The following is a 129856-nucleotide window of genomic DNA, read 5'->3' on the forward strand; positions in this document are numbered from 1 at the left end:
ACCGGATCAGTTGCGCATGCAACTAGAAAAGTTCAAATTGAATCATTCTTGCTTTTACACTGAACAGAGTTTTTTTTTAACTGAATTCATTAATGTGAAAGTATGAAAAATTTTAATCTTCAATTTTCTATCCAGAAAATAATAAGAAATTAAAGAAAAGTATTAAACCTGGGTTCGTACTCAATAATCTATTGTGAAAACAACATAGAGTTAGAGTCCACCCTCTGTCTCTCTGAGTGTAAATCTGGATTTGACTTGGTTGAAACTAATAAATAGACTAATAACAAAACCAACCCATGGTATCCAGTTTGGTTTGGTCATAATCATAATATTTCTTTGTTTTTTAAAAAAATAATAATAAAATCTCTTTAAAATATATAAATAATATTTTAATCCCTCAGAATGCTATAATTCCCTTAAAATCTTTAAGGACTTTTCTAACATTAATAAATTTATATAAATTACTAAATAACCCTTGTTAAAAATAAATGATTCACAATTTTCTTTTCATATTTATAATAATGCAATAACAAATAAGAAATTTAACATACGAAGTTTTAATTTGCTATTGCATTATTGTAAATTTAAAAAAAATTATGAATATAAGAAGAAAAGTTATAAATAATTTATTTTTAACAAGGACAATTTGATAATTTATATCAATTCATTAATGACATAAAAGTTTTTAAAAATTTCAGGAGAATTATGATATTATGAAAGATCAAATAAATATTTTTATATTTTAGAGAGATTTTATTATTATTATTTTTTATTTCTTTATAATATTAGTATTTGGTAGTTTCTTTGGACTTTCGCCTTTCTTGAATATAAAATATAAAATATATATTTTTGGCCAATAAATTTATTGGCTGCGCGTCTACCGACTGTTTTGGACCACTAACTACCTCGCGTCTGAAGCTTTTCTTAATATGTACTCCGCCTAAATCACAATATGAAATATATTTAATTAATTTTTAATTTATAAATAATATTAGTTGAAAATTTAAATTTTTTAAAAATATTTACATCTTTTTATTTATATCTTCATGAAATGTATTATATAAGAATATTGATAATAGTAATTAAAATTTTAATGCATAATTTTTTTAAAAGAATCATAAATAGAGGTGAGAATATGAGTTAACTCAGACCACATGAATTGACTCATATTGGTTGAGAGAAATATAAGTTGAATTGGATTAATCTCAACTTAATCCTTGAGTTGGCAGGTTAAATAGGCTAACTTATCCACTCATTTATTTATTTTTTTTATGAATTTTTAATAAGTACATTTAAATAATGAATTTAAATTTGATATTTTTTATAATTCATTTTAAATATACCAAAAATATTAATTTATAATGTTTATATAAAAAATATTTGTTGATTCAGTTAAATAAATCATGTTCAATATGGTTTATATTCATAAAATTTTTTCTTAATTTTTTTTAAAAATAATACAAGTTAAATGGGCCAACTTTTTTTTTGTTAGGGTTATTTTGTTTCAACCCAACCAAACTCTTATAATCAATGTCAATTTACATAACTCGACCCATATTCTTGACTTTTTTAAATGAAATAGATGTATAGTTAGGAAAATAAATATAAAAGTTATCCAATACCTATATTTTGAACTAGATAAAAATTTTTAAAAAATGTTTTATATTATAATTTGGAATGAGTATGTATGTATGTAAATGTATAATTGTATATCATTTAAATGCACTTTGGTCGATGCACATCCTATGTTATCTGTCAAGTAAGACACGAAAATAAATTATTATTGTGTGTATTGGTAGACGCATTCTTCTTCTGTACTCTAAAATGCAAGTAACTTTTGATTACAATCCGCATATCAAAATTCAAATTTAATTAAATCTTTATTTTTATGAAACTGTATCATAGTTTTCTCTTCTTATCCTTTGCTTCAACCACCAGTGATGGATTAAATTAAAAAAAATGTCATAAATTCATAGAAAATATGAGAATCTAAATTAATACATACAATAGGTAAAGTGAGAAAAATAATTTCTAAAGGTACTAAGTTGCTTAAACTGCCTCCATCCTAAATTAAAGATGCTTTTGAATTGAGATTCAACGTTTTAAAATATAAAGTTAGTAATTTAAGTCAAATTTAACAGTCCAGATTAATAAACTTGAAAAATGTCAAGGCCAAGTTTAAAATTTTAGATTTTTTTTTTAACTTTGAAGCTCAAGCTTATTAATAAAATACCTAATTCCTTTTTAATTATTAATAAAATTAAATTAAAATTAGATAAAGGCTACACATTTAGTCCCTTAATTTTATAAAAAATTTCATTTTGATCCTTTAATTTTATAAAACATCTTTTTAGTCCTTTAATTCTAATATTATTTGTTTCATTGACAAGAAATTCATACATTAAACATTTAAATATTAACAAATTATTTTTAAACGTTAAAATATTAATTTTAATGTTTTAAAATAATAATGATTGGCATGAAATATATTTATTTAAAACTAATTGTTTTAGGGGTTAGAGAACTGATAAATACTTTAAAGTTAAAGCCCAAATACTTGAATTTCAAGATAAAAATTGAAATTGGCTGAACAAAAATAAGATAATATTAAATAATTTGGGTATTCGTTCAAACTCGAGCTGTTAGGATTGGGTTTGATTATAAGATTTTTTTTATTTGTTTTGGTATTTAAACCACATAAATAAGAAGCCAAACAATATATAAAAAAGAGAAGAACTAGTCACATATGCACTGCATACATTCGAAGAAGCCAAACACAACTCAGTAAAAATGACAACGGAGGGAGATTAGGGGTAAAAATCACCAATCTAACACTCAAATGTTGAAGAAGAGAAGATGATGGACACGAACACCCAATGTTGAAAACACAACAAAAAGAACAAAAAACACCACGGTGGAGGACAACGACAGTGATAGAAGGCTCGTTGACAGTGGATAATGACTAGGATATGGGAATAGGTTTTCAAGAGCAATGAGGATGTTTTCATGAAAAATGAGAGAGGTTTGCGAGATGAAGAGAGTTTGAATGTTTTAAAAACGTAACATCTAGAAAGAAAGAGATAATCGAAAGGATTTCAAATGAAACTATTTAGCAATTATTTAAAATCAACCATTATATAATTGTGAGACTATATAATAGTTATTTTAAAATAACTGTTATATAGTCTTTGAATTAAAAAATAAAAATAAGATCTATATAATAATTATGAGAATCAATTGCTACGTAGTTCTAAACACTATTTAGTAATTAGTTCAAACTAACTACTAAATAGTGTCTAGAAAAAAATGATCAAAAAAAAATAAAGACTATATAATGGGTTTTTTTATTAACCATTGTATAGTACTCCTCTCATCCTATTTATAGGATAAAGAGAAAGAAAATTTGAATTTATTTATAAAACATTTGTTAATTTTTAATACTCCTTTCTCTTTACATTTTTATTCTTATTAAATTCTTTGAATAAAAATACTAATAATGAGATTTAAAAATATTTTGTCGAATAAAGGTGAAACTTGTTAAAATTTGAAACAAAGTTAATGAGATTCAATAATTTTTTTTATTTCAATAAAATATATTGAAAGTAACTTATAAATAGAATAAAAAAAGTACAAGAGACTATTTAGTGATTATGTTATATAAACGTTATATAATCTCTTGAGCCTAATCCCGCCTCATCTATATAATGATTTTTTTTAAATAACTATTGGCAATTTTTTTAGTAGTGCTTCCAAATTTTGCCTTCCTGGAATCGGAAAAAGAATATGCCCTCAGCTCTAACATGGTCAATTAAAATCTGTGCACAGCTAATTGAATATTCAGAATGAAGTGTAGGACTATTATTTGGCGAGCTATAATCAATGAGTTTGTCTTCAGAAGAGCACTATGTTTTAAACTTTTGCAGTGTTAATTTAATGTACGTAGTAAATTAAGGTCAACAAATTAATCATGCATGTTGTAATAAGAGCCTTAATGACTAAGTTTACTTTTACGCGTAGAGAGAGAGAGAGAGAAAGGGTGTGTGGGGACAAGAAAAGTAGAAAACAATTTTTTTTTAAATGAATCAAATGTATTATTAAATTTAGTGTTGATTTCAACGTGGTCGTATTTTATTCATTTATTTTTGTCTAAATCTTGAAGGTAGTGTACTTCTAATACACATTAGTCAAATGATATTTTTTGTTCTTTTTTATTTCTCACAATTCATTAAGTATGAAAATATAGATTCTAGAGACAAATAATTCATAAGGAGAATTTTTAACAAAAAATTAAAATAAAACTTTAAATAATTATTAGTTATAATGTATTTTATTATTTATGATAAAATTATTTTTAAAATATTCAATCATATAATTTTTAAATTTCAAAATTATTGCAAATATATCAAGAATAGAAATATTTCAAATGCTTGAAGCTATAAAAATAATGTTTATTTACTATATTAATAAATTACTTAGTAAAAACCCAAGTATAGATTAAATCATATGTTTTTATTTTCTTTACTTTAAAATTTTATTTTTACTTTGAACTAATAATAATTCTAAATTTTATTTAATATATATTTTTAATTCTAAATAAATAATTGTTTGATACTCTTATTTTGATTTCTCAAATTGAGAAACCGCTAATGGAAATCCTAATGCATATAGTTACAGATGGTTTAATGGTAGCAAGAATTCCAGAGAACATTTGAAACATTTCAATTTTGTTTGAGTAGAATATAGTTGTTCTTAATTAGTGTCGATTTATTACATATTTATTCCTAATGCAAATTGGAGTTGGAGAGGAGAGAAACCAGAGACGCAGTGACAAGGCACTGAAACAGGAGGAAGGGAATCTGACAAAATGAGAGCGGGGACTGGGGATTAGGGATTTGATCCGAAGAATGAAAATATATGATTTTAAATTTATAAATATAATGAGAATAAAAATTTAAATTATAAAGTACTTTAACTTGGTGAAAATATTTTAAATTTATAAATATATTAGGATTTGTTCGAAAGAACTTTCTTTCAAAAAAGTATAAAAAAACTTACGACTTTCTCTCAAAAATTTTTAAGAGCAATGTTTCTTTTAAATTCTCACGGTTCGAAATCGAGAGAAGTATTCCCAAAAATTTTTTCTCTTAAAAATACTTAAGAGAAACTTTCTTTGAGGACAAAAATCGAGAGAATCTCTCAGATAATTCTGGGAGATATGTTTCTCTCAAACATATCCAATAAAAATAATTAAATATTTCTCAAAATTTTTTGAGAGAAATGTTCTCTCAAAGAAATGTGAGATAAATATCATGTAAAATTATTTTAATTATTTTTATCAAGAGTTTCTCATGAAAATGTCTGAGATAAAATTTTAAAAAAACATAACTTTAGATCTGTAACTTTATTCTTGTTTTATTATTGGTCCATGTACTTTTTTTAATATCTTTGATTTATATATTTTTATTTTTTATTATTTTAAATTCCTTCATTAATAAAGTATAATGATCTTGAAGGGACATAAAATAATAAAATATAAAAGTACAGAAATTAAAAACACTGAAAATAGTACAAAGATTAATAATAAAATACGAGCAAAGTATATGAACTTAAAGTTATATTTTTTTAAAATTTTATCTTCAAACAGTCATATTCTCTTTAAGTTTTCAAAATTTTTTACTAATTTATCTTCTAAAATAAAATATGAGAAAAAGTCCAAATGAAAGCATTTTTGAGATTATTTTTGAGAGAAATTCTCTCAAATTTTTTCCGGAGAAAAATTTCAAGAAAAATAACTATTTTGTTGTAAGGATCAAAATTGAATATTGGTTAATTGAGTGAAAAGTAATTAGTAACTTTTAAGTAAGGAGCGTGAATTCGAATCTTATGAGGAGTGAGAAAGTTAATAAATCATATTGAAAGAACTACTCAATCGATCTATTTGTATTCCCGAGAATTCTTAGATCTAATTCTTTTCCACCATATGCCAATTATATAAATAAAAAGAATGGGCTAATGTGAATCTCTTTTCTTTTTTTTTTTTTGGGCCAAAAGAAGGCTAATGTCAATAAAAAGCAACAGCAGACCAGAAAAATTTGGGCTTTGGGTCAAAATTTATGTATAATATAAATATTTTTTTTTGAAAAATATAATTATAAATATATATTAAATTAATATGATAATAAAATTTATTAAAATTAAATACTTAAGAATTAAAAAAAATTAAATAGTTAAGAACCTATAAAAAAGTTATACAATTATAATACACAAAGACAAAATTGCACCTTTGATTCTTTAACTAATTTATATAAGATTTCAATTTGATTTCTTAATTTTATAAAATATTTTTAAAAAATAACATTTAAAGACCTTCTAAGAGGATTAATTATAGTCAAGAACCTTGAAATTATGAAATTTCATAAAAAGATCATGGTCCTTAGTTGGAATTAAATTTTTTTATTGAATTTTTTCAGTATTCTTTTTTTTGGCCAAAGTTTTTCAGTATTCATTTTACATATTTTTTAGTACTTATTTTTCAAAATTTCAATCGTCACTTTAGCATTTTTAGTATTCAGTTTTTTTTTTAATTTTTTCAGTAGTCACCTTAGATGTTTTCAATACCCATTTTCCATAATTTCAGTAGTGAAAAGAATATTTCTTACCTCAAAATAATAAAAATAATTAAAGATAAATGTTTTTTAATATTGAAAATATAAACGATAATTATTGAGACCATATAAAATGACTACTAAACATTTAAAAATTAAGTACTAAAAATCCTAAAGATGATATTGAAAATTTGAAAGATACGTACCAAAAATATAAAAAATAATTACTGAAAAAATTAACTTAGAAAAATTTTAATTTCAGTTAAGGATTATAATCCTTTTTTTTTTTTGGAATTTCAAAATTTTAGCATCCTTAGCTGTAAATAATATTTTATAGGGTCCTTGAATGTCTTTCTCTCACGTTCATATTGTTTCAATATTTTGACCCTAATATTCTCAAATAATAATTTTTTGTGTTAATTATTGTTATTTTAAAAACTAAATTTAATATGTTAACATTTGAAAAAGTTTATCAATATTTAAAAGTTCAATATTGGCATTTTTTTAAGTAAGGCTAACATTATTATGGTTAAATAACTGAATAGACAATTTATAAAATTAATGAAACAAAATAAAGTATTGTTTGAAATTAATGGATTAGAATTAGGCTTTTTCTTAATATAAAAAATAAAATTACCTCAATATGAGTAAGTAATAAGTTAAAGTACAGTGTGCACCTTTGGTCATCTAACTTTACATAAAGTTTCATGTGGTCTCTTAATTTTATAAATTGCTTTTTCATTTTTTTTAAAATTTTAACATCATTAGTTTCATCAACCAAAAAAAAAATTTCATTATATTAAACTTTTAAATGTGGACAAAACATTCTCAAATGTTAACATTATCATTATATTAAACTCCATTATCTTGATCCCAAACTTCTCTAATATTTGCAAGGAAACTTCAACCTTCAAAGTTATGGCCAATCGTATTGTAAATGGCTTTAGCAATGGTTGTTTTACCAATTCCTCCCATGTCCCATACTCCAACCAAGAGAACATTATTTGAGGGATATTGGTTGCTCAAAAGTTGAATCACATCTTGCACACGAGATTCAACTCTCACTGGATGGTTAGCAATGAATAAGTTTGTCTTCTCTAGATTATTACAAACATGTTTCAATATCCTTGCTTTCATTCCCATACTAAGATGTAAGAATAGAAGAAATGAACACTTATCTAATACACACACACACAAATATATATATATATATATATTGAACCATGTTGCTATTAATAGCATACTCTCTTCAATTATATTATAAGTTACTTTCAACATGTTTACTAGAATTGAGAAAAATTTTAAAACTCATTAAGGAGAATGTCATTAAAAGCCCTTAAAAGGAAAATAATGACATTATGGGTAATGAATGGTGTTTATTTGATTGATGGGAGTATAATTGAGCTAATGGAACCTAGAAATGTGTTTGATTGTGAGTAATGACCATAATGTGAGTCTTGAGATTAGAATTTGATTAGGAGTAATTAATGATGATTAATGTGTTCAAATGTAGATTGACACTACATTGTTAATATTGATCTTGTTGGAGCCTTCATTGGATATACTTGTACTGTTGGTATAGTAAAATAAAGGGTTGAAGTAATTGGAAACTTAAATTCTTGTATATGCTTGATGTTTGTTATTATGAGTTTCATGAAATGAATAACATGTATTTTGATAAGTAAAGTATTATGTTTTGTGCTTTGAAAATTATGTGAAGTAGGTGAAAATGTTATAGTATGCTTTGAACTTGGTTGTTGTTATTAAATGTGAAAAGCAAGCATGTTGTGTGAAATATTGCTTAAGAAAGGCATGAGAATGTATAATTATGCATATTGAGTATAAGTGTATTATTGACATAATCATGAATGGGTTAGAGTTCACCTTAAGGAGAATAGTAATTTTAAATCCATGTCCATACGGTAGGCTTCCATCAAGAGTGACACTCGGTGGTTAACATAATTATACTTCAAGTGCTTAGCATTGTCATTATCCATTGAAAAGTGGCATAGGTCAAGAAATGTGCTTACTATTGTCATTATTTGTTGGGAAGAGGCACGGATTAGGTGGTACTGAGCTATGAGAGATGGTGTGGGTTGGGAATTATGACACCTCTCAGATTTAAGATAGGGGGAATTAATAGTCTGAAAGTGAGTGTGAGAGCTTTTGGTTGAGTAACACCTTAAAATTAGAGAGGTTAGGCTAGCCTAATCATAGATTGAATTAGAGGAAATAAGAAGAATAATAAGGTTAGTGCATTGATTATGCGTATCATATATTGTTAGTTGCATGCTTGAGTACTACAATGATCTTGATTTGAATTATGCCCACTTTACATGCTTATGGTTGCCATACTTGTATGTGCTTGAGTTTTCATTCTTTGGTACTTAGATTATTATTTTACTCCCATGGTTTAATGTTTATAAGTGATAATTTGACTAAGGACAAGGGGGAGGCCTTCGAGGCTAGAGACAACTAATGTGATTGTAATGTCTCCAAGTTATGTGTAACTGAATATTGTAATTTTGCCAACTAGTTAGAGGGTCATTGCATGATAACTTGTGTTGATTTGGTTATGCTTGCCATTGTAGCCATAGATATTGAATTAGGCCTTTTTGGTACTTCTTAACCATTTTAGGGTTCAAATCCATAAACTAACTTTTGTTGTAAGCCAAGATGTTTTGGGCATAGTATGTTTTGATAAGTTAAATGTATTTGCATGATTTGGATAATTATATGGCTTGAATGTAGAAAATTACATTTTCACCCTTTTTATCTGAATTATGATGGTTGGATAGTCAAGTATTGATTTATGGTAAATATGATGCATGTGAACATTTAAGCATATGTATTAGGACCTAATGTGGTTCAAGTCCTTGTCTAAACTAATGCCTATAGTGTGAGATTTGAAACCAAATCTCACACTTGGCTCAATGTTTAATGTAAAATTTGGTAAATTTAGCCTTGGGTGTTTAAATTCTCCATTTGATATCGAATTGATATGAAGCCAACTTATTAGTTAGATTATAAATTAAAATTATTTATGTGCAGATATTTGAATCATCTCAATTGAAAGTCTTGATCAAAAGTTATGTATGCACTAAAAGTTGGAACCTGGTAGTTGTTGTGACAGGTAAGTCATAGCTTATGAAGCATTGGCTAGTGCTTCTAGAGAAGAGTTGGCTGCATCTTAATGATTTTTGGCTAGGGCCAACAACCTATGTGTTGCAAGCTACGGCTAATAGCACGTTGGCCATGGTTGAATGCCATGTTTGGACAAAAATGAATCTTTTAATCCCGTTTTAATTTATTTTCAATTCCAATTGATTTCCATACGTGCCAAATACTTTTTAATATGATTTATAATAGTTAAATGAATTTTTAAAATTTGTTTTTTTTTAAATGATTTATGGCACAGGGATCTCATTTTTGAAGAATTTTAATTTATACTTGGTCATTTTCTTGTTTAATTAACTATAGTTGATCCTTTCTATTATAATAACTTTTGATAATGACTACTTGCGTTTCAATTATCATGGTAGAGGGTTTAATTAATGATTAATTAAGTGGTAATTAAAAATAAGGAGTATTACATCACTAACTTATAAATAGGGCTGGATCCAGGGAGTATATTACAACATGAGGTGGAATTAATGTTGTTCCTACAACAAAACTTCAATTGGGTGAACTTTATACTTTCTATTTTGATATAAATACCTTTTATTTCTAATAGTGGGTATATAAAGGAAAGGAAAGTTGTAATTCTTTTGAAATAGATGATTCTATCACTACTAAAAGCAACCTATAGGAAAAGCACTCCGTATGTAGGCATTCCCATATGTAAAGTTTATGAGAGCACTTTACTAGAACTTAGGTAAATAATGGATGTAAATTTTTGTTTTTAACTAGCAATAATAGATGTATTTAGAACTAATTAATGACCTACCTATGTATCTAATTGTTCTAGCTTTTGTAACAGTAATTTTATTTGTCGAACCCTATAAAGGAAGAAAGCTAAGTTTAGCATTTATAAAATCACAAAAAATAATAGTCTAGTCATATTTTGGAAGGGCTCTTTAGCCAGTTGGACATGATAGATATATCTATGATCTAAATAGAGGGACAATATATATGGAGATTCCCATTAATATAAATTATTTATTGTGAATAATTTATAATTATCAGGAGGATTATATTTTAAAAAAAATGATAATAAAATCTTTCTGAATTATATAAATGACAATTAATCCCTTAAAATTTCATAATTTCAATGAAGTTCTTATGGACTTTTTTGTCAGTAAATTTTAAAATGAAAATATTATTTTACCTTTACTTAAAATAAAAAGCTCCATCACAACTTTTTTTTTTTGTAAATTGAAAAAGTTGAATAAGAAATTATAATTTATCAATTATAATTTTTATTATTGAAAAATAAGCCATAATTATAACTTTTTCTTAAAGAATAACAACTTTTATTATGTGAATTGCAAGAGTTGAATAAGAAATCACAATTTATCAAGTGTAATTTCTATTATTGAAAAATAAGTTTTAAAATAACAAACCCCATTCACAATTTTTGTTTAAAGAATTATAACTTTTATTTAAAGAATTGTAATAATTGAATAAGAAATTATAATTTGTCAATAAGGGTAAAATTGTCTTTTTGCTTTAAAATTTGTCACAAAGAGATCCATAGGGACTTCATTGAAATTATGGCATTTCAAGAGATTAATTATCATTTGTATAATTCAAGGGATTTTACTATCATTTTTTTCTATTTTATTTGTATTTTGATTATTCTATTATAGGATCATTATTGAATGATCTAGAGGGAAAAATTTTCTTGCTCATTCTTGTACAAAAAAATAGACAAATCTCATCAATATACCAGCCCCCCCCGCAACACAGAAAACACCATGCATGTCACGTGACTCACTTCTAAATTTTAGCATGTACTAATTAAATTAAGCCTATACCTTGAATATTTTAGGCCAAAAAAAATTGAATTATATAACACAAACAAACAAACAAAAGAGTTTCATCTCGTAAGAGCAGCTAAATTTGAATTATATATAATAATTAAAAATGTACCTGGAGTTTATGATAACAAATCCCGCAATTCCAGCAACTTAACGAAGTGATGTCCTCCATCTAAAAACTTGATCTTCTGTAGCCCAGGTTCTATTTATAAGATCTTCAAATGCTTCTCCAAAGTTACCATTTTGTTGACGTATTTCAAATGGATCTACATTGACAAATAGTGGTAGAACTACTTGACCAATGGTTCTATGACAATGCATTATGTGTTCTAACTCTTGCAACATCATCTAGAATTAGCATAGTTTCTTAAGAAAATAACTATGAAAATTTTTGAGTTCTCAATTTCTCGAAATAGTAACATGATTTGTTCTCCCTTTGGAAGTGTTTCATCGTCTTTGAAAACTTCGATTCCGGCATTTGTTAGGTGTGAATAGAGATGAGAAATGAAACGAGTGTCTTCACCACTAAAACTCAAGAACACATCATTGGCCCTGTAAAATTAATTTTACTTTAGTTTTTGTTTTCATAAATCAATGTATAGAAAACCAAAATATTTGATTTAAGGAGAATGTATAAATGTATATATACATATATTGTAAAAAATACTAGTGAGAAACAAATAGTATTTATTATAACATTTTTTTTGTTTGGAAAATGTATTATGTATGTATATAGCTCTATCTAATATCTAATTTGGAAAAGCATTTGATGAATGATCCTTGAGGTGGATTGATGGACTTAATCGAGCAATTCCATCAACTTTCATTTCATAAATTTGAATGATTTATTTTGAATTTTTTAATTTATAACCATAAGTTATTTTGCTCTATGTTTTTTACATTAAAATAATAAATCATACAAATCAATGAAAAAAAAATCAGATCATGACATAATGAGACAAAGGCTTACCGATGATGAAAAAGGAACTCCGAGTACGAAATACTCTCTTCTTCTCCCCTACAGTAAATATGGCAACTCGAATATTAATTAATGTCTTAAGTACTCCATTTATCACAATTTATAAGACATTTTTTTTAACAAAATCACATATATCAATAAAACTTATTAAATATACTTTATAATTTTATTTTCAAGACAAAAATATAAATTTTAAAAAATGTTCTTAATTTAATACCTTATGAGTATTTGTGAAAGAATATTAAAGAAAGATGATATAATGGGAATGGTGATATTGTAAAAGTTTAATCAATGAAATCTTATTCTATGAAATTGTCTTATATTTGAGGGTGATAAATTTCTTTCAAAAGTACTCCCTCCGTCCCAAATTATATGGCATTTTTGAAAAAGTTTCTCTATCCCAAAATATAAGATACTTTGCGTAGATTAAGGTTTCATTAAATGTATCAATTTTAATATTACCATTTCTCTTTCTGTAATTAATTTTCGTCCCTTCTCTTTTTAATATATTAAATAATAGATATTTTTAAAATTTATATTTTGTGTTGAAAAAATAAGGTTATTAAGTGTATTTAATGAGGTTTTGGCATGTAAAATTTTTTTTAAAAATGTTTTATAATTTGAGATGGAGGAAGTCTTTTATAAATTGAAATGGAGGGAGTAATTGAAAACAACGAAACATAAAGCTAAGCGTTGATTGCTTACCATCAGTTACCAATTATGAGGCAATTGTATTCAATTGAATCTTCATGTATATACAGTACACATTTCATATATTCGAGAAAACGCCGTGCTAGACGATTTGACTAATAATACTAATTAATTTACTATTCTCCCTCCCTCCCTCCCTCCCTCCCTCTACATTATTTACTATTGTATCAGTATATTGCTCTTTATAGCAACGCTCTAACTAAATAACAAGTCGAATGAAGCAAGGAAACCAATTAAGCTTTGGGCTATTGATTCTATTGATTGATTTTTTTTTTGGGTCAACTATGCTTGTATTGATTTGTGATTTAATCAATATTAATTAAGCACGCCCGTCAGGTTGGATGGAAAGTGGGATGATCAACACGAATTTGAATCTTCCATATATAAATTCATTTTTTTAATAATATATATATATATATTCTCTAATTTTTTATTTTTATTATTTCAAAGACAATAAAATTTTCAGAATGTTAATTGGTTGCTCGGAAGAGACTCAATGTAAATAATGGTATAATGTCCTAGCTTTGTCGATTTCAATATTATAAAGCATTTTTTTAAAAAATATTATATTAAAAAATATAAGACATTTTGGTTTCAATATGCAATTAATTTTTTTTCAAAAAAAATACTTGTAATTAGCAGATGTAATTATTGAAGTTTTCTAATTGCAATATCGTATTATATAAAAATAAATATAAAAAAGTGTAGATAATTAATTAACTTATTAAAAGTGTAATTTAATTAAAAATTTCTTATAATATCAAATAGAGGGAGTAAATTTTAAGTAGTGATCAATGTTGGATATCAAATCGTTGTTAAAAAAAATAAAGGCACACTTCACATGTAAATATCCACCCAGAAGGATGGTTAAAGAATCTAGTTAAGGTGCGAGGTTCGAGGTTTTAGAATATAAAAATTCAATATGTAAGATTTTACAACACTTGAATATGAGATATCATAGAATTCTCTTGAAAATTAATTCCATCTATAATTTCGACTCATTTATAATTTAACTCATAAATTTAATTTTGTACAACTTATTTCATATAATTTTAACCATTTAAAATATGTCCCTCCTAAGCTTCAAAAAATAACTTTAATCCTTATAATTTTATTTTGTAGTCCTCCTTTATAATTTATAAGATACTTTTAAATAAAATTATAGATATTAATAAAACTTATTAAATATACTTTACAATTTTATTTTTTCAAGATAAAAAATATAAACTTTTAAAAATATCCTTAATTATTTAATACTCAATTTGTAAAAGAATATTAAAGAAAGAAAATATAATGAGAAGGATAATCTTAAAAAAGCATCATTAATAAATATTATTTTTATCAAAGCTTTTTATATTTTAGGACAATCTCTCCTAAAAGCACTATAACAAAATGGGTTATAAAGGATGTTGTTTTCCACTACAGAAGATGACTAACAACTGTCATCTCATGAAGAAAAACATATATGACATTTATAGAACCATCCTATATAATATCTAAATATAGGATAGTTGTTACCTAACCATCCTATATAAGGATTTAAGTTTAAAACCAAATTTAAAACTGCTGATGTCATATAGGATGATTATGGCCACAATCATCCTATATGGCCATAATTGTCTTCTATATGTGGTTATATAGGATAGTTTTGGCCATAACGATTTTATATGGATAGTTTTTTTGTTAAAAATAATAGGGGGTTTGTGGCAATTGAAAACATAGATGTACCTAAAACAGTTCAGAATCATCAAAATTAAACTACATCTAGAAATATCAAAACTACACAAATGTTCACTATTCACAATTCCTAAGAAAATATTAATTTACAATTCCTAAGAAATTCCTAAACTATATATTTACTGATTGAATGGTGAATGTTACCGTGTTGAATGTCTATACTTAAGTTTCTTATAAATTGGGATAGAGATAGTAAAAGATAGGGACCAAATATCTTAAATGATTAACAACTATATGAATTTAATTTTACAGAAGTCAAAACTATAAAGATTAAAGTTGCACCGAGTCAAAATATAAATTATGAGTTTCATATAGAGTATAGGAATCAAATGAATTAATAATTTTTCTGAAAAATATTAAATTCCAATTCAAGAACAACGTAACTATACCTGTGCTGTGGCAATGGCAGCGGCCAATCGATGTCCGGTGAAATTTTTTCTCTAAGTCGGCGTTTCAATGCTTCAGAAACGCTATCCAAGTCTACTTCTTCCATATCAGCACTTTCCAAGTCGTCTTCTTCTTCAAATAGAAACCTTCAATGTGCGATATTTGAAAACGATAAACCCTGCATATAGGTGGAGATTTCTAGTTGAAGACTACAAACAGATCTGATTGGAACTATATAAACAGTGAAAGAAAACTTCAAAAATATCTCTGATTCCTTACCTAATTGTATAGGAAATGAACGTACTGTATCAATTGTTTTGATGACTTTTGTCATCTCAAGAATATATAATTGGTGATGTACAGATTCATGGAACCGAAGGAAGGGTAAGCAACCAGGAAATAACATGTAAGTTTGAAATATGGAATTATATATACAAGATCTTGATTAAATTACATTCAAGATGCAAGTCAGCCAAGAGGCATTGTTAGAATATTAATAATAATGTCAATGTACGTGCGTGTTAGTACGTATTATTATATAAGACATATGAACAAAGAGTTAGCTTCTCTGATCTTTTTTTCAAAAGTAGTAATGCCTACTTGTCATGAATGGATTCTAGGTGGCTTTTTGTTGACCAAAAAAATGTTTAGCTTGGTTTTTTTAAATTTCATTAGCCATTGACAAATCGCAGTCCAATGCCGTCAGAACCTCCCACCATTCCTTTTTTTTTTTTTTTCCCTTCTCTCTCTTTTCTTTTTATTTGAAAAAGTAAAAAATCACTTCGCTAGTGGCTTGTTTGGCTTGAATTAGAAACTCAAATAATGTGGTTTGAATTTTTTTTTTGGGGTTAAAGTCCTTTTTTTCTCACTAAACTGTTTTTTAGAAGCTCTAAGTACCATGTACTAAATGGTGGGGGAAATCCCCTCTAAATAATTTTTTTAGGACCAAAATTGTCCTTCTGTTAGAGACTCATCCATATTTTTATTATTTCCTGATGTGAAATAGTTGTGGTCAACACACAGTGACAACAGGCATTCTGATTCATTTTGCCATCGTTTCACTGCTAAAATTAGGTATGGTTCCTGCTAGTAGCACTGTCACTTTCAGTTCCTTTAGTCCACATTAGATGGTTAAAATGGGTCCAAATACTTTGCTTTTACTGTGCAAGGATGGCATTGACTTTGGATAAACTTGTTCTTCTAGTAAGATTGAGACCCTCAAGAATTTCTAAGTAGCTCAGCGACAGTGCAGAGATAACAACCAAGGCATTTGGAAATGTCTTTTAGCCAATTATACCTGAGTCATCAACGTAGGCTTTTGTATATATAGGAAAAAGTGTTTAAGCCTAAGCAAGATAATATGTCAACCACTGGATGATATTACATTACCCTTTATATTGTGGACTTAAAAATAAAAAAGCTTATAAAACACCTCTTATATAATAAACACCAGAATATATGTTTAAAAATATATATTCAGTTAATGCAGCAAAATCTACAAGTATATTGGAAAAAAGTTGATACATCTACGTGATGGCAGCCAAAAGAAGAGAAATTATTACATGAACCCAGTGCATCACATTATACATGCTCCATCTAATAAAATTGCACAAATTCAATCAAATAAAATCTTAAGTGCCATTATTTTTAATGATTTTATTTTTATAATAGAATGCCTATTTAATTTCTTGCATTTTCTCTCTTTATTATCATTAATAGTATAATCAATTTATATTTAATGACATTTGGATGTCATGTATTTATTGGATTGAGTACGAATGACATGGTGCATTGGGTATATGTGAAAATTTCCCATCGAGAGAAAGAAATGAATAAGAAAAATGAGAGAAGAGTTTCAACTAGTGTGAAGTCTCTTCAAATGGCATTCCAACTAGGCCGGGCTGAGCAAGTTTTGTCTAAAGTCAATACATTGAGCTGCAGGCATATCAATATAAATAATTATGAGTACAAATTCATGATTATAATTATAATTATAATTATTTATAGTTATACTTTTAGTAAATTACACGATTAAAATTCAGAAGTCAGCGAAGCCATCCTGCCATCTTTTTAGCGGGGATTTTGCCTTTTAATAATAACGGAAAATCACAATTATAGATCTTGTAAAGGTATATTAATGACAATTGAAGACCTTGAATTATTGAAATGTCATGGAAGGATCATGATCTTTATATGTAATTAAAAAAATAAATGATGATTAGAATAGCCAATGAAATGTGACTCATAAATTTATATACAATTTGGCGATTACTCTATCCTTGGCCCTTTAGGAACGATTCTAACCCTGGCTTCGCGAACCGTTGGAATCTCATTGATTCCTCTTACCACCTATTGGTAGGACCTGAGTAGACAGGGGCCTATTGTGGAAACTCCTTTTGCTAGTTTGACTCACAATGTGAGCCCCAATAAGATTCTCTTTTCTTGGTCATTTAGGTTTCTTAACATGTCCCTCATTTTTGTGAGGATTGCATTGTTTTGAAGATTGGGGTTGTGGTAGCAGCTAGGGTTGCATGTTTTGAACCCTATGATGTTGTTTGTCAGGGTCATGATTATCGTTAGTTGCCATTCTCTCTCCCCTCCTAAAGGATGCACAATAGTAACAATAGCCGAACAAGGAGAAAGCACCATAACTAACAATGCGTATTGCCAACTGAACTAAATGCAATGCACAATTACTATACAATACATAAACATCATGAATACATAGAACCTTGAAACACAAGATTTGATACCAAAATGTAATGCACTAATTTTTCAAACCTCATTACTCTCCAGAATATTATATTTAACACAAAACTCAACTTTTTAAATCCCTCACCATGGTAGAGAAGTGTCCACCATGGTACAAAGAACAAAAGATATTTCTCAAAAAGCTACCATGGTAATAAAGGGTTTACCATGAGAAAAAAAAAGAGTTATCATTTTAAAACCCTACAATGGTAAGGGATCTATCATGGTAATTAAGAATCAAATTAACTTTTGAAAGGATTAACATGGCAGAAAAGAATTTACTATGGTAGATATAATTAAATATAATAATAAAAACCTACCATGATAATTTAGGAAGAAGCTATAATAATTAAATGAGTACCAAATGGGACCCCATTCAACATTAAGAGTTTATAAAACAATATATTTTCAAAATCATGAATAATATTTAAATAAAGCAAACAAGGGTATTTTGGTCCCAAAAATATGATTTACATTGTTAAAATCTCCAAAGGGGTCAAATGTGAAAAGGGCATTTTAATCCAAAAACAAGCTTATTAAGATAAAAGAGTCCAAAAAGGACCTTTCTGAAGACAAAATTTTAAAGAAGGGCATTTTGGAAATATGCACCATATGCCAATCCACCTCGGTGGATGACACAGAGGAAACGCTCTCACCTCTATATTGTGAGTCATGGCGGAAGTGTACTAATAACATTGATAAAATGAACAATGACAATTCAACTTTAAATATGCATAACTATTAGCGCACTTATCCAAATCAAGTTATTTAAATATACACTTGAAGCTTATAATATAATATATCTAATGGCTTTCATTTAGCACAAAAATACTTTCATATGGAGATTTTATCCACAAAACCCCCTTACAAGAAAAAATACACTTTACCAAACAACTCTCTTTACAAAACCAACACCAAAGCCCATGTGTGAACAATTTGACTACATTTCATATACTTAAAATGACTAATACAAATCATCATATCAACCTTATACATGCATATAAATGCACCAGTTAGATTACAGCCACCCAACATAATATAAGAAGAAAAATCCATATAAATCTACATACTTGATATAATGCTCAAAACATGCCTCAATCTTATCTTTATCATAACAAAATAATGCCATAAGTGTTGAAAACATATCTCATGGTTACATTAGACAAGTTTTGTTAAGAGCTAGGAGTCTACATGCTCATTTACCAAAGAATGCTCCTAGGTTGGCAAAATATACACTTAATGCTATAACTAAGTAGAGTGGTGTTCTACACACCACAACTATGACTTCGGTGTGCGCTTCTCTTACTAGACCCATCCTTGTAAAAATGTAAACATAAAGAATGAAACACAAAGGTCTCAATAACCAATACTAATATGTCATAATGCATGTTATGCAACTAATCATGCGATTGCTAAGTGGGCATACAAAACATATTTCCGAACACTTTATATAAACATAAACCAAACAAGTGATGCATAACTACAAATTATATCCTCCTTACTCCATGAACCAAGGTCCATGCCCGGCGCCTAACCGACCTAGCTAAAGGTGAGCTAGTCCAACTCATTGCATCTAATGAGGGTGTATCACTTGGCACAAATTCAAATCTCAATGTTAACTCCCCTCCTAACAAAACTACACATGACATAAATATAGAATTTCCAAACAAATGCAATTGCTAAAATTAAACATACATCCATTAAAATCATAATTCCATATCGAATATATTTATATACAATTTTACATCTCACTAGCAATATGTTTTTCCAAACAATAGTTATACATTTTTCAAGACATGCTCATGATATTTTTGAACAATTATAATTCCAAACAATTTAATCATACTTCTGGATAATAATTTAGTTCAAATCAAATCAAATATATATATTTTCCATACAACAAAGTACTCCTCAAAACACGTAACTAATTACACCACACATACCATGACATAATAGTAGAGGTTACCTTTGCTCCTAGCAAATCAAAGTTCCTTGAACAAGTGATTTCTCACTATTAACACCTACAACATCTTTATCTACACATAATACAATATTAAACATAATTAACATTTGTGATTATCACACCTTAATTTAGGGTTAGGTTAATTAATCTCGTAACCCTAATACACTCCCATTCATTTTAATTATCAAACTTAGTCATACTTATCCTTATTATACTTCGTAATCATAAATTTAAACCTTAGTCACCCTAATCATCATTAATCATATCACTCAACTAAGCTAGGGTTTTTGGATTCAATCACTTCATCATGATAGTTAAACAGCATCAAAATAACCTAAATAACACCTATTAAACCTCAAACAATCTATAAAATTTGAACCCCATGGCTAGAGTTTTTTTAGATTCAAACCCTAACTTTAATCACTACTTAAACTCACTAAGATAATAGATTATATTAGATATTAGAGGGTAGGAGGAGGGTTAGAAGTGTTACCTTGAGTGATTAGGAGCTAGAATTTGTGCCCAAATGGTGGAGAAGTTGAAACCCTAGTAGAGCCAAAAAAGAAAAGTCACACCAAACCCTAACTCTTCCTTTCCTTTTTGTTTGTTTTTCGAACAGACACATAAATGTTTGAAAATGTGCTGTCCACCGTGGCCAAAAGTGCAATCAATTGTGACCAATGATACAACAATGAAAATCCTCACTTAAGCCCACTTTGTGGGCCCAATCCAGCCCAATACTCATTTTGGACCCTAAGTAACCCTCTTATATGATCTTAGATCTAATTCAAATCATAATTAAATGCCTAGATGATTAATTAACCTCAATCTCAATTAATTCCTCAACTTAAATTCCTCAACTATACATTTCTCCTAAATTACATTCCTAAAAAAAATCAAGATATTACAACCAACCTAAGGTGGGAGAGGCAAATTGAAGCTATTTGGACTTAATTTTAGTGGATCATGATAACTAAAAAGTTACACTACCATTTACCATATACCTAGCTAGTTACATATTTAAGTTACATGCAAAAGATATTCTGCTTGCCATTCAATGGAATTTATTTTAAGGCATTCCTTATGACTCATTTATTACAAGTGCGAAATTGCTTCAGTTGAAAGTTTAAGATATCAATTGCTTCTTCAGATAAACTTTTGAAACAAAATTATCCTTTAACTCTCAAAATATGGAAGCCTCTCATGACAAAAAGTTCAAATATTAGTTCACCACCAGGGAATGAAACTTGTTCCCCTAATTCCAACTTGCTAGTTTTTTTTTTTTTAATAATTTCCCCCTTTTGACTTCTCCCCCCCTTTTTTTCAAATTATCATTCACATGGAAGCCGAATTAGTCGGTTACTCAACTTGTAATTTCCCTTATTTTATGACAAAAACGTGTCGCTGAAATGCATGTGGAATAATATTTAATGTAGCATTTTGTATATCACTAATCAGATCTCTCACTGCTCTAAAGGGCTAAAAGGAAACCAGATCTCCATCTGTGTGGTAAGAAATTAAAATTCAAACACTGCTATGGAAGAAGACTTCGAAAGTGCCGAAGAAGACTTCGAAAGCGATACGGAAGAAGACTTTAAACAGCGACGCAGAGATGGATTTTCAGGAGACCAAGTTTGGCCCTCCCGGCCGCCGCCTCCGCCGCCATTTCAAAGGTCAGCCATCACCGTATGGATCGAGGTTGTGTTGGGTACATGAAAGGGATAATATTAGGAAAGGAAATTTAAAAAATGAGAATATATATATATATATATTTTGTGCCTGTTTAGATCAGTAAATGATAAAGTAGTTTTTAATTTTTTTTTCTTTAAGAAATATTATCAGGGAGAACTACCTTATTTTCATTTTGTGCCAATAATTAGCATATAGATCTAAACATTTTGAAGCTAAAACTCGAATGGACAATTTTTTTTTTTTTTACATGAGATGATTGGAATGTTGAACTTTTATCCACACTTTATTCTATTTTTATTACTAGAATTAAATTCAACAAAAATATTCTTTTAATTTTATTAAATTTTTAATCGTTTAATTTTTAAAAATACAGGAAAAATATCCTCGTACTTAGTGTTGTTAAATTTCTTAAATGAAAATTAATTATATGAAATTAATTACCTATAATATTTTTATTTTCTTTATCATGCTAGCAAATAAATAAATTTTTTCCTACTTTTCCACTAAAATTTTTTAAATTAAAAAACTCATATATGAGTCCAAAAAAGCACCGCAGATCCCCCAAATTCGACTTCGCCCCTAACTAGTAAATCGGGAGTTTGAAAAAAGAGAAGCATTATTTTCAGTTAAGCACCATATATCAGGTGGTAGTTAAAATTATTATACATGAATTAATTTAAATACCATGTAAGCATTAACAATACTGATATTATAGTATTTTCTTTATCATGCTAGCAAAGTAAATAACCATATAGATTTTTTTATAATAAATTTTTGTTATTAATTAAATTAATATATTAGGATTCACATGTCATGATTTGATTTGATATAAGTATATTAAGTATATAAGGTTAAATACATAAGTTTCTGTTAAATATATTGAAAGTGTTAAAAGATGTAATTCAAAAATCATAAGATGTAATAATTATATTGTCTTGAATGTTTTATTATTGTTAGATTGATTTTGAAGACGTATTGAAGAAACTGAGACAATATATTAAAAGGGTTTTTTGTGAGACTTTTTTGAGATTTGATATTGACAAAAATGGGAAAATCTCATCAAAATCCGGCATTAAGAATTTTTTTTTGTGCCAACCCACAGTCAGGATGCAAAACAAGGATCAAAGGAATATGAAATTAAAATGGGAGAATTTTGGTAAAAGGAATAGGAAATTTTAAATGAAAACCAATAGAACCTGAAAAATATATTGCAAGGCTAAAGAACTGAATTGAAAATATTTTTTAATAGGCCATGACCAAAATATTTTCCGTTTATTTGAAACAAAACGTCCACCTTCGGACAACACTCCAACTTCTAGTCCCTGCAAGATAAATATTCCAAGGTGGTCTGGCCGGTTTAAACCGTTCACCCATTGGTTCACCAGAAATTTTAGAAAACATATAATTATTGATCCTATAATTCTATCAAATTTTGTTTTTAGTCTCTATTATTGATCCTATAATTATTGATCTTATGAAAGCATTGAAAATATAGGGACCTGAGTAATAAATGTCACCCAATCTTATTAATATTATAAGGAATGAAAATATTAAAAAAAATTACATAATCTAAAAGTAAAATTTAATGAAATTATAGACACAGATGATTGTGTTTTCTCAAAATTTCAAACAAAAATTTAACTGTTATAAATTCTCAGTTTTGAGACTTTATTCTCATCCTCTATCCAATATTTGACTTACAAATTGTGTGTTGGGGCGTAGTCAAAGCGAGACAATTTGCATATGGTGGGAATACTTATTTCCAGCGCCCGACTCGTTTCTGACCCCAAGGTTTCCTCTCATTCTCCAGCTGTGATTCATATTTCTTAATTTTATTTGTTTACTATTTTAAATAATAAGATAATAAAACTTTTATTCCTTCCAATTTAGTTCAGTTATCAATTTAATTATTTAACTTTAATTTTTATCAATTTAATTTTTTATATTTTTTAAACTACCATGTAAGTCCTTTATATTTTAAAAAATAAATTTACTCTCAAATTAATCTAACGTATAAAGTATTTTGGTAATTTAATATGTATATGTGGCTAAATGAGAATAAACTAGCCGTAAAATTTGTTTAATTTTTGTTAATTTAGTCCCTTATGTAAGGTCACCTTTACTTGTCCCCAATTAACTCCACAAAATTCAGGTAATCACAAGAATAACCTAAATGAATTATCGAGTTTGTAAAATTTTTATAAACGAGCTCTCAATTTTTAAAACTTAAGATGCTATAAAATTAAAGCAAAACATGTATACGGTGGCATGGGCATCATACAAGGTAAGATAATATCAAATTAAGGTCAAAATAGCATAAAATTTTATGTTACAGCATAAGCAATAGAACCCATGATAGCAACATGCTATTGTGGTATATTTTTTGGCTGAACTTTCAATGCATACCAAATCTCTATTTGACGTTCAAATGAGGTGATCTAGGTGTTTATAGAAAGCTTTCTTTGAGATTTAACTAATAACATTAGTTTTACATTCAAATCATTTCTCAATCAAAAGTTGCATATCAAAAAGCAAACTCACACTTTTATGCTTCCAAAACATAATCTATACAGTTGGAATATGTCACAACATTCAAACAATACCTATATCACATTTTTATCGCTCAACCCTTTGATTATAAAAACATAAGGGGGAGCCAAAATATGTAATTTCACATCTAAATCACTATCATTCACAAATATACTCACTTCTTACTTGCACAAGTATTTTGCCCTTGCACAAATATCTCAACTAAAAAGATACCACACTCACTAGCTAGGGCCCAAAATACAAATTTCAATGCTCAATATTCAATAGTGCAAGTATAACAAAATATGAACATCCTAGTTGACAATATTAATTAATTACATATATGCAACTAAAATTACGAGAGGCCTATAATAGTCCTCACCCCACCCCATCGAGGGTCTTTCGGATTGGGCCAATCCATATCACTATAGTAGAAGTTAGCTTTCCCAAGGTGGTACTTGAGTTATTCCTCACCCCACCAAAGAGATCTTTTGGAGCCTTCCTAGACTCGAACCTCCAACCTCTACCACCTTAAGGAAGTTGAGGCTAAGTCTGGTACTATTGAGTCAAGTTGGCTCAATGGTACCAGACTTAGCCTCAACTTCCTTAAGGTGATAGAGGTTGGAGGTTCGAGTCTGGAAAGGCTCCAAAAGACCTTTTTGGTGGGGTGAGGAATAACTCAAGTACCACCTTAGGCAAAGCTGGCTTCCGCTACAGTGATATGGATTGGTCCAATTCGAAAGACCCTCGGTGGGGTGGGGTGAGGACTGTTACAAGGCTTATAGTAGGAAATTGAGTTTTCAAGCCTCTAGTGCTTTTCCTTTGTCCTGCTCGAAACTAGTACCTTTAAAATGTTAAATAGAAGGGTGAGTACAATCACTCAGTAACCAAATTTCACCTAATCTATATAGTTGCATATATATCAATGATACACAACCTAGGGTCACAATAATACCAATTATATACCTTTAAATTGCACTGGACCACAATATTAACAACCATATGGCTGAGACTAAATGCATGATCATATGCCAACCTTATACCTTCCTGTTACCTTTAACATGAAGCCGGTCTACATCCTTCACAGACTAACAGCCTTCCACTTATGAGAAGCTACTGAGCCAGAGTCAGCTTACTCACTTGTGTAATCTAGTTTCCCCAATACTGACAACTATGGGGTGTCATACCTCTAATCTAGCCTACTTATGAATCGGTGGAGATTAGTTAGATTTGAGTACCTTATAGAATAAGTGAGACAGTTCTGAATCAACCATGGGATAATGATTACTTCCTGATTCCAATGGTCGGTGCCAAGGTAAGCTCTTGATTCCAATGACCACTGCTAATACTATGTGGGTTTAACAACTACTCTCCTCTCTAAGAGAACTCCAGCCAATGATCATACTATGCACTTATATCACGTATGTATATGCACTCTAATCAACCATTTATGTCATGAATCTACATATCCATACTCACACCCAACTCACTCTACATATCAACTAGTATGTAATCACCTTTTCTCATTCTTCATCGCTATTAGCATGTATATGAATATACATATAATTTGCAACAATAATAAATCACCAACCATGTCAAATTTGCATCATGAGTTTAAAAATATTAAACATGTTTTAAATCAACCATTTCAATAAATAATCAATTAATATTTATCAATATAAACTAAGTTTCCCCTAGTTACTTCAAACTTTTAAGAGGTCAAAAGTTACCCCTCAATCATAACATGCTTTCTGAGCTAAATTCAAGCTCACCTGTGTTTCGTGAGGTTGGTTTACAATTACATTAACACCCATCACTAATAATCATTAAAATTACCACTTCCAACATCTAATTTCATATTTTAATAACTAAAACAAGATCAACCTTACATTCAATGAGTTCCTTAACTTCCATCAACTTCATTTATCCCTCAACAACTTAAATAATCACTAATATATCATCCAACAATCCGAAAACATCATTAATGTCATAAATTACTCACTTCCAACTTTCAAAATTAAACATTTTAATCACCAAAAACTCTCAACTCTTGAGTTTAATCACCACATTAGGTTTATTAATTCTATTAGCTCCAACTAATACTAATACAATCCTTAATCAACATCAACGGCAGCCACCTATTTCAAGCACCACCATTTATGGCATTTAAATACACAATTTCATCCATAATTGAGAGCTCACTCTCATAGACGCATAAAACTAGTATTTTTACGCTTAGATAACTCAAACAACTCTTATTAACTCCATTTAAGTCAATAGGTTCAGATCCAAAGCACCCAAAGTCTAAAAATCATCCTTCAACTACAAATCCTAACTTAAAAATGGTGTAGAGAGGAAGAGGAATAGTAGAGGAGGCTTACTTTAGTGATTAGAAGCTTTAAATCATCCTAAAGCATTAGCAAATCATGCCCTAATAGAGAGGATCATAAGCCCCTTCGTTCTTCTCTTTTTCCTCTATTTTTTGCACAAATTTGAGGATTAAAAGTTTTATTATCCCTTAAATTATTATATGCGTTTACTTTTATGGTGATAGAACATTCAAAATGAAGAATATATTTATTAAAAGAAAAATTATATGAAACTTTATTTAATTGTAATTTTTTTCTTTATAATATAATCTTCAAAAAAATGATTATGCTTCAAATAAAATTGTCTCTAATAATATGAAGACATATGGAAATAATAATAATAATAAACTCTCCACAAACTTATTAAAGGATATCTTAATTAACTAAATGACACTCCTTTTAATCTAGCCACTCACAAAAGAGTAGATCTCGTGACAGAAAATTTACCATCCACTTATTGAACCAACTTATATAATACCCAAAATTAATTCTTGCAAGGAAAAAAAAAACATTTAATAGGCAGTATTATATATATTTCTGCCTTAGAAAATTATAGTTTGAAAAAAATGCAATTCTTAAAAATGAAATGAGTTCTGTATAATTTAATCTAATAAAAATATGCTTTTCGTGTGAAATAAAAATATGCTTTTAAATCTTTATATTATATAAACTAATTATTCTATTAATGTTACCTCTTCTTTTTGAAAAATAAGGTCATATTGAGGATCAAAATTTTAAAAATTCATATGTGCATATGTACTGACTAGAGCTGGGAATTCAGGCGAGTTGGGCTTATTCGGGCTTAGCTCAAATATGCTTAACTCTTTGAAAAGCCCAAATTCCTTCAGGCTTTGGGTGGCTCGAATATCTAAATTTTATTTTTTAAAATTATTTTTAATTAATTTTTTTACTTCAAAATTATTATTTTATTTTATAAAAATATAAAATATATTTTTTTGATACCAAAATGATATATAAGACTCAAATATATAATATTTTAACATAAAATGAACTAAAACATAAAGAATTTATTTATATTTATTATATTTTATATATTTTTTAAAAATAAATATTTTTTATTATTCAGGCTTGGCCCTAATAGGCATGAACATAAAAAAATTTTCTTTCTAAGCTTGACCCTAAATTTTTTTCAAGCAGGTTCGAGCTTAGCTTGAATTAGTAGCTCTATCGTACTGTGTCTCATGTTAATTTTAAAATGCCAACTTTTGATATAATCATGTTAATTTTAAAATGCCAACTTTTGATATAATCATGTTGATGAAAAACTTACAGTCTCCCTCTCTCTGCCCTAGCTACCCAAGGTCGCCACCTCCTTTGCTTCAGCCGTCGCAGTCGCCGTCGCCTTTGCCACGGTCACCTGTATTGCAATCTTCCTCATCTTCCCTTTCTTCACCTAGCAGCCCCTCTCCACCACAGCTGGCATGGTAAGTCTTATAATGTTACTTTTAAACAAGGGCAGAACCAGCTCTAGATCCAATTTTAAAATATTTTTTGGCCAAAAATTTAAAATTTAATATATTTATATATGTGTGTTTAAATTTTATTTTTTAAAATAATTTTATAAATTATAGAATATCATTAAATGAAAAAAATTGTTTGATATTATATAAATATTTTCAAATTTATAATTTTTTAAAAATCCTTTAATATAACTTGCCATTTAAAAAAAATATTAAAGTATCTAACTAAAATGTATTTTAATGGACAGTAAAAATAATTATAATAACAAACTAAAAAAATTGAAATGATCTCTGTCATACGATATCCTTGCAAATAATTTGATCGTATATCAAAATAACAATATCACTTCCCCATAATAAGCTTTTAACTTTCTGGGCATAATAATAATAATAATAATAATAATAATAATAATAATAATAATAAGTTTTTAAGTGGGTCCACGTTCCTTCATGTGCTGAGAACTGTTAGGAGCGGGAACGGAATCAAGCGGCAGATTTGCTTGCCAAGCGCGCGCTTTCGGCGTCCCCTGGGTTCAATGGCTTTTTTGAAGGCTCTCCGATCTCCTGAGCTTTCTTGTATAATTCAACGGGACTGGTCACCATGGAGGCTATTAGGTTAGGATCGCCGCCTCCAACAATGACGTCGTTCCACCCCTACATTTAAAATTTAAATAATTTACATTAATTAAATATTATACCTGTGACATTAATTTTTTTTAAATTTTAGGGAAATATATAAGAATAGAATGGAAGAGATATTTTAATGATTTTGATTAAAAAAAAGATAGACAAATAGTATTATAAAATTTTAAATTATTTTTTTAAATTTACATTATATATTTTCTCATAATTAATAAGTTTAAATAATAATAATAATATTACAAAAATGTAATTAGTATCCATCAAGTGTTTAATGTTAATAACAAACAAATTCTTCTAGGAGACGCCCTATAATATAAAGTAAAAACAGAGGAGGGTGTAAAGTAATGATATAATTGAAAAATATATAAAATATACCTAATGCTTTAATTTTAAACCAAGCAAACTTATAAAAAATATCATATATTATAGACGTAAAGGAGTGTAAATTAAAATCTTTTTCTATATTAATTTTTTACTATAGCCCACATCCCATATTTTTTTAATGTAGATCCCATAACTCTCATCTCTTCTAACTATATAAATTTAAAAAATGTCAAAATGAGTACCATTTCGACTGCAATTACAATAGGTAAGGATTCAAGCATACATAGTTATGTTTTTGAATCCGAAAATTGAAAATACTTATTATTACTATTACTATATTACTTTCTCCATCTCAAATTATAAGGCACTTTTAAAGGAGTTTCTCCATCCCAAAATATAAGATACTTTGAATAGATTAGAGTTTCATTAAATGTATTAATTTTAATATTATCCTTTCTCTTTCTATAATTAATTTCCATCCATTTTCTTTTCAATATATTAAATAATGGGTATTTTTAAAAGTTTATATTTTTATTTCGGAAAGAAAAGTTTGTTAAGTGTATTTAATTAGATTTATTGATAAGTTAGATTTTATTTAAAAGTGTCTTATAATTTGAGATGGAGGGAGTACTACTTATGAAGTCTACTCTTCTTTTTACGTCATCATTTTTTTTCTCTTTTCAAATACATAATACAATATACATAGTCCTTTTAGTAAGTGAAGTGGATCTAGATTGGTGATTTCCTTTCTCTTTTTTTTCCTTAGTTCAATTTAAGGGTCGTGCATTAAATATATACTTTTTCCTATATGGATGTAGTTTAAAGTAACTTTTAATCTTTATTTTATATATAAAAGAAAATTTTTGTATGAAATTAACATATTTGTATGCGTGATTATGAATAATGTGATTCTCTCCCCCAATTATATTTTGGAAGATATGAAATTAATAATATTTAGCACCTTGACAAATGTTTTTTAAAAAAATAAGTTGTGAAGATTGATTTTAAAAGTTATGAACAAGAATCCGGATATAATATGAGACTTACATTTGAAACTTAAATGTGTTATATGCATTGAAACTTCTGAATTTATATTTATTTAAATCAATATTTATAATTTATTTTTTGAAAAATTTTGTCAGGGACCTAACTGTAACTAATTTAAAATTTTGCAACCTAACTGTCATTTTTCATTATACTTTTGTAATTCCATCATTTCAAAAGTGTCAATCTAGTCACTAAAAATATATATTATTTAGAGCCAAAATTTACACAAACTGGTTCTTTCAAGTCACAAAATTACATTAGACGCCTAGTTTAATTAGAAAAATATTAAAAAAAATAGATTATATTCTACATTTAAAATAAATGGCAAAGATTTATGTAATTTAATGCTTTCTCTGAGATGTTTGTTATATCTTTTCAAGACATACACACACAATCACCATATGCGTGTGTGCGTCTTAAGAGAAGTAAGAAATATCAATACTTCTTGATATATTAACTCCAGATTTCGTCATGGCCAAAAAATATATTTCTATACAACATTACATACAATCTGTAGTATGTTATGAGAACAAATTTAAAAGAAGAGGTTATTCTTAAAGACTAGTTTATTAGATGGACGTCTTCAATAACTCCACTTTACTTGAAGTTCTACCGATCAGAACCCTTTGTGGAAATAGCCCTCTACATAATATAGCCTCTAAATGAAAGGGCCAATATTGTTAAGAGCATAAGTTTAAAGGAGGAGTTCATTCCAAAAATTATTGAATGGGAAAGCTCCTTGAACGCATAAAACTTGTTTACTTACAAGGCTTCCCGATATGAGCCTTATAACATAATAATAAAAATGTTTTTGACAGGAAAAATGAGGTGGAAAGTGAAGTGGTAGTAGAAGACTCGGAAAGTGATCATGAGGAAGAAGCCTTGGATCGTATTTCAGCACTGCCATTTGATGAAGCATTGAAACGACGACTAAGAGAAAAATTTTCACCAGACATAGAATGGCCACCGCCGCAGCACAGGTGAATCTGGAAATTAATCTTCGTTGTTTTAAGGGTAAAATGGAGTCATTTTTCCTTCTATTTTGTTAAAATCTTATAAGTATGAAGAAGGTTTGTGTTTTCTCACTATTGATTCCAAAAGAAGTTTATATAGGTTTGAAAAATAGAAGTGATGCATCTGTAATTAAAATAAAATAGAGGCAAGATCAGAGTCTATTTTACTTTACCTAGCACACAACACACAATACTCCTAACTAACCAACATACACACACCATTTTTGGGTCTTATAGGAATAGAATCCACAACACCTTGCATCAAATTAAAGTAGAATGCCATTGGACCAAATGAACCATTTGCAACAAGATTAACTTTTTTTTTTTTAAATCATGAATCTTGTTATAAACTGAGAGTTGCACCTATAACTTAAATATTTTATTTGCAATTAGAATTTCTGAATTTGAAATTATTTAATCAGTATAGATTAGTATTAGTTAATTTCTCTACTATGTTACTTTTTATCCGAATATATGAAATGTACAATAATGAAGATTCAATTTGAATAGATTTGTGGTAGCCGATGGTAAGCAATCAGGGTCAGGGCTGAGTTTGATTATTATTTTCAATTACTTAAGACATTGTGATCCTCTTTAATTAATATTTGACTTTAATTTCGAGTTGCCATATTTACTGTAGAAGAGAAGAGGGACCTTCATTCTCGGAATTCCTTTTTCATCACCGGTGAGTACTTGCCTGTCATGATCTGATGTTTACCAAGTTAACTTTTCTAGATGTTTATCATCTTCAATATATTCAGTAATTAAAATATATAATTAAGAACAAATAAGGATTAAATGGTAAATGAGCCCCTTCACTATAGGTCTAGGAGTGTTTGAGACCCTAATTTTTTTAATAATATTTTCCTTCAACTTTTGAAAATAATACAATATGACCGCTGTTATTAACAAAAGTTAACTTTAACCATTAACAGTTAATCAAAAAATGACAGAAAAAACCTTAAAATTTATAAAAAAACCAATAAATTATTAAAAAGGATCTAAAAATGACAGAAAATGACCAACAAGAAAAAGGAAAGGAAGAAAGGAAGAATGGATGAGAGAAGTAGGAGGCAGAAGGACTACTTGGTTAGATCACAAATTATTAAAATTATAAAGTAAACATGCAGAAACTAAAACAAAGATGCAAAAAAGAAAATGCAAGAAACCAAAAGATTGCCAGAAAAGCGGTAGTCTGCACCATATATCTTGACAGAAGTTGCAAAAAATAAAGAACAAAAATTCAAAACAAAGCCAAAACAGCAATAGTCCGCACAGTCTAGACAAAAATCAAAGTACAAGAAAGCAAATGCAAAAGATGAAGTGCAAGAAAGTAAAGGAAATAGAAGAAGAAGAAAGTGCAAGAAGGTAGAAGAAGGTTAATAAAAAGCTTTATTGAAGAATGAAAAGCAAGGCTACAAAGAGAACTCTCTTCAAGACCTCTCTCTTCTCCCTTTCTCTCTGGCAAAATACTTATCCTTGCAAGGGACATTACAAGGCTTTATATAGGTATTTGAAAAACATCTAATGGTCAAGATTTGTTTAGTGTAATGGTTTAGTATTTATCTTAATCAATCTTCATCCAATGATCTACATGTTGTCACTTGTCAACGATTAGCACTTGGTCAATTGTCAATGGTCAACGATCAAACTTTTTTTTTGAATTTTTTTATTCTTTTCAATGATTAATCTTCTTTAAGGTTAATGCCAAAGCAATCATCTTCATTTTCTTGTGCAAAGTCTTCTTCTAGGCTTTCTACAATAGAGGCAGAGGCAGCAATCGACTGTCCTTTCTTTTCCGAAAAGAAGAGTGCATTTTTTAGCTGGTTAATAAAGTTTTCTCTATCTGAGGTTGAAGGCAAACATGTATGAATCTGTTTTTTTTTTTTTGCTTGAGAAACTTGTTGGTCTCTAAGGTGATGAGACATTGGGGGTTCTCTTTGCACCATGATTGGACTGCGAAGACATCGGCTCTATAGTCTTGAAAGTCTACATACCACCTCATTTATGGAACCCTTTAGAGAATAGGGTATCCACTAGGTGGATTGGTATGTCTATAGTGCAAAGCAAAAATCCAAGACAATGATATTTTTGATAAAAAATGTAGAAGAGCCGGAAAGGGATCATCTATAAGGTTAATTTTTGATCTAAAATCTAAAAATTCTTGTTTAATGGCTGGAGGTAAAATTTCCTCAGTAAATCCAAATTAATCTCACCATTTTATAAACCACTAGGGAAACTTATAGGGATTGCAATATTTTTTTTCAAATAAAAGAATCATGTATGATGACAGTATTTGTTTTGGTACTAAAACATGTTTTACTAGGCATCAATGTAATCTTAATAGTTTTATTCCATTGGATCAAATTTGATTGAGAATTTCTTTAATTTACTAGGGTTTTGACCTTAGTCAGTAGGAGTAAGAACTTTTAATATTTGTAATGCAGAATGGGTCCATGTGGTATTATTGACCACTCCATGTTTCTTGTCTGGGTTATGTCTCAAGGTTATAGATTTCATATCCACTAAGATAAATTCATAAACTTTTTGGGTTTTGTTCAAGGTTGAGGGCTTGAAGTGAAACCTTGGAGGAAAGATTTGATAGGCTACATGGTTTGGATTTTTTGGAAAAAATTCTAGTTTAATTTGGACAATTTCTATAGCCTCATCAAGCCATGGGATGTTGCTAGTTTTAAGATTTTGTACAAGTTTTGGGAGCTCAATTATTTGTTTGTTTTTTGGGTAGGCCATATTTACTTGTTTATTTTTTAGGCTCTCAATAAGCTGAGAAAGAGATATTGTATCATTTTTTGAGTCTTCTTCCTCAACAATATCTGCCCATGAATTTTTAGGTAAATGAATTAATCCTTAGTTGGCTAAGGCCTGGATGGCTTGAATTGAAAAGGCATAAAGATATGGGGTTGTTGTTTGGGAAATCGATTTAGAAGATGTTGATTTTGAGGTTAATGGTTTTGGGGTTGATGAGGATAATGCCTCTTGCTTTAGGGTTATGAGGATAGATGACCCTGGTTTTTGAGTTGATGCCTTATTTAATTTTTGGGTCAATGGCCCAATTGACAAGAATGCTGCTAGATCAATTTTTTCCATGTTTTCCTTCCCTTTCTTTAGAGTCATGATTTACCTTCCTTGCAAGAATTCTCTAGTGAGATAGTCTGGAAGAGAGTTTGTAGAGCCTCGAATGTGTTCAATATCAAAATAAAAAAATACTTAATAGAGCTTGCCATCTAGAAAAAAATTATTTTGATGCAATGATCTTAACATATTTTTGCAAAACATCTTTAGTTGATTTACATTTAACCTTAACTAAAAACTTTAGGTTTAATAAATCACTTTGAAACTTTGTGATGCATAAAACAATGGCTAAAATTTATTTTTTCACTATTGAATAATTGTGCTGGGTTTGATTCTAATGGCTTGATGTGAAGGCAATAATGCTTTCTTTCCCATCAAATATTTGTTTGAGGATTCCTTTATATTCAATGTGAGAGGCATTTGCGTCTACTATTTTTAATGCATGTAGGTTTGACAGAGCTAGACATGATAGTTCTTTAACTTTTGATTTGATCTGTCTAATAATTTGAGTGTGGGTGTCTGTCTATGGGGTGGATTTTTCTTAAGTCGATCATAGAGAGGTTTAATAAGATTATTTAGTTGTGGGACAAATTCTCCTACATAATTTAAACATCCTAGAAATCTTTGGAGTTGTATCAATGATTTGATTTGGGAATTTAATTATCAATAAATTAGATGGTTCGATCAATAGGAGTAATCATTCGCTGATGGATGTGATATTCTAAAAACCTTATTTTTGTTTGAAATATCAAATATTTTTGCCAAATGTAAGTAGTTAAGAAGGTCTTTCTATTCGGAATAGGGTACCTAATCCATTAGAGTGCTTGGTTCAAGGGTTTGTAGTTAATCATTAGCTTGGAGCTCCTCTCTCACTTTCCGCATTTTTACTAACATAAAAGGAAGCACAAGACTAAGGACTATGATTCTTTCTGATTAATTTTTTGGAAGGAGTTCTTGAATTTCCTTTTGACAAAATTCAAGAAGTTCTTGATTCATTTGGATTGGTCTGGCTTTTGTTGGGATCTTAGTTTTATGGAAATCTTTTTTCATAAGATAGACTAATCGAATGTTTCTTTCTTTCCCAAAAAGTATTAGGGAGATCAAAACATATATTTTGCAGAATGTTGATTATAAAATCTTGGACCCTTTGTCTAACTTCTAGTTTGGCTAATTGGGTTTCTATTTTTTAGAAGGAAATTTCTTCTTTTAAGAAACTAATTTGTTTTTCTTTAATAAGAATGTGATTGAATTCTTTAATTATTGGTTTGGAAATAAATTCAAAGAGAATTGGCTTTCCTAAATGTTGAATGGTTATTCCATTAGTGTCAATGGAACAAGGAAAAAGCTTCCTAATAAAAGGAGTTCATAAAATGATTTTATTTTTTATATTTTTTACTAAAAGAAATGGAGTTTGGATTTGAAATCCTTGGTTTTCTACACTGATGTTTTAGTTTTCTATTTGATAATAAGCCTAGACCCACTAGCTATGCCTAATCTTTCGATGGTTTTATTTTTTTGAAATATTTGGTTGGAACAAGACCTTGGATACAATATGAATATGTTCCTATGTCAAATAGAGCTATTTGATCAAGAACAAATTCTTGGTTAATAATGATTCTAACCCCATTGTAAAATTTCTAGAGTTTTAGTCTCAAGATTAAATTAAGACATGGTTCAAAAAGTTCTTCATTTTCATTATTCTATTCATGTTGTTCTTCATCATTTTTAGGTTGATTTTCAAAATTTGGTTCTTGAAAATTGGCTAGTTTTATTTCTTCTAATGCTAAACTTTGTCTTTGTTGTTTTATTTTAAGATCTTTAATTTTGACTTTTAAATTATTTATTTCTTGTTGAAGATCCTGAATTGTGGCTAGTTTTAAGATTTGTTTAAATCTTTTTAAGGTTTATGTCAAACTATATTTATTGGCTATAGTTTGACGAGTCTTATAGTTAAAGGAAGGGGAAGGATTTTCTTCTAACATTTTTTTGAGTTTATTAAGATAATGTCTCTTTTCTTCAAGATTTGTAAGAGCATTAATGACTTCAAATAAGAAATCCTGTTTTTTTGTAATGACAGTAATTTCTTCTTCTTTAGAGGAAGAAATATCATCTCTTTAATGGGTTGGTCTATAGATATTGGAAGAAGTATCCATACCTTGTAGGTGAATGGTTGAGTGTATAGACTGAGATGTTTGAAGTGGTTGAGTGTCTAGGTAATTCTAATATCATAGTTCTAAAGTCATTAACTATTGTTCCTACTCTAAAAGAGATTTCTCTGAAATAATTTCTCCTAAACATTAATCTTACAATTCCCATAGGTGTTTGACTAACATTCCCAATATCAGAGTTGGTTGGGGTAAGGCAGGGGTTGCATTTTCCATAACCCATTTGCCTAGCAAGTTAACATCATATCATTAAATGACTTTGGGAAGGATGACGTAAGGATGACGTTTGCTTTGGCTCTATCAATTAAGAATACAGTGATATAAATATCTTCCTTTAGTATCAAAACCCAAAAACTTAAAGAGTTCGTGACTTTATATTAGATTCTATACAGCAAAGCCACAGAGATAGATCTTCTTTTCATATAAAAGTTCATGATTATTCTGTTTGGGTAACTATTGACATAGATTGAACTTGCATGTAGGCTATGTTCTACATTACCTAACAGTGAGTTAGAAAATAACTTATGTCGGGTATCCTTAAGACAAAGGAGACAAGAGACATCTAATCCTTCTCTAACTAGATGGTTGATTACAACTTAGACACATCCAAGGTGCAAAAATTTATAATTTTTACAATGATGTTTAATGGATTCATTAGATACAAGAAAAATTCTTCTTTTGAAGGGTTGATAAGAATTACATGTTTAACATATTTGATAGTATAATCATATTTGGTGAAGAATTTTCCTTCAGGTTTATAGAGGCACTTTTACCAACTGAAATTTTCAAGTCTTCAATATCTTGATTAATTTCCTAGAAGTGGATTTCTTCACTAAAAATGTTGTTTGAAGAGGATGATCCTTTTTCGTAGAGGGAGGAATAGCCAGAGATAGAATTCGATATGAAAAGGAAAAATTTTTGAACATTTATTGCTGTTGTAAATCTCCTCTTTTCTGATATCATTACCTTCAGGTTTCATAAAAATGTATTGATAGAATGTAAGCCAAGATTTATTATATCAAATCTTATATCAATATGTTAATATTATTTTCTTCTTATTCTGATAGTACTTATCATTTTAAGTGATAAATATAGATGAAATTTTCATGCTTATTGTGAGGTTCTGGCAGTAAAACCTCAACAAACAGGGTGAGTCCATGCTTTGGTAGAAATGCACATGCATGGATATTTTGTGTATATTAGTCATTTTATTTGAGGTCATTTTTTGTAATTTTTAGTCAACTAATGATCAAAGTTAACATTTGTTAACCGTAGGGACCATATTGTATCATTTTGAAATGATGAAGGGAAAGATTTGAACTAAAACAAGTTTAAGGTTCCAGATATTCTTTGACATATAGTTTAAAAGCCATTTAACCCAAAAAATAAAATCACAACTTTTTTGTTGTACGGAGTATGGATATGTATACATTATTGATATAATTAAAATGGAATTATTTTTACAAGGTAAATGATGTGTTTTTGAGTTTTAGTGGTGAAGACACTCGAGGGACTTTCATATCACATCTTTATTCTTACTTAACAAATACTGGAATCAAAGTTTTCAAAGATGATGAAACACTCTTAAAGGGAAATCAAGTTATGTAATTATTTTGAGAGATTGAGAACTCAAAAATTTCCATAATTGTTTTCTCAAGAAACTATGCTAATTCTAGATGGTGTTTGCAAGAGTTAGAATAGATAATGCATTGTCATAGCACTGTGGGTCAAGTAGTTCTACTAGTATTTGTCAATGAAGATCCATCTGAAGTACATCACCAAAATGGAAGATTTGGAGAAGCATTTGAAGATCTTATAAATAGAATGAAGGCTAAAGAAGATCAAGTTTCTAGATGGAGGACATCACTTCATCAGGCTGCTGTAATTGTAGGATTTATTATAGTAAACTTAAGGTATGTTTTAATTTCTTGTATACTTTTGTTTGATTATGTCTAGATATGCATGATATATAGGTTCAACGTCTAAAATTTCAACTTATGAGTGAATTATAGTTTAGTACTTTATTTAACTAGATTAGGCTTGGTGAATTGGGTAACACTGTAAAATTAATTAATTATACTCTAAAAATAAATAGTCAAATCCTTCTTTAAATCCCAACAATTTAAATAAAACTGCTGGACAAATTAAGCCCTTACAAATTTGATGAAATTGGAATGAAGTATAAAGCATCAAATTATTAAACAACTTTTGAATGCATGTAAGGAAATTTTATTCAAAATATAACTATAATATAGTCCTATGTATCCCAACAAAAAAGAAGAACAATAGTAAAGATCAAAAATCAAATCAAAACATATTTAGTGGCCAAAAAAACTAGATCTATATCATCTTCTGCACTTTTTATTTGAACTAATTTCCTCAAATGAAATGTTAAAACTTTTAGCAATGTTACACGTTGTGCTGAATATGAGGATTGAGCACACTATATTTTTATAGCTTATATATTGATGATTTTCATGTATGTACTTGTTTTGTTTTGAAGTTTTAGTTGTATTTGTGATAGAATTTGTAATGCTGATCTTTAATACCACACTTTTAATAAATGTCAAGGATCTTGGAAGGATATGAATATTCATGAGCTTTATAGGAAGAAGAAAAAGAAGATTAGATGATGACTAAACTTCAAGAAACTATGAACATATTTTATAAGATCATTATTAATTAGGTAAAGGTACAAATTTAGCCACCAAACTATTTTCGAGTAGCACTAGGTAGCCTGTACTATTGGATGGTGCAAAGAAAATCATCTGCTATAAAAAGCAGACCATCTAGCACCTTCCATCAATTTCAATCAAATGACCATTTGTTTGACTAATTCTTTGACTAGAAAGAAGAGCTGGCATGCCACATGTGGTCTACTCACTCAATTATCCCTTAAATATCTCTCCTCCCCCTCTTTCTGTCACTTCTTCGCTACTTTGACTAACTTCATTATAGGAAATTCTAATATATTCATGAGGAAAAAGCAAGCAGAGAAAACCTTGTTTAGTGTGAGCATTGAGGAAAGTTCGGGAAGAAAAAAAATGAAAGTAGCAAGGTTCTTAAGCGAGTTGTTATCCATGAGAAGGCATTCCTCAACCCTAACCTTAGAAAGCAGAGAAGAATAACAAGTAAATCAAAGAGGAAGAGGAGGGAACAAATATTCAGTCAAGATTTACTTCACTTACTTCTTCTTCCTAGCCTAGTTAATTTTCTTCTTAGAGTTAGATAAAACTAACGTCGGTGCTAACGAAGAAGATGGAAATGAGGAATCACATCAACCTTATCATGTTCTCCCTCCTACCTTCATGGTGTTCTCCCTCCCTTCATTAGCGATAGTAATGGCCCTTCGATAGTAATGATTCTCCATCATCCTTTGCCAACAACACATGGTCTAAAAATCAGATCTTCAGCATTTTTAATCTTCTTTACTATTATGAGTCTACGACAATGCCTGCTCTTGTTTAAGCTACTTTAGTGATTTTTATAGGTTATTACTTTGTTACTTTAGACCTTCCATTTCTACCTTTGATTTATCAGTTGGTATGAAAAAGCCAAATCTGCCTTTGATTGAAATGAGATGAGTGAGATTTGCATATTCTAGCTATCTAACCCACCATTTCTATTTCAATTTTGAGTTAGGTAAAGCAGAGGACTTTTGGTTCAATTTCCTCTTCAATTACTCCATTACAACTAGAGGCTAATTTCATGTTAGAGGAAGAAGAAGAAGATAACGAGAGGGAGGCAAGAGATGCAAAGGACAATGCCATATGTATAACCAAGTAGACAAAGATTAGGTCAAGATATAGTCAATTAACATCTGTCTATTGAGATTTAATGGGAGGTGTTAGTTTCTCTATTTTTAAAAGTTCATAATTTATTTTGCACCATCTCATAGTTTAAGCTACTAGACACTCCTAAAAGATAGTTGATGGTTAAATTTATTCCTTTACCCTTATTAATTTAGCCAAGTGTTTTGTCCACATGCCACAAGAATTCAAACTCAACATACAAGAGTAAAGATACTTCGCGTGTCATGATTAAACATTAGATTACTGTCAACATATATTGCAAATCATTTCTTGTATAAATCAAACAAATTAAAACACAATCTTTCATTCCAAGGGATGGAGAATAGGAGAGAAATGCAAGACACGTTAGGAATGGACAGGAATGTTGATTACCATGACCCTGTTTTGTTTACTATTTAGTTGACCAATTGATAGCAACAGTGAAAAGTAGAGTAGGATTGAGATAAAGAGCTTGAAGGGGGATTGGATGGATAAAAATAGAGGGTAATCTTGTCTAAACAAGGATTCTTTGATGGGGAGCAATTATTTGTACATGAGGTATTTGTCAAGTATCATAATTCTAGTAAACTTGATGATAAGCTTTTCAATGAGAATAGAAATTCCATTATAATGTATAACCAAATATACAAACTTATGGAATGGAGACATCATTGTCATTCCTCAGGCTAGCAACTAAGTGGGGTTATAGAGTTGGGAGGAGAAAAGAGTATGAGTAATGAAAAAGTATTATACAATTATAAATGTAAGGAAGAGGAGAGAAAGAAGAATAAAGAATAATTGAATTGAAACACAATTTGATTGATTCAAGATTATTCAAATACAAATCTCACATTTATATATAATCATTCTATTAAGACTCTAACTAATCTCTAACAAATCTCATTAAAAATGAAATTAAGTACATAAGCATTTGGCCCTAATTGGGCTTGACTTATAGACCTTAAAAAGTAAAAAAAAAAAAACTCTAGTCTTCAACCTTGACAACAACATAATTTTCTTGACTGGTAATGTTTAATGCAAGTTAGAGAATGGCATAGAGGGAAAATGCTTTGTGAATATATTTGCAATTTGTTCAAAAGAAGGGATATAGCTTACATTGACTAATACACCAATACTTTTTCTCTAATGAAGTGAAGATCTAGTTCTATTTGTTTAAATTGGATTTTCAGTAAAGACTGGGATTTGCTACCATTGAGATAGTACTAGAGTTATCCAACTAAATAATTAGAGTTTTCATAACAAGAATTATCATTTTAGTCAACAAAGAACAATAGCAAGATTATGATATTCTACTTTTGTAGAACCCCTAAAAACAACTACTTGTTTTTTACAATACCAAGTGATTGTATTTGCACCTAAGAAGGCACAAAACCTACTAGTTCATATTCTATCTCCTCTGTCTCCTCCCTAGTTTGCATATGTAAAGGCTTGAACAGTGAAATGAGTGACAGGTTTTATTAGTAAGACATGATTAACAAATCCACAAAGATAGAATAGTATCCTTTTAACACATTCTCAGTGTTTGACAAGAGGTAATTGCATAAACTAACTTACCTTGCCTAATGCATAAGAAACTTTAGGCCTAGTATAGCATACATATTGTAGAGAGCCTGCAAAAATATGTTACAACTTTAGATTATTAGAAGGCTTATTATGCTCTTTCTCTTTTTCTTTGCTCTAAGAGCCTCCCTTTCAAAAGAATATGGATTTTTAGAAATTTGAACACTAGTAACCATAGGAGTAGGAGATGGATTGGCATAAGTTATAAAGGATGCTTAAGCAATTCAAGAATATATATTTTCTAAGTCAATAAAAAACCATGTGGCAGGTGATTAAACTCAATACTAAGAAAAAATGATAAGTCACCTAAGTCCTTTAGAGAGAAAAGCTAACTCACTCACGGATTAAGGCTTGAATCTCATCTACATTTCTTCTTGTAACTATGATATCATTAACATAAATAGCAATGTATGCAACACTGTGATTAGTTTTCTTAATGAACATACAAGAATATGCACGAGGATTAATAAGTCCTAAAGTGAATAAAGACTCTTTGAGCATATGAAATCAAGCATTAAGATCACATTTAAGCCCATAGAGAGAGTTAAAAAGCTTACATATAAACTAAGGACTTTTAAATGAAGCCTAAACTTCAAATCCAAGTGGCTGTTCCAAGTATATCTCCTCATTAAGATCACCATTAAATAAAGCATTATTAAAATCAACTTGATACATCTTCTACTTGTTTGTCACAACAAGTGTAAGTAAGATTCTAATTGATGTATGCCTCAGAACAAAATTAAAAACATCTTGAGAAAATCCTTGATGTACCAAAGAAAGCTTTGTGTTGAATAATAATTGATTTTAAACAACCATCTATACCCAATAGGCTTATAATCTTTTAGTAATGGAATAAGTTTCAAAGTGTTAAATTGTATAAGAGCATCATATTCTTTTTATATGGCAGCTTGCCAAGTTGAATCGCTTAAGCAGGTAAGAATCTTCTAGTATTGTGGCTAAAAAAATATGAGGCTTGAACACTCTAGCTTTTGATCTTGTAACCATAGGATACCTATTTGAAAAGTCTAGACAGGAAGCATAAAAAACAGAACAAGAGTTTAAATCATTATAATCTAATAAAACAAAGAGTTAAGAGAATTCTCATTAGAACACTCATTAAGTATTGCATATGGAAAAGAGACAATTAGTTATTCAACAAGAAACCTTAGTGGTGACAATAGAGAAGGCTTAGATATATCATTTATGTCAATGATTTTGTTTGGAAACTTAGAACAAAACAAAACCCTGTTGAGAAATATTTCTTCATTGAACCTGATGTGCCTAAATATATAAAGAAAATGAGTATTTACATTAAGACATTTATACCCCTTGTATTGTTAATTATATCTTAAAAAAAATACATGGAGCTAAATGAAATCTAGTTTATGTGCATTGAATGGTCAAAGACACGAAAAGCACTTGTAGCCAAATACTTTCCATAATGAGTATTCAAGTTGCTATTTGTACAATTTGTAAAAAGGGGTATTACCTTGAAGAGCTATAATAGGTAATCTATTTATAAGAAATGCTATAGTAATAAAAGCATTTGACTAATAGTATGAATGAAAAAAATGAAGGTACGAATAATATAAGACTCACTTAAACATTTACCTATGCTTTCTTTCTATTTGGCCATTCTATTATGACATATAAGGACAAGACAATTAATGAATAATGCCAACTATAGCAAAAAATAGACTTAAAAGCCACAAATCCTCCGCTAGAATTAGTCTACAACATCTTAATCTCAGTATTAAGATGGTTTTCAACCTTAGTTATTTGAAAGTTTTGAAGGCCATTAGAGCATCAAACTTCTTTGTAGTAAGTATACTAAGTGAAAATAACTATAGACATTAATAAAAGCAATATGATAAATGAACCCATTAGAAAATTAAAGAGCTAAACCCCACAAATCAACCATAATCAATTCTAAAGGGCTATTATACACAGTATGAGATGATATGAAATTTATGACTCTTCCTAAACTGATAAGCTTGACAAATATCAAATGATAGCTTTGAACGAACAAAAATTTTATTTAGTTGCAAAATTGTTTCACTATATCATGTGAAATATGTACATTCCTTTAATGCCAAAGCATTATAATATGATCATGAAGTGTAACATAAAAACCCTTGTCAAAATGAGAATCTATTGAAGAAGTGTGTGATGTCAACTATGTTTTTGTTTTGTAACTTATTTAGCTTGTACATCATTATTGTCTCATGATCATATGTCAACAACTTTCTTGTCTACACATCCTTAACAAAGCAACCGTAAGGCTAGAATTCTACAATAACATCATTATCTTTAAAAGCTTGACATACTAACATCAAGTTTTCTTTTTTATCATAGTAGGTATATGAAGAATTCTAGGCTTTCTCAATATAAAATTAGGCACAGATATATAGGATTTTTCAACAACTAGAACTCCTAATGAATCTTCATTGCCAATAGCAATTGGCCTATAGTTTGTGAGGAATCAAATTCTTGAATCTTAGTAACATTAAAAACAATACGTTGTGTAGCACCTAAATTCAAGTAATATGAACTACTGGCAACTATTTTTGGTAATGCCATAAGTGCTTGAGCAATTGATACTAAAGCTTGTAGAGTTGAAATAAATGTGCTAACAATATAACATTAAGCATCAACAGATGTCTGAACATAAACAGCACTAATATAAAGAATAATAAACCTTAAAAGTAAGGGTGCTAACTTATTTATGATAGTAACATAGACATCAGAAGAAAGCATATGTGCTTAAGCAATATTAGACAAAGAACTATGAGGTACATATTTATAATAGAACTTGTAATAATATCTACTAGTAGTATGACTAATTTTATAACATATTTGACATGTGAGTGTATGAGAAAACACAAATCGACTATGACCATGACTCCCTTCATGCATAAATTTTGGTTTGGGATAAGGAGGTTATTTTCGACTAACAACATTTAGAGTGAAAGTTGAAACAAGTTGACTAACAAAACTTTTCTAAGCATGAAGAGCCATAAGACTTGTAGTTCGTAATGTATTCACTACTAGAACCCAAGGCATTGGAGTTGTAAGGTTTACAAGTAGCACTTGCTATAGGTAAGCCTTTTTTCTTACTTTAAAATCCAAAAGCATGATTGTAAACATTGATTAGTGCAATCACATGCTCATACTTTAAAGTCAAACTATAATGTCCTAAACATTAACCACAACACAACTACAATATTTACAGCTAATTATATGATTCAAGTCAATGTCAAGAAAAGAGAAGGTCAACCTTGACTATTAGACACATCAATAGTTAATGGTAAATACTTTTAAAGTAAAATAGGATCTTAAAAATACTTTAAAAATCAAAGGTGGTTATAAGTAGGCCTTAAAATTAGAATATATTTAATTTAGAAAGTATAGAAAATCTTTTGGGTAACAAAATAATTTAAAGTGAAGTCAAAAGAGTTATTTTTACAAAATTATAGCGTCCACCATAGTCATTGCCACTTTTGCCGTAGCTTGCATCATAAAGGCTACTCGCTATAGCAAATGTACCATGTGCCATGACTAGTGGAACAAAAGGTGTCTACTGTAGCCAAACACATTGTTTGCTAAGACTAATCCTTTTTCGTATTATTCACCATAGTGCACAAGCCATATAAGCATAATTGATATCTAGCTTTTAAATCTAAATTTTGATACACCAAACTTCCTATTGATACCTTCAAATGAGGTGATCCAAGTGTTCGTACATGATAAAACATAAACTAGCTAATGACTCTAGAATCACCACCATTTGATGTCATTAGACAATTTTGGACACCTAGGGTAATAAACAAGCTTTTTACAAACTTCCAAAATAACCAAGTGTCACAAATCTAAAATTTAACCATTAACCAATACTAGCTAACCTATCATACCCATGGCATCATAATTCAAATGCACCAAAGGCTTTAATAAGAAAAAAAACCCTCAGTTGACAATATTATATTCAAACTTATACATGGTAATAACTAAAAACATTACAAGGTGTCTCTAGCTTTATTGTCATCCCCTTTGGCCTCTCTCACAATCATTCTTGAAATTATTAGATAGCGGGGAGTGAGATATGATATCTTAGTAATCAAGGCACATGAATTCAAGCACATATAATAGTCGCAAATGTAGTATATTGTACAAAGTACTCTTAAACTGTAATCATCAATTATTATGGCACATATATGAATACTATGCAATATGCATGATCGTGCATCCCACCTTATCATTTTTTCTTATCTTATAACTAAATTCATAGGCTATTATAAATATAAGAATATCCTAATTGTAAGGGGTTACTTGATCAAAACACTCACACTCACTTTTAAACTATGGATTCCCCGTTCTTTAAATTTCAAGGGTGTTATTAATGCTCGACCTACATCACCCCTATAGGAGACTGGTGATATTGAGCATGTGCACAAACCATGCCACATCTTGTAGGGCTATGACAATAATAAGCACCTTTAATTGATTCGTTTAGCCACCAAGCACCACTCTTGGTAAAGGCATCACCATATATATTTCATACTTTCTCCTCATACTAGGGTAAACTCCTACCCAATTGTGATTATGTAACTCAAGTCATGCTCTCATGACATTCTCATGTATATGTATTCATGTTCATACTCAACATAGTAGAATTCACCTTATCATGCTCAATAAAGTTCAAGTTATGCATTCATGACATGCCAATATACATAATCACACTTAACAAAATCTTTAATCAAATTCAGTGCATCAAAAAGAGGACATTAAACTCACAACTTGTGTCGCAACTTCATTCTTATCTTAGCATATTCTTTTAAGACATGCATGCCACATTATCAACAAGTAATCCATGTAGACCTTAATATCATCATAAAGATCCACAACTCAAAACTTTTACTTTCCATATAGCCATTCATTAATTCAATCATTGTTATACCTAACTTACTCATAAATTAATTTTGCAAAAAATCATATATACAAAAATTTATCTCCTGATTACCTCAATCCTTGATTTACCAACCAAGAGTACATTTTGATGACTCAAGGAGCCTTCAACAAGCTCAAGTATTCCAAAGTAGCCAAAATCTACAATCAAGTGCATTAATTGCCATTAATCACAATTAATTCCTTTAATCAAGGTCTAAAATTCAAAACCTTTATTAGGATTATATACATTATCTATTCCATTTCTTAATCCCTACTAACTCATTTAAAACTCCCCATAACCAACAGTAAGCATTAAACTTGCAAACCACTATTTATTGGCTAATCCATACTAGGGTTTACTTTAAATCTCAATATACAAATCAAGACCTTTGTTAGTGGCTTACCCAAAGCTTAAAATACTTCACCAAGCTTCCATTACTCTAAATTATGTCAAAAATTTTGCATGTTTCCTCCTATTTTTGGATCTCAGCCACCGCCACTAAAAGAAACAAGAAGAAGAACATGAAGAGAGTAGAAGAAAGAGTGTAGGAGCTTACCCAAGAGTTGTATATCTCTTAAGGACAACAAAAGGCTAAAACTTGTAAACCCTAGTAGAGGAAGGTTCCAACCTTTAAGCTCTCTCATCCCTTCCTCACATAGACATTGTTATATTGGAGATTTTAAAAATAGAAAGCACATCAATCAACCACGGCACTCGTGTTCTCCATAATAGAAGATGGTGTAATGGGCAAGCCCATGTTAAACCATCTAATTTGGGCTCAAAGTGGTCCAACAATCCTTTATACCTAGATGTCAAGCCTCAATTAGGATTTGGTAAGACCTAAAGCCTTAGGTTAGCCTTAAATTTTCCTAATTAAATCACAATTTGTAAATCCATTCTTAAAATAACCTTAATTAAAATCAATTAAAATTCCCAGGATGTTACCAAAACCATTTAGTATATGTCAAATGTGAGAGGAAACTGAAACACCAACCAAGAATTGTCAAGTTGTCACAAATGGACTTAATGTTGATCAAATATTCCTTTATGGATAAGTTGTATTTTCTTTTATTGGTGAGAAGATTTTTGTAGTGAAGAACCTTAAATTTTAATTTGGCATAATAAATATCACATAATCAATACCAAATCTAAGCTGATGTATTAAAACTAATTAAGTTAGGAAGAATGGATTGACTAACTGTAGATAATAGCCATAAAGACAAGGCAATATCATGTTCATAAACCTTAAAAGCTAGATTTAAAACCTCTCGACCATGTTCATCTCACATCATTGCAGGTGGAACTTGTGTAGTACTATCAATGATACACTATCAAAAAAAACTACCTGATTAGCGACAGAATGTTATGTCACTAAATGAGTTAGTGATAAAATTTGCAATTATATTGCTAATTAATGATGGAATATTGATGAAAAATTTCTATCACTAGATGAGGATAAGCTATTTTGGCTTTATAATGGAATGCATTTGTCACTAATCCATCACAAATTTTCCAACAAACTTATTTCATTACTAATTTTTAGGTAGATCAAAACATCATTGCCATGTCACCCAATAGACTAAACCTCACCACCGCCTCGTCCCCTAGTAGACTAGTGTCATCTCACCACCACATCACCACCACATCATTTGTCACTATCATGTGAAAAATTATTACTTTTAATTGTGAATTGGCCACGCTTGAACCTGCAACCTTATACTCCCTGATGCCTTTGCATCCACCTTATTGTTAGTTGAGTTGAAAGGAATCTTCAATCTTAATTGATAAATTAAATATTATTTAAATTTACTTATTTTTTAATATTATATTTACTTATTAATATTTATATATAATAATTATTCCTATTATATTTTATTTTTAAAAAATTATTTTTGATAATAAATTTAATATTAAATTTAGAAATATTTTATTATCATTATATATATATTATATTATAATTTGTATCTATATAATATATAATATTTTAAATTTTTTATTTTATTTTAATTTTTAAATAAGAATAGTTAAGTATACAATTTAAATTATTATTAATAATATACAAATAATTTAAAATAATAAAATTTAAATGATAATTTTTAATTATTTATTTATAGAAAAATATTAAATTATTAAATAAATTATATATAAATATATATTATAAATAATAAAATTAAAATTAAAATAATTTGTCATTGAATTAGTGATGGAATTATGATAGAAATCTTTATAATAGAATTTTCTGTCGTAAATTCCATCATTAAATTAAAAAAGATATCTTGAAAACTATCAATAAAATTTTCCATCAGTAAATTATTTCTAATTGATTAATGATGGAATAATGATAGAATTTTAGTGACAGAAGCGACAGAATTAACCATGGATTAGCGATGAAAAATTATTTCATTGCCGTCGCTAATTTGCTTTTTTTGTAGTGATTAGGTGTAAATGATGCTACTTTACCATAAAAACAACCTTTTGCGTCTAGAGAAGAAAATTATTGTCTTCTAGAATGACATTAATTTTCTTGTTCTAAAAAAGACACAAGATTTTGAACTTCAACAATAGCAAGAACAAGGATATACGCTATAACAAAAATGAATTAGAAGTAAATAAGAAAGGGTGATGAGGTCACCAAAGTAGTGGCCTTAATACCATGTAAGGAAGAGGACAGAAAGAACATTTTGTTAAGACTTTAACAAATCTCTAACAGAACTACTAAAACTAAGTGCATATGCATTTAGGCCTAATTGGGCTTTACTTATAAATCTAAATCTATACGCTTAATAAGAAATAATTCAAGTAAAGACTATTCCTTTAACAGATCAATTCATTAATTTTTTGTTTACTTCAATACTATTTCACTTCTTTTTCTAAACTATGTTGTTAGTTATGGTTTACTCAACGTGGTTATATTAAAAATTTCTCATTTTACTCTTTTCTTATTTCTTACCGACAAGAATGAAAGTAAAGATATTGAGAATATCATTGAACATATTTGCAATATTCTAGAAAAGATGAAGTTATTTGTTGCTAACCATCCAGTGGGAATAGAATCTCGTGTGCAAGTTGTTATTCAACTTTTGAAAAAGTATTCCTCAAATGATGTTCTCCTAATAGGTATATGGGGAATGGGAGGAATTGGTAAAACAACCATTGCAAAAGCCATTTACAATAAAATTGGTCGTGACTTTGAAGGTCGAGTTTCCTTGAAAATATTAGAGAAGTTTGGGAGCAAGACAGTGGTCCAATTTCTTTACAACAGAGACTTCTTTACAATATTTATCCAACAACAAAATTGAAGATACATAGCATTGAATTGGGAATAAGTTTAATAAAGGAAAGACTTCACCATAAAAGGATACTTCTTATACTAGATGATGTGAATAACTTTGATCAACTAAATGCTTTATTTGGTAGTCATAAATGGTTTTGCCCTGGCAGTAGAATACTCATCACAACAAGGGATCAACATATACTTAAAGTCCTTAAAGTGGACTATGTGTGTAGGATGAAAGAAATGGATGAAAGTGAATCTTTGAAACTTTTTAGTTGGCATGCATTTAAGCAAGAAAGTCCTAAGGAAAACTTCACTGAACTCTCTAGGAATGTAGTTGCTTACTCAGGAGGACTTCCACTTGCTCTTCAAGTCCTTGGATCATTTTTGTTTGCCAGGGAAATATTAGAGTGGAAAGGTGTATTAGAGAAACTCAAAAGAATTCCCAATACTCAAATATAAAAGAAGTTAAAAATAAGCTTTGATAGTTTAGATTATTTAGATCAAGATATATTCCTTGATATATCTTGTTTTTTTATTGGGAAGGATAGATATGTTCAACACAAATCATGAATGAATGTGGATTTTGTGCTTATATTGGAATATCAACCTTGATAGAGCGAAGCCTTGTCACTATTGACAAGAAGAATAAGCTTGGAATGCATGACTTGTTATGAGATATGGGAAGAGAAATTATTCGTGAAACAAAACTAGACATGGTTGAGGAGTGTACAAGGCTATGGCTTCATGATAATGTTCTTTATATATTGTCAAAATGCACAGTAAGTACTATGTATTCTATTAATTTATTTCTTTTCATGAAATAAATTTCTAAAGAGGAGGAAATAAACATGAACATCGAATTGCACCATCCATTTGATTTTTATAATATAAAATTTATGGCTAAAATTCATTTGGATCAAACTCATTAATTGGTTTTATCTCTTAGTTCTGGGTTTCAGATATTAGATTGTTCTAGCTCCATCATGTCCACACAAGTTTTTTCTTCTTAACTTTAATTGTGTTATGCTTTATGTTTTATAGGGGACTAACTTTGTGGAGGGATTGTCTTTGATGCTACCAGGAACCAATGCCATTTCTTTGAGTACCAAAGCATTTGAAAAGATGGAAAGACTTAGGCTACTTCAGCTTGGTCAATTTCAATTTGAAGGAGATTATGAGTATATTTCAGAAAATCTTAAATGGCTTTGTTGGCTAGGGTCATCTTTAAGAAATACACCTAGCAAGTTCTATCAACAAAGTTTAGTTGCCATTGAGCTTAAATATAGTAATCTTAAGATAGTATGGAAGAAGCCTCAAGTAAGTACTTAAGTTTCACTTAACTTGTTCCTTTTGATCATGTTCTTTGATTTTTACTTCATAAAATTCAATCTTATAATTGTTGATTTGGCCTCCCTACCTATGTTGACAAACAACTCATTTTGACTCTTAGCAAATAAAGTGGAAAGGGTTCATATTAGGACATGAGAGAGAGGTCATATTTAAGATTGAGGTGTAGCTATTTGAGAGAGATCAAGAAGATAATTTCAACTCGTGTATAGTAAATTTGAGAAAATGGTTAATATAAGTGAGGATAGAAATTTTTATTGTATCTGTACATGCTTTAATAATTCAAAGCATATTCTCTATTTTTAATTTGTTTATACTTTTCTTTTGTGTTTCATGCAGTTAATGGAGAAGTTGAAAATCCTAAATCTTAGTCACTCACATCATTTGATACAAACTCCTGACTTTTCAAATTTACCCAACCTAGAAAGATTAGTACTCAAAGATTGTTCAAGGTTGACTATGGTTCACCATTCCATCAGACAATTCAATAAGCTTCTTTGGCTAAATTTGAAAGATTGTAAGATTCTTCCCAATCTACCAAGAAGTATATACAAGTTGAAATCTCTTAAGACTCTCATTCTCTCTGGCTGTTCAAATATTGATAAGTTAGAGGATGACTTGGAACAAATGGAATCCTTAACGACACTTATTGCAGATAATATTACTATCATAAAAGTTCCTTTCTCAATAGTAAGATCAAAAATTGGATATATATCTTTGTGTGGGTATGAAGGATTATCACAAGATGTGTTTCCTTTACTTATCTAGTCTTAGATGTCTTCAAAAACCAATCCCTTGTATCTTATTCAACCATTTGAAAGCTTATCATCTGTAATTTCCTTAAACATACCAAATTCGAGTTTCAATAGCCTATCATCTATTATAAATGAAGTTACAAAGCTTCAAAGTGTATGCGTGGAATGTGGCTCAGATTCCCAACTAAGTCAAGATGTGGCAAGAATTTTGGGTACCTTATATGCTGCAAATTATACACAATTGCTAGCTTTACCAAGTACATCTGAGATCTCATCATCAGCTTCAAGTATGGAAACTTTGGCAATAATTGTTTCTCACAATCAAACTTAAACTTCTCCAGTCTCACAAGATGTGTTGAGATATCTTTTGATTCAAATGGGAAGGAACGACCAATTCACAAGTACTCTTGAAGAAAGCATTCTAGAGGTTTGTCTTTTCATCTCACTATCATTAGTTAAAAGTATGTTTTACTTTTTTGTTGAGCACTTTTACTTAGCTCACAGGCTAATAATGCGATTAAATTGGTAATTTCAATTCTCAAAATTAACTGTTTGGTGTGATAGGAAAAATAAAAATAAGTATAACAAAATGTCTTCATTGATTGCATCGTTTGGTCTATACACTATTTGCTACACACACGCACACATATAGGAAGAGGAAATACACGTAAGCAAATAAAATGATAATGCATAACAGAATATACTAGAATAAGTTTAAATGTAAACAAGACAAAAACACTATGTTGTGGCAGTAGTAAAAAGGCCAAAAGTAGGCTTTGACATGGCTTATGTTAATATGTTCTGTCATCCCCCATGAGGCATAAGGAACTATAGTGGCTGTGAGGATCGAGTTGGGAGTTGTGAAGATAGAAATGGGAAGAACGTCAGTGAAAATATCTACAACTTGGTCCTGTACTAAAGAAATAATGGAAATGCGGAGGTTCTTAGAAGTTATTCGCTCACAAATAAAATGATAATCAAGATCAATATGTTTAGATTATGAGTGAAAAACTGGATTGGCTGCTAGATATGTTGGTCCAATGTTGTCACATTAGAGAAGAGGTTCTTGACAAAGAGAAATACCAAGTTCACCAAGTAATGATTGTATCTAAATGACATCATAGGTAGCAATAGCTAGTACTTTGTATTCAGTCTCTGTACTTGATCTTGCAGCTATAGGTTGGTTCTTTGAATTCTAAGAGACAACATTGGAGCCAAGAAATATAGAAAAACCAATGGTGGAATGTCTGTCATCAACACATCCACCCTAATTGGCATATGAGACAACAGTAATAGTGAAAGAAGTGAAAGAGCGAATGAGCAGGCCATGATTTTGAGTACCATTAAGAGACCCAAGAATGCACTTGACAACAAACCAATGAGGTTGGTGAGGTTCATACATAAATTATGAAACACAATTCACAAAGGAGATGTGATGCAGAACAGGAAAGGGAAAAGGGAAAATAAAATATAGAAGAGAGAAAGGGAGTAGAGATAATATAAAGAGAAGAGATAATTGGATAGAGAGGAAAGAAATTCAAAGGTGGCAACACGATAGTAATTCTTATTCAATAATAAGCGTATACAAATCAAATGAGTTGAGGTACTATTTATAGGTATTTATCTAACCTTAGAAATAAATGCATGAAAATTTTAAAAAATCTAAAATTAAATAAAAAGATAACAATAAGTACTCACAATAACAATAATTCAAATATTATGATAATTAAAATAAAATATTTTTAATTAATAAAATATTTTAATAAAATATCTTCTATCTTCCAATCTTCTCAAATCTTATTAGTTCTTGTTCTTTTTTTTCCCCCAACAAGATGTTATGACAAGTGAAAACTAGATATTGGGCCCATTTGTTTTAGCTTATTTTTAGAAAAAATCACTTTTTTTTTTAAAAAAGTATTTTGAGTTTTTATGATATTTGTTTAAATTTTTAAAAATAATCAAAATTAAAAAAATATTTTTGATTATTTTAAAAAGTTAATTTGAGTAACTTTTAAAAATAATATAATACGATAGATTAGAGAGAATGTTCTAAAAATGCAAGAAAATTGAAATATATCATTAAATTTTAAAATAATTAAATAATGAATCATGTTTATAAAACATAAATCAAAAAATATATTATAAAATTTATAAATAACTAATTAATAATTGTTTTTTTATTATTGTAAGTAAACATGAAATAATTTAATAGGAAAAGTCCGTTGCAGGGCATTAATGAAATTATTAGAAGTAGCAGTAGAGGAAGAATTGACAATGATAATATCATGGGCATAAATGAGAAAATAAATAATTGTAGCACCAAAATTGAAAATGAAGAGGTAACCATCGGACTTCGAAGCTTTAAAACCAAGCTCAAATAAACGAGTGCTGATCCGTAAGAACCAAGCTCTAAGAGCTTGTTTTAAGCCATAGATAGCATGATTGAGCTAGTTTGCAAATCAAATGAGGATAGTTAGGATGAACGAAGCCAGGAGGCTGAGACATAAACATGTTCAGTGAAGAAAGGCACTTTTAATATCAATTTAATGAACAGACCAGCCTCAAGAAACAAGAGATAAAACAATTCGAATGGTAATAGGCTTAACAAGAAGAGAAAGTATCTGTAAAATCAAGACCTGCTTGTTGATGAAAACCTCTGGCTACAAGACAAGTTTGTAACAATCAATACTACCACCTGGTTTGTGTTTGAGACGAAAAACCCATTAATTTGTAACTAAGTTATGACAGGAAGAAGGAGGAACGAGGGTTCGGCATTCATGGCATCTCTTCATTCTGGATATTTTAAGGCTTCAGTAACAGTAGACGAAGCTGCTGGAGGAGATATGGTGACAAGCATTGTACGAGGAGGTGGCCATGGAATAGTACGTTCCATCAGTGAATTTCTTTGAACGATTCTGGTGTGATAATTACTGATTTTGAGGAGGAGAGGGCCAAGATGAGGTAGTGCTTGAGGACAAAGAAGAAGTGGAAATGGAGGAATGATCCAAAAATCCATGGGAAATAATAATTTGGGCTTTTATGAAACAATAATTCAAAAGGAGATTTGTTGCCCAGTGAAGAGGAAGGAAGTGAATTGATGAGATAAGCAGCTGTGGAAAAGGCATAAACCCAAAATGCTTGAGGTGGAGAAGAGTGATACATTAAAGCTAAGCCAAGTATCAATAACATGTCTGTGCTTTCTTTCAACAGTATTCTCTTGAGAGTGAGCATTGGAACAAGAAATTCTATGAGCAATGCCAAAAATTAAATAAAAATTAAAATTTTATCGAGGCCTTGAAATTAAACTCTCTAATCAAATTGATGAGCTTTAATTTTCATGTTAAACTGATTTTTAGCAAGCTTTTTAAATTGAAGAAAATAATCATAAACTTCATCTATAGTTTTCATAGGAAAAATCCAAGTATATCAGCTATAATCATCCGCAAAAGAGACATAATATATAGAACCAGATAAAAGAAACAACAAAAGAGGGACCCTATACATCATTGAAAATTTTAAATCTACAAGACAAAAAGAACGATTGGGGGAAGAGGGATAAGAACGATCTGGATGACTTGTGTTCGGCAACATGAGCAATGATGTGTTCAGAAAGAGAGGAAATGATAACTGAAAGAATGAGTTGCGTTGAGCAAACCATTTGTGATGATCAGTAATGATAGCACTAGAAGGAAGAAGAATAAAGGGAGGAGGGACAGAGCCATTAATGTACCCTGAAACTACTTGTCCTTAGAGATAAGGAAGCATTTGGGCATGCCAATGAAATAGTTGTCTTGAGTGAGCTTAACAGCAACAAAGTGAGGAAGGTTAGTGATTATGATGGAGGAAGAGGAAGAAGTTACGACATTATTGGTGGTGGATGAACTGGCGTTGGGAGTATAGGAAGTTGTGGTATTTGATGGGTTACTAAAGGTGAAGGAAGGGTTTCTAGGGAATGGAGCTCTAATACCATGATAAGGGAAAATGAAAATAGCAAAACAAAGTTTCTTCATTGATTGCATCATATCATATGGTTTGTAATGTGTGTGTGTGTGTGTGTGTGTAGGAAGAGAACGACAAAGCATAAAAGAATATACACTACAATAAGTTTAAATGTAAACAAGACAAAAACACCATGATGTGGCAGTAGTATCAAAAGGTCAAAAGTAGGCTTTAAGATGGCTTTATGTTGGTGTGACCTATCATGGTAAATAGGTGAGCATAGTTTTAACTTTTAACCATGAAATTGTTCATTATTTTCTATTGCAATGAAGATTAATTAAATATATATATATATATATATATCACTGACTGATTACAAAGTTCCATATAAAAGCTTGTAGAATGACAAGGGGAAGAGCTAATCTATTGCATCTCGGGCGGAGGGAGGGGACTACCGAAGTTTTCAATTTTTTTTTCTTTGTATTATATAGATGTTACATACTTTTGGTTTTTCCAAAAATTTATAAAAATTTTGTAGTATATATATTTTTTAATGTCAACCCTCTTATTTATTGTTATATAATTTGAGAGAATTTTGATGGTGTGCAGAATTTCAGAAGCTGTGGGTCTGATGATTTTTGTCTTCCAGGCGACAAACTTCCTGATTGGCTAACCTTCATTGGTGAAGGAGCTTCAGTAATTTTCCAAGTGCCTCAACAAGTCAGTGGTTATAATCATAACTTGAGAGGAATGGCTTTGTGCCTTCTTTGGTTGTCTTCTCAAGGAAACATAACATCAGATCATATAAATAATGTTTTGATCATAAACTACACCAAAACTACCATACAGCTCTACAAGCGAGACTCACTAACTTCCTTTGAAGAGTTAGATTGTGAAAGCCATATTTCAACTCTGGAAGCTGGTGATAAAGTTGAAGTTATGGTAACTAGTGGGGATGGACTCACCGTAAAGAAGACAGCGATTCATCTGTTTTATGGTTCACCAATTCAAGAAGCAATAATGGAGATTTCACATCCTGATCAAGATAATTTTTCTTTGGATGTTAGAAATCCAGAAAGGGTTAAATCTAAGAGTAGAATATTTAACCACAAGAAGCTTTTCAAATTCTTTCAAGAATGTTTTAGGAAGTAGATAATTTTATAAAATTTCTTCTGATATTAATCCATTTATTTGTATTTGTTTGTTTTTCAATATTTTCTGCATGATCTTTCTCTTTGTTCCGTCCCCTTTTTCTTCAATTTTATGTGACATATATTTTGTTAATTTGAAGGCCCAGCATGGAGGGTTGTAATGGTTCATGCATGCATGTTTGTTGAAAAATGAACATTATTGGATGATTTTCCTTCATTTTTAAGTTAAAGAGGCGTACTTTAAGTTAATTATTACTTACTCTGTTTAAAAATATAAAATATTTTTTTTTTGAGTTTAGATATTTAAAAATATAAAATATTTTTCGTTTTTCAATATAATAAATTATTTTTAAAATATTCTTCATAAATAAATCAGTTAACTCTTCACATTTAAGTGAAGCATCCTATCTAATAAAGATAAATATAAAAAAAATGATATCAATTTAAAGATAAAATAAATATACAAACAATGAATGTGGCAAATGTGATTTGAAAATAGGGATCTAAATGGGTCAGAAGTCTAATGTCCCCTCCCTGGATTGGGATAAGATTCTCTCCTCTTCTTTTTTCATCATCTTCCCTTCGTTTTCCTTTCTAATTAATAGATTAAGATTTTGACATTGCATTTTTAATCTCCTATAAATTTATTATTAAAATATTAAATTATAAAAAATAAATGATAAAATTCAAACTACTATGCTAAAATTTAGTATGGAAAATTAAAAACTACGGTAAAAACTAAATAAATTAAATATTTTATAGAAGACTAAATTTAAACCATCCAAGTCTTGATCTAATGATTAGAAATAAGGAAGAAGAGGGTAGGGATAAAGGAGAGAATCCTCTCACCAGAGTGGGAGGATTTGGGGGAAGGATGAATTTAAATATAACTATTTCACCTAGTAATTTTTTTTTTCCCTTGATATTTCAACCTTGTCCATAGTAGTATAGGATCATCAGATATAAGACACGAAAATCTCCTTACTTATCTTCTCTGCTCTTTATCTATCGCCCCCTTCTGCTCTGTTTTGGCAATCAGATTTCAAGAGTCTGATTTTATCAAACTCTGTACAACTAGCTGTGAAAGTGTATAAATGCTTTCTCATATGCTTCCTTATATATATGCATGTTGTAACTAAAATATTCAAAGGTGCCACTTACCTTTATTGCTATTCAGTTTTTGCTGCAAGTTTTTGGTAGTTGTCAAGGAGACTTTTTTTTTTTTTTTTAATTGTTATCTCACTTTTTTTGGCATTCATTTTTATATTTGTAATACTCATTTTTCTTTTTTTTTTTCAGCACTTATTTTTTTAAGTACTGAACATATTATGGCATTAATGGATTCCATACATGCATAGATAATAATGAGAATATAAATATTAGGCCACTAAGTCTTCCTATTTACTGAATCTCCGTCCCCTAATAGATCCTCAAGTAATGGCATCAAAGCATGGGCATGATGGCCTTTTCTACTAATGTAACTCGGAAAAAGGAGTGCTGTTTGAAGACACCGTTCTACACATTAATCTCTGGTATAAAAATTCATTCATTAGTATGGCTTCAGGGAAGGTTGAACAAGTTTTTGCAATTATGGCATTTGCCACAATACTAAAAGCAGGATTGTTTAGGAGCCAATCTTTTGTTTCAGAAAATCCAAGGATTTCATTCCCTAGGAGAAATATTATTTATGCAATATTCTGTAGATGGAGAAATATACCTATTCCATTTTCTTTTTAAATACATTTCTCATTTTCTCTCTAAAAAACACTTTTTTCATGTACCAAACATATATTAAAGCTTACACGGTTCATTACCATTGTTTCACCACTTCCAAAACAACTTTCTACATTTTTTCATCAAGGGATTAGTGGTATTCCTAAACCAGAATCAGCATAGCTCCCTCAGTACAATAGCAAGCATATGTAAAGCTTCCACCAATGGAATTGATGGAATCATAAACATATAGTAGACTTAGTTTGGATGGAAGGAAAAGTAGAGAGAAAAAATAAGGAGAGAAAACTAAGAATATTTACTATTTTTGGAAATTTTCCCTCAGTTTTCTTTCCTCCCTATTTTTTCTCCTCATCCAAACAAAGGTTATGGTTCAAGAAGCTTGCACATTTTCGTTGTTTTTCTGGGTCTACTTAAAGGTACCTCCTCTTCATCATCACATTGGAATGCCTTAGACTCGACCCTTGTAATTTCATGTCTGCTAGAAGAAACAACATTCTTATCAGGTTCTTGGGTAGGCACTGTGTTTTCTTCCATTGATTCAGCATATATCAGATACATTGCTGTCTTCTTTACAGTGAATCTGTACCCAAAAACTACAATAACCTCAACTTTGTCACCAGGTTCTAACTTTGATGTTATGTCCTGCCATTCTTCATCCCCAAAGGATGTTAGTGTTTCTCGCTTGTAAAGCTGAATGGTGCTCTTGCTGAAATTTATTAACAGAACACCAACTGGATATCCAAATGCTACTTTGTTCAGGAAAGACGAATATATAATGCACAAAGTCATCCCTCTCAAGCTATAGCCTGTAAGATTTGGAACTTCAAAAAATACTGAAGGTCCTTCATCCTTGTAAGATAACCAATAAGGATACTTGTCACCAGGGAGCAAACAATCACCAAACCTGTTAGTAGTTAATACCTGCACCATGCTGTAAATGTGAGCGCTTATTTAACTTTTGATGACTAAACTAATCATGTATTCTTAAGAGACAGACAGGTGCTGCAAAAATTATATACAGTCTATTTGACTGAGCAAATCTAATGGCAAGCTTATATCTCCGGCAGTTGAAGAAGTAATTCCCTTTTTTTATTTGATATTGTTAATAACTGTACTGAATAAAAATTGAGAAATCAATAGTAATTTATTTTAGATAACAAAGTAGTTAATGTTTTAAATGCTTAATCTAATCTTAAATTAATAACACCAAATAAAAAAGCATACAAACAAAACAAAGAAAACAAACCCAACATCACATATATCTCAAATATACCAGAAGGAGTTACATTCCTTTACTAAATTTGGTTCTTCGAAGATTAAAAAATGGTAGCATTGAATGTCAATATTACAACAACACGTTGTCCCTTTAGATTATAGGTATTTCTACCATAGGCTTTAACTCCTGTACTTGCTCTTTTAATTATGGGGAGACCAAGATCTTATTCCATAGAATCCAATAGGAGGGAGACTGTTCCACGAGAAAAAATGCTAATGAAGTGTGGAAGGATGATATAACAAATACAGGTAGAATCCTATATATACTTGCCTAGGTACTTTTATTACTTATTATGTGAATGCATTGTGGATATATCTATTTATGAACTTTGAAGATGATTGCCACAAACACAATGATCTAGTACCTTTAGCTTTTATATGCGCACCGCATTTCATACAGACAAATATCTACACAGCCTCACGTCCCAGTAAACCGTTGTCCTCTATTTCAGGAGTACTGAAAAGTGAAAAGCCATAAATCCTAAAATAAGGGCAACACAACTCTTGAGGACCTTTTGGCAACTTTCTAGGGAATAAAATCTATTCTTCAACAAAAAGAATTGCACAACTGTTAAAAATTCCTAAGAATGCATGATCTAACAACTAAAATAAGCACAAATTTCATTTTATATCCCAGATGGAAGAAACAGACATTATGTTATGCACTTTAAGATGGGTACAATTCTAACCCTGTATAACTGCATATAAAGGTAGACTGACAAATAGATGGAATGAAGAGAGAAAGATGATGGTCAATGATTATTAACCTGCGAAATTGCCTCACTAAGAGTTATTGTGACTTGGCTGCTCTGTCCCATTTGAATCAAAATGGATCTCAAGGAATTTTCCGAACTTGAAATGTGAAACTGATTGCCACAAGGAGTTGAAGTAGATGTTTCCATGCATGAAACTTGTGATGCATTTGGGGTTTCCAATTCAACACCATTTGTGGCGTATATTGAATCTAAAACTCTTTCTATATCTTGAGTAAGCTGTAGCTCTGAGAAGGATTCAATCTGAAGGCTTCGAGTCTTTGAAAGGCCAGTAAGCAGTGATGGTAGATCATGAAAACTATTAGCTTGTGCTTCTGAAGAAACGAGAGATGACATGCTCTTAGACGCTTGAACAAAGGACAAGGGATTATTTGTTGGTGACATCCATGACCAAATGAGAGAAGGAAACACATCACCTGTTAAACCTTCAAAGCCACACACAGATATATACCCAATGTTTTTCAATCTTACAATTGAATAGGGAACTTGTCTTATTGCTGTGTTATTTGCAATCAGAGTAGTCAAAGATTGCACCTGCCCTATGTCTTCCTCCAACTTATCAATCTTTAAACAATCAGACAGGAGGAGAACCTTCAAAGATTTTGACTTATAGATCGTTGTTGGGAGATTAGTAAGGCTTGTGCAGCCCTTCAAGTTTACCAAAGTAAGATTTTTTAGATCTCCAATGGAGTGGTGCACCATAGACAAACTTGAACAATATTTGAGTATTAGAACTTCAAGATGAGGCAGATTTGAGAAATCAGGAGATTGGATCAAGTAAAAGGAATGACTCAGATTGAGGACCTTCAACTTGCTGAGCAACTGCATAAAAAAGTGATGCAGACCTTAAGCTTCAATTATCATTTTGTTAAAAACGGAAAATCAAACAAATTACATCCCCAAAGGACCAAACTGCCTCACAAGGAAAAAAGTTATGCTGTAAATCTATCATGTGATAGTCTGGTGGCACATTCTCTCATGTAAAATTATCCTAATTACTTCGATTTAAAAACCACTCAAAACACCCCCATGGACCTAAATTCATAAGTCATGAACTACTCAAAAGCTTAAACACCATAGAACAATCCAAATTAGAACATAAATTCAAAATAATTCAGAAATACTGAACCCTAAGTCATGGCAGTCAAACTTTTTAATATCTCACACGAAACTAAATGTGTAATCAGGATAAACTTTAGAGATGAAGGGTTCTTCCAACACACGTCTATCACATGCGAAAAACTTTAAAATTCAAGAACAAGTAACAAATACAATTGTGAAAGAATTGGACTGTGTTTCATGTTCTTTTGAATTTCTCGTACTAAATTTTCAATTAGGTATTGAAGTTATTGAGCCGAATTACTCTTGTATATTCATCAGAAGGTATGTACAGCAATATATACATAAGCAAGACTGATCATATCTCCGAGAATGATGGAGACAGAATCAGAGGAGTATATCGGGAAGTGAATCGCGTAAATCACTCTATTATAACTACCCAATATCTCTCCCAATAATAACATATATTTACATTAAATAATTACTATTTCTAACCACACTCCCCCTCAAGTTGGATCATAGATGCTAATCATATCCAACTTGCTAATACAATTATCAAACGCTGGTTTGTGTAATCCCTTGGTGAGCACATCTGCAGCTTGGAGTCTAGTTGGTAGGTAGATGGGGCACACGACTCCTTCCTCAACTTTTTCCCTAATGAAGTGTCTGTCAATTTCCACATGCTTGGACCTTTCATGTTGGACAGGATTTAGCGCCATACTGATTGCAGCTTTGTTGTCACAGTAGAGCTTTAATGGAGGAGCAACTCTGACATGTATCTCATCCATGACTCGTTTTACCCATAATACCTCTGAAATGCCTTGAGCCAACGCCCTCAATTCTGATTCAGCGCTACTCCTAGAAACTACTCTCTGTTTTTGGCTTTTCCATGAGACTAGATTTCCCCATACAAAGGAACAATATCCTGATGTTGACCTCTTATCCTTGTATGTTCCTCCCCAGTCTGCATCTGTATAAATTTCTATGGATTGTAGGCTTTGTTTTTTGAATAACAACCCTTTTCCAGGTGTTCCTTTCAAGTATCTCAAGATTCTATACATTGCTTCCATGTGCCTCTCCCTAGGGTCGCACATATATTGGCTGGCAACACTTACCGCAAACGCTATATCTGGCCGAGTGTGAGAGAGATAGATTAGTTTCCCAACTAACCTTTGGTATCTCTCTTTGTCCACTGACTCATTCTTCTCTTCTTCCTCTTCACAGTTATCTTTTTCAGATTCAATCTCATCTTCCTTCTCTTTTCTCGATTTTGCCCCCTTTTTCTTGACCATGACAGGTGTGTCTGTAGGTCTGCATCCTAACATACCTGTCTCAGTAAGCAAATCAATGATGTATTTCCTTTGGGACACATGGATCCCTTTCTTTGACCTTGCAACCTCTATACCCAAAAAGTACTTCAAATTCCCAAGGTCCTTCACTTCAAATTCTTTTCTAAGAGCCATCTTTATTCTTTTTACTTCCTCCTCATGATCGCCGGTGACAACTATGTCATCAACGTATACTATGAGAATACACCTTTTTCCTCCTTCCATTTTTACAAACATAGTATGGTCAGACAACCCCTGTGTGTACCCTTCTGCCCTCAAAACTTTGGAAAATCTGTCAAACCAAGCCCGAGGTGATTGCTTTAAACCATACAATGATTTTTTCAACTTACACACCTGATTTTTTCTCCCTGCCTCAAAGCCTGGGGGTAACATCATAAAGACTTCTTCCTTAAGATCCTCATTCAAGAAAGCATTTTTAATATATAGTTGGTGCAAGGGCCAGTCCAGATTTACAGCTACAGAAATCAAAATTCTGATTGTATTTAGTTTGGCCATGGGAGCAAATGTCTCCTTGTAGTCCAAACCATACGTTTGAGTAAACCCCCTTGCCACCAATCTTGGCTTTAGCCTGTCTAAATTACCAGCAGCATCACATTTAGGGTTAAATACCCATTTACACCCCACAACTCTCTTTCCTTTCGGAAGTTCTACTATCTCCCACATGCCACTCTTTTCCAATGCATTAATTTCCTCAAGTACCGCATTTTTCCATTTTGAAATGCTCAATGCTTCATACACATTATTAGGAATCTTCACTTTGTCAAGATTAGTCACAAATGCATGAAATGGTGAAGACAAGGTACGGTAACTTACAAACCTTTGAATAGGATGCTGTGTACACATTCTAGGTTGCTTTCTGAGAGCTATAGGTAGATCTAACTCTTCCACTTCCTCCATCTCAACTACCTCTTCTGCCTCAGATTCTTGAGAGAGATTTTTACTCTCTATGTTCTCAATCTCAGGAGCCCCTCTTAGTTCAGATTCTGGCTGTACTTTAGGCATAACAGTCTCCCTTTCTCGCCATTTCTTCCTTGAGTAAGTGATTGGTGTCTTTTCCAGTGCATTTTCTGCATTTTTATGATGCTTTGAAGGACTTTTCACCTTAGTTTCTGGCCTAGGAGACTGGATTCTGAGTTCGGTGGTATGAGGGACAAGAGAATGAGGGACAAGAGATTCAGAATCAGTATGGTACTGAGATTGAGGATTTTCTGGGTTTGGTTTTTCTGGAATAACAGGACCTGAAACATCTTCCAAATGCTGAAAGTCACTCCCTCTCTCCCCCTGAATTGAAGCATTTGGGTAAAAGGGTTCATGCTCAACAAAGGTAACATCTCGACTTACGTAGAGTTTTTTAGTATAAGGGTCAAAACACTTATACCCCTTCTGTGTTGAGGAATAACCAAGGAAGAGACACTTGACAGCTTTAGGATCCAATTTTTGAGAATGGTAAGAGTGAACATAGGTGGTGCAACCAAATATTTTAAGAGGTAGGTCAGTGGCAAGATGAGTGATGGAGTGAGATTCTTTGAGTTTCTCTATTGGTGAATATAAGAAAGAACGCGACTAGGCATGCGGTTGATTAAGTATGTTGCTGTAAGAATGGCATCACCCCAGAAATATTTGGGAACGTTATATGTGAATAATAAAGCACGAGCAACTTCTAAAAGATGTTTGTTTTTCCTTTCCGCAATGCCATTTTGTTGAGGGGTGTTAGGACAGGTGCTTTTATGAACAATTCCATGGTCTGCTAGAAACAGATCCATGGTTTTATTGAAGTACTCAGTCCCTTATCAGTATGAAGCACTTGGATTGTGGCATCAAATTGGTTTTTTATCATAGTATAGAATTTGGAGAAAACAGAGGGTACAGAAGACTTATCTTGTAATAAGTAAACCCAACACATTCTGGTGTGGTCATCAATAAATGTAATGAACCATTTTGTATTAGTACGATTAGTAACACGAGTAGGACCCCACAAATCACTATGGATTATGGAAAAAGGATGGGTAGACTTATATTCCACAGGCTTGAAAACAGATCTGTGATGTTTAGCAAGTTCACAGTCAGTACAATGAAATGAAGAATTTTTATTGGCTAGAAATTCTGGAAACAAACGACATAAATACTGGAAATTTGGATGACCCATTCTCCTATGCCATAACATAAGATCCTTAAAGTCTTTATTTTCTGAGGTAGATGCAATATTGCACTGGATTCGAGACTAAAGACTACTCACGGTAGATTCATCAAGATAGTAGAGACCATTATGCTCCTTAGCACTGCCAATCATCTTCCCCGATGAGAGGTCCTGAAATATACAATGGGTAGAACAGAAATGAGCCCAACATAGCTTGTTTAGTTAACTTACTAATGGACAGTAAACTACAAGCCAAGTTCGGCACATGTAAGACACGTTCTAATTTCAAAATTTCAGAAATAGCGACACTTCCTGTCCCTGCTATTGATGAGGACGTCCCATTTGCTGTGCTTACTGTTTCATTTCTAACATTAGGAGCATAGGTGCTGAATAGTGTAGAGTCTGATGTCATATGGTCCGTTGCCCCAGTATCAACAATCCATTTGAAGTTATTAGTAGAAGTAAGTAAGGCATGATTACCTTTATGGGCCACAGATGCAGTATGATTTTGTTTCTGCCTTTTTTCATTCTACTGGAGCATACTGAGCATCTCGAGCAACTTACCGAGTTGTTCCTTATCAATCTCAGGCACCGGTGGGGTTGATTCTGATTTATCTGGTGGTACATCATGAGAAGTCTGATATCCTCGTGTCTTTCCTTTCCTCGGCTTCCAATCAACTGGTTTGCCATGTATATCCCAACATGTCTCACAAGTATGTCCAGTCTTCTTACAATGGTCACAGGTCACCTTTCCTTTTTAGGTCTTCTGACTCGTGTCATTGCTCTTGCTCACAAGTGCAGCCGAGTCCAATGCTGGTTGAGCGGAAGTGGGCCCCGGAAGCATAAATTTGCATCTTGAAGCTTCACGATGCACTCAGAGAATACTTCTCTGGTTGATGGAAGCGGTGTACGACTCAAAACTCGTCCTCGTACATCATCCAAAGATTGGTTCAGACCGGCAAGAAACTGAAATACTCGTTCCTTTTCCATCTGCTCCCTATACCGTGTTGCATCTTGGCTACTTAACCACTCTAAGTCTGTCATCAGGTCCAATTCCTGCCAAATAGCATTAAGTTCCAACCAGAAGGTCGTGACATCACGCTCCCCCTGTTGCAGTGTCCATGCCTTCGTTTTAAGCTCATATATGCGAGCCAAATCCTTCCCATCAGAGTAGGAGTCTCGCACAGCCTTCCAAATTTCATGGGCTGAGGGAAGAAACATAAAGCTTTGCTGGATTTCTGAAGCCATGGCATTTATCAGCCACGATGATACCAGCGCGTTTTCCGTGTGCCACTGCTGAAACTCTTGCGTCTTGGATTCTATTGGAGTTTTCGATGAGCCGTCAAGATAGCCCATCTTCCCCCGACCTCCAATCGCGAGCTTCATGGCCTGCGCCCACATACGGTAGTTCGCACCATTAAGCTTCACAGAGACGAGATGCACCGAGGACCCTTCGTGGTTGGTAGTCGATCCTATGAGACCACCCACCTTGCTCGGATCGATCTTAGAGGACCCATCATCAGTCGACATCAGAACAGTGTTAGTTGGGTTCGCCTCACTCTCGGTACTATCTGCTTCGAAGCTCTCGGCACCGGATTCCACTGGAAAGTGTCGCGGCTCTGATACCATGAAGTTATTGAGCCGAATTGCTCTTGTATATTCATCAGAAGGTATGTACAGCAATATATACATAAGCAAGACTGATCATATCTCCGAGAATGATAGAGACAGAATCAGAGGAGTATATCAGGAAGTGAATCGCGTAAATCACTCTATTATAACTACCCAATATCTCTCCCAATAATAACATATATTTACATTAAATAATTACTATTTCTAACCACAGGTATACTTAATTGTATATTCCACTTTAGAGAATAACGAAGATGAAACAAATGGAAATAGTCATTACAAAAATATGAGCTCAAAGGGGCTCAAGTATTGTCAAATCTATACCTGGGGTTCCTTCCAAATTTGATAGAGATTGCTGTATTTTAAGTCAATAGCAACTAAACTTCCTTGATGAAAAGTGCCAGGAATATATCTCAATGGAAACCTACGCCAACTGAGCCATTTGAGGTCTTTCGAAAGACATTCAAAATCTCCCTCCAGTTGAACATGATCAAGTTGAAGCAATCTCAGCTTCTTCATCTCCTTAAATGCTTCGGTGCTTAAACAAACTCTATTATTTCTGGGCAACTTCAAAGCCAATCCCTCAATGGATATAGTCCCCTACGCATATTATAGAGAAACAAAAAGTAACAAGTATACCTTTGTTATTCTTTTCCTAGAAAACACTAGATAAACATTGAACTTCAGAATACAGAAGCATGTGACGACTAACCAATACAATAAGGATTACAAAATCTACATTGTTTTAGTTGCATATAAAAGGTAGAAAGCAGATACTCAATTGCAAAGAAATTCAAGTTCATAATTTTGTTATGAGAAAATAATTAGATGGTGGAATAAATGCATGGATATTCATTTTGCTTCAATTTAGCATCAAAACTTGATGAAACAAAATGCTTGCAAAGAAGAAGCTTACAGTATGTTTCTTGAGCACACTATAGGCATCTTCATAGAACCATAATCTACTACGCTTCTCAAGCTCTTTTGGTGATTTTTTACGAATGATTTCTCTTCCCATGTCTCGTAGCAAATCATGCATTCCAAGCCTATTTTTCATATCAACAGTTACTAGGCTTCGCTCTGTGAGGACACTTATTCCAATTTCAGCAAAAAGTCCACAGTCATTTAATATTTTTATAACATAGTTTCTATCCATACCAATAAAGAAACATGATATATCAAGGAATATTTCTCTCTCCGTATCATCATTTAAACCATCAAAACTTATCTTTAGTTTCTTATGTATTTGATCATTGGGAATTCTTTTTAGTTTCTCCAATACACTTTCCCACTCTTGAATTCTCCTATCAAACAAATAAGAACCAAGTACTTCAAGAGCTAGTGGTAATCCTCTACAGTAAGCAACTACAAGTCTTGTGAGTTCAATGAACTCTTTGATAGGATCTGCTTGCTTAAATGCATGCCAACAAAAAAGCTCAAGAGACTCACTTGTGTTCATGTCTTTCATTCTATATATGCTATCCACTTTAAGGACATTGAGTAGATGCTCATCTCTAGTTGTAATGATTAATCTACTTCCTGGACCAAACCATTCATGGCTTCCACACAATGCATTAAGCTGGTCCAAATTATTCACATCATCAAGTACAACAAGTGTCTTCTTATGGCAAAGTTTTTCTTTCAACAGCGATTTGCCCCGTGCAGAGCTATGAAATTTCATCTTTTCTGTCTTAAGAATATCTGAAAGAAGTTGTTGTTGCAAATATATTTGACCATTGTCTTGCTCCCAAACTTCTCTGATATTTTCAAGGAAACTGCTCCCCTCAAAATGATGACACATTTCATTGTAAACAGCCTTGGCTATAGTGCTTTTGCCCATCCCTCCCATCCCCCAAATTCCAACAATTAGAACTTTAGTTGAGGGACCAGTTAACAGTTCAATCATGTCATGCACACGAGAATCTACTCCCACTGGATGGTCAGCGACAAACAAGTAGGTGCTATCTAGTATTCTCAAAATAGAGTCAGTAATATTCTTGATCACCAAGCGTTCACTCCTGACAATAAGATTGAAGAATCAGATAAGAGGAGCAGTTGTTGCATAAGCTCTATGAGAAATAACCCAATAAGGCAATGAACGAAGAACAATTTGTAGTGAAGCAGTTTTAGCAATGATTAGAATGTCAACTTTCATGACCAATATTGTAAATGCATAAGGAGCAATATGAATTATATTCACTTAAATAATTCAATTTTTTGTGTCAACTATCTAATATATAATACGACTGACTATCCTAAATAAAACCATTGTCAAATGCAAATGGATGAAAATCCTCTCAACATGATTTCCATCCGTAAAGTTCAAACCCAAAACCTTGCACAAGGAGTATCGAATTTCTTCTACTCAACCCAACCATTAATACTAAAGATTAGGAAATATTTTCTTAGGAGAATAACATTTAAAAATATTTGTTTGTAATCATTTTCTCTTTCACAGAAACTCTAAAAGATAAAATTAATATTATATGGAAAACATTAACATAGAAATACAAGAGTCCTTCATATGACCTAACTGATGTTTGTACTTGTGAAAGTTTTGTGCATGAAACCTATGTAATTATCAACTTGTAACCGCTTTAAACAAATAATTAAACCACGCTTACCATTTTTTTCTTTTTACCATGTCAAAGACATGAACTTTTATACCTATCATAGAGTGCGTAAACCCTGAGTACTAATCCCAAGTAAAGTTTTCTCTGTCAATATCTCATTGTCTCAGATTTATTTTCTTTAGTCAAACTTTTTCCTCCATTTTTTTATTTATCATTGCTTGTGTTTGAAAAGTAATCAAAATAAATAAAATTAAGGTCAAGTCATTAAGTTTAACACATTCAGCTTAAAGTAACCCTTTCTAAGACCAATAGACTCTAAAAGATTTAAAAAAAAAAAAAGAAAAGAAAGAAGAACTTTAGAACAAGAATTATTATTGGCATCAAACATTCCTTCCAATACAACCCATATGAATGAGAATGCTTTTCACATATTTTTTTTTTAAGTCTTATTAAAATTTTCCCTTCCAAAATAAATAAAAATTTTGATGGCAGCTCTGTCTAAATTATTTTTCTTATGTCTTGAAAATAATTATTTTTCCCAGAAATTTCAGTTATAGTCACATTTTAGGTGGGACACATCCCACCCTCTTCCCAAATTGGATTCTCCTGCTCCTTTACTTCTTGAAGCATATTCACAGAGTTTTTTTTTTCATTTTTTATTTTGATATTTTGTTATCTTGAAAAATTAAAAAAAAAAGTAATAATAAAATTCAAAACCTGCTGCCAAAAATCCCCATGTACTCCAGTTAAGCAACAGGTTTCAATAAGAGAAGCAAATAATTCAATGAAATTCTCTTCAAAACTTTGGATGAAACCCATAGTTATGGCACCGTTTTGGACTTCTTATTAGCTGGATATAGATTATTTAGTCGATTGATCGAAGCCACTTCCAAGTAGAAAAAAATCCTAACACCATTTCCATTCCATAAGGCCATTAATAACAACTAATATAAAGAAAAAATACAATCATTGGTCCCTAGTCAGGTTTTACTTTTAATCCTATACTTTTTTCGTTAGTTTTCAGTCCTATAGTTTCAACAAGACTGGTTAACATTTATTGCAGTCCCTATTCCTACTTAAAAGTGAAAACACTCAAAAAAAAAAAAAATTACAAAGATTAAAAATAAAACCCAATAAAACTATAAGACCAATGATTGTGTTTCTCTCAAATCTATCTCTAATGTTATCCAAACTCCAACACACGAGATTAAGGTTACCTGAAATTCTTCAAATCAAATCCGGCAAGATTGGCAGCTGCAGTGAGAGCATGCCTCCAACGCCACATCTTCTCATTACTGGTGTACAGTAAACATCGATTGAATGCTTCCCCAAAACGACCTCTCTGTTTGCGTACATCTGACGGATCAACATCATAGAACACAGGCAGAACCACCTGACCGATAGTTCTGTGACATTCCATGATTTTTTCCAGTTCTCCTAAGCACCATTCGGAGCCGCCATAGTTGATTGAGAAAACAACGATTGAAATTGTTGAGCTGGAGATGCTTTCATGCAGTTCGTCAGCAATCACATCGCCCCTTTCTAATGACTCGTGATCTTCATCCTGAAAAGCGTGAATTCCAGCATGACTGAGAGATGAATGAAGATGAGAAATGAAACCCTTCCGAGTGTCTTCTCCTCTGAAACTCAGGAACACATCGTTTGTCCAATTAACTTCGTATTTAGACTTGGATTTGGATTTGGAGGATGAGCGCCGGGAAGAAGACATTGAACGTGAGAAAGCAAAAGGTGAATCCTGAAGTTGCGAAAATCGGTTGTAAAGGGAAAGGAGGAAAAGGGGAAGAAGAACGTTTAATACAATAAGGTCAGTAAAGCTTTTGGTTAGGCGTGCATTAGCAGAATTCAATATCACTATATTATTCTCGACTACGAATCTACGATCTCCCCTCACTTCGTGATATAGATTAATACAATAGGTCAGCACTCAGTACAGCTTTGGTGGGTAACGGTAACTCTGAATCGTTTAAATTAAAATTTTAGTGAGATAGGATAATATAAAAAAATAATAATAAAATTTCTTTAAAATATATAAATAATAATTTAATGTTTTAAAATGATATAATTTTTTTGAAGTTTTTAAGAGCTCTTTTATTATTAATAAATTTATATAAATTATTAAATTATTTTTATTAAAAATAAATGATTCACAACTTTTTTAATATTCGCAATAATATAACACTAAATCACAACTTCTCATATTAAATTCATTATTTATTTTTGTAAATATAAGAAAAAAAATTATAAATTATTTATTTTCAACAAGAACAATTTAATAATTTATATATATTCATTAATAATAAAAAAAATTTTAAAGATTTTAAAAAATTTGACATTTTGAGATATCAATTATCATTTATCTATTTCAAAAAAAATTATTATCATTTTTCTATTAATATATAACTTTAAAAACTATCAATTTTAAATTATTAAATATTAGTTAACAATCCAAACATACAGCCCCAATTATAATGGAATGAAGTCAACTTTTAATATTTGTTACCTTTAACCCTTGGTTCATGAGTAGGAGAGAGAAGGGCTTTCCTTCTTTGTTTGGATAGTAAAAAATAAAAAAAATAAAAAAAAATTTCCTTAATATTTCCCCTCCCCTCCAAAATGGAAAGTTGAGGATGGAAATGGTATAATATGACTCGTTGGGACTAATTTATTCTTGTTGGTGGTGCTCTCCCAATTCAGGCCATCGTCCCTTTGCCCCAGATTGCAACGCTGTCCATCCCCCCCAACTCGTGCCACCGTCCATCTTCCCTAGCTCGCGCTACCGTTGCTGCCCCCTTCATTCAGATTGCCATCCGCATTAAAGTTCTTCACGGCTGCTCGTATTGCCATCTCCCTCCCCCAACTCGCGCCGCCGTCGCTGCACCCTCCGTTCAAATCATCGTTCGCTGTTTGCTTCTCCCTCCATTTAGATCGTCGTTCGTTGTTGCTTCTCCCTCCGTTCAGATCGTTGTCCACTGTTGCTTCTTCCTTTGTTTAGAACGTGGTCTCCTCCTTCCGTTCAAATCGTGGTCCTTTGCGATGCCGGTGCCGTTTGTATATTAATGACTAATATTTTATTGTATTTTATATTAACTAATATTTTATATTGAAAAAAATAATCTTTTAATTCTTCAACTTTTAACTTACTTATAACTCAATCTCTCAACTATGACTCGCTGTGACTCAATCCGTCAACTATAACTCGCTGTGATTGAGCCTCTCAACTTTTAATTCGTCTATAACTCGATCCTTATTTTTTATTTTAAAAAAAATTTCTTATCAAATAAGATGAATAAAAAAATGCTCATATATTATTTTAAAATACCTTCTCTTACTCATTGATATAAGATATAAGCTAATATAAAAAAATAATAATAAAATTTAAGAGACTAATTTGTAAGTGATACAAAAGTTGAGGGACTAAATCATAAACGAGTCATAGTTGAAAGATTGAGTGACAGTAAGTAATAGTTGAAGAACTAAGTTAGAAATAACTTAAAAGTTAAAGGATTAAAAGATTAATTTTTCTTTTTATATTTTTAATATAAATATTTAATCTTTATTTTTTAAAAAAATGGTGAGATGTATATTTTTGTCTTTATTTTTTAAAAATTTACAAATATATTTTATTTAAAATTAAAAAAGTAAAGAAAAATAATTTTAATAAGATAAGGGTATAATTATTCATATATAATTATTTTTCCTCCTCTTCCTTCCTGAATCAAACAAAATACCTCCCTTTTATTAAAACCATCTCCCCCCTCCTCCTTTCTCCTTGAACCAAATAGAATGTTAGAGTTTTAATCTTTAAAAAATACTGTAATTCATTATTTAGTTGAAGGGGAGGGGAGGAGAGGGAAAATTTTAAAATTTTCCCCTCCACTTCACCTTACAAAAACAAGGAGAGGGGGCACCCTTCCCTCCCTTTGTCACTCCCCTCCCCTTGTCCCATCCAAACAAGGAAAGGGGAGCCCCTTCCCTTATTTGGTTAGATGGGGGAGGAGGGTAAATTTTTTTCTCCAAAACCTCCTCCCCCCCCCCCCCCAAATTAGGGAGAGCTCTCCTCTCCTCTCCTCTCCTCTCCCTCCTCTCTCCTTCCCTTTCCTCACTTCCCCCTTCCATTTTCCCTTCTCCTTGAATCAAACAAAGCTTAAAGAGAAGATTGCACTTACCCTAAGACCCTTAGATGAAAAATAATTACTTTTACCCCCGTTTCGATGAGAAGAAAAGTTAAAAAAAGGAAATAAAAAGAAAAGAAAACTAAAAAAAATATTACTACTCTTTATATTTGAATGGAAGAAGAAGATAGAAAAGAAAAAAAATGAGTAAATATCATAATGACTATAATACTCTTATATCAAAATATATATGTTTAATATAATTATATGTATAAAAATATATTGAAAGTGAACATTATATAAAAATTAACATCATCAAAATAATTTAAAATAAAATTAGTTTTTAGAAATTACTTTCATGTTATTTTATTTTAAAACCAAATAATTTAGCAAAAACATGTTATTTGTTATTTACAAAATAAAAAAGCTGATAATTTTTTAAAATTAAATATAATAAAAAATAAAAAATTCTAATTTAGCTCTTGGTTTGTTGGAGAGAGAATTTTGTTTTTACATATAGTCATGAGTTCCACAGCGAGTATATGAAACTAGAACATAAAAAATAAATTATATATACATAATGTCATAAAAATATGAAAGGCACATATTTATAAAATTATGCATTTTGTAGAGAAGATGAAAACATGGACAGCGCTGAGACAAAGTAATGTGAGATCATTAATTTTTAAGTCAAACACTTTTATAATCATAAAAATTATGTGAATTAGCATTAAATTATTTTTATAATAATTACTGTCACTTATTATGGTGTATCAAATATAATGCAAATCAGGGTGTTGAGATCTTGAGGCAAAAAATGGAAGGTAGAAGATGACGAAGCAAAAGACTCATGTGTAAAGAAGCAAAAAGATAGATGTGGAATAAATATTTTTCTTCCAAAATCTCTCTATTTGTGAAGAGAAAACTTGGAGAGAAAATATGATAGATTTCATACTCCATTTTCTCTTCTACTTTTCCTTCCTTTCACTTTTTCTCATCCAAAGAGGGGAAAAGTTATTTTCTCTCTTATTTTCTCCTCATGTTTTCTTTACTCACATATTTTCTCTCCATCCAAATAAAGTGTTAAGGTCTAATACACTATGATAAAATTTTGCAAGCCCAAGCAATGTTTTCAAAGCTAAGTCAGATATTGAACTGAAAGGCTTAATAGTTCACAGTTTACATAATCCAACCAGGTTGAACTAATAGTCAAACTAGTGACATAATAATTAAATCAAAAAATTATATATGTATATACTAATCTAAATATAAGAAATAAATATAAAATTACTACTTAACTTAAAAATAAAACCAAATATTATAAGTTTCTTATGACTTAATAATCAATATGATACAACACATCAAATGATTAAAAAATGAGTCATTTTTCTTTAAAAAAAAAGAAAAGATGAAGGGGTTATTTTTTAAACCATCCAATTTTTAAAAACTAGATCTAGTTTCCAATCTAAAAAGCCGGTCCAAAGCAGTTTAATCTAACCCAACTCTCTAAACAATTTTTTTTCAGGTTGACTGAGTCGTTAGCTTGACAATCTGACTGGCCTAATTCAGTTTTTAAATCATTTGACCTGAGGGCCTCATCTATAGTTAGTTTCCAAGTTCAAAAGACTCAATTACCCCTAATATGAAAAATGAAACCCATCATGCATGAAAATCATGCTTCACGAGCCAGCATTCAACCTCATGGGATCTCTTTCTTATACCTGATTAAAGTTTTCTCCACCATGAAAGATGCAAGCTATCAACCACGCGCTAATACAACTCCACCAACCAACATCAAAATATAGAGTTGGAAATCCGAGCTGACCGAACTTATTCAGATCGAACTTAAAAGTATCCTACTTTATATAAAAAACTTATATAACTAAATTCAGTCCTAATACCTTTAAGTTTTGGACTTATTCGAGTCAGCCCAAATATACAAAACTTTTTAAAAATATTTATTTTTTTGAATCAATTTTAATTTTTAAGCAACTCTATTAAGCATAAAAAATTATTTTGACTTTAAAAGAATAAAAAAATAGTAACTTATCAACTTTGTACTTAAGTAATTTTTTTATAATTTTGTTATATTATATGTAATTTCTTCATGAATATTTCCTTTCCTTGTAAATTCATGTTCTAGTTGTTTAAATATTAATATTATTATGGTCATCTATAAATATTTATATATTTTAATTGAATTATGTTATTTTAATTATGATCAAATTGACTTCAATTCAATTACAATTAGACCATTAACTTCAAATCATCACCTCAATTAATTCAAAGTTTTTAATAACTTTTGAGTAAAACGTACTTTTTTATTTTTAGGAATATTAAAAAATAGTCATAATTGTATTATATAAAATAAAATTACTTAATTATGAGTAAAATAATATTTTTTAAATTATTTTTTTAATTTTTATATTGTTTAACCTCTACATACAAAAGGTGTTTATTCTAATTTATTTTTAATTTTTAATCAAGTATGGCATGAATAATAATCAAATAATTATTCAAAGATATTTTTCTATTTTATTATGTTCATCTAGTAGGAATTCATACATGCATGAATTTTATTTTTAAAATAAATTTTAATTTAATTTTTTACTTTAAAATTAATTATCTTATTTTATAAAAATATAACATATATTTTTTTTGGATATTCAAACAATGTATAGGATTCAAAAAATTTTAAAAAAAATAAGTGGCTCTTAAAATATAAAAAAATAAATATTAAAATATATTTTAAATATTATTTTGAGATATTTTAATGATCAAAAATAATAAATATACAAAATTATAAATATTTTTAATTTTTTGAAAAAAATTATAGTAATGCGTGCATTCAAACATAAGGTAAATTAGTATAAAATTACATAAAATTTAAAGAATTAATTAATATTTATCATATTTTATATATTTTTAAAAAATATTATTTTTTATACAGGGTATTCGAGCCAAGCTGAATCCAATCGGACTTGCCTAAATTTTTTTAGGCCTATTCAGGTTGCCCAAATAGCCTAAGTATTAAGTTTTTTTTTTTTTAGAGATTGATCTTAAATTTTTTGAGTTAGTTCGAGTTGATCTATCGAGTTTAGCTCAAATCACTTGCTCTATCAAAACACCTTAAACAATAGCCTTATTCTCTATTGCCACAAAGAGCTCCTTTGAGCTCCTAATGATGTTGTTCACCATGAAACCAATGTATAAGTTTGCTGATGAAAGCAAACATGAGAATTCATCAAGAGAGAGAAGAGAATCCAAATTGAAATCCCTGACAACATCCTTCTATATAGCACCTCCGGAATCATAGGCTCTAAGATGGAAAGAGTCAGCATAAGTCTTAAAGGAATTGAAATTGTAAAGTTTGAAAATGACCTGAGCTTCAGAATCCGAAGATGAATGGGATTGGAGAGGTGGTGGCATATGACGAGAGAGAGGGGGATATTGTTGAGTTTCTAGTAAAGTATTGGAGAGAGAAAGAATGGGAAGGTGAATCCATGAAGGGGAGTTGAGAAGTGAGTAACATAGTGAAGAGGATAAGAGATTTAGAGGGGTGGAGGAAGAAGGAAGCATAATAGTAATGTGTTTAGGTTTATTTCAGCATATCAGTCAATTTCAAGGTCATTCAAGGGGTCGAGTGCAAGTCATGTCCAACCAATATGATGAGATTTTAATGCTTGAGGAGGCTTTCAATGGGTTTGTGAAGCATGATAGGTTCCATTTTTCAGATTAAGGGCAACTGAGTCTTTTGAGATTTAATATTTACTGGAGATGAGATCCATAGGGCATGTAGAATATTATCACATTACATTGGGCCTTAAAAGTAATTATCTTCCAAGGACAATAACAATTAAGATTCAAAAGAGAAAATTAATGATAGTTAGATACTTGATACTTTTTCTTTTGAAAAGTTAGTAATAAATATCAATTCAAGCAATTATAAATTTAAAAGTTTCAATTGCAAATATGACATTTAAATTATGAATATAATAATTAATTTGCAATTTGGATTCTTGTTTATAACTATTTGAATTAATATTTATAATTTATTTTATAGAAAACTGTATTGAGGATTTAACTGTCATTAATTCATCCTTTTGGTACTTTATTATCATTTTTCTTTATCTTCCATGTAAAGGCATCAAATGTGATGTTTCCTATTGTGAAAGGAGAATTTCAATTTAGAACCTATGATGTGACATTATTTTAAGTTAGACCTAATGAATTCTAAAAATTCACTTAAGGATCAAGGCATTAAATTGAAAATAAGTTTTAAAGAGAAATGACCATAATGCCCTTTATATATATATATTTTAAAAAAACCCACCTTTATGGTAGTTGCTGGAGCTTTGTTGATTGCTGAACCATTCCTATGGTGACTGCTAGAGCTTAGGTAATCGAATCACTACTGCTAGCCATTAAAGCTCCAATGCCAGCCACAAGAAATAAATACCCAGAAGTAACAAATAAGGTTTGAACCCAAGGCCTCTTAGTGTACCGAAAATGTAATAACTGCTAAGCCAATGATACTTCTTAATTATATAGTGCAATATATATATATATATATATATATAACATAACCATATTTCCAAATCAAGGTTAGGTAAACTTGTTGGCAATATTACTTGTTATTTTCTAATAGTATTCATTGATATACTGGTGAAACTTGTTGAAGACATTACATACTAACAAAGTAGTTCCCTTATATACTGTGGCAATTTGTGAACATTAGCTCTCTAAATAGCTTATTGATATAGGGAAATGGAAATGATAGATGCTGTAAAACACAGGGTAATAAATATAAATACAAGATGAAATTAACATTAATGCTTAACGGTGAAAATAATGGGCAGGGTGATCTTAATTGCCTCACAATAAAAACAATACTTTAGGCTGGGCGATCTTAATTGCCTCACAATAAACACAACACTATATATATGTATATAATTTCTAAAGGAAGAAAAAAGAACAAGAAAGAAAATTACTCCATTACATCCACCCTGAATGTTTGGCAAACTTAAAATATTGACAATTTGAATTTGTCCAAAAAAAAAGGGAAAATCATATTCAAAAACCACTTAAACAAATTAATCACAAACAAGAATTAACAAGTTCCATTTCAGAAAAAATAAGTTATTGTCCCCATTTTAATAACAATCCATTTTGTATTAGTCTTTGTGTATGAATAATTTACTTGAGTGATCATTAAATGTGATTCTTCCAAAAAAATATTGATAATTTGAGTTCTTATGTTTTTAAAATTATTTGTGAACAACCTTGAGCATTTTAATATCCACATCTTTTCAAGATTTTTTTAACCTATTGGTCAACTTGTTTTTCCTTATCCCATGATTAAAAAAATAGGCAAATTGACCATGGTACTATAAAAAATTATTTCCAAAAAATGCTACTAGACTAAGTTCCAAATTTTTTCTCTAACACTTTATATTGAAATTGGTTTGCCTCAGACTAATTTTAGTACAACCTATTAAGTAAGTTAGTCATGCAAAAGAGGTGTAATATCTACCTTAACTTTACCAGAACAAACCCCACATAACACTATCATGGAATATAGGAATTAATCCTAATAACATTACCATGATAGGAAAAATGGTTAAATTTTTAAAATCATTTATATTCGGGATCCTAACAAATCCTTTTTAAATGTTAGTTCAAACGTGTGAATAAAAATTAAAGTTTAAGTGTTCCATTTCTTTGTTCAACATTCAATTGAGGTAATTCAAGCACGTACATGAAGCTTATTTAGTTATCTAACTAGTAGCATTAGTTTCATTCCAAAATGACACCTCATTTAAAAGTTAGACACTTGGATACAAAACAGTCACTTTTTTAAAACAAATGTGCAGCCAAGTGTCCCTAAATCCAACCATTTGCCATTAGTCTCAACCGAGGCTTGAACTATGTCTAATGGACTAATAAACACCTAATTGAATAATTATCCAAGCATCAATATAAATCAAACAAAATCTAGCTAGTCAAAAACCCCCAATCTCAACTAAAATGGGGTTAAATGCCTGAGCCATTATACACTATAAAAATTGGCCATTATATAGCTTAACAAAGCTAAACATTATCCAACATGCACTTGCACTAGCATTTCAACCCCAGACCACAATTATGTCTCAAAAAATACAATCCAGGCCAAAATATAATGCACTATAATAACTCACATCATGTAAGTACAATAAAAAACAATATGCAAAACCTAGTTGGCAACATACATACATACATACATATACATATGTTTACACATTAAACACAATTACAGGGCATTACAAAAGCAGTAACATGACTACTCTTTGCTTGGCTCTTCTCCCTTGCTCTTACCAATACTATTACCTATAAAATAGCAACCACAGGGTGAGATAGAGTCCTAATAATCAAATAATCTAAATTATATATCAACAAGTCAAACTGTAAACAAGCATGTAAACTAGGATAACTATAAAACATGTTATTGTGGATATAACATGCATTATCGTAAATATCCATTCGAATTTCTACAACTACCTTTGATTGAATTTGTAAGCTAACAACATATTGGACTAAGTCTATGTGACTAGACTAACCTAAGCTTACTAACATGGAAGGTAATCTGACTAAAGGTGCTATTATCACTTTCAAATTGTAAATTTCCCTTTTACAAATACTTGAGATATCATAGTGCTTCAACTAATACCCTTATAGGTGATAATGGAACTACTAGAATAATAATTGAACACTATGGCCACCCATAGTGTCAGTGATACCATATAGATTTTCATACACTTCTTTTAAGGTAAACTCCCACCCTCTCATATTGATAATGCCAAACCATACAATAATGTAATAATCCATTTCTTAAACAATACCATTTATGATCACATAACTACAAACTCATTTCATAAACTACACACAACACACACAAAAACATTTATTTCACACCAAAAAAACTTGTTAACAATCCAACATGCAAATAAATAGATTAGATTATCCAGTTATCTCAACTCTTTTGTCACTAAAAGGGTTACTTATAGTAAGTCAACACTCTTACAGTTTCACACAACCTTAAAGAAGTTTTGTATTATGACAATCTATATATTAAAATGCCTATTAGTCATTTTCCATTCTAATATAAGAACTTCTTGACTTAAATAAGCTAACCTAAACACCTAACTTCTATTGTTGGAAAATCAAAGTCCCCATAATCTTCTATTAAATTCATTTAACTCCCACTAGACTTAATCATATTATTTGAGGGGTTAAATTCACTTCCAAACCCTCAACTAGAGGTAGGGCATAACTAAACCTAACCTCTCAACATTTAAACATCGTAAAAATACTAATCTTATATACAAAGACTAGACTTAACTCCTAACAATCCTATAGAAATCATTAGGGAGAGAGAAAAACCTTTTATTAACTCAAAATTCATTTCATTACATCTTAATCCAAAAGAAATTAGGGTAGATTAGAAGAGGAGAGAGATACGAAGCTTACCTAGAAGATGACAGCTCAAAACTAACTTCCAAGTCATCAAGTTCTGATGCCTTAGTAGGGAAAATATGTTTCTACTGAGCTCCCATGTTCTTCCTTCCTTTCTTGTTCTACTTCTCATGTTTGTTCTATTTGATTTAATGAAGTTTTGCACCATCTATGGCGATGCAAAATGAATCAACCATGGCAAATGGCTCAGTTGGGTCAGGTGAAACTTTAGGCCATAAATTAGGCTTAGTTGGCTTTGTTACCTTCCTTGTTCAATTCTTAAGCTGTCTAAACATCCAATAGGTCCATTAGCAATTTGAAAATTTAATTAACACAACTAATACTCTAGTTCACTAATTTACCCACAATTAGTTCAAAATCTTATAATAAAAAATTTGAGATCTTATTGTTCTCCCCTCCTTTTAAGAATTTTTTCCCTAAAATTCAACAAACTATTGTAAGCGCATATATGAGGAAATAGGTATGGATATAGATACCTCATCTTATCTTTAGTCTCCTAGGTAGCATTAATAGAAGTAATTCCCTTTTTAATAATATTCACTAGCTGAATAGTCTTATTTTAAACCTACTTATCCTTAACGTCTACTATTCTCTCTGGCTTAGTTCTATAAGTTAGATTCTCATGGAGTTCATCTTCCTCTAATTCAATGACATAGGATGAATCAGATTGATATTTCTTAAGTTAGAAAATGGGGAATATGTCATGAATTTTAAATAATTAGGGTGGTAAGGTATTTCGATAGGCAACCAGCCCAAGTTTCTTCAAAATTTTGAATAGGCTAACGATTTTAGGAGTCAATTTCCTCATTCTAATTAATTCCAATTCTGATCATTGGTGTAACCATTAGAAACACATGGTCACCTACAATAAATTCTAATGGTCTCCTTTGTCTATCTGTGTAGCTCTTCTATCTATTATAAGCTGTTAACAATTTTTTCCTTATCATCTCAATCTTTTAGGTAGTCTCATCCATAATATCCAGACCCTAAATGCTTTTTTTACTCAATTCAATCCAACACAAAGGTAATTGACATTTTTCACCATATAATGCCTTGTGGGGAGCTATTTAGATGCTAGAATGATAACTATTAATATAGACAAACTCAGCCAATAGCAATTGGCTGTCCTAGTTGCCCTTTAACTCTAAAGTGTAAGCTCTTAACTTAAGGTTTGTATTGTCCTCTCGATCTTCCTGTCGGTCTATTGATGGTATATGGTCCTGAAGTTTAAATCAATACCCATCACATTTTCCAATACTCTCTAGAAATTCAATATGAATCTCAAATCATGATATAAGATAATGTTTTTAGGCACCTTAGAAAGCCTCATTGTCCCATTCATATAAATCTCTGTCAACTTCTCAAATAAGTAAGTCTTTTTGATTGTAAGAAAATGAGTAGATTTTGTGAACTAATCCACAATTACCCATATTGAATTATAACCTGATTGAGTCCTGGGTAAATATGAAATGAAACCCGTGGAAATGCTGACCTATTTCTACTTTGGAATATCTAATGGCTGTAAAATAGCCACAGGCTTCTTGAAACATCTCTCACTTACATAGTAGATTTATTTTATTTAAAATGATATTATTATTAAAAGCTCAAATTTTTAAAACCTTTACCATGGTAGAAAAATGTCCACTAAACACTACCATGGTAATAAAAAGGTTTATCATAGTAGAAAGAATAAAACTAATAATTTAAAACCTTATCCTAGTAAAAAGAAGTCTAACATGGTAATTAAGAGATAAATGATTATGTAATAACATACCATAGTAGAAAAGAACTTTTATTATAACAAAACCTTTCATAAACATCAACTACTATGGTAGAAAAGGATCTACCATAGTAATAAAAGAGCTACACAAATCCAAATAGATCTACCATGGCATTGAAAAAAAGACTTATTTAAAATAGATATACCAAAATGGGATCCCATTAAAAAGAGTCTTTAAAAATTTATAATAAGATATAAAGTATTTTAGATAGCAAAGCATAGTTTCTAGGCTTACATTTTCTAAAATAAGTTTTTGAATAAATTAGCTAATGGTTTGGTTTGGGGCTATGACACTAGAAAACTATTAAATTTCCAAAACAACCTTCCATATAGTTTTTAAGTTTTCCAAACCTCAACTAAAGTCAAGAGCCAAGGTGTGGTAATACTAGACCACACAACACACCTATCATATAATATTACATATACATAAACATAAGATAATCCCATAGTTTGGTTATAGCCACCCAATACATTTATACTAAAAATTCTACATTTGTAATCATTAACTAAAAATCAATTTAAGACCATGAAGGGCTAACCGAAGTCTAAAGGCCAAAACATATGGAGTCAATTAAAATATAAAGTCTACACTATGGCCATGAGGAATAGACAAGAGTCTCATGGCTGACACATACAAAGGTAAAACATATTATAACATTTACATGTTCATCATATTCAAAATAGTCCTAGGTTGAAAAATATACGTTAGTTCTACCAAAAAGAGGTCAAGTAGGACGCTTGGTGTCAACATAATCTAAATTAATCTCTTAATGCTCCTTTGGTTGGTTCATTCCTGTAGAAATATTAACTAAAGGGAATGAGACATAAATCTCCCAGTGACCAAATCTAAGATGAAATAAAGCATGTAAAATAATCAAATATAGGAATTGCTAAATGGAAATGAAAGAGATTTCAAAAAAAAAAAAAACACACACACACACACATATTCAATTCTTACAAATACACATATATGACGTGATAACTCCTTATCTCCCACATACACCATGCTTGGTACTCTAGTTCACCCAACTAAAGGTAAACCAGTTAAAGTTACACATGTTACTTATTGGCCCTAATAAGGGCATACTACATGATAACATTTATCCAACACATGATTCCCAACCATACACCAACATATCATGCAATTAAGAACAATTTCAATACACATAAATATGTAATACATTAAAACTCATGCTTTCTAATACACTTTTTTTATCTAATACTTTCTCATAAACAACTACTTGGCAATACGTTTTCTCAACAAAAGAGTTTAATCTAACAATGAGTTCTCAACACATATATTTTATAATTCAAAATTTACATCATTAATCACAAAACACATAATATAATATCAAGACGTGATTAAGGTTTCCTAAACACAAAAGTGATCACCAATGGTGTCCATAAATGCTAATTAATAGTAACACATATTAATTATAACTAATTAAAGTACTTAACACTAATCCCATACTAATCATAGGGATTGATTAATTAATTTCATTAACCTAAGCAATTCCCATGTGACTGATGAAGTAAATAACTCTCACATCGGGAAATGAATCAATGATTTGACTGTTAAAGATGATGAGGCCGATGTTATGAACTTGCTAATTAAATTTTAGATAGATCCAGCTGTTAACAAATTTGTAAACTCCAAATTATGAAGACTACCCTATGAAGACATGAAAATAGTTATAAATGATGAAGTGAATAACTCTTCCCTTTGGCAACAAATTAACAATCCAACCATTAAAAATGATGATTTGGATGTTATAAACCTACTGACTAAATTTAGATTGATCCAATGGTTAATGGATTCACAAACACCAATTTATCAAGACTACCTTATGAAGATGTAAAAATAGTTACTAATAACAAAGTTAATAACTCTCACATAAAGAAATAAATTGATAATCTAATTGTTGAAAACAACAAGTTAGATATTCTGAACCTGATGGCCAAATTTCGTCCTAATATAATGGTTAACAAATTTGAAAACTCTAATTTACCAAGACTACCTTTTAAAAATCCTAAAGTAGTTTTCTTTTTCCTTCTCTCTCAAATGATTATTGCCCAATATTGAATATAGCTTCTCTCCCATGACCTAATCTGATCCCTCTCTATTGGTGATCCTCGGTAAGGGAAACTTATTCTTCACTGCTACTTTATTCAATTGCCAATAATATATGTAAAGTCTCAAACTTCCATCTTTCTTCTTAATAAACAACATTGGTGATCCTTAAAGCCATATACTTGGCTTGATAAATCCTTTCTCCAAGAACTCATAAAGCTACTTCCTAAGTTTTGCTAATTCAGATGGGGACATTCAGTATAAAACCTTTGATATTAGCTTTATCTTGGGAACTAGGTTAATAAAAAATGCCACTTCTCGATCTAGAGGTAACCTAGATATACTGTAAAAAAAACACCTCTAAAAATTCATTAACCACATAGATCTTTTTTTGATAGCCCTACCCCATATGCTAAGAAGAAAACCATACACAACTAACTACCTTGCTAAACAAACTTTTCTACTTGCATCATAGATAAGAATTTAGATAGACTAAGTGTAGTTATTGGTGTAATATACATAGGTAAAGAAACCATTTTTCTAACACCATCCAGGGTACCATTACTGGCTATTAACCAGTCCACACCAACTATCACATCAATCCCTTTCATAAGGAGACAAACTAAATCTATCATAGTGAGTTAGCATAGATACTCCTACAGGTGTAGTTACTTTCACATCATAAGGTAATTTATGTGCATGTAATTTTAATCTTGATACATAATCATCATAAATGAAAGAATACATGGTACCAGCATCAAATATTTTATCTATTACTTAATTAAGAAGAAATATTTTATCTCTGATCAAGTTTAGTGATGCACCAGCCTCCTCCTGGGAAAAAGCGTACATTCTACCCAGAATGGTAGATTGCTACTCATATGTCTTTGATATGGTCTCAATACATTGCCTCATAATGTGGCCTATCTTGTCATACATGAAACAAACCTAATACTTCCCAATATAGAATCTGATATATTTTGCACATTGTAGCATTTTGGCTATACAGATAATGGGTGCAGGCATAGATGAAGCCTATTATGATGACCATGAGACCCTATCACTATTCCTTAACTTATTATTCTTATGAAATGAGCCTCTAGACTAAGGCCCTTTTTAAAAACTTTTTCTCTTCCTAAAGCTTCCAAAAATACTAAAGCTGTATCCTGACTTCTTAGATATCCCATCAATAGGACCCAAAGCTAATGAGAATCTCTCCTAACTATCACTTCTCCTCTTAGCCTTTGTCTCTTAGTCTCTTCTTACTACTATCTTAAGCTTACTACATAATTCATTGAATGTCATGATTCCCAATCAAGATAGCTATTGCCTATACTCAAGATGCATCTTTTTAGAAGTCTCTTTACCTTCCTCCTGCTATGATTTTTTGCTATAAATAAGTAGAATATTTCACTATTTGATTAAACTTTTTGATAAACTCTTCTTCATCTAAATGCCCATACTTAAAAGTGTGAAACTCTACCTCTTTCTCATCCAGAAAGTCAGTTAGAAAATGATACTTGAACAAGATTTATTTAAACTCATCTAACTCAAACAAGACCCAGCAGATGGCTTAGCAGTATCATACCATTGCTTGACTGCATCAACTGGAAGCGGCATGGCTAAAATCACCTTCTGCTTAAAGGAATAGGTCACCACCTTGAAAATGGTCTATAGGAGCTCTATCCATCTTTTTATTTTTCTCTTTTTTATAATCTTGTCAAAGGTTAGTGGATTAAATTGAGAGAAACTCTTCTAAGTTCAATCTATAGAAACCTCTACACTGCTACCACAAACACCTCCAAACTCTTTTGGCCTACTACCAGAACCTTTAGATTGCTCTAGTATACTCTTATGGGTACCATCATCTCTGAACTCATTATGATCCTCATTCCTAACAATTATACTGCTTTCATCTCAATCTCTATTTCTTAGCAGCATCTTATAGATTGAACAATCCTTTTAATATCAATAATCATGTTTCATGTCTCTTCTAGAAAGGCAACATTACCCTAAGGTTTGGATTGCTCAGGTACCGGCTCCTTCGATAATGGTTGCTTACCATTTCTCTAGCGGATTACCAATAGTAGGAATTTACCTCACCATTTCTCCCCTTCTCAGAATAAAAGCAACCATAAGGAAAGGCTTATTGGTGTGTGGGCGTGTGTGTGTGTGTGTGTGTGTGTGTGTGGCCAATTGGTAAATGCTGAATGCAACAAATAGGCCATACCATACCAATTCTCAAAACTTAAAAAATTGATACCAAATTCTAATATTGGCCCTAACATTACAAAAAAAACTATACATAATTAGAGTTGGTGATATGGGTTGAGCCTGCCAACCCACAAAAAAGTGGCAAGTTAGGTTAGAGAAAATGGGTTCATTTATATGCTTGTCCCACATAATTTGAACCCTCAATAGGCTAACACATGGGTTGGTAGGTTAGTTCGCTTATATTTTTTAAAAAAATAGATAGAAAATAAATGAATGAAATTGAGTTTAAAGTAAAGCTTAAAAGCAAGTATGCATGGAATTGCAGTATAAGTACTTGACATTTGTACATTTATTTAATTCAAGTTTAAATTACGATGGGAAAAAAAATAAAAACACACCGCTCATATATAAGTTAAACATGTCAAATCATAATATTGTATTTTTATTTTGTCTAAATGAATATCTAATTAGAAATTACCAGCCATTTTCAATAGTAAATTAGACACAATTATTTTTGTTCTCTCAAGGTTGAGGAATGTTAAAATCTAAAAAAAACAAAAAAAGAAAAAAGAAATTGTATATGTAGAAAAAGAGAAACTTGTGTAAAGTGCAAAGACTAAAGAATGAAATGATTACCAAATTAAATTAGTTTATATTTAAGTGGTAATATAAGTATGGCTTGATTAGAAGAACTTTTATTTTTATTTAGATAATTAGTTTTTAGGGAGAATATATGATTTTTTAATAATAAAATGAGGTGACTTTGTAATTTTTAAAATTTAAAAAATATAAAAAGCATGTTTTTATTGGCGGGTTGACCCACCAACCCGCCAACCCATTGCAAGTTGTGTGGATTGATAGAATTACAACCTATGTAGGATGCGGGTTATGCCAACCCGCCCTTCTAAACTCGCAACCTGTTGCAAGCCAATTTGCAAGTTACAGGTTAGCCCATATTATTAGCTTTAATAAGAATTAATCTAAATAACTTTACCATGACAAAAAAAGGGTTAAATTTTTAATATCATTTATACTCAAGATCCCAACAAACCATTTTTTATATGTTTGAGCTTAAAAATGTGAATAAAAATTAGAGTTTAATATTTGAAAAAGTGTAAGGAAAAAATTAGAAAGAAATAAATAAAACTAAGCAAAGCAGTAATTTCCCTAAAAAAGGTCCATCCACTACAGCATATGCCTCATCCATCATGGTAGCGGACATAGAGAACCTTGACCTCCACTATGTCAAGCGTTGCTGTGTATCTTGTAAATCATGATAGCATTTTGCTGTCATAATAGCATGCCAAGACAAACTTATAATGTGCACCATTTCTCTGTCTAACATTCGATTGGAGTAATTCAAGCAACTACATGAATCTTATTCAGTTATTTAACTAATATCATTAGTTTCATTCCAAAATAACACCTATTTAAAAGTTGGACATCTAAATGCAAAATAGTCACTTTTTTAAAACAAATGTACAATCAGGTCTCCTAAAACCCAACCATTTGCTATTAGCATCAATCGAGGTTTAAACCATGTCTAATAGACTAATAAACACCTAATTGAACAATTATCTAAGAAACAATACAAATCAAACAAGATTTAGCCAATCAAAACTCCCAATCTCAACCAAAATGGGGTTAAATACCTGAGGCACTATACACTATACAAAGTGGCCATTTTACAACTTATCAAAGCTAAACATTATCCAACATGTACTTGTACTAGGATTTTAGCCTCACACCACAATTACATCTCAAAAATACAATCTAAGCCAAAATGCAATCCATAATAATAACTTACATCATATAAGTAAATTCAAAACTATATGTAAATCCTAGTTGGTAATGTACACACACACACACACACACACACATATTCATTTACATATTAAACCATTTTTTGTAAAATCAGACTGGACAGGCCGAGCAAATTGATGGTGCGTTTGGTTTGGTTTTGTATTTTTTTTAGTACTAGCTAACCTGGGTAAGCCAAGATTAACCTACCTAACCCCATAGGTTAGGCGAGTTAAGTGGGTTACATGAATTTTTTTTAAAAAAAGTAGAAGCCTCTTGCCAGTCGTCTCAACTCTAATCTCTTACCTATGACTTGATCAAAAGAAAAGAACAAACTTTCAACCTTCTAGTTTGTAAACTTTAAGGGCTTGTTTGGTACGCAACATTTAAAGGTAAGTACTGGGATTGGGCTAGAGTAATCCCACCATTCACATGTTTAGTGTAAGACATTTACTAATACTTAAGATTACTCAATCCCACTCAGATGTGAATACTGAAACCCACCCACCCCTTAGTATTGGTCAATTTTGCCAAACTTAATCTTGGGTTGATTATTTTCATACCTAAAATACCCACATCTCTCTTTTCTTCCTTGTCTCTCTCCTTTTGCTTCCAGTCGAGAACCAACCATATCGCCTCTTACCCTCCTCCCTCAACTAACGCCTCCTAAAAAATTGAAGACATCCAATATGAGATTTGGATGAGATCGAAGATACAATGCTGATGTTGCTATCTCCTTCAAAAGATGCGACACAAGTCATTCTTATTGCCATCATCATCATAAGTTATCTCCCTTTAGATCATATCCTCATCATTTATGTGTCTCATTCCTTCTCCCTTCATCTACCTCTCATTAGTTCAAGTTTAAATCTGCTTGCCTTCAGATCTGGTTTAAGATTGTGTTTAAGATATGGTTCTTAGATCTGGTTCAAGTTGTTGTTGTGTGTATGAGATTGAGAGTGCCTAGATATGAGCTTGTGGCTAGACTTTTTCTAAAATAGAGTTCCAGATCTGAGTTTCAGATTGTGCATTTTCTTTTTTCAATAAGGGTTATTATTATCTTTTGATAATTTTTGATTGATCATAAAATAAAATTATTGCAAGTATTCCATCCAAATATTACTCCTTACCAAACATACTTTTAAAACCTCAATCCTAACTCTAATCCTAGTTCCAGTCCCAATCCTAATCCCTTTAAATTGAGGCCTACATTGTAACATTCAGAAAAATTTAACCCTAGTTTATTAACCTAAGGAGGGTAATTAGTGAGTTAATGAGGTGTGTGGCCAGAGGAGCTTAACTTGACATAATTGTTGTGATTTTAGCCCTAGAAGTAGGTCCAGATCAATGGCGGGCCACTCGAGCAAGGAAAGAGGAAGAAAAAGTAAAGAATTGTTCTTTGTGCCACATGTCGTGATGAGTGGTTAGTCTGTCGCGGTGCATAGAGACAAATTTAAATAAACGAGCTCTTTTGTGCTATGCACTGTGGTGGAGGACAGTGTGTGCCACGGTGCACGGCCAAAATTTTAATATATTAGTTGCATTCTACGTGCAAAAATAGAAGAAAAGGAGGAGAGGAAAAAGAAGAGCTTGACTTAGGCTCTACTAAGGCACAGCATTGGCTTCTACTGTTGGCATTTTGAAGCTCTCAAACACCCTAGGTAGGTTTATGGTGCCTTCTTCTTCCTTTCTCTCCCTTATTTATGATGATTTATGGTAAGGTTTGAATTAGGAGATGGATTTTCAGTCCATAGGAGTATGGATCTAAATTCATTGGTTAAAATAAGTATAATGGGAGTTGTTTAATGTATTAGAATACCACATTGATGATTTTAGAAGTGGTTGGTCCATGAAAGCATTTATTATTCAAAAATTATCATAAATATAGTAGTTGGGAGAGGTTTATGTATATTAATGATGGTTTGAGGTGTTGTTAATGATAATGTACATTAATGAAATTTAGTGAGCCTATTGAGTATGAATGGGTAGTGATTATAAGTTGATAAAAATAAAGTGTGTGGAGTTATATGTTGATAAAGTTTCAAGAGTTAGACAATGATGAAATTCTTGTGACATTGATGTAGAGAGGTTCGTTTTTGGCACCATTTGAGCTTGTTGAAGCTTTGAGAAGTTGGTATAGTGAGGGGTAAACCTTTGACTTCTCAAAGGTTTGAGGTAATCGGGAGAAACTTAATCTTTATAGTTGAATGTTAATTGTATTTGTGAAATGTGAATTATGATTTAAATTAGTAATACATATTGACAAAGTGTTTGATTTGTGAAATGATTTTTAAAAGAAAACTTTGATTTTTTCACCCTTGGTGTTTTATGAAATTAATTATGATTTATTACTATGGGTGGAGAATTGTGATATATTATGTGTTGAATTGTGGAGTATTGAGTTATGTGAGTTCATGTATTATGAATTGATTGTTAAAATGCATATTATGTGAGAAATGTGCATAGCATGATCATTGGCGGGAGTTTGTCTAGGGAGAGGAGTAGATTGGTTCAAATTCACATGATATGGGCAGTGGCCGTTGGAACCGAGAACTAGCCTTGATACTGATCTTTAGAATCGAGAGATAGCCCTTGTCCCATGGTTGATTCGGGACTATCCCACTTATTCTATGATGGACTCAAACCTAACTAGTCTTCACCGATTCATGAGGAGACTAGATTAGGGATACGATACTTTATGGTTTTTAGTATTAGGGGAAATTGAATTATATAAGTGAGTGAGTTCACCTTAGTCTGGTAGCTTCTTACAAGTGGAAGGCTAGGTTAGTGAAGAATGTAGCCACGTGATAGCTACCGGTTTCATGTCAGAGGTAACAAAAGGATATCAGGTTGGCATATGATCATGCATATAAGTCCAGCTATATAGTTGTTAATTTTATGATCCGACATGTGTTGAGGGTGTATGGTTATTATTTTTACGACCCTGTATTATGTTTGTGCTAAATAACATAATAAGGTGTTTTGTGGCAAGCCCGGTCACATGGTTGTTGGTTTTGTGAATCGTGGTCGAGTGTTATGTGTTATTCGTGCTGATTTGTCTAATTATATCTATTTACAATTAATATGCAACTGTATGGGTTAAGTGAAACTTGGTTACTAAGTGGTTGTACTCACCCCTCAATTCTCAATATTTTTAGGACCTAGCTCATCGAATTTGAGTTGAGGAAAACACACAGAGGCTTAGAATTTGTGAAGTAATCCTCTATGTGTCTATCAATGGTCACTTTCATGTGTATTTGTTAATGTAATTGTCAATTAGGATTATTTGACATGATTTATGTACTACTTGCATGATTTTTTTATAATTAGTATATTTTGTGCCTTGGGTTAGTAAGTTTTGGTTGTGAACCCGTGGATAAGGCTAAAATATTTATGCAAGTAAAAATATGTATATTTTAATATATTTGGAATGAAATTGTTGATTTTGTGCAACATTTCCTTCCCCTTTATGTTTTGTAAAAATCAGGGTTGAGTGGTGATTTTATGAGATAAGCATTTTTTATTGTGTGTGGTATGTTACACGAGTTCGCAAGAGTCCATTGAGTGTGATCGGATGGTTGGTGTAAGCTATTAGCACTTGTAGTTGAGTTGAGATACCCCTTTTATGATATTTTGTGAAAAAGTAATCAAAATGATTTTTGGTGTCCAGCTTATTATAGCAAATGAGTTTGAGTGTGAAACCAGTACCATTAATTAGAGCTAGGAGACAGCTCCGTGTAGACACTGAAACCACCTCAATCGAATGTCAAATAGAGATTTGGGATGCGTTGGAAGTTCACACCCTGTGCTATCAAATGATAGCACTAATGCTATTAAATTTCATGCAATGCACCGCGGTGCATGGTACAGAGAAGACACACCATGGTGCACATACTGTAAGCCACGGCACACGTGGTAATTTTTGCACAAAATCTATTTTTGAGTTTTAAAACTCATAATTTTAGGTTCCGATTGATTTTTAAGCTTTCACTTTACTTTCAAAACTCTGATATGGACTCATTAAATAATATTTAAAATTTAAATTGTTGAGATTGGGATTCCTTTGAAAGAACTTTGAGAAATTTCTTTTTTTAAAACTTTACAATTTGGTAATTCTTTGAGGGTTAAACCCTAGATTGCCATGATTTAGAGTCAATTGCGGTTTAATCTCAAGAAGTTACATACGTACCAAACAGGGCCTAGGTGCCTATCATTTGAGGGTCTCATCTTTGACTTTCTCGACCCTCTGTGGGCTTTTTTAGCAACTCTACTTCACCATTAGTTTTATCATTGTTGTCCATTACTTGCTATTGTTTTTGTTTCATGTGTTAGTGAACCAAATGATCACACACTTAGCAATGAAAACTAGATTAACTAACTATATAGTATAGTAGAAACCTAGGTCATTGTCACGCCCCAAAAATTTAAGGCATGACCGGCACGGAATATGTGTATAAAACCCATATCCCTTAAGCCTTGAACAAATATACTTTGGTCCATGCAAAACTATAGAATATTTTTATTTTTATTTTTTATAAAATTCTTAAGAGAACTTTCATATAAATAAGACTTCCTAAATGTATGACAAAGAATAATAATAATCAAATAAAAGGATCTCACTCCCTACTAAAATATATACAGTCTTTAAAGAAAGACGAGAATCCTACCTATATTATACGTGGAGCAGCTAGGACCAGGCCATGAAATTAATACAGGGTTCAAATTTTCATCAAGCAAAACTTGTTTGAAATAATTCTTCCACTCCACTTTAGTGATAATATGCCTCAAGTAACACCTTGATATATAAGCTCAACTTATACTACCTGAGGCCAAAATATATTTTCCAGTGAATAACGTCCCAACAATGAATAATAGAACATAAGTAAAATGAAAGGTTCAAAATAGATATGTAAGTTAAAGAAACAAAAATTTCATAAAAATTCAATAAACTTCATAATAAAATGTCTCTATAAAAATTCAAAGAAAATCTCAAATCATTGAACTATCATAACAAATGATAATATCACTTGATTTCAAAAAAAATACGTAAATGAAATAAATATTTATAAACAAATTACTGAATAAAAATCAATGGAATATAAAATCATCAAATAATTGGATTCATAATTATAGGGACTTATCAGAACAATTAACAAATATGGACACACAGTCCATGAAGGTAAATAACTGAACGCGGCTTATGCCACGAAAACAAACGTGAGTACGATGCTTACGAATAACCATCCCTCCTTTCCACATGCGTTGGCCATTGCACGGGGCTAGTACCTCCTATAAACACCTTGCTAGTTAGGTGTGCCATGGCGGCGCCAAGGCTAACGGAACTGCCGTTAGCAATCAGTTTTCTGTACAAAGTCCCTTTTTAAAATCACTTTCAAACATGCAAGAAAATCATCACTTTCAAGATACAGTTCTCATTTTCAAAATCAAACTCGCATGAATACTTTTAAACATTAAAACTTACCAAACTCAAATTTCATATCCAATGCTCATGCTTGCATTTATTGAATAATCAAAAATTTTAAAGTCGAACTCGTAAGAATCATTCTCTATATCAATTCAATAATTTCCAGAATGAAAATCCCATAATTAAAATCCAAACTTGTATTTACTGATAAAATAAAATTATCAAATCTGGTATCTTTACAAAAATAAAATACTTTAATCAATAAAATATCTAATAATCACATTGTTGCTGAAAAAAGGATTTGTATAAAAATGTAATATTTCAGTAAAAATTTATTAGAATATCAGTTGGAACGCTATCCACTTATCTGTTAAACGCCCAAAATAATAGCTTGTGCCTCATAAACCTCTCAATTGTCCTTTAACTACTCTATTACCTAAATAAGAATAACAATAAATTTCTTTAACAATAACCCAAATAAATAAAACTACATCAATTATTCAACAACCTAATGTCTTGCCTAATGCATAATAAAGTTTGACTTATCCTTAAGCCACCAATCATTTAAAATCTACATCCTTATTTTTATTTTTATTTTTCAAACCTAACATGTGCTTTTAGGCAAATTCCTTGATGATTTTCCTAGCTTTAGTATAGAAAATAACTAGCTCTCATATTGTCATGTAATACATGATACCTTCATCCCACTTGGTTATCTCAATAGATTGAAATATCATCTCTTGTTCAAATACTTCCAATCACCAACTCTAGAATTTATGCGCGCTTCCCAATAACTCAATTCCTCATTAACAATCAAGTTAAACTCAAAGAAGACCAAACCTCAATTTATTTATTTATTTATTTATTATTATTATTATTTTCAATCCATTCAATACTTTACATGCTCACTTCTCTGTCCAATTATACGGCTCTCAAGAATTCAACTAATAACACATTAGCTTTATAATTGACAAAATCTCTTGTAACACTCAAATTAAACTCACAAGTAATTAGCATCCGAACCAACTATGCTTTATGAGAATTATTGACATTTAAGGGAAAAAAAAATCATGAACAATCAAGACTTCCCCTAACAAACTTTTATCCAATACCTTATAGGCACCAATATTCAAATTTTAATACTAAGTTCTTCCTTCATATCCGATCCCACAATTCCTTCAACATTTGTACAGCATCAATACATAGCTTATTCAAGCATCCAAAGTTTATTCCCTCCACAAGATTAATATGATTTAAATACAATTCAAGCCCATGCTACTTTCTCTCAATAAAAGAAAATAAACTAACATTTAGCTTAAAGTAAGATTCAAACTCTAAATCTCCATATAAATACCCAGTATCAATTTTCGCTAAACTACTTTCCTCACTTGTCTTAAAATTATGATAAATAAATTAAATATTAATTAGGAGAAAATTTATTTAATTTTAAAATTTTGGGTCATTACAGTCATCTCCCAAAGAGGTGTTTAAAAATTAAATCTAGAGCTTCTTAATGTAACTAAATTAAATAAAAGTCCTAAGAGTTTATTAATTTTAAGTGAGTTAAACTAAAACATTAATTAACCTAATTAAAGCCTAAAGACCTAAGCTAATGAGTTTGTGAAAATGGGATAGAATAGGGTACTTGTGTTGGATCATGTGTTTTGATGATTACAAAACTAAGAGAAGAGGTGTTTGTTATGTATGCAAATAAATAAAAAATTATGGATGAAGATAAAACCTCAAGAACATGAAAAATCTAGAGAAGATGAAGATTTATCGGTCAAGTTATTTAATTCTCTTAGACTAAACATGAAAAATTTGAGAGCTTAATCATATATCATTATCATTGAAATGAATGCATCATTTCTAGCTCATAAGCCTCATTTATGCATCTTAGGACTCATCTTTGTACATCCAAGCTTGTGAGCCATGCCATTTTAGCTTGTAGTAGACCATAGAAGTTGAGCTTTTCATTGTCTGATGAATCATGCATGATTCAGTATAGTCGCATGCATGATTTGTCATGTTAGACATACCAACTAATGTTTCACGCCTAAATAAAGAGTGATCCACACGTGATTTTACTTGTGTTTGTGTGATACCTTGACATTACTTCTATGCTCCATTTCATGCAAGCAACCCATAAGTATGCACACTTGATTTGTCATATTGTGTCCTATTGCATATTGTAAAGTGCCATTTCATGTGTGAAATAGAAGGCAACCATATATGATTTGCCATCAAGTCTTTTAAAGATATTTTGCTAAATTGAGTCTTAAACAATTTCAAGCCTGGTTCAATATTGTACACTTGCATGATCTATCATCTATTGTTCTAAATTTGTTGATCATGCATTCCTTGCTTAAGTACATTTCGGTCCCATGCATGATATGAGTTATAGAATGGTTTAAGTCTTGCAACTTGCCATTTCATGCGAGAATAACATAGTGTTCCATACATGATTTGTCTTTCTAAATGGTTTAAGTTTGCAATAAGCCATTCCACGCAGGATAGTCTGATGGTTTCACGCGAGTTTTGTCACACAAAATTGGCTTTAGCATTATGCCATGAGAACTTAAGGGTCACACATGAGTTTTGTCACACAGAATAAGTTGCATATTCTTACCCCCTAAAATACGCATGAGACACCTTGTGGTTCGTGCTTGAATTGTCACATATGCATGTCTGGAACTTGGATAGCTCCATTTCACATGTGAAACATTTGGTTGCACTCAAAAAATGTCACTAACGGCTAGTAACACTATTTCAATAGTCTGTTAACTTTCAAAACTATATATATAATATAATTCAAGTCTAGAACAAGAATTCTAATCCTTGAGTGAACTATTCATTATTTGAACATTCTAAAAAGATTTTAAATTATGTATAAATGTTTAGCATTCATCATTCTTCATAAAGTTTGTGAAAAAGCTCTCACAAGTTTATAAGCTTTCATTTGTAATTTATATACTATTCTAGAGAGTTTTTTGTGAACATTTTTATAATTCATCTAAAATCTTGAAAAAGAGTTTTTCAAATATTTGTAACATCTTGCTGGATTGTAGCAAGGACTGTTATTGAATCAAGACAAGTTAAGTCTTATAAGTTGTACTGTGGTGGCAAACACCCATTAAAACTTGTGATTTTAGTTGAAAATCTCAAATATAATCTTGAGGACTAAATGTAGAACAAGTTTGGATTGAACTAGAATAAATCTCATGTGCATTATCTCCTTCCTTCTGGCTCAAGTCTTTTCACTCTTTAAGCTTTCAAGAAATTTTTAGCATCACCTATTCACCTCCTCTTAGGTACCAACTTATCCAACAACTTGGAGTTAGATTAATGCTCGAATCTTAACCACTTATGAAATATTAGTTAGCCACCCTTCATTCTTCTCTTCCTAACTAAATTATGAAGTTACTAGGATAATTCTTTCTAGCAACTTAACCTCACTAGGGACTATAATTAAGCCTAGAATTTTATAGTCCAATTCAATTCTCTAATTTAGTTTTAAGCCCATGTTAGGTGATTAATGACAAATTCCAGCGAGTATATTTAGCCCCTTACAACTCAAATGACCCCTAAAATTATGATGAATCATAAGCAAGTCCAAGAAACACTCCTCAAGTTAATGACGAAGCATAAGCTAGGTTAAAACACTCAAAAATATTCAAGATTATGAAAATTCCTAAAAAATGGTTGAAATATATATCTCAACATACCAAATGAAATTTAACAATAATCAAATCAATCTCCATACAAAAGTATTAATTAAGATTATGGTTGTAAAGCCAAGACGTAGCAATCTAATATTATGGTCTTACAAGTCTATTAAAGGAAAAAAAATTAAGAGAAAAATAAAAGGGTTACAAAATTGAAGACTCACCAGTCAATGGATTAAGTTTGAATAATTAACTATAGTTTGTCCAAAAAGTTTACGAGAATTTTGAGCCTAAATGTTGATTTCCTTTAAGAGGGAGTATATTTATTGTGATTTCATCTCTAAAACTTGTTTTGAATTTCTATTGAGACTTATAATAGCTATTTGCAAATACAAAAATGATTTAGGCATTCATTTTTAAAGTTAGTTTGGCCAAATACCCACCCCTTTTCACAATAAATCCCTTATTTCATCCATTTGAGCCTTAGCCTTATTTTTAAACTAAAGAAACAAGTCATGAGCCCTTTATTAAGATTTATTTTCTCTTCCACTTCTCTTCTTGTTGACTACTTTAGAAAGTGCTAAGTGTTAAAATCTAGGAAAGAAAGTGAAGGAATTAGGATTTAGTTTTCAAATTTAAAAAAAAGTACAAGAGAAGAAAAGCAAGGAGGTTTTGAAAAAAAATAGTGATCAACAACAATACGAAGAAGAAGAAGAAGGGGGAAAAAAGAAAGACAACAAAATTTATTTGATTTTTATGGATATTGTCCAAAAATAGTTGTGGTAAATTGTTATTTTGTAATAAGACTTTCCTTCAACTTTTCTTGATCTTCATCTAAAATTCTTAACGTTGACTAGAGGAAGTGTTTGTTCCCATTAAATAACTCCATTTTATTATCCTACCTAAAACATTTTAACCCTTAAAAAGTTTTTTTGATTTGCGTGTGCAATGACATAATTTAGTGGAGATTGAGATAAAAAAACAAGCCTATGGTAGATGAGTTATAATAAATGGAATTAAATGAAATATGAACCTTTAGACACCTTGAGCGTAGAATGTAAACACTTGACTGGTGAGGGACAACCTATTGAAATTTTTCTTTGCTTAATTAATTGCCTTGCTGCTATTATTTTTGAAAGAAAAGAAAAATTTCTAATTAAATTGAGTTCTTGAAAGTTTGAATTGAAATTGGCCTTGAAACATTCACATGTTCTTTCCCCTTTTTATATAGTGATTTTCTCTTGTTTAAGGACAAGTAAACATTCAAGTGTGGGGGTTCGATTACTTCTAATATTTTACTAAATTTATTCATATTTTTGATGCTATTGAAAGTCATTTGTTTGAATTTATTAGCTAAAAATATGATTTAATGGATGATTATGTGTGAAAATATAATTGAAAATTAGTAGACCAATTCTAGCGTTAACTATAGGTTTTATACATATCGGGAGACCTAATTTATGAGCCCAAAGGTAAAAATTTTTAAGCCCAAGTCCAAGGAAATAAATCTAAAAAGGAATTTTGCACAAGCCCCATTTGTTAGTGTTGTCTTCACGAATGTTTTTAGATAAGAAATCTTTGAACTTCTTTTTCTCGAGCTAAAATTAAGAATAAAGGAAAAAAGATTAGAGAGATTAATGCTTTATAGGCCTCATAAGCATGAAAATAAATGACGTATGGTCAAAATTGAGGGAAAAGTGTTGGATGGTCTATTTTTTTAATAGTATAAGTTACCCAATGCTTCTTAGAAAATAGTTCGTAGATAAATTTGCATCTTTACCATGCTGACGTGTTGTGCTCGCATCATGCCAATGTCATTGTGAGCTCCACATAACATTCGTTAGTTGAAGTTAACAGCAGATTATTGGATACTCCATTTTTTAAAATTTGTGATTTATTTTACACTATTTGATAGTTGAGGCTACTAGATGCTCCCCAAAAAATAATTTAGGCTAAATTTACTACTTTACCCTATTTTCAGTTACTCTATGTGACGGCCATGTCATAATTTCATTAGCCATATTATTATAATTTAACAATATTAGCTTTTTTTCCCCAAAAAATTAAGGATCGCATTGGTATTTTTATGAAATACTTCCTCTTATCTTATTTATAAGTCATTTTTAGTATGTTTTATCGGAATTAAGAAAAATTTTAAATCTCATTAATTTTGTATTAAAATTTAATAAATTTTTACCTTTACTCTTTATAAATGTTCTTAAATTTCATTACTAATATTTTTATTCAAAACATTTAATAAAGGTGAAAATGTAAAGAAATGCATTAGAAATTGGCAAATATTTTATAAATAGAATTAATTTTTTTTCTCTTTTTGTTTAATAAATAGGACCATAAAAATATTAAAGACTAAATTAATAAAAGTTAAACGTGAGTAATGAAATCGATAATTCATACAAGAATAAAATTTATATTATCTCAAATATTTGATAAATAGATCCTTAAATTTGCGAAGAGTAATTGATACTGATAATAAAATAATAAATAAAAATTTATTAAATATTGTTACGTAACTGTCATTTTCATAATTAATTTGTTATCCAACAGTCATGGCTTGTGGGTTGTGTCAAATTGTCAATGTCATCTGGCCAAATTTTCCACAGTTGAAGGCGATTAAGAAAGCTCGCGAAGCAAGTTAGTGCCTTTTTGCTCGCTCGCAGTCGCACTGAGCAAAATCTCAGCTCTCACACTCCAATGTCGTCTTCCTCCTTAGCCGCAGCCCCAACACACGAAGTGTTCATCAGCGTCCAAAACGACGATCCATCGAAGTACATCGCAGACATGATCGACAGATCTCTGACGCTTCGAGGCGTCCCAACGTTCAAGGACGAGAGGCGTCTGAGAGAGAAGCAGAAAGGCACGAACCTTGGGAGAGATCTGAAGGAAGCGATAGCGATGTCCAAGATTTCAATCGTGATGCTATCGGAAAACTACGTTTATTCGAGCTGGTGTTTAGAGGAGCTTGTGGTGATTCTGCAGAATCGGCAGAAATGGGGATTGATTGTGTTGCCGATCTTCTACGAGATGGATCCGTCTGACATAAGGAAGCAGAGAGGCGATGCCTTTAAGATTGTGAACGCTCAGAGGAAAGGAGGAGTATGGGAGAAAAGATGGAAATCTGCTCTCAAAGAAGCTGCTAATTTGTGTGGCTGGGATCATCGGGGAAGCAATAGGTGAGTATGCAAGTCAATGATGAAAAATTTAATTGCATTAGCTTCAAACTTTAATCTGATCATGCTTCATTAATTTTCTTTAACTAGATAGAAAATTACTTAAACATTTTTTGAAAGATTCTGCTGAAATGTGTAGATCATTAAATTTTACTGCGGTTACTTCAGATTTTCAATCTGAAAATTACTTGAATGTTTCAGAGAGATTATACTTATTTTTCTTAAATCTGTTGAAATGTGCAGGTAAAGTAATGAAGTAGTACAGAAAAATTCACGTGCTCTATGACTTAAAATTATATCGATACCGATGTTGATGATTATATCTAGACATTAATGTGATGTTACTTATACTCTCGCCAGGTGCATTAAGAACTCAAATGAGTTGTTGTTAGAAAGGAATTGAATAAAATAGATTAAAAAAAATAAAGGTAGAAATAAAATGATTAAAAAAATAAATGAGCTACATTAATAAGGTAAAAGAATAATTTAGCTCATGAGTTGTGAGTTATGATTTATAAAATTTTGGACAATGTGATGATTCTTACATTTGTGTTATATTATAATAAATTCTATCATGCTTACTATTGTGAAAGGGAGAGGGATTTAATTCATTTTTATTTTAATTTTTTTTTTCAATCAATTTCATTCTCATCTTTGTAGTCACCAAACAAGATCTAAGTGTCTAGATAACATACACGTCCAATAAATATTCCCATAATAATAATGATAAGACACATTTTAAATTAAAACAAGACGGATTGTTTGATAACTGCACGAGTTTGTAGATTTGACGGACTTGAATGAAGATTTGCATATCTATACAAAAGCATCCGAGCTTATTCCTTGATGATCAACATCTTTTAGGATTGAATCACTTCTGGTGGGTAAACTAGTTGAAGACATTGTGAACAAAAGAATACCCACAAACCTCAGCATTTCCATCTATCCTCTGAGATATGACACAATACATCAATACCTGAACATGTTCCTGCAAGTGGGCATGCATGATGTACTTGTGGTAGGCATATGTGGTGAAAGTGGGATGGGAAAGACAGTAATTGCAAGAGCAATTTATGACCAAATCTCATTCACATTTGAAGGAAGCAGTTTCCTTGAAAATGTTGGCCAGAAAACAAGAATGCCTGATGGTTTAGTTCAGTTGCAGGAGAAGCTTCTGTCTGACACTCTTTCTACAGAAAGTAAAGTGGGAAATGTGAGCAGAGGAATGGATATGATCGAGAAGAAACTGTGCTCAAGGAGGGTTTTGATTGTTGTGGATGGTGTGGATGATCTCGAGCAACTATATGCATTGGTTTGGAATAGGAGTTGGTTTGGTTTGGGAAGTAAAATCATCATAACAACAAGAACCAGAGATCTGTGGTTGCTAAATAAACTTGGCGTAGATCAAGTGTACTTGGCTCAAGGTCTTCCCTTACCCTCCAATATACAGGTATGCTTTCCTGCTTTTGTGTTTGTCAAGAGAGAATGAAGGCACTTGCCACTTGCCTCTGTCCCCTCGTTAATTACTAAGGTGATTACTACTTCTAAAAAGCTTAGTTAAAACCTCAATTTTTTTTAAAAAAAGAAAAGTATATATTTTCAACTATATCCTCATTAAATGTCTTAATAATGACAATTCAAATTCTAGTAGACTATTTTTTTTTTTTCAAGACATAATAAAGGGTTAAGATGCATTTCTGTCCCTGAACTATCCTCCTGAGGAATATCCAATGTCTTAAACTATTTGTGTTGGAGTAATTATACCCCTAAAGTAATTAAAAAGTAGGAAAAATGTACCTTAACTTGAATTCATTTGGCATGAGAGGTGAAATTTTTGGTCAAATTTAAGTTTCAATTAGCATTTTAAACTATCAACTTTAGATTATTTAAAATCAATGGCAAATATATTATGTTTTAATTACTTTAGTAGTGAAATTACTACAATAAATAGTTTAAAACATCAGGTGTTCCTCCAAGAATAGTTAAGAAATAAAAATGTACCTTAGCCTAATAATAAATAAAGTGAGGGAATAATTTAAAAAAAAAAAAGTTATAAGAACTATCTAATGCTTTTAAAAAAATATTATATTATGCATAGGAGGGAATACTCCCTTTAGTCCAAAATGTAAGAATAAGTTAATCAATTTATTTATATTGAGAAAATCAGTTAAATTAGTTAATGTATAACAATTTTGTGATAGTTTTCTTAAAATACCTCTTTCATTAATTCATTCTAGTATTTTTGCAGTGAAAAATATTGCGTAATAAATAGGGATAATTTGGAAATTTAAAAAATTAATTAATAGGGAGACAAGAGGTATTGAGATCTGATGATTAGAAAAAGTTGAATTATTTATAAATTGAATTATATGCATGCATGCATGAACAAAATAATAAAGAATACGAAAAAATCACTCTATCCTGTCCCATGCGATTCTATAAGATTAAAGCTTATTTTCATATAACTAATTTATTCTGCCTTGTCTGTGTATAGACCATCTGGAATCAATTTCAACTTAGTAATCATATGATTGCTGGACTCAAGCACTACATACTGCTACTTCAGCAAACGGTACTGAAGTCCTTTTATTTATTTACTTTTTTGGCTTTTCTTTGTCTGCAACTGTTGTACTTTCATTATGATTTGAATTTTGTTGATCACCATGTAAATCTGTCACTGCTTCAAATGGTAGACAATTGAAAGAGAGAGGAATCTGCGGCAATATCGGCTGAAACTACGCCAAAAGAATGCCATCCAGGTATATTATTCCATTGAAATATTACATTAGAACTTGTCTTAATTGTTGTAAAGAATTTTTTTTTGAGAAAATTACATATAAGTCTCATTTAATATAATTAATTATTCTCAGGTCTATTTGAGTGGAACCTTGAAATAATTTTCCCTTTTTTTTTGACAGAAGATAATTTTGGTCATTTACCTTGACACAAAGTTTGATTTTATACTCTAATTTTATAAAATTTCTTTTCAATCTTCTAATTCTAACACAACTAGTTTCATTAAAAAAATGCCAACATAAAACTTTTAAATATTGACAAAAAATTATTAAATATTAACATATTACATTTAATTTTTTTAAATAACAATAATTTATACAAAAAATATATTTTGTGAAACTAACTATATTAGGGTTAAAGGACTGAAAAGTTATTTTAAGGGACCAACTTAAAATTTTACAAAAAATTAAAAATTAAAAGTACATTATATATATATATATATATATGTATAAATATTTTTTATTGTCAATAGTAGTTTTTCAATTTCTAAGTTTAATTATGTATTCTTTATTTATTAATCCTTTGTGCCTGTCTTTTAGGAACAAGTTATAGCCAACTTAAAACAAACTCAAGGAATTGGCTTGATTAAAGACAAATGAATAACCTGAAGGCTGTTACCGTACAAACTTGGCCGGTTAGACGTGAACTGCGGGGGAAAAAATGAGAGAATTATACAGAAGTCTCACAAAACAGGCTTAAATTGTCCATGAACCCTGTAATATTTAAATCTCTTGTGAGGGACCCCAAAGCAATTCTCCCCAAAAAAATTCCGATTGTATTATTAGTCAAAGTTTAGGGTTGTATATGTAAAAAATCCTTTTTTTTTTAATTTGTCTTATGGTTGTTGTATATTTTTGTGGTTGAAATTTGTTGTATGTTCCATTAGGCCCCTTTATATTATGAACACAAATATTTTGAATTTTCTACTTTGCAAAGTTATCTGAAGCATGTATAGAAAGTAAATTTTCATGTATCGTTCTCTCTGCATATATATGCGATGAACTTTTTTTTGGAAGCTAGATGGGATGAATTTAATTGAAAAATGTTGCAAAAACAGGAGAAAATGACAGTCGAGGCTTATAATAAAAAAAGTAATAACAATTAAGTTCTTGTTAAAATTTTTTATAAATTGCAAATATTAATTTAAATAATTACAAATTTAAAATTTTTAATGTTTTTTAAAATTAAATTAAAATATAAATCTCAATTTGTAATTTAAATTTTATTTGTAACTGTTTGAATTCAAATTCATAACTTATTTTTTAAAAAAATTAATATCATTTTTCAAAAAAATATCACCCACATGACTTCTCCATTATGACAAATTGTGTGAAATGTTTTACCCAAAAAACAAAAAATGGGAGAAGCTCACTTAAGGCCCCTATAGTACAGAAATTTGTGTTTATGACCTAATAAAATTTGAGAACTCTCTATAGGTTTAAGGGCTTTAAGTGAAAAAAATGCTTCAAAAAAAAAGGATACATTTGTCCCCCCTCTCTTTATGAACACACAACATAATATCTATAAATTCTCAACTTAATATCCTTTAATATACAATTAATCTAGTGAAAATGATTTAACTTGAAATGTACAAATTGTACAAAATGAAAGAATAATAGATATTCATAAATGCACAACATAATATCCACAAAATTTAACGCGATGTCTTATAATGTATAATTGCTCTCATGGAAATAGTTTAACTTGAAATATACAAATTGTACAAAATGAATGCATAACATAATATCCTGTAATTGACAACAAAATATTCAAGTACAAATGCATCTTTTTTTATTAAAACATATTTTTATTTAAGGTCCTTAAACTTGTAGAGAGTTTTTAGATTGTGTTAGGTCTTAAATACAAAATTTTGTGTTATAAGAGCCCTAAATGATATTCTTTTGAAAAAAAATGAGGGAAATGTATGGCATGTAGGTACAAATTTGTTGCATCGATATATTATTTTAAGTTAAAAAATATTTTTGTCACTCAACTATTTACCTAAAACTAAGAGTATCTAATATCTTAAAATTTCATGAGGTGTAATTTTCTTTAAAAAAAAATTGAAAGTGATACATTGAACATCTTACTACTAAAGAAGTTAACTTTGATTGTTAGTAGACTTAAAAATTACCAAAAAAAAAAGATATCAAAAATTACAGTTTAAGACCCATAAAATTACACGTAAGTACCTTTAAGAAAATTAATATTAATTAAGTTCCATAAATTACTTACAAATAACAATATACAAATATTATTTTTTATCTACATAAAAGGCCAAAATATAATCTTGACCAACCATTATTTTGAGAACTTAATCAATATTAATTTTCTTAAAGGGTAATTATTTATAATTTTATGTGTTATTTTTTGTAATTTGTTAAGTCTTTTTATCTAATTTTTATATCAATTAATAATTAAATTTAATTTTTTTAACGACAAAATCCTTAGTATACTATTTTAAAATTAGACTATACGTAAGTTTAGAATACTAAATTTTTCTAGAATAGCTCGCCTCTCATGTTGGAAGTATATGTCGCTTACATCCAAAATTGTTAAGTTAACGCTAATATAGAATTAGTGACAACTTAAGTCATTTTTCACTAAGAAGGATAGCTAAGGTTACTTAAGGCTAACTAGTGAGTTAAACTAATCAAGAATTGATTGATTTTTACTTAATTAAACTAAATGGATAAATTTAATTAAAACCTAGTTAATTAGTAAAATGAAAATGTGAGCATTTAAAGTTTTCTAAAGTGGAATCCTAGAAGTTATGAAATGCTAGATTCTTTATCTATTCTTTTTAATTAGGCTTAGTTTAAATTCCACACTCTTGATCGAATAAAATTCCTTACATAATTTTGTATAAATATGCTTTCCTAACTAATTTAATTAATCAAGTTCTTGCACAATTTTACACATATACCTAATTAACTCCTTAGTTAGGTGCAAAGTGATTGAAATTCCCCTTAGGTTTCCCTTAAGTACAACTCGGCTTATGTTAAGTCTAGTACATAATTTTGTATACAATACATTTTATCAAACACCAACTAAATATATTTATGCATAGTCAATTTAAGACACATTTAATACATATAAAAGATATATTTATATAAATTATAATGTATTGGAGAAAATTTTTAGCAACTATACAAAGGAGAATCAAGTGAAAAAAAATAATAAAGCATCAAGTTAAACACCAATTTTAGTCAATAAAAACAAGATATAACAGTGTTCCTAATTTTAAGAATAATATTACATCAACGTAGGTTTAATGAAGAGTGACCATGACCCTTCACATTCATTGAAACACTTCAAGACTCCTCTAACATCTTTCCCTCCTAGCACTCATTGTAGATTTAGCCTCTGTCATCTTGGAATCCACTTGAATACAATCCTTTTACTATGGCCAAACCGTACTCATGAACACCTTAAAGATTTTGAAGTCAAACCAAGAAACAAAGTAATAGGGTTTGAAGTGTGAGGTGAGAGAAGAAGAATGATAGAGTTGGATCAGGATTTTGATAGTTAGATCATGAGTTATGGTAGAGAGAATGTGAGATAGAGATAAAGAATATAAAAAATAATGGAAAGAAAATGGGGAATGGTGGCTACCAAAATGAGGATGAATAAAAGAATGAATACTGAAAATGAAATTAGGATAATTTGATTCAAGTCTAGGGTGAATAAGCTCAATTCTAGTGTTAAGTAAATGGGTGAAAAATAAACTAGAGTAATTTTATTATTTACTAGGATAAAATGGATGAAAATTTAAATGAAAATGGTACAAAAATTGAATTAAATAAAACTAAAGACAATGAAAATTAAGAAAAAGTGAGTGGAATCAAAGTGTAGTATAAGGTGTGCAAGACCAAACAAGGCTTATACTTTTACCTCAAAACTCAAGTGTTTTACCTCTTAATTCATCTAATATTCTAATTCAATGGTCTTCATGTACCAAATTCAAGATGCATAACCTTACACAAATAAATGTGGCACACAAGATTAAAGTTCAAAGCATATGATAATAATTTATATTTTCTATTAAAATTAATTCCTAAATATATGGTGCAATACAAATTAAATAGTAAATACTAATTATGACATTACAAATGAGGCTTTGGGGCGTGACATTCATCCTAAAAATATAAGCCCATACATGCGCAAAAATGACCTAATCCAAGTGCATAAAAATAAGTCAACCCAAAACTTTAACTTTTTAAAATAGTAACTTTTAAAATTAATTACTTTCAATCTAAAATCAGTTTTAGAAATCTAATTAGATCATTGTTCTTTTGGACTAAAAATGCATCTTAACAAATTTTCTCAAACATTTTTTTAAAAGCCTAATTTTATAGTCAAAATGTCCTAGTTGTGATTTTTCAAAATCAATATAATAAATGTGCAATTTGAGTAAATATAATATAATTTTTAGTTAATAATAATAATAATAATAAATGTGTAATAAACATGACTTCTCACATGTTAAGAGAGGCGAAAGGGTTTCTTAGACGCCCGGCTGAGGGTTGAAAAATAGAAGACAACAACCAACAACTGTGCATTGAAGAAGCAAAGAAGACAACTGAGTAGGATTGGGATTGAAGATGACGACCGACTGCCACTGAGCATTGAAGATGATGATTGATTTTTGAAAAAAGGAAGTTAAAGACTATGATCCTTAATTATGATAAAAAAATATCATTTGTGAGGTGAATTCACCAACGTGACTTGAGAATTCATTAACCCAACTTGAAAAAATTACTAACGTATATTGTGAAAACATGAAACCCTACTTGAGAATGGATTATTTAATAAAACACTTCACTTGAAAATTCACTAACTCGATTTGAAAAAATTTCTAACGTATATTGTGAAAATATGAAACACCACTCGAGAATTGAATGTTTAACAAAAGGCACCACTTGAAAATTCACAAACTAGACTTGAAAAATTTTTTAACATATATTGTGAAAAAATGAAACCCTAATTGAGAATCAATTGTTTAATAAAAAGTGACTTGTCCAAATTTTTTTTATTAAACAATCGATTTCCAAGTGAAATTTCATGTTTTCACAATATACATTAAAAATTTTTTTAAGTCGAGTTAGTGAATTTTCAAATGACGTTTTTTATTGAACAATTAATTTTTCAAGTGGGGTTTCATGTTTTTATAATATACATTAAAAAAAATTTCATGTTGAGTTAGTAAATTTTCAAGTGGCAATAGTGAATTTCACCTCACAAACTACATTTTTTTATCACAACCAAAGACCATGATCCTTAACTGAAATTTCAAAATTTGATGATTCGTAATTGGGATTAATATTTTTAAAAAGTCCTTAATTGTCATTTTCCCTTGATTTTTCCCCCTTTTATATAACAAATAACCCTTTAAAATATGAAAACTTACAGGGAGAATGGCAATTAAATCTTAAAAGGATCAATTAATTTAAATTTAGTTCAACCAATTTCAAAATGTTAATAAAGTCTCTTAGTTTTTCAGTGGTGATAAATCTTAACAAATTCAAGAACACAAACATTCATATTTAATGTTAAAAAATATTTAGTATAACAATTTTAAGAATTTACAAAAGACCTTACTTCCTCAATATTGTGCATGTCTTTGAACATTAAAGATAGACATTTATTTTCCTTGTTAAAATTTAAAAGATAAGTTGTAAATGCATCACAAAAAAATTATAAAATTAAAAGTTAAATTTGCAAATTTCTATAAATGTCAAACTTATTATCATTGGTAGACAAACGAAATTTGTTGATACTCTAAAATTAATTCAAATTTAACTTGAATTAATTAGTCTCTTTAAAACTTAACTATCATTCTTCCAAACTTATATAATATAAAAAAAATAAGAAAATTTAATTCAAAATAAGAGACAAGATATAAAATATATATATATATATATATATGGAAATTTTTATCATTTTGTCTATAATTTGTTGTCTTGGCTATATATTATGCATTTTCACATCATGACATTTTGCTTCACTCGGAAGCGTAGGCCTTGCGTGCCTTGCGGGTGCCTTTTACCTTTAATGACACCGGATCCACCAGGATTTTCCACTTTGCCATTTATTTCAACGCCTTTCCCTGCATCTGAGGCTTGATTATTTCTCTCTCACCACCAGAACTCCCTGCAAACTCCTGCACTATCCTCTCACTTTCAGGATTTTCAGCCCTTGAAGTGAGCAGATTTAGAGGGTCCCACTGGTTTATGCTTCCTTGTAACTTCTCTATCATTCGAGCCTGTATCACGGATAGTACCATTTTAGGAGTAAAAACACATTTAGTCCTTGGCTTTATTCTGCTATACAAATTAGTTCCTCAAAGTCTCTACATTGGGCTAAATTGTCTATCCCTTCTACTTTAAGGGATTAAACATTTAAGTGTAGAACTCCATTTATACCTGAGAGGCATTCTTTTTTTGTTCTTTCTCTATCTCTTCCAAGAGAAATAATTCCCTGCCGCAAGACTGCATTTCCGTACATAAAGATTCAATTTATTATCTTTTTTGATGATTGAGTAAATCAGAAGTTTTATCCAAATCCTAAAGTTACTATCAACACCTGGATATGAAGCCTCAGCATGTCCTGCAAGAGATCATTAATTTGGAGAAGATTTTGCCTATACTGGTCCTCTATGACCTGCATGAACATTGTTTCCCAATCCAAACTAAACTTCGGTACTTAGGAGATATATAGCATAGCACAAACATGAGACATAAAACATAAACAAGCATGAAGACATGAAAATCTTAAATAATCATGTACTTCAAGTTTTGTGTTGTCTTTGATAGGATTATTTCTTAGTCATGGCTCCTTTTATAAAGTGATCATTTCATACAGTATGTGGATGGGATTATTTACCTGAATGCCACGAGTCCCATAGACATCATCCACTTCAAGGACATTTAGCAAATGTGGATCTTTAGTTGTTATGATGATTCTACTGCCTGGACCAAACCAATCACGCTTTCTAGCCAAAGCATTTAAATGGTCTAATCTGTTCACATTATCCAGAACTGCAAGCATTCTCTTTCCGCAAAATGCACTTTGAATCTTCTGGGTTCCTACTTTTACATTCTCTATGTCTATGTTCTCCTCTTCAAGAATGTCACCCAGAAAACTCTTTTGTAACACAATGAGCCCATCAGGTTGCTCTGCAATTTTACTGATATCTGAGAGGAAACTGCTATACTCAAATCTTGTAAAGTTTTTGTTATAGATTGCTTTTGCAATGTTGGTCATATCAACTCCACATAAGCCTATTACAAGGATGTCATCTGAAACAACACTTAATAGAAGATTTAAATACTCCTCAGCTACCTCCCTTCTTGGAGGGAAGATGGAGGCATTCATGTGAGCATCTTGCCGTCTACTCATAATATGTTTCACAATCTCCTTAATAAATTTTGATTGATGCCTGCAGAGGAACGTGATGAAACATGTTGAAATCATGAACAAGTACTTAGCAATAGTGAACTTAGAAGGTTTTACCGTTAAATATATATTTTGGCCAACTATCATTATATTATATTGGACAAATTAGGTCGGGGAAAACACACTGGTGTCCGTTAGATTTTACTTTAACCCAAAACCCAACTCATCACTTTGGACCAGGTTTTACCATCTCAATTTTAGTGATTTATACCAGAAGATGGATAAGAAATCAAGGCTTTCATCCACAACCACAACACAACTCACAAGATCCTTAAAACTTCAAGCATTGTTAGAAGGATCAGAAACCTCATCATGAGAGACCGGATTGTGTGCACTGATTACACCTTTAGAGAAGCTAACAAATTTGCTGATTGGCTTGTTTGCCGAACAGATTAACTTAGTCTTGATGTTAAAATTATCAATGATCTTCCTATAGGATATACTGACCTACTTTTAATGTATCTTAGCTTTGTATACTCCAGCACAACTTAGGTTGTGGCCATGTTATTCGAAAAAACAAGATCCTTAGAAGAAGCTCCATCAATAATTCCTTAAAATATGTCATTCATTGCTGCATAATGTTGTTATGACTCAAGACTTAAAATAAGAGAGTAAAGCTTTATGTTTTACTCACACGATCACAATATGAGTGACTACATATGACTAGAAATTCACCACACCATCAAAACTTCTCACTTCTGACACATGTAAAGAAACAAAATACAACAATCACTAATCTATGCACTTTATAAATTTCTCCAGAATCAAACCATTGACACAAAAACTGAGTATAGACTTGTATAAGGCTACAACTTATGTACTATTTAAACAATCATTTGTATGAAGAGCGACTGAATATGACGAGAAATTCTCAAAGACCAGCCTACGAGAACTTTTTCATCAATGGCACATTTGATCAAACAAAATACGAACAGCCACAACCAGTCTATGCATTCTGACATAACAAATTTATCCAAAATCAAATCATTGAGACAAAAAAGGAGAGTTAGAGACTTACCAGCTAGCAACGTTCTGCATATCCCACCCAACAGAACTTGAAGCTGCTTGTTTCAAGCCCTCTCTCCAACTTCCCAACTTGCTCTCATCCATGTTTTCCAACCTGAATCGATCCTCATGTTTTCTAAATGCCTCTGCATAACTATTTTTCTGCTGCTCCACATCGCTAGCCTCAATATCATAGAACACAGGCACAACAACCTGCCCAGCTTCGTTCTTGCACTCCACGATCTTCACAAGCTCATCCAAGCACCATCCTGAGAGATATATGTTCGAATCAAGAAAAATGAGAGGGTAAAGAAATTCCAATTGAAAAAAAAATAATAAATCTCAATTCTCTTCAATCCAACCGTACCCGAAGTTGCGTAGTTTCTGGAGAACACTATGATCGCGATCCTCGACATTTGGATCGCTTTTAGAAGCTCGGAAGCAATCTCACCGCCTTTCTGAAGGTTTACGTCATCTTTGAAGGTTGGAATTCCTGCATCTCGCAAGGCCGTGTAGATCTGAGAGGTAACGTTGTAGCGAGTGTCTTCGCCTCTGAAGCTCAAGAACACATCGTGCCTGCTCCTGTCTATGGCCGAGAAGAAAGAGAAGGAGGTGTTGTATGTCCTAGTGAACTCCATTAATGGCGGAAATCGAAGTTCTTGATCATGATGGAGTAATTAAAAGCTGGAGAAGACGAGCGTTTTGCTTTGGATTCGAAATTTTGTTCGTCCGCAGGCTCATTTTTTTCTCTGATTATCAATAAAATTAGTTGCGAGGCACTTGACAAGGATCTAGAAGCGAAAGACTGCTCAGAAGTATCTGTATTATGCAGAGACACCAAATACCGAATTAGAAGAATCTGTACACAAACAAATTGGTTACATGAACAGAAAACATGAGGTTGAATACAAAATACTGGCTCTATAAGATATACATATTAATGATTTTAAAGCCGAACCGGACGGTCGAACTGTCGGCCGGTCCACATTCTGGCTCGGCCAGGAGGGAAAAATCATGTGAGACGTTGAGCCGGGTTGAGCCAGCCAAAACCATCAGTTGGGTTGCAAACTGGAGTTGGGCTGCGAACCGGGTCCGGTTTTTAAAAGCCCGATGGTTCTTTTTTTTTTTTGCCCCATATATTTTAGAATTCAGATTTTGACCCTAAAAGAAAAACTGAAAAGCAAACTGCAGACGCAGAGGCACACCGCACGCACACTCAGCTCTCAGCTCGCAGGGCAGTCACGATTTCAGATCTCTCATCTCTTTGAGCTACAAAGTCACGGTTTCAAATTTTCTGGCTTCTTGTTCAGACTTTTAGATCACTTTCACAGTCGGCGCATTTGGTTTGGCTTCCTGTTTCATTTCTCAGTTTCACGATTTCAGTTCAGAGCTGCGAAGTCACGGTTGGCGCATCTGGTTTGAGCTGCGATTCTTCGATTCCATTTCCAAGCATCACACTTTTTCTTTGAGCTTCGATTTCAAGCTTCCCACTATGATTTCAAGCTTTAGATTTTGCTCTTCTCCTCCCATTCTCTCTGACTTTGGCAGTGCGGCGGTGGCTTTCTGTTTTTAGCTTTGTGCATTTTCTTTGTCTCTTTGAGCTTTGATTTTGTCTTTCAGGCTTCAGCTTCGATTTCTAACTCTTCTACCACTGTGACTTCACTGAATTTTTTTTTTGCCAGAGCTGTGACTTCACTGATTTCCTTCATCTTCCCCTATCGATTGGCATCAACAAGAGCAGCCACAGCCCACGAGTGATCTTTTCCTCATCTTCCTCATCCTCACCAAGCTATCCTCTTCCTGGTCTGGCTCTGCTTTATCGTCTAACAGTCTAAGTAAATCTAAGTAAGTTTCAATGTTTATGTATTTCAAATTTTCAATTCCTTAGAAGTTCAAATTCCTTATCTATTGAAGACCTGATTTGATTAAATGCTATATATGCCTGCATATAATGATTGTGTAATGGATTTTAAGCTGCCTACAAGCATTCATTGACAATGCATCAATTAATTGATACTTGATAACCAATTTGAGACTGACCACTGGAATGGAATGCTTAATCTGATTTGTTTACTCTTCTTTATTTATACTTTATATATTGATTAGGTCTTTTAATGACAAATCTAAATTTTGCCTTGTAGAAAATGACATCTGAAAATGCTTCAATTATTGCATCAACACAATCTGTTAGATCAAAGACAGATCCTACATAGGAGCATTGTGCTGAGGTCAAGCCCCCAGATGGCAAAGTTTGCCTAAAATGTTTGTACTGTGCAAAAGAATTTGCTGGTGGAGGGATTCATAGAATGAAACAACATCTTGCTGGAAAGAAAGGGGATGCAATAAGTTGCAAAAAGGTGCCGGCTGATGTTCGCTACCGACTCGAAGAAAATTTAAAGGAGATTAGGGAGAATAAAGGCAAAAGGCAAGATAGTTATGAAGAGAACAATCCATATAGCCCTAATGTCACACCATTAGAAAGTCATGATGGAAATTTAGAAGAAATTTCTACTCCTCAATCTCAAACCCTCAAGGAAATTCAATCACAAAGTCAAACTCAACTTGGAAAAAGAAAGGCTCCTATTGACAAATATTTTGCACCAAGAACAACCCCAGGAGCACAGCCAGGGATACGAAGTGTGCTTGCAGGTAAAGAACCTATACGTAGAGCAGACATGGCTTTTGCTAAGTGGATGTATGATTGTTGTATCCCATTGAATGTTGTCAATTCAGCATTTTTTCAACCTATGATTGATGCATTTACAGCTATTGGCCCTGGTTATAAAGGGCCAAGTTATCATGCCATGAGAACTAAATTACTGCTTGATAGTTTTAAAAACTTTTGGGATGACAATCATGGCCAATGGTTGGCAAGATCAAGCAAATAGGCAATTGATTAACTTTCTTGTCCATTCTCCTAGGGGAATTGTTTCTATTAAATCTGTTGATGCATCAGACATAGTCAAGGATGCCTAAAATTTGTGCAACTTGTTCACTGAAATGGTTGACTTTGTTGGAGTCACAAATGTTGTGCACTTGGTAACTGATAATGCAGCTAATTATAAAGCTGCTGGGTGGTTATTATATGATAAATTTCCTTTTATTTTTTGGTCTCCTTGTGCTGCACATTGTTTGAATTTGATTTTAGGAGATATCGGTAAAATGGATATTGTGATTGGCTTGGCAACACGTGCATCTATGGTGACAAAGTTTATTTATAATTATGCCTTTTTGTTTGCTTGGCTGAGAAAAAGAGAAGGTTGGACTGAAATTATTTGCCCTAGGGTGACACAATTTGCTACCACTTTTATTGCATTGAAAAGTATTCACGAGCATAAACATGATTTGCAAGCCTTGGTAACTAGCAAAGTATTTTTAGATTCTAGATACTCAAAAGGAGAAAAGGCAAAGGATGTGACTTTAATAGTGCTGGACAATCAATTTTGGAATGATTGTAAAATTGTGGTCCAAATTATTTCACCACTTATTTGGTTGTTGAGGATTGTTGATGCTGATGAGAGGCCTTCACTTGGGTATGTATATGATGGCATGTACAGGGTAAGAAAAACTATCAAGAATATATTAATGAATAAAAAGCCCTTGTATAAGCCTTACACAAGGATTATCAAGAAAAGGTGGGATTCTCAACTTCATCAGAAGCTTCATACAACAGCTTATTTCCTAAATCCTGTGTTCTTTTATGATAAGCAGAGCTTTTGTAAAAAGCCAGAGGTTATGGCTGGATTTCTTGATGTTTTGGATAAGACAATTACTTCTAACAAAACCAAGTTTGTGCAAGAAAGTTTGTTGTATCAAGATAGAGTTGACAGCTTTGGTCGTTCCTTGGCCATTTCATCTATAAACTCATTGCAGCCAAGTAAATTTTAATGCTTTTTTCATTTAACTTTAATACTTTTTAGTTTTTATAGTTCTTACTTATGTTTATCTTTGATGCTAAATTTTACAGATGAATGGTGGAAAATGTTTGGTGATAGTACACCACATGTTAAAAAATTGGCAATGAGACTCTTAAGCCAAACTTCATCTTCATCTGATTATGAAAGAAATTGGAGTGTTTTTGAAAGAATACACTCTAAAAAAAGGAATAGGTTGGAGCATAAAAGATTAAATGATCTTGTGTTTATTCATTACAACATTCGTTTGAGAAATAGGTATATTATTTAATTATAGCTAAACTTTGTTTAACATGAGTTTAATTATAAGTTAACTTCTAAAATTTTAATACTTTGGTTATGTGTTTTAGAGTTTATAACAAGAAAAGATCTTTTGATCCTATTGATTATGAAAGTATTGGTGACATTGAGTATTGGATCATGGAAGATGAAGATTCTCCCACCCTTAATTATGATGAGATAGAAGAAGCTATGCTTTATGATGATACAATAATTCCACAAGTTTCTATCAATCAAGATGAAGGTTTGATCTTTGATATTTTCTAGTATTTAGTCATGTTATTTTTTTTCTTATAATATGTGTTACTTATTAATTTTAATATTTGATTTGTTACATTATTTAATAAAGGTAATAATGAAGGAGGAGGCAATGAGGTTTCGTCTGGGGATGGATGTTCAATCATGGAAGGACTTGATTTGAGATCTTTTGCCCAAGAAGATGTTGAAACTTATAGTGATGATGATTTGTGGGAAACTCATGCTTGGCTTAATCAGGATCCACCAATCTTTGACAAGTCATGAATAGATAAATATGATGTTATGCTTGTTTAAATTATTAGTGTGTTGTGTTATATTGCCTTGTTAGTTGTTATTTTGTCATATGTTGAAGTTGAAGTTGACTATTTATCTTGATATTTTAATTATTTGATGTTTTATTTATATTATTATATAGATATATAATTTTTAAATTTAATTATGACGTCACTGATTTGACTATTGGTCCAACTCAATTGGACCATACGAACCACAGACCGTTGGCCTCTTCAATTTAATATCCAGTTCGGTTCTAAAATATTGATACATATGCATACATGTGTCTAGATAACTAGATACCGTTAATTTCCTTGCCACTGCGAGGAAGGGTATTTTGTTTGACTTTTTTCAGTATTCTGTAGATATCGTAATATAATAAAGAAAAAATGAATTAAAAAAATCCAAATAAGTAATTAAAAAAATCCAAATAAGTACAAGTTGCATATCAACATGACGAGTTCAGTTTTGGCACTGATCAGGTGATTAGCACGCAATCAGGACTTTTCATATTTTTAATCTGAACGGTATAAATTTATTAATTTTATTTTTATATTTTAATATATATTTATTAAATTATAAATTATAAAATTTTAATAGATCTATTTTATCATCAATCTAGACAATACATATTTAATCTAAGTAGACAAATTTAATATTAATTTTTTTAATTTTTTTATTAATTGATTATTCAGATGTACTTTAAATATTATCTAGATTGATGATAAAGTAAATTTATTAAAATTTTATAATTTTTTTATATTAAATATAAAATAAAATTTTAAAAAATAAATTTTATAAAATTTGGACCGTTCAGATTTTTTTGGGCAGTCTAGAGTGGTGCTTATCGCCTGATGAACACTAAAACTGAACTCTCAACATGACAACATGGCTAGTCCATGTCAGCATGTAGATTTTTTTTTTTTTCCGAGTTAAAAGAGAAACCACAGCATACAAGCATGCACCTTAGTTAGTACCAATAGAGGATATTCTTTCATCATCCACCACTTTAATAAGGGATATATGAATCATCTAGCCTAACACTAGCATTTCTAGTTAAAAATGAGCATAAAAATTAGTCTATATAAACATGAAATTAACTGTGACATGCCACTTTCTATGAAATAGTGACTAGCCTGTTCGATGATGTTTCTGAACGGATGTTCTTCGACATTGTTCCTGTATGATAAGTTAATGGCCTCGGCACATTCTATGAACACTTTTGACTCTACAAAAGCCTCTGTTCCAACAAAGATGTAACCCATAAATTATGCCAAACAGCTCTGTTAGCGCAGCAGGATAAGGACCAACACAGGCGTTGAAAGCCACAACCCAGTCAGCTTTGTTGTCTCTGATTACACCTCCACACTTCACTATTCTATCTTGAATTGATCCATCAACAAGCAGTCAAGCAGACTTCTCCCTCCACAGGGTGAGTCCATTTCTCTTGGTATCCTCTGTATTGATTTCTCAAGCTAGATGATAAATACCTCAGACTAATATCAAATTTAACTTTGTGGAATGTTGAGAGTCCCGATCCAACTTATCGATTTCCTCATTTCCCAAACAGACTCTTACATCTTGCACACCAGACATCCCAGTATATATAACTAAATGAGATAGCCCAGAGTAATTGTCTAGTAAAAGCTTTGCCACCCTCGTTCTTAAGATTCCACGCGATCCATTCCTCCCTTGTTCAAGTTCTTGAATTTGTTCCAAAGCTCCGGTTTCACTAGACACCTCCAACGATCCTCTGCATGCTTACACTCCCTGGGAAGATGAAGCACGTCCTCACTAATGTTGCATCCAAGAGGGCAAGCGTCAATGTTCAACAGCCCTCTAGTCACTCTCACCTTCGTTGTGTGCACCTTGTCATTAGCAACCACCCACAAAAATACTTTGATCTTTTTTGGTCCCTTCCATCTCTAGATTTTGCTCCAGATTCCACCAGATCATCAAGAGTTACAAATAGAAAATCATATGCAGATTGAATATTAAAGTCACCATCCGAGAATGGTTTCCAAAGAAAATAGTCCTCTCCTCTCTCAACTCTCGGGACAATGATACATGCAATCTGGTGAACAATGTGACTAGGCAGCCATCTCATTCTTCTAACATCCCAACTCTCGTCCATAGTGGTAAACTCAGCCATGGAGTCATCAGCATTACAAGTGTGATTACAGGCCACTTGAACCAATGGAACACCACAAGCAGCGCATAGATATTTGCCATGACATTAAGCTTTCTGCGACGTAATCATGCTAGTTAGCATTATTAACACCATTAGTTTATACACCTGGGTCCCGTGTACAAGACACTTCATCCATATATTACAGAAATGTATTCCACAAATCCTTCCTGTGAGCTACTAACTTTGGGTTTTCTTGTCATTTAACTGTTACTTTTATGAGGAGATCATCTATCACAAGTAAGTATATTCTAAAGGGTTATTTTGGGTATTTTAGTATTTGGTTTTATTATCCTCTGGTTTGATCAATCATCCCGTGTTACTGTTTTTTTTTTTAAAGAAAAAAAAATCCTAATTTAAGTGACTTGTATGAACCCGAGAGTCCAATTTGGATAACCCTACTTTTTGCACCAGCTTCAATGCTTTACCTCTTCCTTTTTCGTTTTGGCGTGCTATCCATGAAAGGCAATATCACTGCTTCTTTTGGTCAAAGTAAGGGCAGGAATTTCATTTGGCTCCAATTGAAGGTATATGCCCCTTGGTGAAAATATTCCTATATAATTTCCTTATTAGAAGTTATTGATGCTTGACAATAATAAAGCTGACCTTTCTATTTTATGAAAAATATCGAAAGTTAATTAGTGATGGGAAAAAAACATAGATAAGAAACAATAACATCTATGTTATTCTTGCAGGCTAGAGAAAATGGTAGTTTGCAGGTTGGACCATGTACACAGCTAAGAAAGTTAAATGTAGAGGGAACACATGACATGAAGATATGAATACACAAAGTGTAGCTGATGTATCATCACTTTGAAAAATTTTATTTCAAATTTTCCCCCTCAGCCATGGACTTTCTCATTACAAATGCAGTGTAGTCATGTTGTTTGTTTGATCCGATGGAGTGAAAGAGAGGTAAAAGGATCCCAAATAATGAAGAGAAAGAATAGAGGATGGACCCCACTTATCAGGCACCCCTCTTCCCACTTGTCACAAATTTTTGTGAGATTGAGCTTTAGTTGGTGTGATGAGAACTGAACCATCTAAAGTTTGATCCAGATAGTTTTAATTTAGAGTATTATGATATATTTTTATTTTGTATTTATTAAAATAGAAACTTATAAAAATTATAAAAAAATAATTTTTTATCATTAATATGATCTAGATTTAATTTGAAGGGTCCAATTTAATATTATAATTCTTATAATTCTTATATATTGATTATTCAAATGTAATTTTTATAATCTAATTTAATATTAATTTTTTTTCATAATTATTTATTCTAATAAGTATAATATTAAAATTAAAATATATAAAACTAGCATTTTAAAAAAAAATTTTTTTAAAAAACTACAAGTTAAAAATTTTAAATCTAGAATGTGTAGAATACATCTAAACAGTTAATAAATAACAATTATAAAAATTTTAATATTAAATTGCACCTTTCAAATTGAATCTATAACAGATTGAAAATAAAAAATTTATTAAAATTATTCCATAATTTTATAATTTTTTATTCAATAATTATAAAAAAAAATATATAATAACACTTTAAATATAGACCATCTCGATTAAAATTTGAATAATCTAGATCTCATAATACTGATAAATATCATGGTGTTCATAAGTGTGATGATCACGAAAGATGAACCCATTTTCATTTTGTCCAACTTTTATCTCAATAGGAGAGAAAAACTCAAGAATAATATAGTGACCAGTCAAACAATTGCATGTCCATTTCATTACAAAAAGATGGTTCCTTTTGTCAATAAGAAAAGTAACATACCTCTTTTTTGTAAAACTTTTTATCCCATTCAATGTGCTAATAAAAGTCACATAAGAGTTGTATAAGAAGTTGGACACACGTGAGCCTCTAAAGATCATTCTAGCAAACTTCTTGCACAATAAAAGAAAAGCTCATATCATAAATGAAAGCATTACCAGCTTACGATAGGAATTTAGCTAAGAGCCTACGTCTATTAAAAAATAACTATGCAAATACATATAAATTATATGCAAACTTATCCATCCTAAAATGTGCTTTGGAACACATCTGAGTTGAAATAATGTGGGGGCACAATCTTGGTGTAGACCATATCAATTTTGTTTTGTAGTTGCCTTAAAAGCCATGAAAAGAATAAAGTTTGAGACCTGATTTTAGATTTATTTTTCGAACCCATCTTTCATTATTCGGTCTAAATAATGTTTAGTTAACTATTCAAACTTGAACTTTTCATTGTTAATTATATCTTCAACTTTATTTTTATTTCTCTATCCTTACTTCTAAATCTTAGTTTGTATGTCAAAATTGGAATGTATGGTTTAACTTAATACCTACATGTGCAAGAAGAAGTTTGACTTCCTTCCTTAAGGTCTGAAGAATCTCCTTTTTGTTTCCTTTTGCTTAAAAAGAATTAGCTTGTTCATTTTTTTTTTTAAATCTATTAACATGTGAAAATTCTTACCAGTAATATCATAGATTATGATATTAGTGTGTCCATGGTCGTTACTATTCTCATGCCCCCTATATATATATTTTTTTAGGTTACTTTATATAGACAATTTTTGTTTCATCACCTTTTTAAATGTTCCTTTTATATAACTTAGGTAAAGAATGAAGTTTTTATAATTTAATATGTGGCATTATCAGGGTTAAAAGCATGGAAAGACTAAATATTCTTTTGCCTAATGGGAAATCGATTATGACCAATATTGTTTAAAGAAAGATAAAATGAAGTTGTATCTCTTATTGACTAATCTTGACTCGCCATTAACAATGTCCGTAAATAGATATCAATTAAAATGTCATTGTTTGTGCAACCCATCCTTCACATATTACATCATTGATTTGCATGTTACATATAACAGAAAATTGGTTTGATAAGTCAAATGTACTTCAAAATTTTGAGAATGTAACAAAATAAATTACACACATTTAGATAAATTATGCTTACTAAATGAGATTGACATCTAATTATTTAATACTCCCCATGCAATGCACAAGATAATAAAAGCTAGTTTTAGCATGGAGAGAGTTTTAGAAGTGAAACTACATGGATTAATTAAATATCTTAATAAATAAACTAAAAGGAATCTTGGGTAATATCAACACAAATTATCGATAGCAAAAACTTATTTATTTTCCAATAAAATCTTAACAATTAAATTAAAAATTTTATAAACTTATAATTTGATTAAACAAGATAGCGCCCCTACAACCCATGTAACCCGCTTCATGCATCTAGTTAAATAACTCTGTTATTCTTGTATAAATTATAATTTTCTAACAACCAATAATTTAGATTTTTTTAAAAATAACAAGGCCACAGTAGTAAGAAACAACAATTAAATTATGTCAAAACTTAAAAAGCTTCAACAGCCAACAAGTGGATCAATAAGAATCAGAGTCTAAATTACATTTCAAAGCCTGAGCAATCCAATCAACGTATTTGTGCGTTTTTATAAAAATATAATTAAAAAATATCACACAGTCTTTCATAGTAAAATTCCTTATCTCGTTGATAGTCTCTAAAAAAAGATGCTTCTAGATGAAATCATGTTGAATAAATAAGAAGGCTTCAAAGGAATCCAAGTAGATATTAAATTTGGTAAACTTGATATCCCAACAAAAGATAAGTCAACAGAACTTTCCAGGATGGACAAAAAGACGACACAATGCTGGGAAATAACAGAAATGCTTGGAAAAAATTCTTAATCCAATTATCTTGATCATCACAAATAAACTCTCTAGAAGCATAGTGACAATGCTTTATTATTATTAGGACGAAGGACTTCAAACTAGTCATAAAGAATAAGAGAAAATAAGCATCTTCTTTCATGTAAAATGACATGCAACCTGTTATTTCCTCAGTTCAAAAATATAAAACATTATAATTGAATCTCTCACATCTAATAAAGTATTTTTCTATCTTCAAATTAATTTCATATTTTTATATTTACTCTTATTTAATACAGTGTTTCACTTTAAAATAAATATAAAATAATTTATTTATTATGAGCACTTACCATAGGGGCGGGACTTATGCATGCTTAGTCCGATAAATCCTTGTGTTTTAATATCTTAGGGTATATTGATTCAAGTAAGACCCCTCAACGCCTCTCCTGAGCAAACACAGGCCACTTTAGGATCCTTAAACTTTTAGCACTTTAACCCACGGATCTTTAAGTATAGTAATATGAGTTCATACTCATGGATTGTTAGTTTGATTCATTCTATAGGCAGGTGTAGCGCATACTTAAATATTGGTGTGACCAAAGTAAGATATTAAAGAATTGAACTTTCAGGAGAGAGGAGAGCATTTAGAGAGACATAATTAAGAAACACCTTGGGTTTTCATTTTTCCAAATGAGCTCTACCTTACAACATAACCGAAAGCTCCTAATATAGACAAAGGAAGGAGGATGAAGATGAGATCTTCATAATTACAAACTGATATCACATGCTTTCATACTTTTAAACAGACATGACTTAAAGAAAAAGTAAAAGCAACCAACTTGACTAAAGTAAACAGCTTTATTCGAAAGTCAAAAGTAACTTTTGACAAAGTTTATTACAAGATAAAGCTGATACTGACGAAAGGAAGCATAAATAAAGTAAAGCAAATTCCTTCTTGATAATTGGGGGTGAGACCTTTATTATCACAGACTCTTGTGGGTACATTCCTGATTACATGACAGATTGAGCCATCTCTTTTCCTCTTTTTTTAGCCACTTGGCAAAGAGAGATTCAAAGAAGATCTATTCCTTATCAAAATCTTCATCCATATCTTGAGAGAGTTCAAGGATAGGTGTGTCTTTTTGCTCCGAAAACAGCTGATAGGTTTAAGTATCTATTTTATATAGGTCCTAGTTGTTTGGAGGAAATGATGGAAGGATAGATGACGATACTCCATGATATGAATCCATCCATGATCATAGATGGGTTAGGTGTATGGAAGTATATGAGGGGAATTGTCTGCACATGATCTCCTTGAGAAAGAAATTCTCATTGGTTTCGATGTATACAGGCAAACTAAGAACTACATATGCCTCCCAAAGGTATTAGGTTCAAATAGTTTTTTAGCAAATACATGATATTACAAGCATTAAGGAGATTCAAAAAGCTCTACCAGGACATGAATTGATTAAGGATCAGCTTCTTAAATTTTATTGTAAAAGTCATGATCAATTTTAGCACTATCTCCTTTATGAAAACACAAAGAGTTTTTCATTAAGCTTCCTTTTAAGAAGAATGAGCACATGAATCCAACAAAGGCATTCCATCCTAGGATGAATCATGAAGACCTTGCTCTAGCCAAGGAAAAATGTGCAACTCTACTTAAATAAGGGCTCATTGAACCTACTAAGTCAGACTGGGCATGCCAAGCTTCTTATGTTAAAAAAATAAAAAAAAATTAGGAAAAAAGAGGTTGGTGATTGACTATAAGCCTCTGAATGCCTTCCTACAGGATGATAAATTTTCTCTTAAAGATTAACACTCAATTAGTCCATTTGAAGTGGGCTAAAGTATTTTCAAAATTTCATCTTAAAGCAAGAATCTGGAAATTAAGGATAGATACTATAGATAGATATAAGATAGCCTTCTGCATACTTAATACCCAATGCCAATAGATAGTTATGCCCTTTGGGCTTAAACTGCCTTATCACTATTCCAAAAGGACATGATTCAGATCTTCGAGCCCATTATCAAAAACGCTCTGGTCTACATTGATGACATAATGTCATTCTTATAATCAAGAAAGAACATAAGAACCTTTTAGTTCTATTCTATAAAATAATCCAACAATATAGGATTATGTTATTAGCTCACAAGGGTCATATTGGTACAGTCCAAATAGAATTTTTGGGATTGATTACTCAAGATGAACAATACTAGCCCATGCGATATATTACTCAAGAATTATTGAACTTTCCTAATGAAAACTTATCTAGAACTCAGATTCAATAGGTCTTGGATATAATAAATTACATCAGGGACTTTATTCTTGGAATATCTCATCACACTAGCCAGCTATCAATTGTGAAATAGAAGTAATTAGGAAATATTTCAGAATTATCTTGCTCCTGATTTATAGGGATAGTAAGGCAAGATTATGGGAGAAAATAAAGGGACTTAATTCATTTTTTATTTTTTTCCGTATTTAGCTGATCTTGTAACCTATATAGAATCATATTATTATTGAAATAATATACACACTTCTGATCGACGAAACTACATGGTATCAAAGCTGGTCAATTCTAACCTTGGGAATGCTGAAATCGACGATCGACCAAGAGGGGAGTCATTATTGAGCAGTCTGAGAACTCGTCCCATAAGTTCAAGCGTCAAGACTTCCCAATCTAATACCCATGGCGGAACTCCCCACAGGTTGAGTTCTATCGAAGGGTCATCTATCCTTATCATGTCTGATAGATTCAACGGACACAACTACCAAGAATGGGCTCAAGCTATAAAGCTTGCCATTAGAGGTTATGGCAAATTGAGCTTCATCACCGGTGATTCTAGAGCTCCAGATGGGTCCAATGCAAAGGCTGTAATGAAGTGGGAGACCGAGAACTTGATGGTTTCTTCATGGCTAATCACAATTATGGCTCCACAAATTTGATGATCATTCATGTTCTTACCGACAGTGAAGGATATCTGGGATGCAATTCACGAATCATATTCTGATGGTGATGACTGTACTCATATATATGATTTAAAAACAAAAAGCTGGCAACTGAAGCAAGGTGACTGTGACCTTACACAATTCTGGTTAAAGCTGGTTGCAGTGTGGCAAGAGATCGACCTTAACACTGAAGAGGAGTGGTCATGTGCTCGAGATGCTATAAGGTACAAAAAAAGGGTTGAGGATGAGCGGGTGTTTCAATTCTTAGCTAGTTTTCATTAATCTCTAGATGATGTTCGTAGCAGAATCTAAGCTCGCTCTCCATTACCTTTAACTCGTGATGCATTTGCTGAGGTCCATAAAGAGGCTTCTCATCGAAAGGTGATGCTCATTGACTATGTTTCAATTCCTTCTTCATCTGAACATTCGACTCTAGTAACCAGGACCCTTAATCAAGGATCAAAGGAGATAAAAGGGAAGGTTTCTTGTGATCATTGTAAAAAGACTGGTTACACCAAAGTGCTGGGATCTTCATGGAAAGCCACTTGATTGGAAACCACACAAAGGGAAGGCATGTGGGTACCAAGCTACTCCTAAAAATGCTCTAAATAAGTCCAGATCTATGCCCACAATTGATAAAGACCAATTAGCAAAGCTCCTTGAGATGCTACATACACTACAACAATCTAAGTTATCATCTCAAACGTCACACAGTGCTTCTATTGCCAAGCAAGGTAACCATTATGCCTTGAATACTTCCTTTCTTAAATCTCAGTGGATTGTTGATTTCGGAGCCTCCAATCACATGGTTGCGGACTCCACTTTGTTCACATCATATTCTCCATGTAGTGGGCACAAAAATAGATACTGTGAATGGCACATCTTCTTCTATTGCTGGAAAAGGAAGCATTACTATTTCTAACTTCTTACACTTGGATTCTGTACTTCATGCACCATATTTAGCTTGTAATCTTTTGTCTATAAGCAAGTTGACCAAGCAAGCTCACTGTAGTGCTCATTTATTTTCTACTCACTGTATTTTTCAAGATCTCTCATCGAGGAAGATGATTGGCAGTGTTGAGGAGTATGATGGGCTTTACCATCTTGATAAATCAACCGTGAGTAATCTTTGGTATTGAATTTGGTGTACTCTTGTGTCCACCTCTGAAAATAATGATTTTTTGTTATTTACATAAAAGAATAAGTCACCCTAGTGTCTAATATTTAAGTCGTTTGTTTCCTCATTTCTCATCAAATAAAATCTCTAGTTCTCATTGTGACAAATGTGAATTGACTAAACACCATTGTTCTTCTTTTCTGTGCTTTGAATACAAACCTTCCAAACCGTTTTCTATTATTCATAGTGATGTGTGGGGTCCCTCACGTGTTCCGAACAGTACTCAAGCCAAATGGTTTGTTACCCTCATAGACAATCATACTTATTTATGTTAGGTATACTTGATAAAAGAGAAATCTCATGTAACCCAAATATTTATTGAATTTTACACCATGATTCTTAACCAATTACATACTTCAATACAAATTCTCCAAACTGATAATGGCACTGAATACTTAAATCGAGCTATAAGTGATTTCTTAAAAATGAAAGGCATAGTTCATAAAACCACCTGTGCAAATAGCCCTCAACAAAATGGCATAGCCGAGCATAAAAACAAACACTTACTGGAAGTTGCTTGTGCTCTTATGTTCACAACTCACATGCTAAAAAAATTTTTAGGGAGATGCTATCCTTACTAAAGCTTATCTTATAAACCGCATACCAAGCAAAATCTTATCTTATGTCACCCCACTTGATCGTCTTCGTGAAACTCACTCCCTTAATCACCTTGAAACTAATCTTCCATTGCGAATATTTGGATGCTCAGTCTTTGTTCATCTCACATCCCCTTCCAAACTTGACCCCAGGGCCATCAAATATGTGTTTATTAGGTATTCCTCTTCCTAGAAAGGTTATAAATGTTTTGGTCCCTCCTCCAAATGTTTATTTGTTAGTCATGATGTCACTTTTTCCGAACATGAATCCTTTTATTCCACTCCTTCAATTCAGGGGGAGAGTTGGAGTGAATTTCAATCGTTCTTTGAGTACTCTCCTATTCCTATTACTGATGCCCCTAAGCCTATGTCTACCGCTGCCCCTGAGTCTTCTTTTCCAGAAACAAAAGATCATGATAATACAAGGGATAATAAGGACACAGGTGTCACAGAAAAAGAGACCATCATATACAAACGGAAGAGGAGGCAGGGTACTAAGTCTATCACACCTAAGGTAGACCATAATTCAGAATCAGTAAGAGATTCTGCTGAAGGAAATAAGAATATCACAAAGGTTCCTGGTGAAAATATAATACAAGGGAAGATCTAGAAGAATTGGAGAATGATTTGAATCTGCCTATTGCCCTTAGGAAGAAATATCATTCTTGTACACAACATCCAATTCAAAAGTATATGTCGTATGAAGCCTTATCCCCCAAGTACCAAGCCTTCATTACAAATATTGATGATGTTAGTGTTCTAACATCCAAGTGGCTTTAAATTCACTAGAATGGAAAAAGGCTGTCTTAGAAGAAATGAAAGCTCTAGAGGAAAATGGGACTTGGGAGGTTGTGAGCAAACCTAAGAATAAGAACCTTGTGAGTTGCAAGTGGGTGTTCACTCCCAAATATAAGGCCAATGGGAGTCTTAAAAAACTAAAGGCTCAGTTGGTAGCAAGAGGGTTCACACAAACATATGGTATTGACTACCATGAAACCTTTGCACCAGTAGCCAAGTTGAACACCATCAGAGTGTTGTTATCTATAGCAGCAAACCTTGACTGGCCATTACACCAGCTAGACATCAAGAATACCTTCTTAAATGGAGATTTGAAAGAGGAAGTCTATATGACTCTTCCTCTCGAATTTGATGATAGAAAAGGTAATCAAGTATGTAAGCTAAAGAAATCCTTATACTAGTTAAAGCAATAACCAAGAGTATGGTTTGACAAATTTTCACAAGTCCTTAAGTCTCAAGGCTATAAACAAGGACTATCAGATCACACTATGTTTGTCAAAATGGAAGGAGGTAAGAAATGTATTCTCATTGTATATGTTGATGATATAATCATTTCTGGTGATCATGGTGTGGAAATAATGAGGATAAAATTGATTTTGAGTCAAGAGTTTAAAGTTAAGGATCTTGGGAAGCTAAAGTACTTCTTAGGAATGGAAGTTGCAAGATCAAAGTAAAGTATTTATGTATCTTAAAGAAAATACATAATTGATCTCTTAAAGGAAATAAGTATGTTTGGGTGTAAACTTGTTAAGACACCCATCATTGTTCCAAAGAAGAGACAGAAGACCAAGACAACGGAAGAAGAAGACTCCAATGAAGAAATTGAACTAGCTGAAGAAGATGAGGAGAAAGAGAACCCACCAGAAAAAGAGAGATATCAGAGACTTGTAGAGAAACTTATCTACCTCTCTC

General features: G+C 31.1%; 5 protein-coding genes and 2 pseudogenes across 13 annotated transcripts; 4 read left to right on the forward strand and 3 right to left on the reverse strand.

Annotated features, from left to right (window-relative positions):
* Positions 1–7333: 7333 nt before the first annotated feature.
* LOC129290151 (disease resistance protein RPV1-like) lies at positions 7334–15562 on the reverse strand (annotated as a pseudogene).
* Positions 15563–21605: 6043 nt separating this feature from the next.
* Positions 21606–51882, forward strand: LOC129290149 (formin-like protein 14). 7 transcript variants are annotated; one of them, XR_008588260.1, is made up of 7 exons: positions 21606–21785; positions 23527–23595; positions 28016–28147; positions 31015–31176; positions 31850–31894; positions 51143–51239; positions 51748–51882. XR_008588260.1 is itself a non-coding variant. In XM_054926856.1 (6 exons), exons 1-6 carry the CDS (start codon positions 21649–21651, stop codon positions 51749–51751), a joined length of 549 nt encoding a protein of 182 aa, XP_054782831.1. In that variant the 5' UTR covers positions 21606–21648; the 3' UTR covers positions 51752–51861. The 7 variants fall into 7 exon arrangements, 5 of the variants coding, with proteins under 5 accessions (XP_054782831.1, XP_054782829.1, XP_054782830.1 ...); XR_008588261.1 differs by lacking the exons at positions 51143–51239; positions 51748–51882 and adding an exon at positions 40110–40440 and having other exon boundaries at positions 31015–31210; XM_054926856.1 differs by lacking the exon at positions 51143–51239 and having other exon boundaries at positions 51748–51861.
* LOC129290148 (disease resistance protein RUN1-like) lies at positions 49280–50664 on the forward strand (annotated as a pseudogene).
* A 303-nt stretch (positions 51883–52185) lies between the features above and the next one.
* LOC129290150 (uncharacterized) lies at positions 52186–57330 on the forward strand. Its single transcript, XM_054926859.1, has 2 exons — positions 52186–52590; positions 56712–57330. The coding sequence occupies exons 1-2, from the start codon at positions 52540–52542 to the stop codon at positions 57252–57254; spliced, it is 594 nt and encodes a 197-aa protein (XP_054782834.1). The 5' UTR covers positions 52186–52539; the 3' UTR covers positions 57255–57330.
* Positions 57331–58972: 1642 nt separating this feature from the next.
* On the reverse strand, positions 58973–71678 carry LOC129290142 (disease resistance protein RPV1-like). Of its 3 annotated transcripts, none has more exons than XM_054926848.1 (6): positions 71003–71674; positions 68662–69230; positions 68129–68292; positions 67537–67812; positions 61030–61857; positions 58973–59908 (listed from the first exon to the last, which is right to left on the reverse strand). In XM_054926848.1, the coding sequence occupies exons 1-6, from the start codon at positions 71512–71514 to the stop codon at positions 59351–59353; spliced, it is 2907 nt and encodes a 968-aa protein (XP_054782823.1). In that variant the 5' UTR covers positions 71515–71674; the 3' UTR covers positions 58973–59350. The 3 variants fall into 3 exon arrangements, 2 of the variants coding, with proteins under 2 accessions (XP_054782823.1, XP_054782822.1); XR_008588259.1 differs by adding an exon at positions 60628–60719 and having other exon boundaries at positions 59783–59908; positions 68129–69230; positions 71003–71678; XM_054926847.1 differs by having other exon boundaries at positions 68129–69230.
* Positions 71679–100981: 29303 nt separating this feature from the next.
* On the forward strand, positions 100982–105342 carry LOC129290147 (disease resistance protein RPV1-like). Its single transcript, XM_054926852.1, has 5 exons — positions 100982–101576; positions 102438–103023; positions 104068–104145; positions 104267–104332; positions 104909–105342. Exons 1-5 carry the CDS (start codon positions 101098–101100, stop codon positions 104966–104968), a joined length of 1269 nt encoding a protein of 422 aa, XP_054782827.1. The 5' UTR covers positions 100982–101097; the 3' UTR covers positions 104969–105342.
* Positions 105343–110268: 4926 nt separating this feature from the next.
* LOC129290145 (disease resistance protein RPV1-like) lies at positions 110269–113740 on the reverse strand. Its single transcript, XM_054926850.1, has 6 exons — positions 113200–113740; positions 112846–113101; positions 111255–111810; positions 110955–111032; positions 110795–110860; positions 110269–110634 (listed from the first exon to the last, which is right to left on the reverse strand). The coding sequence occupies exons 1-6, from the start codon at positions 113468–113470 to the stop codon at positions 110461–110463; spliced, it is 1401 nt and encodes a 466-aa protein (XP_054782825.1). The 5' UTR covers positions 113471–113740; the 3' UTR covers positions 110269–110460.
* Positions 113741–129856: the final 16116 nt, after the last annotated feature.

This window comes from Prosopis cineraria, unplaced genomic scaffold, assembly GCF_029017545.1.
Source record: "Prosopis cineraria cultivar Desert tree isolate PC_DT_omini unplaced genomic scaffold, ASM2901754v1 PC13, whole genome shotgun sequence".
Classification (NCBI taxonomy): Eukaryota; Viridiplantae; Streptophyta; class Magnoliopsida; order Fabales; family Fabaceae; genus Prosopis; species Prosopis cineraria.

Coding starts and splice junctions, on each gene's coding strand:
- LOC129290149 (XM_054926854.1), top strand. CDS start 21,649: ATGGAAGAAGACTTCGAAAGTGCCGAAGAAGACTTCGAAAGCGATACG. Junction 28,148..31,014: donor TCTCCACCACAGCTGGCATG/GTAAGTCTTATA, acceptor TGTTTTTGACAG/GAAAAATGAGGTGGAAAGTG. Junction 31,177..31,849: donor TGGCCACCGCCGCAGCACAG/GTGAATCTGGAA, acceptor TATTTACTGTAG/AAGAGAAGAGGGACCTTCAT.
- LOC129290150 (XM_054926859.1), top strand. CDS start 52,540: ATGGGAAGGAACGACCAATTCACAAGTACTCTTGAAGAAAGCATTCTA. Junction 52,591..56,711: donor TTGAAGAAAGCATTCTAGAG/GTTTGTCTTTTC, acceptor GATGGTGTGCAG/AATTTCAGAAGCTGTGGGTC.
- LOC129290142 (XM_054926847.1), bottom strand. CDS start 71,514: ATGTCTTCTTCCCGGCGCTCATCCTCCAAATCCAAATCCAAGTCTAAA. Junction 69,231..71,002: donor TTTGATTTGAAGAATTTCAG/GTAACCTTAATC, acceptor TCTTATTGTCAG/GAGTGAACGCTTGGTGATCA. Junction 67,813..68,128: donor GTGTGCTCAAGAAACATACT/GTAAGCTTCTTC, acceptor TAATATGCGTAG/GGGACTATATCCATTGAGGG.
- LOC129290147 (XM_054926852.1), top strand. CDS start 101,098: ATGTCGTCTTCCTCCTTAGCCGCAGCCCCAACACACGAAGTGTTCATC. Junction 101,577..102,437: donor GATCATCGGGGAAGCAATAG/GTGAGTATGCAA, acceptor AACATCTTTTAG/GATTGAATCACTTCTGGTGG. Junction 103,024..104,067: donor CCTTACCCTCCAATATACAG/GTATGCTTTCCT, acceptor GTCTGTGTATAG/ACCATCTGGAATCAATTTCA.
- LOC129290145 (XM_054926850.1), bottom strand. CDS start 113,470: ATGGAGTTCACTAGGACATACAACACCTCCTTCTCTTTCTTCTCGGCC. Junction 110,861..110,954: donor TGCTGAGGCTTCATATCCAG/GTGTTGATAGTA, acceptor ACGGAAATGCAG/TCTTGCGGCAGGGAATTATT. Junction 110,635..110,794: donor AAAAAAAGAATGCCTCTCAG/GTATAAATGGAG, acceptor TCCGTGATACAG/GCTCGAATGATAGAGAAGTT.